We start from the raw sequence: 139,723 nt of genomic DNA on the forward strand, positions 1-139,723 counted from the left end.
TTGTGTGCTTGTTTCAGGGGACTGCTAATGCTACATACCACCCTGTGCAACCTCCAGCTGGTTCACAAGGTCCTATTACTTCTCAAGTGGGTCCCATGCCTGGCCATAAAATACCACAGGTTATGGCCCCCACTTCAACACCCATGGGATTTAGGCCTGTAACAAATTCTGGAGTTGTACAAAGACCTGGAATGAGTTCAATGCAACCTCCTAGTCCTACTCAATCAGCAGCAGTACAACCAGCAGTGGCGCCTCCTGCTCCACCACCTACAGTACAGACGGTTGATACTTCAAATGTACCTGGTATTAACAAAAGTCTCTGTTGATTAAAGCTTCTATTGTCCTTGGTATTTTTTTCAGTGCTTTTCCCCCTTTAGTTGTCTTTGACTCTTCTACTACTACTAGTAGATGAAGTTTATAGTACAGAGATGTATATAGTATTTAAGTCAAGTCTGATGTTTGATGCTGTTTAGACTGGTGCCTGTCTGATGCTTCTAGTAATTGATTGTTCTATGGGGACTGTAGTTTTGACATGGTTGATGCAACTATTATCACAGAGAAACAAATGAAAGCATTGCGGTTTGTTGTTTACAATTTATTTAGATGTGCTTAGACATGCAAAATAAAATGCTTGGAGTCTTGTCAAGAATTTGTTAATATGGCTGCACCTGAGAATGACTAGCTCATGAAGCATTCACAACTGTAGTATTTATTTATGCTAGATATATAATTTGGGAGGCCAAACTTTTTCTTCAGTAATGTTTGAAGTAATAATTGATGTGTTTTCTATTCTAATGCTTTTCTGATTAGTTAATTGTTTTGACATAATCTGCTGCAGCTCATCATAAACCTGTCATTACAACATTGACAAGACTTTTTAATGAGACATCAGAAGCTTTGGGAGGTTCACGTGCTAATCCAGCTCGAAAACGTGAAATAGAAGACAATTCAAGGAAATTTGGTGCCTTGTTTGCAAAGCTCAACAGTGGGGATATATCAAAAAATGCTTCTGACAAGCTTGTTCAGCTGTGCCAGGCGTTAGATAAAAATGATTTTAGCACAGCCCTGCAAATCCAGGTGTGTGTTTAAGAAATTCTGAATGCTTTTATGTCGACAATGTTGATATGCAAACCTGTAGTAGGTCACACGCTCTAACTGCTAGTAATTCTATTATTTCTGCATTGAAACAGGTACTTCTTACGACAAGTGAGTGGGATGAGTGCAACTTCTGGCTTGCAACACTCAAAAGAATGATAAAGACGAGGCAGGGTGTGGGTGCAAGATCAAGTTAAAAAAACAATCATTTTCCATTGCACAGGTGTGGTAATGCTCCTTGGGCGCTGTTATTTCTTTCCTTAGTGTACACAAAAATATGTTGTTTCCTAGGCTGCAACCACAGGGTTTTGGGTCATAGTCCTACATCTTGCCTGCAAAAATCTCAGCTAACAGAAATGCAAATTCTGGAAGCAATTAGGTGAAGGATAGTTCTCAGGATATTTAATGAACTTGTTGCCGATTGTTCCTTTTTTTCACTTTGATATTTGTAGTATTCAGAAATATAGATTTTGTTTTTAGCCCACCAGTGTTTTGACAGATTCATTTTTGTTTTTCTTTGGGCGAAGATCAATGTCATACATCTTTCGTTGTCAACTTGATTATCCATGGGATTTTTGTCATTAATATGACGTTCAGATAAAGTTCTAATAACACCATTGATCCTCAAGTGTGCACCCCATAATGTCCTAAAGATCTCTTCAAAATGTTAGGGCTCTTGGAGAGGAGATTACGTACAGATACTTTCAACAATGATAAAGAAAAAGATGCATCGTAAGCAAAGTAAAACGGGAAAAATGATAAAATTGGTTTTGAATTACGTGTTGTGTATGGTTGCTTTCTATCATAATCCTTGTTTTTTGTGGTGCATCTCCAGTTCTGTTTGGATAAGTTATTGCTGGATTTTGGATAATATTACCTCCCGTTAAGATGATTAAGAAATGATTAATACATCAGTCAAGAATATGCTTCTTGAGAGTTTCTTTGATCGCAAAGGCTGGGATATTTGTTGGTATACTATTCAATTAAACCTAATCAAGACAGGCTGATGTAGCATATGAACAGATTTAAAATGAGTATAAATTTAAAAGTTAATTCTTCAAATCAATATATGATTTTTTTTTCATAGGGCGAAATTAAGAAAAGTATGTCCTCAAGAATGTACTTTTTTTGTGTAGTTACAGAGAAAGAGAGGAAAGAAGAGCAATATCACATGTCCTATATGGGTATGCGAGTATTATTTAACTTTGGTATAATTAATTTCAAATCTATCATATGCATTGACTTGAAAAAGAGAGAAGGGATCCAATCCTTGGAACAGAGCCAATAATATACGGACAAAAGAACAGGCACTCATTTTCTCTAGATTGGTAGAAACATCATAGTTTCCTTTATATTATGACACCTCCCTTTTTCTTACAAAGCTCAGCCCTTCTTCCCATGAAATCAAATCTTTTCATTTTAAAACAGAGCATATTATAAAAATAACTAGAAAAAGAATCCTATTAATCTAATGGAGAGGATTCAAGAATCTGGATTTTTAACTTTAATCTCAACGGTTTATGCATCATGGCCACATTGGAAGGGAATGCGAGCTGTAAAGCTATAGCATATTGATAGGAATATTATGTTCTAAATGCTGCTAATAGCTACAGACACTATTTGTTTGTTTCTTATTTGTTATTGGAGTCTTTAGTCAATTTCTCAGCCACTTTCTTCTTGCCAAGATTTTCTTGGTATGCTAATTGTTTATGCCAATGAGATTTTTGTCTCCACTTTTATCTATATATATAATTTCAATGTTTGTGCAGTCCTTTTCTTGGGCAAGGCATTTCATTTTAGTTGAAAATGGGTTCATGTTCCTATACAGGTGAAAGAATAAAAAGATTAATGTCAGCAAAAAACAAAAAAAAATCTCATTTCTCCATAATTTAGCATTCTTGGAAATGAAAATATTCTTGTTTTATACTTCACCACTGTCACTTACATTAAGTTCCTGAGTTTATAACTATTTATGGGATTAATTTCAGATGCTTATTTGTATATCTACTAATAATTATTGAATTAGTAATTCACTTTTTGATCCTCTTATTTTCAATGTCAAATTATTCTTCTAAAAGTATCATTTTACATGCAATTAAAATTATATTCCTTTTATTTTATAATTATTTTTCATTTTGTTTAAGAAATATAATTTCTTTTATTAATTTTTTAATTATATTATCTAAATACTGGATGCACTTAAATGCATGAGGGCATTTGTATATGCTGTTGCCTTAAAGACTGTTCTAAAAGAAGAAGAATAGTAAATAGGAAGACAAGAGGTGAGTGATATTCTTAAGTAGCCATTTTCTCTTTTCAGTTTTTTTGACCAAGAAATTATGAGAGCCATCATCACATCCATGGGGGCATTCATGACACCCAACAATAAAAGGACAATGTGAAACTTGCTTTCAAGTTAAAGTGAACACAAACCACCAAATATTTCAAAGGAAAACAAAAAAGAAAAGAGAAAATAGAGCTGCTATCATCATGATTACACATAAGAAAAAAAAGAAACAATAACCATCATTGTTATATCAAGAATCATGTGATGCACAATTCTTTTATGATGCAAAGTCCTATTCTTCTAGATATCCACCTAATTACAGTAGATAAATCAAGATTATGTACAAAGGGAAGTTTATCATAAAAAATAAGATTATGTATAATAGGATATTTATGGTATCCCTGATGTAGTTTAAGATTTCGATATCTCTATAGTACTGATTATTAATTTGTGCAGAAAAAAAATCGAATGGTGTTTACTATAGCCATCCGATATTTAAATTAATAAAAATTAAGAATCAAACAGTAAGTTTGAGGTATTAAATGTGATAACCGCCGAATTTTCTATATTTAAGGTAAGGCCGCACCCTAAAAAGAATATAGATTTAAAATCAATTAGACTATCCTCAAGCAGATCGACCCAATACCACAAGCCCTAATCCAGATATATAGGGTAGGCCGGATGGCTCATGAGCGCGGATTCAACAAGAAATAACCTAACCCGACGATATGACATAAAGGATAATAGCTAGTTCAGTCACTTTGCAGTTTTAACGGTACACGCGTCCAGAAAAAATTAAATGGCACCTGACATGGAGGAGTGCTCTAACACGTCCGTATGTATAGGTTTAAATGACAGAAACAGGTGGCACTGATAATAGAAAAGCGGTTAGAGATCATTAGCAAATAAAAAAAAAAAGATAAAAGAAAAGGAACATAATTTTCTCCTACCAAACTTACACACATACTGGAAACTTATTTTTTGAATATCAGAATGCATCCGATTTCGGTTCAGACTCCTCTCCAATGTTAGAATTTATTATTATCTCTGTTCCCATATGAGGCAGTTCAATTAAAGACAATGCAATAAAACTGTAACCACTGACGTGAGTCTAAAAAGCAATGAACATTACACTTGAAAAGCTGTCTTTTGATTTTTTTTTTTTTTAAAAAAAAAAAGAAATTTCACATAAATTTAGCTAAGAGTAAGTTTGAAATCAAACCCAAATTGAAATTGGATCAATTTAATTTAGACATACTTAACTTGATGCCCCCTTTCTATGCAACTCCACCAATACTTCTAGAAGTGAAAGTTTTGTTGAAAATATTTTTTTAAAAAAAATACTTTCCGTATGTAAAATTTTTAGTAAAATTAATTAAATAGAAAATATTTTAAATTAAAAAATAAACTATTTTTAAAGAAAATTACTTTTTAAAAGATTAGATTATTTTATAGATTTTAAAATTTTTAATATTATTAAGCTTTTTCTCTGTCAATCATATAACACTCTTTGTTTTTTAAAATTATAATTAAATAATAAAAAATAAATTATTATTTAAAAAATATTTTTTTAAAACAAGTATTTTTTTTACATAGTAATTATTTTTTAAAGAAACAAAGAGTTTAATAAATAGTTCTTTATAGCTCTGCCAAAATTGGCCAATTCAGATACACAAGGTCAGAAAAAGTCCTAGAGTTAGAAGTTTCCTTAATAAGAAATGAAATAATGGTGATTATCAAAAACCAAGCCAGAAGTACTCGAGAATTGGTAATAAGCTCTAAGCTCTCTGTACATACACTAAATATTTCTATGAAATTTTTTTTTGGGGTAGTTCTATGATTTCAATCTTTTCTCAATCCAAACTCTATTCAGAGCAACAGAATGGAAATTTCACACATCCATGAAACTGCAGAAACCATTTAGACATTATCAACAACTTTCAGATTGAACTCAAATCTCTGTAGAAATGGAGTTAAAAGAAAGTAGTTCCATGGAACTAAGCACTTCAGTAAAGTTCTAGACAGCTAAGGGAGAATTCTTTTACTGCAGAAAGTCAGAGGATTAAACTGTCTCTTTGACATAATGAACTTTGTTCACACTTATTACACTAAAGCTTGACAAATTCTAAGGTTGTATATTGTGGGCCAGACATTTCAGACAAGGAAAATTTACTATTTAGTCTCGATGTATAAGAAAACTCATTAGTTGGATTCTCTATTTTGAAAAATAAATTAAAATACCTCATTTTAAAATGCTACTAATTAGACTCTTCGTTTCGTTAATTTTAACCGTTAAATACTGTAAAAAATCTAAAATGCCCTGATACAGAAGAATTGATTAATAGATTTTTTATAAATATGAGAAACTAACTAATGAGTTTTTCAAAACCAGAATAACTAAATAGTAAAATACTTAATGACTAAAAAAAGTAAACTTTTAAAAACATTAAGGACGTTTTAATGCATTTTTCAAAATCGAGAGACCAACTAATTAGTTTTCTCATACCATAGGGACTAAATAGTAGTTTTTCTTATTGACAAACATTCATCATCTCCTAAATTCCAAGTTCTTGTCATAACTTATCTGTTTCCAGTTCAAAAAGGTACCATAGATATTAAACTACACATGTGATGGACCACTGGACCAGACCACATTGAATTTTGGCACAAGAAGTGCCAAATGTTTGCCAGAACTCATCTATTTCTAATTCAAAAGAGACATTTGATATTAGACTAAAGAGGCTGTGGACCACTGAAGATATCTGAAGAAGAAGAAGAATATGCAGAGAACAGAAGAATTGTAGATCAGATTTATGCATTTACTCAACAGCAATTCTGCACAAAGCTGATTTCAGGGACATCAGCAATGAGCATTGATATACACATGTCAAATCAAGCAACATATTGACATTTCAGTAAGCATTGCTGATTAATTGAAAACTCACAAAACAATGAACTACTAACAAATCTATATCAGTGAAATTCGCAATCAGTAGAAAGATTACGAGCCTGAGCTTTGCTCTGCGTTCGAGTCGGCTTCAATAATGTTTTTTTACACTTTGCTAGATGTCATGACATCCTTGAGTACTAAAACTCGAACGAGCAAATGTGTTGTTGTGGTTGGAAAATATTTCTGAACCATCTCCAGCAGATTGGTTTCTTCTTATTCGAAAGAGACCTTTGTTATCACGATAAGTTTTGGTTTGAGCTCTTCCTTTGATGCCAAATCTTGCACTATCAAATCTAGAACTAAACGTCCGATTTGCAGACTTGAAAGTAGATTCAAACCCATCAATCTCTCCCAAAAATCCAGACTCCCCTTCTGTTCCAGCCATTAGTTCCATTAAATTGCTTCGAAACCCCAAATCTGAATACACTCTCCGCGAATCCTTCACTGATTTTGCACCAAGTTTGCCCTCTGCACCATCCAAATTCTCTTCTCCAAAATGGTTGTTTCTGAATTCAACTGTACGTCCCATTGTCTCCACCATCATACATGGATTGTTGAATCCATTCCATGAATGAAGAGGAACCAATTTACTTAAAGAAGTTAACCATTCAATCACCTCCTTCATCGCCGGCCTCCTCTCTCTACAAGACCTCACACATTTAGCAGCAATCAAAGCCAATTGCTTCCTTGTCATGGGATCCTTAAGAGGGGCAATTCTTGGATCATAAATGGCAACAAGCTTCCCTTTCTTTATCAATGGAATCGCCCAATCCACAATAGAAGGTGGTGAATGCCCCACATCAATGGCCTTCCTTCCACTAATGATCTCCAACAACAAAATCCCAAAACTAAATACATCAGTTTTAGTACTCAAATTATCTGGAGTAACATAACATGGATCAAGATAGCCCATAGTACCAGCAGGTGGAGTTGATTTAAGTCTATAATCATCATCAATACCACACCTTAGAGCTAAACCAAAATCACCCAATCTTGCATTAAAATTTCTATCAATCAAAACATTTGCAGACTTTATATCTCTATGGATTATTGGTGGGTTTTGGGAGTGTAAAGTGTCAATAGCCTTAGCAATTTGCAAAGCCATTCGAATTCTTCGACCCCAATTGAGTGGTCTTGAATTTGAGTGAAGAATATCATAAAGAGTACCATTGCTCATAAATTCAACAACAAGCAATCTATCTTTAGTATCATTTGCAAATCCTAACAAGTTTACCAATCTTGGGCTGTGAATCTTTGACAAGATCTCGATCTCATTATCCACTTCCTGCCCAATATCAACACCTTTTGAAGGTTTCTTGACGGCTACATGGCGCCCACGAATAACAGCCTTGTAGACACAGCCATGGCTGCCTTTACCTAGCAGTTTCTGGTCAGAAAAACCATTGGTAGCCGCCACAAGATCACTGTAATGAAACTGTTGGATCTTGATGGGTTTTTCATGTTTATTTTGGGAGGTTTTAGAAGAAGTAGTTTGAGAAGCTGGGTTGGAGATGGCAATGGCTGATTCTGCCTTACAAGAAAGGTATCCCATTTAAGACCAATTTGGTGAAATGGGTTTTGATTCTTCAACTTTCCGGGCAAAAAAATGCACCAAAAAATCTAAAAATTCAAGCTTTCTGCTACATGAACAAGAGAGGAGTTCAAAGAAAGTTGGGTTAATGGAGATAAAGCCATTGGAGTTGACATGAAATGGCACTGAGCACTGTGGATTTGTGTGGGAAATGAGTGGAAGGAGGATATGGGAAGGGAAAATTGTTGGGTAGTGAGCAGGGAGCCCACCAAATTGGAATCCCAAAGCCATTTTCATGGCACAAAATATGGTGAGTTCTTATACCAAATTTTCTAATAGAAAGTCCCGTCCTTTACCACTCGTCATTTTCCACCATTACTGCTCTGTGTTTTTGCCTTACCAGTTATTTTCCTTCAATACTGTAACGCTATCTTTTTGAATTACTCCCACAATCTTTGCTAATTTTACAATTATATACCCATTAAAAATATTAAATTTTATTAAATGCTGAGATATATTTTGGAAGAATTTTTGAAAATAAAAATAAAATTATAATAGTTAATTTATAATTATTATAGTATAAAAAAAATAAATAATAATTTTAAAATGATTAAAAATAAAAGATAAAAAAATATATAGAAAAGAGTGATAGTATTTTGACTTTTGTTAACAGTGAAAAAATATTCTTTTATTATTTAATTCTTCTAATTAAAGCACAAGGTAAATAAGCTTGTAAAATCTATTTTTATTGTTACATGTTATTTAAATTTTTCTTTTTGTTAAAGGTATATTCGTAACTTCAATTTTTATTTTTTTATTTTTTTATTTTTTTTCCACTTTATAATTGGTAGAAAATATTTTAGAAATTTGAAAGGAAATTTAAATATATTATATATTTTTTTCTTTAATTACTTTTTTTAAACATAATTAATGTTTGTGATTTTTCCAAATAACTCTAATACGAATAAGGTGAAATACATTGATTATTTAGCTGTTATTTGAATAAAAGAAATACTGATCTGAATTATTAAAATAATAAAATATGAGTAATTTATTTGGGAAAAAAATATTTTCTTCTATGAAATTTACCTTATAAATCTTCAATTTCATCTTGCAAAAGTTTTACATCCTATCTTCAGTTATTTTATTTTATTTTATTTTAAATAATTTCTATGTATTCCAACCAAATGTTATGTTGCAAGTAATTACTTTTAATTACTCTCTCCGTCTTATAATTTTTATTTATAAAGATATTTATGTGGAATGAGTAATTTAATTATATTCAGAATATATAATATGTAGTTTGAGTAGCCTACAAAAAAGGAGAGGATATATATTTACATAAAAATTATGTTTCTATCTATTATTCTTATTTAATTCGCCCTGCAAGATGGCAGACGAGAAGTAATACCAATTTAATCGACTGAAATCTAGTGCCGATAGTGGCTTTGTTAACATGTTTGCTAGTTGCTCCTTAGAGGAAACATGAGAGACACATAGACTTCCATCTTAAACTTGTGTTTGGACAAAATGATAATCGATAGCAATATGTTTCATTCTCGAGTGAAAAATTGGATTGGTAATAACATAAGTTGTACCTAAATTATCACAGTATATTACGGGGTTTTGTAATACTAGAATGTGAAGCTCGGTTAATAGATTTCTCACCCACGATAAGTCAGCAAATGTAGCTGCAACCGACTTATATTATGCCTTAGTTGATGATTGTGCCACCCATTTCTATTTCTTGGAAGACCATCCATCCTACTGGATTTCTTCCCAAAAAGATTATACGTGCACTTGTTGAAATTCTATCATCACGGTTTCCAATCAAATCAGCATCTGAAAATGCACGTGATTTAGTTGAAGTATCTTTACGAATGAATAGTCCAGAATCAAATGTGCCAACTAGATATCTCAACAAACGCTTCACTGCAGACCAATGATTGATAGTTGGCCATGACGTGTACTGTGATAATTTGTTAACCACAAAAGTCACATCTGGTTGAGTTAATAATAAGTATTGCAAGCTGCCTAAAACCGCACGATATTCAAAAGCATCACTTACATGTATCGAATCATTAAGACTCAAGGATGTAGTAGGTGATAATAGCGTGGAGATAGATTTGGCTTCTTGCATTTGCACTTCTCTAGGATTTCGCAAATGTAGTTTTATTGAGACAAGAATAAGTCATTCATTGTGCGAGTTACCTTTACTCCCAAGAAAAAATGTAAGTCCCCCAAATCTTTAATTGAGAACCGATTCCCAAGTGTTATAATAAACTGCTCTATATCTCTTGAATTGCTGCCAGTGATAATTATGTTGTCGACATATACAAGAAGATAAATAATTTTTCCAGGTTTGGAATAGATGAACAAACATGTGTCTAATTGAGATTGTTCAAATCTAACTGAAACAAGAAATGTTTTCAACTCATAATACCACGCCCTTGGTGCCTGCTTAAGTCCATAAAGTGATTTTTCTAAATGATAGACATGGTTTGGTACCCTATCATTGAAAATGCCATGCGGTTGTTCTAAAACCCAACCTCAAATAATTGACCATATAAAAATGCATTATTGATGTCTACTTGTCATAATGGCCACCCCGAGTAACAACAATGGAGAGAATAATCCTTACAGTTGGATGCTTTGCCACTGGCGAAAACGTTTGATCAAAATCCAAACCGGGTCGTTGTGTAAAATCCCTTGCAACCAACCATACCTTATGTCATATTGAATTTCCTTTAGAATCACACTTAATCCGGAACAACCACTTACAAATTATAATATTTGAAATATTTTTAGGAGATACAAGTTTTCATGTTTGTTGTTTCATGAGAGCATTATATTCTTCTTCCATGGCCGCCATTTGGGATCTTTTAAAGCTTGAGCAATTGTTTTAGGAACAACATGCTTAGATGTGATCCGAAGAACAGTAGACAAACACAATTTATTAATTGGTTTAGAGATGTTATTTTTACTGTGTGTCACCATTGGATGTGTCGATTTGTTTTGCACAAGGCACAGGTGAGGAGCTGCATGCTGAATTAATAGATTATGTGAGTGTAATAAAAGTTGGTGATGACGCCATACCTAACAATGAATTAGTTGTGATGTTTGAGTCACTGGAAGGAGTGAGCATTAGCGAACGCTCAACTGTTGAACAAGAAACCTCTAATGTTATTGGCAGAGTAGCACTCCCAATGCTGTTAGTACCTATAGAATATGGTAGAATAAAATGAAGGGCTAACCAAGCATCGTTTGTAGAGGACACAGTTCATTCTAAAGTTGGTGCGATGGAGGAAAAAGTGAATGCAGACTCTATAAAATCAATATGACGATAAAGATATAGTTTTGACGTGGATGGATCATAGCATTTATATGCACTTTGATTCATAGAGTAGCTTAAAAATGCACATGAAGTAGATCATTTTTTAAGCTTGTTTGAATTATATGGTTATATCCAAGGTAGCAAAGATACCCAAACTCGTAGTTTAGAGTAATTAGGTTCTTTACCATGAAGACACCAAAATGGGGATTTCTTATTGTTGTGGGTATTCTGTTTATCAAATAAATTGTTGTTTGGAAAGTATAAGACCAATACGAAAGAGGTAAATTAGCTAAATGCAGTAATGTAATACCAGTTTCAACAATACGCTGATGATGACACTCAGCTATAGCATTGTGTTCAGGTGTGTATGGAGGTATTAAAAAGTGTGAGATCTCATGTTCTTGAAGAAAGCTTTTTAGGTGCAGAAATTCACCCTATTGTCAGAATAGAATGACCCTATTTTTTTATTAAAATAGTTTTCAACAAGATTTTTATAGGATAGAAAGACAACTGACACATCAGACTTTCATTTTAATGGAAATAACAAAACACATTGATTGAAATGATTAATAAATATTAAATAATAACGAAAATCATCAACAGAAGTAATGGGGGCTAGACCCCAAACATCATAATAGAGTAGTTCTAATGGTGCTGAACTGGTCATTGAGGATTCAAAAAACAGAGTTTTGTGCATTTTGTTGCACTTACAGGAATCATAAAAGAATTTACTGTCAATAGCAGGAGAAACGGGTAATTGAAATTATTGTAAAATAAGATATATAATCGGTGTGGAAGGATGACCGAGACGCTAATGCCAAATTGGCTGAGATGATGCAATAGTATGGGAAACACACGGTTGACTTGTCTTGAGTTCTAACAGATTAGGAGGTCACTCATAAACACCATCATTCGGCTTTCCTTTCGCTAGAAGTACCCTCATGCTCATATCCTTCACAGTAAACTTAAAAGGATTAACCACAATTTCAACATTATTACATACACATAACTGATAAACAGATACAAGGTTTTTATTTAATGTAGGAATATATAAAACATGGCTTAATTTCAAAGGCAGTAACATTAAAGCTAATGAAACAAATCATGTGTGAGTTATAGGATATGTTTTACCATCATCAAGAACAACATCATCAATGCCCTCATAGTTAGAATATATTGACAAATTCTGTAAATCTTGCACAACATGTTAGTTTGCTCTCAAATCCATGATCCACTTTAGATCAGTAGATGGCATAGCATTGGACACATAATTGACCTATGGTTGTCGAGCAAACTGTGAAGAGTTGGAAGTGAGCAGTCATGGACAGAGCTTCTGTAGTTTAAAGCATTGCTTTATTGTGTGTCCCAGTTTATCACATAATTGTCAAGTCACTCGACTTTTAGAATTTTGAGAAGACTAATAGTTATTATTTCATGATATTGCAGATGCAAATGACTTATTCTGAGATTGACCTGAAGAGTTATTATTCTGTTGGTGATTTAATCCTAACCGTGCAGTTGTGTAATGAATCGTAGTTGGAGAAGCAACAAGAGCAACACCATAAGATAGCTGACTTTCAAAATCAGTGAGTTTATCATGAAGATCATCAAAAGAAATTTCATTATCATGCGCTCATAGAGCAACAGATACTTCCTTGTATTCCGAAGGTAGCCCATGAAGAACAGTTTCACTCATGGAGATCGAAACACCAACTGATGCAAGAGTAGACATTGTAGCTTTAATTTTTTAAAGAAAATCAGTACATTCAGCCCTTCTTTGCATTAAACAATGGCTCATGCAAACTCATTATGCGAGCTTGAGAAGGTTTTACATATGTTTTAGCAAGAGTTGTCCAAACATCATAGGATGTATTTGCACCTACAACATAATAGACAATTTCAGATGATAAAGAAGCAATAAGGGCATTACAAATCAACTGGTCCTGACGAAACTAGTAAGGGGTAGAACTGAGAGTTGATGGAATTGGATTTTCAACAAACTTAAAAAAATCATATCCAACTAATAGCGAATACCATTGGGTATGCCGAGACGAATAGTTTGTAGATGTGAGCTTAATTGGAGCTTGAGCATAAGCATTGATAGAGAGAAGTTGTGTTTCGTATGATAGATTTATGTTGGTTGAAGGTAGGACAAATGTTTGTGGTATTGATATCGGACGATAGACTTAAGTTGGTTGAAAATAAGACAGAAAGGTTTGTAATATTGACATTAGAAGTAAAAGGCGAATCGGTCATGGCTACGACAAAAAAAAATGAACAAAAAAATATATTATTAAGCGTAGAGCTCTGATGCCATAAAGATATTTGTGAAAAATGAGTAATTTAATTATATTCAATAATATACAACATATTAAATATACATGAAAAATAGTTTGAATAGCCTACAAGAAATGAGAGGATATCCATTTTTTTTAAAAAAAAAAAGATATACATTTATGTAATAGTATTATAAGAATTGAAATTTTTATTTCTATGTCTTATTCTTATCTAATAGTTAACTCTACTTTTTAAATTTTTTTTATTAATTTTTTAATTATATTCATTATAAATTCATTATATTTCATTAAATGTTAAAAGATATTTTGAAATGTAGCTTAAAAATAAGATAAAATTAAATAAAATTATAATAATCAATTTATATGTTACTATAATTTAAAAAATAGGTAATAATTTTAGAATAATAAAAAAAAGTTTTTTTCCATTTTAAAAAATATGACATTTTTTTTAATTTTTTTAAAAAGTTGAATGGTCAATTCATTGGTCAATATATACAAGTATGAGTTTATGATACTTTGGCTTTTCTCTGGAATATGTTTGGAATTTTCTTTCTTGAAAGTTTTAACCTTTTATTATATATTATTAATGGTATTTTTTCTAGGATTATAAAATCAAATATAGTAATTTTCAATAATTTTAATTTTGAATTTTCAAACTTCTATGTTCCATCATGAAGTATGAAATTTTGTATTAGAAAATTTTTATTTGAAAAATGCAAAATTTTTAATATTGAAATTCAAATCCTTTATTAATTTAAATGCAGATGGTAGGCCTTGTTTTTCATCACAACTTTGTAGTTTGCATTATTTAAGCTCAAGGTTAGCTGTCACTTTCCCAACAGAAACTAACCCAAATGGCAAAAAGGCCCAAAGGAACCAACCCATTTCACCAACCCTCTCTTTTTTTACATATTGCTTCATTTAAAACCCAACTGTGCCTAATCTAAACTTAGCCTCATTAAATCCAGTAATGCCTTGTTTAGTTCAAAATTTTAGAAAATTTTTTGAGAAATAATTTAACTAAATGAGAAAAAATAATTTAATTAAGTGAAAGAAAATAGTTTATTTCTCCTCTAATTTTTAAAAAATTGAGTAAAAATTTAAGCTATATTCTATATAGTTTATTTGGTGGTATTTAAATATATTTAATATTTTAATATTAATTTAAAAATATTTTTAAATTAAAAAATAAAATTTAATATTTTTTTTATACAGTAAGGAGGGATTAAGCCCATAAATAAAGCCACAATACCATATAGCTCCAGCAGTATCAGTTTGCAAATAGTAACGAACCTCCACGTAAGACATTTTCCAATAAGATATAATCTCGTTATGCAATCCGCCATAAAGTTAGTCTAAATAAACTTTTCATACATAATCCATCAAGATCTTAATTTCAGAAACTAAATTCTTAACTCGGCTTGCTCCACCTAAGCTTTTTTCAATTAATTGCATGCCACCCATAAATTTAATATTTTTTATTATATAATTTAAAGGCAAATTTCATAATTTTATTTATTATTTAGATTATATTACTCTTTTAAAATTTATTAATTATAATTTTTATATTAATAAATTATTTACTAATATAAAATATAATGGATAAATTAAAAATAATAACTAAACTTATTATAATATTTATTGTTGAATTATGTACATACATAAACATGATTATATTTTAAATTTAAAACTTTATTTATTTTATGAAAATATTTTTTAAATGATGACATTTGAGACATTTAAAAAAAATATCAAATAAATAATTAAATTATTTTCTTAAATAATTTTTTTTGAAAGGTGAAATATTTTTTATATTTCAAGAATTTTAAAAATTTTACTAATTAAAAATATTTTTAATAGATTTATAAAAAATGCAGAAAAATCTCCCAAATCATTTTGAAAGGGAAGTTAGCAGCCAGAAACTTTCCGCGCAACTTCCTTTATAGAAATTAATCCGTTTCAACCCATCAGGTCTTCATTAAGGTCAATCTTCATTAATTGTATGTCAATTCCGATTGCCAATTCAGAGTTAATTGCAGCTTGAGAGTCTCTATTTTCTCTCATTTTCCTTCGAGAAAATTGTATTTTTCTTTCCAAACACATTTTGTGCTTATATTTTTTCTTCTCGTTCAATTTCACTCTGCAATGGAATTCGCTGCTGCCTTTAGCGGTTCTATCCTCTCTGCCTATTCTGAGCAGTTCCTTCACAAGTTGAAGTCTTTGCTGAAGTATGTCAACCAAGGTAAAGTCTTCGATCAACTCAAGAAATGGGAGAAAATGCTCATGATGATTCGTGTGGTGCTAGATGATGCAGAGGAGAAGCAGATGGCAAATCGTTTAGTGGAGATGTGGTTAAGCGACCTCCGAGACTTGGCTTTCGACTTGGAGGACGTCCTTGATGGGCTTACCACTGAGATTAAGCAACGTAAGTTGGAGGAGAAACCCTTGGATCGTTCCAAGAAGGTGAGAAAATTATTCTCTAAAATATTTGATGCCTTAAGTGACAGTAAGTTCAATGCTAAGATGGTAGCAAAGATAGAGAACATTACTGCGAGATTAGATGAGATTGTGAAACGAAAAGAGGATCTGCAGTTAGGGGAATCTGTTAGAATGAGGGTTTGCGAAATGAGAGAAAGACCACCTTCAACCTCTTTGGTGAATGAAGCGAAGGTTTATGGAAGGTATGAAGATAAGAAGAAGATACTTGAATTGTTGAATGATGAAGCAAGAGATGCAGAGATTTCTGTGATTCCTATAGTTGGGATGGGGGGTGTTGGTAAGACAACTCTAGTGCAGCTCGTCTACAACGATCCAACATCCGAGTTTGATTTGAAAGCCTGGGTTTCTGTTGGTGAAGAATTTGATGTTGTCAGGATGACCAAAACAGTTCTTCTTCAATTGGGTGATGGGGATGATGATAAAGATTTGAATTTTCTTCAAGTAAAATTGAAGGAAAGGTTGTCTGGGAAGAAGTTTTTAGTTGTTCTTGATGATGTTTGGACCGAGAACTATGAGCTATGGACTCTGTTTCGGAGTCCTTTTGAAGCAGGGGCATCTCAAAGCAGAATTGTTGTCACAACTCGAAGTCAGGAGGTTTCCTCGATGATGGGCACTACTCCAGCTTATCCCCTCAAGGAGCTATCATATGATGAGTGCTTGTATGTGTTTGCCCAACATGCTTTGGGAGCAACAGATTTTGACAAGCACTTGGAGTTGAAAGAAATGGGTGAGGGAATTGTCAAAAGGTGTGGAGGAATCCCTTTGGCAGCAAAAGCTCTTGGAGGCCTCTTAAGGGCTAAACGAAATCCTAATTCATGGAAGGAAGTGCTAAGAAGTGAGATATGGGATTTACCTGATGAAAAGAGCAATGTTCTTCCAGCCTTAAGGTTGAGTTATCTTCATCTCCCTCCTCATTTGAAACGTTGTTTTGCTTATTCTGCAATTTTGCCGAAGGATCGTGAGTTTGATAGGAGTACGTTAATTTTATTATGGATGGCTGAAGGTTTCTTATATGACCCAAGGGCAATGGAGGACAGAGAAGATTTAGGTCATCAATATTTTGATGATTTATTATCAAGATCATTTTTTCAACAATCTAATGATAATAAATCATTATATATAATGCACGACCTAATTCATGATTTAGCTCGCTTTGTTAGTAGAGAAACATGTTTGCATATGGTTGATAAGTTGGAGAGTGAAAATTCATATGCAAAGATTCGATATTTGTCATTCATTCCCCATGATAGAAATTCTTTCCTAAGATTTCAAAGCTTTTATGAAATGAAAAGCTTGCGAACTTTTTTATCATCAAGTTACACTAGAAGATGCTACAACTTATCTAGTGAGGTGGTGCATGATTTGGTACCGAAGTTAAAATGCTTAAGGGCGCTGTCTCTAACTTCTTATGATGTTCATGTGTTGCCGGATTCCATTGGTGCCTTGAAGCATTTGCGGTACCTTGACTTGTCTTATACTCGAATCAAAAGGTTGCCTACCTCAGTGGATAAACTCTTCAACTTACAAACATTGAAGTTGTGTGATTGTTCTGAGCTTATTCAGTTACCTAGAGGCATCTGCAATTTACTCAACTTGCAGTATCTTGATATTATTGGCACATCAAGTTTGCAAGAGATGCCACCGCATATTGGTAATTTGACTGGTCTCCGTATGCTGCCTAAGTTTATTGTGGGGAAATGCAATGGACATATAGCAGAACTGAAGAAACTTTGTAATTTACAAGGGCAACTTTGTATTACAAGATTAGAGAATGTGGTAGATATTCGAGATGCAGATTCTGCCAATATGAAGTATAAGCCTGGCATCACTGAATTAGTGTTGCAATGGACCGATGATGTTGCCTCTTTTACCAGAAAATCAGGTGATGAAGAGCAAGTTCTCAACTCACTGAGGCCACATCAAAATCTGTCAAGCCTTTCAATTACATCATTTGGTGGAAGGCAATTCCCATCGTGGCTAGGAGATCCTTCATTCACTAGCATGGTACAGGTAGAGCTGAGCAATTGTCCTCAAATCACACTATTGCCATCACTTGGACAACTGCACTTGCTAAAAAAGCTGAAAATAGAACGTCTTATTGCAGTGAAAGAAGTGGGTGTTGAGTTTTGTGTGGATCATTCATGTTTTTCTTGTTTGGAGACTCTAGAGATTGGAAATATGGATAATTGGGAGCTATGGTCTTGGTCAAATGGTCTGGGTGAAGATTCCATGCCAGAATTTCCTAAGCTACGAGAGTTTCAACTACGAAGCTGTCCCAAGTTGGTTGGAAAATTGCCCACCTCCCTTCCTTCCCTGGAAGAATTTGGTATTTATAATTGCCCGCAGTTAGTTAACTTACCAAAATGGCTGCCTTCCTTGAAAAATCTACATGTGCAGCATTGTTTGCAGTTAGTTGATCTACCAGAATCGCTGCCTTCACTGAAAAATCTATATGTGCAGCGTTGTCCGCAGTTAGTTGATTTACCAACAGGGCTTCAATCTCTTATAACACTATCTGTCATTGGATGTCAAGAGGCAGTTTTGAGGAATGTGTCTAATGCCACCTTTCTCACTACCTTGGAAATTTCAGCTATATCAGGGCTTGTGAGATTAGATGAAGCCAAAATAAAGACATTGAGGGCACTCCAAGAGTTGAAGATTAGGCACTGTGCTGAACTAAGATACCTGTGGGCCGATGAAACCAATTCAGACTATCTCACTAGTCTAAATTATTTGGCAATTCACCAATGTAATCGGCTTGTATCATTAGTAAATGGAGAGGAGGGGCTGTTGCCTTGCAATCTTGAAAGTTTGAATATTTCTGGGTGTCGTTATCTGGAGGAGTTGCCAAGTGGGCTGAGCAATCTCAAATCTCTCAACTATTTGAGTATCCACTCATGCGCAAGTTTAGTCTCCTTCCCAGCGAGGGGTTTGCCAGATAATTTGATAACTGTCAACATTGAAACATGCCGTTCATTTGCATCCCTGCCAGAGGGAATTATTGGAGGAAATATGTCCAATCTTGAGGAATTGTATTACATAGGATGCCCCCCTTCTCTCAGGTTCTCTCCAGAAGGGCGGCTTCCTGATTCCCTTAAGATTCTTGCAGTCGACTATTGGACGACACGATCATTGGACTCTCTTTATTATGGACTTTCTCAACTCACACAACTTAGAATAGACAACTGTCATGATCTAGAGTCATTTCCAGAGAGGGAATTGTCCATTCCTACACTTATCTCTTTAAAGATTTCCTACTGTGGAAGTTTGAGGTCTCTAACCAATCATATGCAGAACCTCCAGTGTCTCCAGAGTCTACAAATACACTGTTGTAATCAATTTGAGTTGTTTCCAGAAATGGGATTGGCCAATCCCAAGCTTTTCTCTTTGAAGATTATGTTCTGTGAAAATTTGAGGTCTCTACCCAGTCAGATGCAAAACCTCACTTCCCTTCGATATCTAGAGATATGGAATTGTGGAGCAATGCCAACATTTCCAGAAGGCTGTTTACCTCCAAATCTAACTGAGCATTCTTTTGGTATATATGTGAATCTGACACAACCAATGACACTGTGGGAACTTGACAGTCTTAGAAATTTGGGCATACGTCTGGACCATTTAAACAGTCAGGTATTATTTCTGTGATACCTATAATCTTTACAGGAAAAAAAAAATCTGTTGCAACTTATATTTGGAATTTGGTATTGCAGGATCATTTGAATGATTCTCTTGAGTGACTGCGCTGTTTCTTGCCAAAAGTGATTTTGGAATTTGCTACTTGGGAACAAATGGAACTGTGGAAGAATCGTATTCCCTTCCTCTTCAGAATTTCTTATTGGAAACTACATTTTCCTTGCTCTTTTATTGCATTTCAATAAATGGATTGTAATTGGTTCTCCTCTATACTCTGCCAATTCTGGTTCTGATTTCATTATGTCATCTCAGAAATGGTAGGAAAGTGAGCTCAAGACTTCTGCAGATTTGGGTGGAATTCACTGAAGATAAGGGAAATACTTCCAGTTTCTTCACATTATCAAAGGGACATTTGAAGAGTTGCTTTAAATGAGATTTCAGGCCTAGCCATGTTCAAAATCAAGCATGGAACTTGTTCCAATGGCCTTGTCTATGTTTCATGAGCTGGTTGTGAGAATGAGTTGTCCTGTATACCCTGCCAATTCTGATTCTGATTTCAGAGTCAATTCTGTTAATGATGTGGCTTGTATTTCCATATGTGATTTTTATTCGATTGAATTTGGATATTTTGTGCTGTTGCTTATGGAGATCCTAAGAATATTGTAAATTTTGTCTACTGCAGCAAATTGTGAGTTTTAAGAAATTCTACTGGGATTAGGGTTTGAAGGATTTGGGAGATTGTAACTTATTCTTTCCGTCGTAGTCACTCATGTATTCTCCATAAATATAAACCTTACAGAAGAATTACGTAGATCCTGAAAGATTTTTTTTTCCTCTATACTGTGATTGTATGCCTTAGATTTGTGCACTTATCATAGCATTCCCTTTATTCTCAAAATTCAATGTTGAATGTCTGATTCTTCAATGAAATTGTGCAGCTTCATGTTTGGAACTAGTTTTATAGGAATAAATGTACTATTTTTGCTTCTTGCTCAACATTTACGGAGTATTTTTCATGATCTGTGAACACCATTCAAATCAGGCCACAAGAGAATTACTCATCTGATACTACGCTTCATGCATTATACTTCTTATAAGTCTGCACAGCTTTCATTCATATGCCCTTCCTCATGTTTGGCCAAGATGAAATACTTGTAAAAATAGTAATTATACCATCAAAGTAGAGGGAAAGTGGTAACATAACAGCATTAACAGATCAAACTAGAATTAAAATTAGGCAATAAAACATGAGAAAGTAACAAGCTCCGCTTGAATTATCCAATTATCTTAATGTCTTCAAAAGCTGTGCTGCAAAATTTGATGTTTCATTAAGGCTGATTATATGCTGAGTAGAAGTAAAACACCACAATCACAGGTAGCTAAATTAGGTGATGTTTACTTTGTGATTTATTGCTTCATTAATTGTTACAAGAGAAGATTACGTATTGATAGAATTATGCTTGTGTTTTTACTAAAACCTTTTCTCTACAAATTCTTGCCTTCAATAGCTGATCATATGATTTGGAAATTGCAACTGTGTTTACTGAACTTTTCTTCTCAAGGGAAAAGCTTAAAGGAAAAAAAAGGACCCGATTATTTTTTTTATTTTTCCTTTGATTGTTTTCTTCAGGAATTATAAAGTGGGATTGCACGAGGCAAATCCAGTGTGCCCTGCTAATACTGAATTCTGGACGTCAACAGAGAAAGAAAGCTGCAAAAGTCAAGGACAATACCTGTGCATATTCAGATCGGATTCCCTGAGATTCATGATAAAATGACAGTTGTAAGTATCAATATAGAAGGCCATATAGCTTGAGAAGATGCTTCGACTTGAAGGTTGTAAATACAAGGGAGACATTTGAAGAATTGTGAGTAGATTTAGCCCCAGCCGTCTTGAAAATCAAGCACAAGGCTTTTCCCAAGGATACTGACTGTGTTCTCTTACCTGATTGCAAGCTTCTGATCTCAAAAACATCATCAATGTATCCTCAGCCACTTTCAACAAGAGTAACTTGATACTTCTACTACAAGGAATTTCAATTCAGTTCATCAAGAAAGCTTCCAAGTTAGTTTTGGGGAATGATTTTGTGAGGAAGTTTTCTTTGCCTTGTAGTTGTAACAGTTTCAGTAGAAGAAATTCTAAAATATGTTTTCTTCTTTCACCACTTGAACAGTTTCAGAGGACACTTTTGATGGCCCATGGTTAAACTCAAGGCCTCTAAAAGTTTAACTTACCATAGAAATCAGAAGCTGCAAGACTTGAAACACATTATTGTATAACATCAATGGTATTCACACTGGGAGTTTCAAGTCCATAGATCTCAATGACCAACTCTTCAAATAAGTATCCAGTTGGAAACTCTTACATGCATTCTTGGTAAGAAAAAAAATATAATTAATTTTCAATAGCACAAGTAACTTTATTCTACACTGTGTTATGGTCCACCAGAATCTACTAGATAAAGCTAGGAAATCATTGGTCTAAAAGGCATTTAAAACAATCATAATAACACCCAATACTGGAAAAGTTGGCAATTCACATCAATAACATATTAAAACATGAGTGAATATGAAGAAATATCATATGAGAAAGTGGAAACAAATAAAGGAAGAGTTATTATGCATTCCAAATACACACACTTCTCATCCATTAAGAAAACAGAAATAGTACATTTCACTGACCCTCATATAGGCACAAGCTCTTTGCTTTCCAACGCTACGATTGGCAAGCGTAAAATGATTCTCTTTTTTTTTAACATGTATATAATAATCATCTCTGTGTGAAAAATCACATTATACACATCTTATACAATATTTTGGCTTCCATAAATATTGAATAGACTACAAATTAACCACATTTTGAATGAATATGGCAGCACATGATGCATTTCAAACTAGAAAGGATCCAATTTCCAATCAATCTCCAAGCGATTGCAACTAAACGAGCCTTTAACTCTATTTAGAGCTGCCTGCCTGTGTTGCAATAGTGCATGCGACGTATCAACACTCTGCTTCATCGTGTTATCGCTCTTTCCTTTTCGAGGCATTTTTCTTGACAAACTTTTCCATTTTGATTCAAACTCACAAGCTACAATTGAAGCATGGCAGGAAAACAATGAAACAACATGCCTCAAATATGAAGCCAAAGGGCAAGAAGCAACATGAATACTAAACTGTCATAAGAAATTCATTAAAATTAATAATGTTACTTCAATGTGATTTTGGCAATCAGACGTGACAACAAAGATTGACACATTATTAACAACATTATACATGATAGAAAAGTTGATAAATTTTCCAACAAAAATAAATGCATCCAGTATCCAAGAGTATACATCACAATCTCATGGCAAATGATGCATAAATGAGAAAGACATGAAGAATGTTTATACAAGGCAAATTTGCAAAATTCAGAGAAGAATTGAGATATCATCAGTTACTTATATAGCATCACAACTTGGTTTAAACTGAAAAATTAGATCAAGTTTCATAATCATCTTGTCAAGGACTTATATGAAAAAATTTTATTATTTAGTCATCTGTTAAACCAAATACATTTTCCAATGAACCCTTGTAAGCAAGATAAATGGATGAGGGCAAATAAAAATACGCCAGGCTTACAGCTAGAATATGTGATGGGAGTCTCAGAACAAGATTAACAGAAACAAAGATTTCCTTTACATTCTAGATGGCATGCCATTTATAAAATAAGCATGAAGATTATAATGAAAAATGGACGATTCTAAAGATGGTTTCACCAAAATTGGAAACGAAAAGAAAAAAGACAAATATGAGTTTATTTAGCCAAAAGTTATTATCTGAATGCATAATAGAGGACAACAAAATTGCATACTTGCTAAAGTTGGCTTAACCTAGTAGATGAGAAAAGCAGAAAAATATGAAAATATGGTGGTCAAATTCTTTTATAAATAATAAATAGAAGAGCAGATGCCATAGATTTACCAGTAAATGTACTTTTGAAGGTTTACCTTCACTTTGATCATCAAAACCTCGAATTATGCATGCACCAATCCATGGCCTTCCTGCACGAGATGCTTTTGCACCACCTTTAAGTTCACCATTATGTTGTTTTAAACTGCAAGAGTAGTGCAGTTTCAATAACAAACCGATAACTGTATGCTACCAGCTAACTTATGAAGAATAGATAGGAATAAAAACCACAACCTAGTAAAAAAGTTTCGAAAGTATGGTGTTGTCTAGTTGTAGGCATTAGAATTTTTCACGGAAGTGAGATATACTAGGTCTAATAACTTATTGATTATAAACCAAGATTAAAAATGTGCCTGGGCCATTACCTAGTTAATAATCCCATTAAATTTTGGTACTGGGAATTCTAAATTCTCTTTTGACATAATTGAACTGCTCTTAAGTGAAGTCATAATCCTACAACCTCTCTTGCCAGCCTAAGAATTCTCCTATGAAATTTCCAATAATGAGCATAACAATATTGCCTCCAACACCCCAAAAAAGATTCCAAGTAACTAGGAAATGCAATCTCTCCTCTGTTGCGACATCAACAGATTGTTGGAAAAGTCATAGCCATACTTAAAATTTCACTGATCATTTTAGATACTTCTTCATCAACTTCTGTTTTTTTTTTTTTTTTCAAATCCATACCGTATGATTTCTACTCACCAATTCTGTGTCCATAAACCGAGTTTGTTCTAGGTCACTCAATAGGCAAGAGATCATTAAACAATAAAACAAGATATTGAAGCAGTCTTCTTCTCCGTTCCCCAAAAAGGATACCGAAAATTTGCATTTCTATCCCACAAATTTAACGGGGCAAAACACATTCTAGTGGTGGTTTCATTTATTCCTAAAAACAGATAAAATTATCAACAAGTTCGTAAATTTCGCTTACTAGACAAGATTACAATATTATTTCCACAACATTCAAGGCATGAAGACAATTAACCCATTTACAAAAGCTGTAACATCATATGAAATATAACCCATTTCCGCATTTTCATTGAATTTATGAAATGGAAATTTAATCAAATAGATAAAACGCACCGGCGAGAGAAATTGTTGGTGACACCAACATAGGTTTTGATGGGAGCGTTGGTGGAAAGGATAAGATACACACACCAAGATCTTGTCCTTGACTTTGAGCTCGGTTTCGCTTGTGATATTCTCGATATGGGCAATGATGATGGTGGTGATGATTGATCAGGGGGTGATGGTTTTGATTTGTTCGAGCTCAGAGGCTTTACGGATCGGAATGTCTTTGAGAGCAGCCTCATGATTTGAGAGAGAATTTGTAAATATTTAGTTTATTTGACAAAGAAAAAATGAAGAAATTAAGGAGAACATAGAAAGAAAGGCTGCAGCTCGCTATATCCTTTGAAATTCTGTTCAGTTTTTTGGCCGAGAGTTCCTGTTTCTTTCTCCAGTTTCTGGGCGATGGATTCCGTCTATTTTCTGTTAGGAAAACTACAAATTAGTCCTTGTAATTTGTAAAATGGGAGCGTGGCAGGATATGAGCATACAATAGGCAGAGACGGCTTTCATGCAGACGATGCAGTGGGCCGTAAAGAAACAGAAATGTCTGCCTCTTCGATTTTTGGTCAGAAATATAACAGAAGATATTTGCTTCATTGTAACGATTTAATTTCGAAAATAAAAATTAAAATGAATTTTCATTTTTCATATTAAATTTATTTTTTATAATTAAAAAAATTATTATTTTATTTCTATAAAAAGAGAAATTCACTAATTAATATTTTAATTTTAAAAAATATATTAAAATATTAATTTTATATGTTAGTCCCTAATATTTTTAAAAATTACCTAGATAGCACTCCTAATTCTAAAAGTAATAAATAAATATGCCAAATACAAATAATATTAAAGATTTATTTAATTTAAATAAATTATTTTGTGAGAAGTGAATTTTTTAAAAAATAAATTTTTACAAAACAATTTAACTAAATTAAAAAAAATAAATTTTTTCTCTTTTAATAAAAAAATACTTTTTATATTTTCTACCGTTCAAACTCACTGTTATTGTGACAACTCAATAAAAGAATTTAAAATTATATATAATAAAATTTATAATTTTATTTTGAAATGAAAATTAAGAATCGGAGAAATAAAATTTTAAATGTCTCGGATTTACTCACTCAAATATATTTACTATCAGACTAAATCTGTAAGTGTAATAAAACTCGTGATTTGAAATCTAAAATATAACAATTTCTCTTTTACTTTCTAAACTTTTTGCCTTTCTGGATACTCATCTACAGAAAATTCTCCACTGTTCCTATCTCACCCTCCTATTGTATCTCTTTTTCCATTTTTGGCAATATAACATAAATTATATTCCTTAATTTTGTTTAATTTTAATTACATCTGTTGATGTTGAAGCTGATGCTGCTCCTGCTTATCTGTAAGAGAAGCATTTAATTCTTGAGCTTGAGCAACAACCTCAACCAATTCAGTTGTTGGAGAAGCTTTTGTTGTTGAAACTAACTCAGCTTTTTCCTTCATCTCCTTGCTTTGACCCCATAGCACCAAGTATAGTCCACACACTATCAACCCTCCCCCTATGATGCTGTTCCCTTGCAACCAAAAAACACTTATTCAAAAATCTTGATTGATTGAATATAGAATTTCTCAAATTCAAATTTACCAATTGCTTTTATGTTTTACCTTCCAAGGTGCAGTTTTTCTTCTAGCAATAAAGATCCTGCAATGGCTATAAGCACGAGAGACAAAGGATTGAAACTAGCCACGAAGACTGGCCCTCTCATGCTCACACACCAAGCAATAAGTGTCACAACCAACCCAGAGGTCACAATCCCCTGCAAACAAAGAATATTTCTCATATATATAAATTATTATAAAGAAAAAAAATTAAAAATTCTGCTTACAGAATAAGCAACCGTCAGGAGCCTAAGGTTCCATCCTAGCTTCCACTGGTTCCAATTTCTGTCCATGCACAGGGACAAAGCGACACATTGGATTGATCCCATTAAAGACATTAATGCTGTGTTTGAATAGTAACATGGATATTTCCTGCTTATTTTTGTCTGCTTCCAAAAACATTAAAAAAAATCTTAAAATCAAGTTTCAGATACGCAAGCTGCAAGCATTCAAGCAATTTCATTATTACTATAATGTTCTGAATTCACCTGAAGGATTAACCACAGTGCATAAGAGATGCAGCTGCCAAAAGCCAAGGAAGAACCCAGAAAATGATTCCCAGCAAAATGAGTTTTCTGAATCTGATGGTGGCTGTGTTTCAAGAGATGAAAATTTGTGGACCAAATTGTAATTTCCACACCTTTGTAAAAAGTTAAAAGCATAGCTCCACAAATTCCTATTGACAATCCTAATACTTTTGCCTTCCCTACAATTGTCTTCAATCCCAATTTCTCTAACCTGAAACCAAAGTTTTTCGCAAAATCATTACAGAACTTGTAATATCAGACAATGATTCTTCTGTTTCTCATCAAAATGATGAAACAAAGGTTACCCAAAAGAGGCTGCAAGGATTAATGTTATAGCAGGAACAAGCATGGTTATGGCAGCTGCAAATGTTGCAGATGTAAGAACTAGGCTTTCCAAGTACAAATTCTGAGCCAATGTTCCCCTATAAATAAATCAACCCAGAAGAAAAGTAAAGAAAAGCTCCAATATTTTATGAATGGAATAAAATAAATAAACATTTATATCTATTTTTCTTTACCCAAACAGTCCACTGAAAAAAGATTGGACAAGTATCATCCATGTGAGTTTTGGCCTTTTCCTCCTATGGATATCAAAGCAAACATTCAGAAAATTAGTACAGAATCCATTGAAATTTTAACTGTAAACTATTAAAAAATTCTAGAGAGAACATTATTTCACTTACCTATCAAAGATGAGAGCCAAAGGAGCAATAAAAGCTGTGCTAAAAATCCAACGATAAGCCACAAGAACTCTCAGATTCATCCCATCATTTGCAGCCAACTTATAGAAAATATTCATTCCAGCATATGAAAATTGGATTACAATCATTACTATCACAGGCTTCAACCTATTTATAACTTCACTTGCATGCCTCAATATCTCCATGAGACCTCTGAAAAAGCTCACCCTACAAGAACGAGAAGGCCAAAAACATGAAGAAGATAAGAAGAATACAGAAAAGGGTATTTGTTAAAACTGATATAAATAGCCAGTGGTTTCCTCCAGAAGCAAGAAAAAGATTTGAAATTGCATTGCAGTTGTCTCCAGCTCCATTAAGACTTCTCCTGTGTAAAGGCTTATAGTCAGCACGTGGCAAGGATCTTCAAGCCTTATTTAACATATGTAAATTGATGGCTAGGGCAAGTTTACGAGCAATTATACAGTAAAGGTTATTCCTACACCGTTATGTAATTTTTCTAAGTTTACAGGTTTGATGGCATTAGATTTTGCAAGAATCGTGGCTTGTTCATGAGAGCACACAACTGCTTTAAGCATTCAATTCAGACATTATCTTCAGATTGGACAACGCGAAAAAAATAGAAAAAATGGGAAGAAAATAAGTTGGAGTGAAATTTTCTTCAATGGGTAAATCTTAGTTGGCAAGATTCAGTATTGGAATGGTCAATTTTCAAGTGATCATCTATCTTATATTATACTAAATAATGAAAACTTTTGAAAATTAATCTCTCTTCTCTTTCTGCATACTTGCTTTCTAGCTAAAATTATGCCGCATGCTTTTCTAGTTTTCGGAGCCATTTAATTTCCCTCCAGTACGTGGATAGAGCTATAGTATAACCAAATATGCTCTCTTACTTCGCATTACATCTAGATCGGCGGTAGTATAACCAAATATACTCTCTTACTTTACATCACATCACACGATCTAGACTGCTTTCCAATGAATCCAAATTTTGAGTCTATTCATCTGATTACAGTCTAAATTACGTGCTGATAAATTAATTTCAATCGTGATCTGAGTAATAGAAATCCAACTATCACTAAATATAAAAAATAATTTTTCATACAAACTATGTTGAATGAATTTTAATAAATACTAATAAATTTGCATTCAGTATAACGATTTATTTTTTAAAAAAAATAATAACTTATATGAGACCTTTTCAGGTGAAAAAAAAAAGTTGTGCTTGACAACTTATATGCGTTGGAACTTGAAAAGGTTGTGATGTTTGTTTTCTTAGAAAAAAAAAAGAAAAAAAAAGGGAAGAAAGAAAGAAAAGAAAAGAAATTGTGATGGAAAAATGAGAGGGTGATGCAAGTACTCGAAAAAGCCAAAAAAAAGTAATAAATGAAGAGTGTCCATATTGATTAGGGTTTGTTGGGATTTTAGAAAAACCGTGTCATTCACGAGAACCAAATGCTCCTCACTCCATTCAATCACTTCAAAACCCAAAACAAATTTTTAAAAAATTAATTAAGCTAATAATTTTTATATGTTATTAATTATATTTATTATTTTTTTATTTACCATTTTATTACTATTTTCTTAATTTTTTATTTATTTTAAATAAATAAAATATTTTCAAAATATTAATTAAATGCATATTATATTAGTGAAAGTCCATTCAACGAGGAAGCCGCCAGAAACAGGCTGGGTGGTAGTGAATTCCGATGGTAGTGCATTGTTGTCAGCAGGAAGGGCAAGTTGTGCAGGTTGTTTTCGAAACAATGAAGGTAGATGGCTTTTGGGCTTTCAACGGTTTTTGGGCAATTGTGGAGCAATGGAAGCTGAGCTATGGGGAATATATTATGCTTTAGTATTAGCATGGGATTCAGGGTGGAAGAAGATTGAAATTCAAACGGATTCTCAACTCGCGTTAGATTTACTTGCAGGTAGAGGTGCAGGAGTTTTTAGAGTTGCTAATTTGGTGAGGAATTGTCGTGATCTTATCAATAGAAGCTGGGAAGTCAAGATGGTAAAAATTTACAGGGAAGCAAATGCGGTAGCGGATCGTTTGACTAGTTTAACCATTGGTGATGATTTTAATTTGAAAATTCATCAATGGCCTCCTGTTACTATTAATTTTTTACTGGATGCTGATAGATTGGGGCTTTCATGGCCTAGATTAATAAAATAAGGGTTCTATCCCTCTTTTTCTAAAAAAAAAAAAGTCCATTCAACGAGGTATATTTGACCTATTATTAATGGCACCTACCTTATTTATGTTCCTTGCTCTTTTACTATGCAAGCAATTTTGTCTCTCAATAATCTTTTTTTTTTTAATTTACTCTTATTTTTATTATACATAATTAATATTTTATAATTTTTATTTATTTTATTTTTTATACATATTAAAAAATATTTTATTAAATATTTTAATATATTATATTATATTTCTGTTGCATTTTTGTCTCAATTTGACCATGCATGACGTCACCATTTTCCTTTATCATTTATGTTACAAATTTCATAAATTGATTTTTTTTTTCTTGATTGAATCAGCCCTACAAATTATATCTCAAATCCAAACTTTTTGCAAATAATAATTTTTATCTTTATTAATTTTTAAAACTTGAAACACGTGATTAAAAATTTGAAGTTTTATTTAACTATTTTTATTTATTTATTAGCTAAAATATTGGTACTATAAATATAAATAGTATTGACACTTGGGCATATGGTTGAATGCACATATGGCTCACATGCATAAACTTCTCCCTTACACCAACGTAACCAACTTACGTGTAAACTTATAAATCGATAAAATTAGAGGTGAGTAGTATTCGATTCAAATCGAAAAAACTAATCGAATTGAATTGATTTAAAAATTTAGTTCAATTTTTTATATATTTCAGTTCAGTTTTTAATTTTAGAAATTTTTGTTATTTTGATTTGGTTTAATTTTAATTTAAAAAAATAAAAAAAATCGAACCGAATTAATTAGTGATAATAATATGTTTTTTCAATAATATAGAAAAATTAAATCATATTAAAATTAAAATATTTTAATTAAATTTTAAAATATTAAAAATAAAGTGTAAAAAATAAAAAAAATTATGAAAAATTAAAACCGATCAAACCGAATCGAACCGAATCAGACAGGTTCGGTTCGATTTGATTTCTGACCAAAATTGATTCAGTTCAATTTTCATAAATACTAAAATTTCAGTTTTCAATTTATTCGATTCGGTTTGATTTTGAACCGAACCAACCGAATGGTCACTTTTAAGTAACATACTATTTGATTTAAATTGAAAAATTAATCGAATTAAATTAATTTATATTTTTATTTATTTATAATATAAAAAATTAAATTTAAAATATTTTAATTAAATTTTAAAATATTAAAAATAAAAAATTTATTAAAAAACTTCATTAAATCGAATCAAAATAATTTAATTTAAATTGATTTTTATTAAAAAATAATTTAATTTAATTTTTATAAATATATAAAATTTTAATTTTTAATTTATTTAATTTAATTTGATTGAGAGTAATTTTTATTTATATATATTTAAAAAAATAGTAATTTGTTTAACTTGCAAGTTTTAATATATAAGTAATATGGATATACCATTGAATAACTATTAGTTTGTTAAATTTTAATAAATAAAAAATATTAATATTAACTTATAATAATTGAGAGTTTAATACATTAATGGAGTAAAATTTTATTTTTAAATAAGATGATAAAAATCATGTCTACTGTAATAGAAATTTTAAGAATAGTGAATGCAAAATTTTATTTTTTAACGGGATAACGCAAAAGAAATTTTAATTATTTATATTTTAATAAATATATCTAAAAATTAATTAATATATTTTAAATTAATCACATAAATTCATTTATTTTACTATTAAATTTAACCATTAAATTATCTATATTTAGCGTTAGAAGTTATTGATAGAAGGTAAAAGGGCATTTGATTACGGCTGAATTTCTCCATCCCATTACGAAGTCGGGCCGATAGTCGCAGTCCACAATCAAGAGGTTCCTAAACCCCTAAATAAATCAGGCCCAACCCGTTCGACCTCCAGATTGGACTCCTATTTAAGTCACTCAATCAGACCGGTCCGGTCCATTTCAACCTTAAAGCCAGCCCTTTTCTAGATTCTGATCTTTTTCCCTCAAACCTGTTCACACGAAAAAGAGACTGCAGGTCCAGTCATTTCACAACCCGGTCCACTCGCACGCCGAAGGAAATTAAATACTTGTCTGACATAGGGATGATCCTGGAGTTATCCGTACGTACAGACCTGCACCAAGGGGTAGGTGATCCTATAGGGAAGGGCCATCTCGCGTGAGGGAGAAAAAAGGAGGGTAAAAGGGAGAAAAAACTCTCCTCTAAGGTTAATTTTTTTTAAATTCACAAAATTCTTGTAAAATTCTATTTTTCTGAATTTCAGATTATCAGTTATCAAAAAATTATTTATATTTTTTATTACTGATATTTTATAGTTAAATTTAACTGTTAAATTAAAATTTCATACGATAAAAAAATAATATTTTAATATAATTAATAATTAAAAATTTTTAAAATTTTTATTCTAAATAAAAATTTAAAAATAAAATAAATTAAATTTTTATAAAATTCTTGATTTTTAACAAAGAGTGAACGAATAAACCCAAGAGAAAGAATAGAGAAGCCTTTCATTCAGCGCCAAAGACTTCAGCTGCTTTCTTGCATGATTATTAATTTGGTAATTTTTCTTTTTATAAATAACTACTTTAGCATATACTAAAATTGTTTCAATCTAATTATTTGGATAATTTAAATATATAATAATTATTTACATATAATATTAAGTATAAAAAAGTTAAAAAAAAAACTTGCAATTGGGTATGAAGATCTCAACTTTAAATATAAGCACAGGGAAAACTTCTTTTATATACTTATATAGAAATAATATAAAAAAAAATTATTGTCTAAATTATATTTATATAGACTCGTTATAAAATAATAATGAGAGTCATATAAAATTTTATATATTTATAAAATAAGCAGAATAATTCTTAATTATTATAAAAATTAACAGAAAGTTTCATTAATAAAGTTTTAAAATATTAAAAAATTTTAATATATATTTTAAAATAAAAAATTAATTAGTGAATATTTTCATAATTCAAATATTAAATAGAAAATTTCTTTTTAATTTTATCGTCTTTTATTATTTTATTTTGTTTTTTATCATATTAGATTTATTCGGATGAACTTATTATTAGTTATTTATTTTAATTATTTCTCTAAAATTAAAATTCTATTTTCTTTAATTTTAGAGTTTTTTCTCTTTTTACATTTTTATTTTTTTATAAATTAAAACTTTAATCATTGATTTTTTTTATTTAAAATCATGAATAATTTTTTTTATCAATAGAGTTTGATAATGTAGCTAATTTTTAAAATGATAATATTTTGAATATTTTTTTGGTTATCCAAAATAATAATTTACCAATTATTATTTCACTTTCCTAAGATTAAATATGAATAGAAATTTTCAATTTTTTATTTATTTTTTACAATTGATTAATGGACAGTTTAATTTTTTACATATTAAAAAAAAGAAAAATTAATTAATTATATAAAAGATCATTATTTATAAAAAATAAGAAAAAATTGACAATTTATAAAAAAAATTAACAATTAATAAAATAATAATAAAATAAGTCGGCTATCAAACCGACTTACTGTTTTATTTCTATTTCTATAACTTCTTGTATTAGGTTTTCCTATTCCTCTGAGGACACGCTGTTATAAGTTTCCCTCTATAAATAATCAAACCCATCGCCATCCCCAGCTCCGATTCAATTCTCTCCGTCGGTGTAATCTCCACGGCAACAATGGCGAAGCTTCCTTCAACATCCGAAACCAGCACAACCCACAAGAAGAAGATGAAGAAAATCTCATTCTCAGACTGGGAAGTGCACGTTGCTCACCTGCTTCTGCAACTGAGCAATAATGTCCACAGCCTCCACCACCACGGAGGTGGCGATAGTGGCCGGGAAGAAAGCTTTGGAGAAGAAGAAGATGGGTATCCAAAACGAAGGATTAAGAAGTTGAAATTGGTTGATCAGATTTACAAGTCCAGTAAACCCATTACTTGCTAGAAAAGCAAGCTGTGGGATTTTTTTTTTTTTTTTTTTTTTTGTATATTTTTGCTTGTTCAATTATAATACAGAATATAGAAGTTCATGCAAGGTCTGAAAAAATTTTGTATCTTCCTGTTTTTTAATCTTAATTAAGCACTGTAATTAGGCTATTTTTGTTTTTGTGATTTTTTTTATATTTAAGAAAATTATCAATAAAAAATAGTTTTTTAAACTTTACGAAAATTTATTTTATTTTTTTATAAACAAATTTATTTATATGTATCTTTTTTTTTTAAATAAAATGCTAAGTTCTGAAAGGATAATCTAATAAATAAAATTTCAAAATTTAAACGAGGTATATCGTAAAACAGATAAGAGGTACCTTTTCTTCCCATATATAAAGTTCACGTACTACTCATATGTATTTAAAAAAAAAAAAAAACTTTTTGATTCATGATAAAATTATAAAAAAAAAATGAATAAAGTTAGGCTTTTTCTTTTTTTAACAATGCAAATTTACAAAGAGGGTTTAAATACCTATCAATCCAAAGAAATAAATTAAAATATATTTAATATGTAAAAGTATTTGCTCTCATTACAATTAAAAAATTTACTCTTTAAAAACCAATTAATCAAATTTTAATTGTTTTAATGTAAAATGAAATGGGATTATATACTTCCAATTGAATTCTACTTTCTTTTGTTCATCCATTTGGATTCTATTAATAACGGTGAATTTAGACTTGTACGTATTTGTTTGCATTGATTTTTAAATTGTATAAGTTAAATAATTATTTTTGAAAATTATTTATATAAATAAGTAATCTCGTGTATATATTATTATACTTTAAATAAAAAATAATAATTATTTTATAAATATTTCAACTTAATAAAAATTTAATAACTTCTACTCATTTTTTAAATAAGTTAAATTAAAGTTTAATTTTAAATTTATTTAATAAATAAATTAAATTTAAATTCTATAATATTCAATTTGTTAAAATTTATGAGTTTGACTCATTTTAAATTTATAAATAAATTTAAAAATTAATCTTTTAAATAAATTTATTAAATTAATTGTATTCAAAATTATCCAACACAAATTTTTATGAATTAAATCTAAATATTTTAAAAATTAACTCTATTCATAAATATTTTATTTATTAAAATTTAATAACTTATTTTTTTATAAATTTATAAACTGAGTTATATATGTATTTATTTAATTAAAATTATTTAATTTTAAATTTAAAATTATTATAAAATTAAATTAATCTACTCATAAATCATTTAAAATTACATTTGATAACAGGGCTCGGTCATAACTTATTTATTAAATGAATTGAGTTTAAATTTATTAATATTAAAATTTAATTTTAATTCCAACTTAAAAAAATAGAGTACCAAAACTTTAGCTTTCCAAATCTAGTTGATTTGGATTGATTAACGAATCATTAGAATACTTCTATTCAATTTTTATTCAATGAAAAATGAAATATTTATTACGACAATTAGGTTTGATGTATGTAATAGTGAATCAATTAATTCAAAAGTAAAATCAAACAATAGTAATCTAAATCGACGTAAATGAAAATGACTCGAACTGTAAAATATCAAATCAATTCAGTAAATAAAACGGTGCTTTTTTATCCTTTAAACAAATGAAAATTTAAAATATTTTAACAGCTATATTTAAGTAAAAATAATAATAATAATAATAATAATAAAACTAAAACCATGCCCCAATGGATCATGCAATTGTCCATCTTGTTGAAGAATTTGATAGCAAGACAAGCAACAGATGTTTCGTCCAAATGCAGAAACTATCCTTCAAAGTTATCATCGGCACATACTTGTCTCTAGAATCAAAGATTTCAAATCCAATTCAATTAGAATTTTTTTTTTAACAATCCTCTTTTATTATAAATTCTTTGTTAACTTAATAGTATACATGAAAGCAAAGATTTAAACTTAATTCCCACAGATAATTTCAAATTATTTTAAAGTGAATTTGAAACGACACTATTTTATAAATCATTTGAAATCCACATTTAAATGTGATACATTAAGCTTAAGATATATTCATTACTCTGATCATTTGAACAAATTATATATTTTATCACATTCAAATCTTATAATTCAAATACAGATAAAAAATTTTGTAAGGATTCATCTGAACTCTTTTCTAGTAACCACCTGAAGGTTTCTCGGAAATTGACTAGCAACCAAAGAGAAGATTGGAGAGGTTACAGACCAATGCAAACTATAAAATTGAATGAATGCACTGCTCTGTTATTTATAGGGAAAAAATTAGGAGTTGCAAATTGTACAACACTAACATGGCGAAGTAACACTACTTCTGTTACTAGTGACTAATTGATAAATGCAAATAACTGTACCTACCTACAAAAATGCACCTTACAGAAACAATTTCCAGTCTCAAAACTCAACAAATTTTTCACTCCATTTGCTGAAAAGTTAAATTGCAGATCAGGCATCCAATCCATCCCTTCACGCTGGAAACTTATGTTTTACCTCAAATGCCTCGCACTCCCAGTCATGCAGCTGCTTGCACTGGCCCACCAGTTCTAACACCTTGACCACGACCACGAGGCCTTCCCCTACCACGCCCGCGACCTGCAGTGCAAAGAAGCCCATGCATAAACCATTGAATAAGCCACTTTCCAATGGACTCTTCAACTCATCAATTAAAAGAAAAGACCCAGTAATTTTTTTCAGCATTTGTGTAATTTAACTACCTTATAATGACTTTTTACCTTATTAATAAAACACAATTTGTTTTCAAATTCTTTTAAAGATTGAGCCTTGATGGGTCCCTCAGCCCCCTCAACAAAAAAACATAAATAAAATAAAGCTGTTTTTTTAAAGAACTAAAACATAATTAACAAACAGAAGTACTAACTTCTCGCAAGTACTACCTATAAAAAAATGGAAACCAAAAGAAATAGATCAGTTTTGAGAGTTATAGAGCAGGTGTTTGAAAATTGTTTTCATTCTCAGCTCATGAGCTCTGTCCCACAGTAATCATGTGGTTTGTAATGTCAAGGAGACTAGGAGGGACTAAATCATGCATGTGTAACACCTTAAATGTGTCCAGTGTCCTCAAATAATTTTTTTTCTTTCGACACAAATGATTATTAGCATGTGTAAGGCAACTGTAAACCAAGCAATAACATGAAAGATGAACTGCAAAGGATAAAAAATTGAAAGGAACTTACCACGGGTTTGAGCAAACGCTTCTGTTGGTCCACCATAACCATTATAATAGCCCGACTCCTGCTTCATATTTCCACCACCATAACCTCTTCCACGGCCACGGAAACCACGCCCTCTTCCACGACCTCGACCTCTACCGCCATATCCTCGACCACCATCCCAACCCCCATTGCTGTGCTCTGCTACACCATTGATATTACCTGCTGAAGAAAAAAATAACCAGGATGATGCAACTTTTCACAACATTAATAGATCAAGTTCAGAAGTGATACAGTGGCATGTGTCTGATGCAGCTACAACCTAAAATTCTTGTCATAGCTAACTCAATGACTATAATGCTGCAGAGTAATCAGAGAGATGATGCCATATTATCAATTAGTCATTACTTCTTTAGGTTGAGATCTTTTAAGACATGCTGATTTCTTTAGGTTGACATATTTTAGGACATGCTGATTTTAGTCATCTACAAATCCTCTTTTACAGCAGCTTAAATTTCATTCTCCTCCTAGAGGTATCTGCAATCAGGTAGTGCAAGTTTGACCATTAATTTTTATCATCTATACATCACTCGTAGCAAAAGATCTCCATGCACCCCAGAATAAAATCTCAGCTCCACCCTGATCTCAGTCCTACCCTTTTATGGTTATGAGCAGTTGACTTGTGCTATTTTCACAGAGACTTACATTACTGTGAACATTACGTTGCAAGTTCAAACAATGAGATTACATTGCACGTACACAAAACATAATATTTTCTAAAAGATAATGAGATTTAATACCAATATTAAACAATAATCTATGCTCTATTTCTGCCTCAACCACTATGACCCTTTGCATGCCAATTAATAGCAGCACCAAAATATAAACTTAAGCTCCAGATTGTGAATGGAGAAATGCATATGCAAGAGTGCTGAAAAAGGGCATGACCAAGTACCAACAAGAAGTGTGAGCTTACCTCGCTCATCATCATATTCAGCTAATGACTTTACTTGATCAGCAGGGATTGGGGGCTGATATCTGTCATTTAAAGGTGAAGGGGAAAAAAAAAGCTCAATAAAGCATGCTGTAGATTGTGGGGGGGGAGGGGAGAGGAAGCCAGAAAGCATGTGGTAAAAATAATAAGTATCCCCCAAAGACTTTAAGATTTCTAAAAGTAAGGTGAGATTAAGAGGAAATGGGAACGCAAGAATAAAAATCAGTTCAAATAGAGAAAATGATTATGCCTTTTGGCCCCACCCAGGAGCCAATTGGGACTAAATTAGTTCCCATAGACAAACCACTCAAAAACACAAACTGAAAAAGGCTTGCAAACAGATACCAAGGTTCACACAGACAAATTTTATCACCAAAAAGAAAAAGAGACTCAGTGGAGGTAAGCTATTCTCCTCTTACTGATACAAGTTATAAAATATAGAAAATAAAACTAAACTTTACTCTCTAATCAATTTGAATATAAATTATAAAACTAAACCTTACTCTCCAATCACATTGAATATGAACCTATTTATAAGATTAAATTTGATCTGAATTTGCCTCTATAAGAATATATTATCTCCAAAATCCAACATTTATTCATCATACAAACATGATCATAACATGGATATTTAGTTTTGCTATTTACCCAATAGAAGACAGGTTAAGCTCCTTCCTAGACAGGGTAATCGTGATAACTGAAACATGGCGGGTGGTTTCTAGGCTGCAACAAGTAGATAAGCACCAGTTATAAGAATTATTGTAATAATAATATTTCAGCATAAACAACTACGTAGATGAAGAATTTCTGATACTCACGGAAGTAGGCCCTCTTCTAAGGGTTCCCATGTGTCAGTTATATCAATAGATCCAATTGATGTGATTTGATGAAGACCAACAATTCGTCTCTGCAAGTGGTGCAGTACCACATAACATGTGAGAGATACGAAAAAAATATAAATGAAGTAGGTATTGTATATTACAAAATGTATCACCACGTATTTTGCCTGACAATTGCTAAATTTTTTCGTAAAATATCATAACTCACATCATTGGAACGAGAAATTGCTCCATTTCAAGAAGATTTTTCCACATAAATATTGCTATGGCACACAAGACATCCAACAACCAAAAAAAATTTTATACATTTATTGTAAAATCAAATACAGACCTTTAGTAATTCAGCAATCATCACAGTTTTGTTGATAGCTCTACCTGTGGCTTTCAGGACAACCTCATCAGTGCCTTTGTCCTGTAGGAATATAGAACAAGACATTCAAATACAACTCAATAACTGAAAAACACATTAATTTGATGCAATATAAACACTAAATAAAAAAATGAAAGGACAATGAAGTCATTGACATTTACATCCACCCCCGCACGTAATACATATATACGTATACAAATATATACTAATGTGTATACGTGCATAAACATATCACACGCATGATAAAAACGTGAGCACAGCTAACTAAGACAACAGCCTCTTCCCCTAACTACCACCTGAAAAACTATGATGTAATCGCATTTGTTGTATTCTACCAAAAACTATAATAAAAATATATAAATAATTATATAAAGGAGTAACATATATCAGACTAAACTCATACAAAGACAAACACATATTGTCCAAGTAGAAAATGGCGCAGGAATCAGGCCCATTGACTGAAAAGATTTTAACTAGGCAAAATTACTAGTGTAAAGAATAGTTAAAACAGCAAAACGAAACAACAAAGCTACTTTAGCTACGACAGTGTTTAAACAGAAAGCAAAAAACCAAGTCAAGAGTGAACGAAAACGAAAACCTGAAGAAGAGAAAGAGCGTATGAAATGTAATTTCTCATCCTCCCTTGAGCAGTAATCCTCAATTCGTTCTCGTTGATAGCTGTCTCCGCCTTTGGCTTCTCTACTTTCTGGTATCGATCCATTCTATCTGCAAAAATTGCCAATAAAAAACAAAAAATAAAAAAAAAATCAGCTCATCCTGCTTGGACACCGAGAAGACAATATAAAACCTTGTGAAAAACACTCGATTCTGTACATTTCCAAAGAGTTTTTCTCGCGAAACAAGCAGAAAACGAACGAAACAAGGGGAGTAAAAAATCAGAGATCGAGGGTTTCTGAAAAGAGTTGAGTACCGGCGTTGGCTGTCTTATCTGTGGAGCTTTCGGCTTTTTCGTTTTTGAGATTTTTGCAGTGGGAAAATCACACGAGTGGCGGGTTTTTAATTTGGGTATTTATAGTCAGAGGATGGATCAGATCGTTAGGGTTTACGTGGCGGATTCCTGGGCCTTCCTTGATTTTTTTTTTTTCGCTTTCCATCATTATTTTTTTTTATATTAACTGATTATAAAGCTCATGATGATCTCAACATTGGGCCAGGCCCCATAGCCCACCATGGACCTCATAATAATTAATAAATACATTCTTAGGAAATAAAAGAAAATGCATCAAATTGTTAAAATTTTTAACCAAATGGCTGTTTAATTGTTATTTATCAATTGCATGATATATTGTATTTTTTTTTATATTTTTACAAAAGCTATCTTTTTAAATTCAATAAAATAAGACTCTCGCAAAGAATTCGCACATAGAGTTTTTTTTTTTTTGGTATAACATTTTAGTTACTTGCCTATTAAAATATATTCTTTTTAAATATAAATCGCATTGAACATAAAAAAGAATGTGGCAAGTAATATAGCATGGAAATATGTAATTACTCAACGCTATTCTAGGAAGCATCACTTGAAGGGCTCAGACCACTAGCCCACAAACTTCTTTTAGAGTCGAAGGACCGTATGTAGAAGCTCATGAGCCACAAAATACAAAACTCAACCCATAAAAAGTCCAAATCCAAACGCACACTAAGAAGAATGGCCCAACAGCAACAAGCAAGCTAAATCAGAGAGCAACTTATTAATTGTCAATTTAACAATGGTAGAGGGTGCCAGGGTGGTATACCTCTTCAGCGGCCCCATCGCCATTTTGGAACTAAATCAGCAACTATCAATATTCAACTGCGCCTAGGCAGCCTAACTTGGTTGGCCAACGAGACATGATGCTTGATTCCGGGTCATTTTTAACAAGTTAATACCTATGCTTTCTTAATATATATATATATATATAGAGAGAGAGAGAGAGAGAAAACTTGAATAAATGAAACAATCTTGTTGGATTAACATTTATCGCAATAAAGAAGTTCCATTATAAAAATAGTTGGTGGATATGCATGTGATGAACAAGATCCATGCAAAAAATAAACTAAAAAAGAGAAAAACTTTTTCCACAAGGAGAAAAAATATGCAAAATCCTGCAAATTTTGTAGAGGATAAGAAGTGCTAGACATTCCAACGCACCACATTTAAGAAAAGAAAAGAATGAGATAAGCTAATTGGGTGTGGATGGCATTACATGAGAATTACACTTTACACGCAATCAGCTTTTGTTTTTTCATTTCTTTTTTCTTTTTTCCTTCCAAGTGAAGTAAACAACATTAAAAAAATGCAAAATCTTGGGAAAACCCCTTTTTTTTTCTGATTTCCCATTAGAATATCCCCATTTCTCTTTTATCACCCATCTTTGCGTTCCATTTAACTCCATTCATCGATGTGAGGATATGGGTCTCTGCAGTCTTAACTTGCTTTCTATTTTCTAGCTTTTTTTTATCTTTTGCTTTTCTCCACTCTCACTTACTAAACTCTTGAGAGAGAGAGAAAAATTAAATTAGAGAACAGAACAAAGAAAATTAATTTTCTTTTTCTTCTTCATCTTTGCATTCTGCTGTTGGCCATGTTCTTCTTAGTCAGACGCTTAATCCATCAAATCCACACTGCTTGTAAGTAAGAGACTGCTTCCTTGGACTTATCACTATTGCACAATTCACAGATACCTGTTCATCCAAAAACCATAATCATATGCTTTTAAATATTTATATTAAATTTATACAAAACTTATATATAATCATAAAGCAACTATTGAGAGCAATGCCAGAGCACTAATGCTAATGAAGCAACAAGTTGAATTCTTGGTTTTGCTTAATTTGTCAAAAAGAAAGTTGATGAATATGCAACTTTTCAAGCGAGTACTATCCACGCGCCAATTATGGCCTGCATAATGATGTTGAAAAATATGAATTCTCATCTGACATGCCCCATTGCAGAGACATTTTTTTTTCTAACTGTTACTGTGGACAGTGACATTACTGAAAAATGATTGGCATCAGCAGAGCCTCTATGCCTGCCTAGTCCTGAAGCTACATCAAATGCCCATTTCTAGATTCCTACAATTTGAAGCAAGCTACAAATTTGAAATCAGGCCCCCAAAGAGATCTACAAATTTTAGCATTACCCTTTGTTCTCATAACTCCAAGTGGGAATTCTGAGTTCGGAAACTCTACTGTCCATAAGCAGTCTTTCTTAGCAGCTAATAGATCTCCACCTAACGTATATTGAACCATTAATATGAAGGAGCATGCAGGATTAAGTAAGAATCTAAGCAATTAATGGATGATGCCCAAATGCCTAAATACAAGATCACCCACAAAATATAAGAGAAAAAAATTCCAACACCTTACATTGGATCCCATCATATAACCCCCACTAGGGGCCCCATAAGTCGCCAATTCACATGTTAGGAACCAGAACAAAACCTTTTCTACCCTAAAGGCTAAATATGAGGAATGCAGTTTGACATTGGTTACCACAGAACAAACCATTCTCATTTGCTATTTCACATTGTTAGAATAAGTTTGTTATTGTGAATCCCAAAACCTTTTGGGCACTGGGCAATGCAATGGTAGAACTATGATTCCAACCTTCCAAAATTTCAGATGGTCCTCACATAGAGTAGCTGGAGTACCTAATAGTTGCTAGAAGTATTAGGCAGGACCATAAGCATTCTCTTCTCTCATATGATTGTGAATACACAATCCCTTCGTTTGGTTTGATTCACATTTTGTAAAAAAAGAATTTAAATGAATTCTTACAAAATCATACAAGATTTTTAATTTTTTTTAAATGAAAATTTTATAAGCTAAAAAAGTGAATTATTTCATTTCGAATAAGAAAATAATTAAAAAATATCAATTAAATTCTAGTGAAATTTTTTATTTCAAACAAAATGGTAGGGAACTTGGCAAGTTCTTGCTTAATAATTTAAATTTTCTTGCTAGCATATAGATATGAAAGAATCAAGAACAACCTTATCCCAAAGTCAAAATGCACACAGAAGTAGACACATTAGCCAAGAGGAATAAATGACATGAGGGTATAGGATAGGTTTCCAAGAGAGTGAACGTCACGCGCACCAGCCATTGTCAAAAAATATATAGAAGGAAATATCATCGCACATTTCGTCAAACACTATTGGTGCATCTCAAGAAAGCGCTTGAAAAGAAAGGAATTTTGCTGGTAATTACCAATTAGCGGCAATCAACACTAAAGTTAAAGAATTGTTTGCTCTAGGCAACTTTATTATTTTTTTAATGCTTTTCAAAACACTGAAAAGACTGGTAATTTCTTGAAAGAAAAGGGACTAAAAAAGAAAGCCCATAAGGGCCATCAACGCAAGTGCACAAAAAAGCAAAGGGCACTACAGCAAAGAAAAGTTGTGTCCAAAGGGATTAGATATATAAATAGGCCAAACATAGAGGGCAACTGAGCAAGAATATCCCTTCTAAGAAAGAAAGTATCCGAGAAAAAAACATGCCCTTCCACTGAACAATAATACAAGTGATACAAACCAAATTCTGTGCACGTTAGCTGACAGTAAAAGATGGGTAGCGTACGTTAGCAACAGAAAAAGGCCTAAGCAAGAGCGGGACAGAAAGTGGTGGGTTTTCGCTGATACTGATACATCGCCGACCGACCACCGGGCCACTACGACAGCCGCTAACTGGAAAAAACTGGACAGACACCAAAAACCCATTTCTAAAGGAAAAAAGAAAATGAACAAAGAATCGAAGACGAGGAGAAATTTGAATATAAAATTAGAAAGCACAAGAACTGAATAGAATAGTGTGAAATAGAAACTTCAAAACCACGAAGACCCAAATTCAGATACTCAGGAGAAATTTAGTGCAGAATGTCGACAATTGAAATGGGAAGAAGTAAGAACACACCCCAAGCGTTGCTGGGGAACTGGAAGAATTCAAACTCAGTAAGATAATGCTCAAAATCTTATGCCTAGAAAGGAACCCAGTAGCAAAAAATTAGTAAGCAACTAAAATCTTATGCCTAGAAAATAAAACATCCAAAAAATTCAGAAACAAGCCAAATTTAGAAATGAGCAATGTTATATTAATGAGAGACAGGCCCAGATTGGAAACCATAAGTAAAAAATTAAGAAGAAGAAACAAAAGTTAATGAAAGATAAAAGGAAGAAGAAGTAAATTGCTAAAAATGGCTTACCTGGACTCCAGGGGAATCGAAGCCTAGAACACGGATCTTAGCACCAACTTCACCCAGAACCCGAAGCTCCACTCTATCATTCAACGAGGCATCCCTAATCAACTCAGCAGCATTTGCCTGCAGCAAGCTATAGCGATCAACGGAGATGGTGGCCTCTACCTGTCGCTCGCTATGAGCCTCCTGGTAAAACCCAGGAACCGAAGCCTTCCCCAAAGGAATCCCATGGTACATAACAGTGAACCGGGACTCTCCATACTTGATGCCAACCTTGTTAGGATTAACGGCGGTGAATAGCATGTGGATGGTTAAAGAGAGTGAAGCGGTGGTGGGACCAGTGGCGACGGTGGTGGGGTCAAACGAAGCGGTGTTGGAAGCGGAGATGCCCATGTACTGGACTCCAACTTGTTGAAGATCGAACTGAGGTTTCTTAGGCTTGACGGCAAGAATGATGATGAGGAAAATGGCGAGGACAAGGAGAGCGAGGAAGGAGAAGAGGAGGAAGAGGCAACAACAGCAGCCTTTAAGGGAGGCTGAGTTGGAAGAAGACGTTGATGGGTAGTAAGGATGATGTTGGTGTTGGTGGTGGTGATGGGTGTTTAAACTCTGCGGTGGGCGTGGCGGTCTGTGGTCACCGTTCAGGCTAGGGGTCGATTGTGTTGGTGGCGGCATTTCGAGGGATTGGTTTCCACCGGCTATGAAATTGTTTTTCTTCCCTCTCCCCCCTTCTTTTCTCTCTTCCGTCTTCTTTGTGGTCCTTGATTTTGTTCTCTCTACAGTAGTTGTTGCTCTGCTTTTGAAGCGGTGGAGAGAGAAGGGAAAAGGAGAGCAGAAGAGAGTCTAACGAGAAACAGTGAGCGAGTGACTTTGCTTGACGAATAAATAATAATAATAACTTTTATTATTATTATTTTGTGAAGAAAATTTGTTTTTTCTTTTTACTGTTTATCAATTCAATTTTTAAATGTTATTATTAAGTAAAAAAAAAAATTCAATGATTGATGTTAAAGTTAATACGTATATTCTTTTATTTTTACAATTTAACAGCTTAATTTTATATTTCAATTCTGTTAAATATAAGATTTTTTTATTAATTATATAAAAATTACTAAAATATTCATAAAATATACGATTTTTTTACTTTTAAATTATATTAAAAGATCATTATCTATATTGATAATTTTGAGAGAATTTAAATGAATGAATTTTTTTTTTTAAATATTTTTAAAATTTTTATATTTAGTAAATAATTGGCTATGAGGTGTGTCATCTTGCTCCTATTCCTTCTAGTATGATCTAAAGAAATGAAGTCCGAGAAATTGGCTAGCTTCTTAATGTCGTTGAGAATATTAGCTATGATGATAGGGCAATGAAATTGAGATTTCTTAAGACAATTAATAAGATTTAAATAGTTGCGCTCGATGATAATTCTAAGCCATCTTTAGAAGCAACCAAACTCACTGTCTCCCTACAAGCTAATGCCTCCAGTAGTCCTGGATCAGATATCTGTTGAATGGATAATTTTTCATTTATCATTCTATAATCCTTTGTAGAAACAACAGTATCAAAATTTATTTTGTAAAAACTTTGAGGTGGAGCTTGCCATGAAACTTGAGCTAACATCTTCCTCTCAACATCATTATATTTGTTGTTAAAATTTTCGCAGAACTCTTAGAATAAGGTAAAGGTAGACTCAATAATAATTAATAAACTTATTATAGTAAATTTTACTGTTACTACTCTCTTCATCGGAAGAGAGATTATTTTCTCTATGAATTTTAAACTTGTTGATTTCGAGTTCCATCAGTTTTTTTCCTCATAGGAGGAGAGATCCTCTCTCCACCTAACTATGAGTTTGTCGCTCAATTGCCAAGTGGAGTTGTATATACAGTGTTGTTTTAATAAGAGAGGTTTAGTTTAATTGGTTGTCATTTTCCCTTTCTCCGACTTTTTCTTTCTTTTTTTCTTGTTGATGTATTGAAAATCTAAAGCTTTCTATGACTTGTGCTAAATGAGACTCTTAGAGTTTCTCTACTTCTCATTGCGGGGCTTTCGTCATATGGGATTTTCAACTCTTGGCTTAAGTGTGGTGGCCTTTCAGAGTTGATTGAAGAAGTCCACCGGCCATCTCTATCTCCGACATTGCATATGTATTTTATGAATGGCCCTATTTTCTTTAAAGGTGTGAAAGTTTGGTTGTTATTTTCATTTAACTAGGAGAAATCTTCCTATGCTTTATCTAGTGTGGATGACTTTTGGCCTTTCGTTTGGGTTTTCTCGTCGTAGATATTGCCCGCGATGCTATCAGAACTTTTACATGAAGGAGAGTGGCCACCTCTACTTGTTTTTGGTATCGGATTTGAGATATGGATCAAATTTTTTTCCAGATCTTAAAGTTTACTATTTTTTTAGGATTTATTTTATGTGTTTTAAGATTTGTGATTTGTGTTGAGTTAGAGTTTGAATTTTCTTTTGTATTAATATATATATATATATATATATATATATTTTAACTCTTAATTTTTAGTGTGCAAGGATGCCTTAAGCCTCCAACTCATTACTATCAATAAAGTTCATATCTTGAAAAAAAAAACGAAATGCAATAAAACTCGAATTAAATCGAATTAAAAAAATTAAAAATTAAATTTTAAAAATATTAGAAATTGAACCAAATTAATTAGTAAAATATAATCGAATCAAATCGATAAAAATCAATTCAGTTCGGTTATATCAAAATTGAAATTTATAAATTTAACACGTTTAAACTTAAATTGATGATTGGATTGGGTAAGGAAGGAGAGAAAAAAGATTGGATTTAGACGGCTTATTAGATTGAGTAAGAGTTAATATAATAATATATAATAAAATCGTTTAATTCGGTTAGTTAATTATTTAATAAATTTAAATTGAATCGAACTGAAAATCGAATAATCTGAAAAATATTAATCGAATTAAACTAATTATTTAATTAACCGAACTGTTAACTGAAATCGATCGATTTATTTTAATTTTTCGGTTTCGACTGATATGCTGACCCTAGCAATATAATTGCTGGAAAAAAATTAGTGAATGATTATTGTATTTATTCAAATAAAGTGGTTTTGAAGAACACGTGATTCCATGGTACAACATAAAGGGCGACTTGAATTTAGAATGCCAAAGACGGATCCTAAGTATAAGCGACCACATGTTATTTTATTCCTTTTATGTATAGTCTTTCCTTACCTTCAAAGAAATTATAAACAAAATATATATTTTATCAGTGAATTTTGCTATTTTATCTGCAGGCCAGAAAAATATATTTATTTTATTTTTATTTAAATAAAAATGTAATTAATAATTTTTATTTAATATATTCTTAGTATAATCTCCAATAATATTATTTGACTCGTATTGCAAGTAATAATATTTATTTTTATACATATTAAATAAAATATGTTAATAAATAAATTATATTATTTAAACAAGACATATTATTTGAGAAGGATAAATAAAATAATTAATTATTATATTTTTAGAATTAACTCATTATTTATATATTTATCATATTTTCATTAGTTTACTAGTTTACTGCGATGAAGTCAACAACAGAGAAGCCACGCTGTCATCTTGAGAAATCACAATAAATGAATTCTTGACCCGAAATACTCGATCTTTAGCGATTCAGACCCCTGAATATAGAGAGTTTTACTTGCGTAGAGACAGTGATTCAGAAAATTTATTTAGGGAGTTTCATTTTAATAAATGATCAATGAAAATAAATATATAAAATAAATATATATTTAAAAAATTTATAAAAAATAATAAAACATTATAATTAAATTATAATTTATTTAATTTTTTATTATTTTTAATAATATTTATTATAAATTTTTTTTATTAATATAAATTCATAATAATACTATTATTAAAATAATATAATAATTTAATATAATATTTATTATAAATCTTATTTTTTAAAATTAAATTATTTAATTCATCAATTATAAAAATAATATTTTTATTTTATTTTTTTAAATTTAAATTATTTAATCTATTACTCATTAAATTTATATTTTTAAAATTAAATTATTTTTTAAATTTAAATAGTTCATGAAACTCATTAATTAATAAAATATTAATCATAAAACACTTTTATTTATAAAAATTTAAAATTTATTTATCTAAATTTAAATAACTTAATAAATTATATAATTAAAATTATTTATTAAGTGAGATAATTACTTCTTAATAATAAAAATTGTATATAAAATTAAATTACATAATGAATGAATATTTTTTTTAAAAAAATTTAGACATTGGAGTTGAAATTTTAAAAGTAAAAAATAAATTTTTTGGATTGAAAAAATAGAAAATGAGAGAGATAAAATAAAATAAATAATTAAAATTAAATGAATTAAATAATATTAAAAGTGGATAAGAATTTATTTGATAAAAAAATTTAAAAATTTAATCGAGTAATTTAGAATAATATATTGAGACTTCATGATAATTTTAGATAAATAATTTATTTTATTAACTATTTTTTATAATTTAATCAATAATTTAATTGATCTACATGTGACTCATTTCAATTTATAACTTCATCCAAAATTGTTGATTTTAGTGGATAATCTCATTTTTATATTGATTTTTTTTTCTTGTTAAATGAAGAAAATAAAAAGTGAGGAGGGGCTAAATTAGCTTAAGCCATGTTCACTTGAGGCAATTCTAAATTCCGTGGATAAACTCTAATTTCTTATTTAGTGTAATTCGTTATTAAATTTGGATTAAATATAACTCACTCAAAAACTAATTTAAAAAGAGAGTACTTAAGACAGCTACACATTATTCTTATCTCAAATTAATGTGAAATTCAACACACTTCCCACATTTGAAGCATGATATATTTATGGGAGATCCAATATCGATAGGGATAGAGATATTATATCATTTATAAGACTTTTAAACATTTCTCCTCCTTGGACTAACTTTTAGAATAAGTTAGGTATGATCTAAATTTTTTATAGTAGCCCCTATAAATATGTCACCTCAGCGGGTTGAGTCCTAAAATTTGATGGACTGACTTAAAAAGCTTGCGCTAATCATCCTCTGTATTACTGCGGCTATTGGCATAAAATTAACCGATACTTATTTTCCAAATACAGATACAGTTATTACTTTTTCTCTAGGAAAAGAAATTTATGATTCGTAGGCCTTCTACCTTCATCTAGCATTGCTCCAGACTTTTGCAAAAAATATTCACTGTGGCCTTTCGTAGGATTTTGGGACATGTTTCAGTCCCAGTATGGCTGATCATCCTCTTAGACCAGCTTATCATCACCTTGGTTAGCTATTGTCTCACCAACTAGCAAATCAAAGCCTCACCTCAAGCGGATTCCTCCCTTACTCCTCAGCTTAACCGTTGGTAATGCACTTTCTTAAGGGTTTTAGCCGCTCTCTTCCCTCGAGTTATTTTTTAAAATAAATTAGATTTAATTTAAATTTAACTTTTATTTTTCTAAAATTATATAAAAATCTAAATTTTATTAAAATAATATTTTTATTATAAAAAAATAATTAAATTAAAATTTTATAAAATTTTATAAAATTTTATTTTCTGACAACAGATAGTCATCTGCACATTTCAGATTAGAGAAAATTTTACATAATTCGATTTGATTTACAAAATAAAAATTGTAGACATCCTTAATCTAAGCCCATCATCGATAGTTTTGTTTACAAGGACGAGCTGCAATGTAGCGTCCCGCAATGGGCCTATAAAATAATTTATTTTATCTAAATTGGACTTTAAAAAAAATAATTACAGAATAAGTTTTTGGAAAATATTTAAGGATGTGCATTCGATTATTTTAATAAAAAAATATTTGATTTAGTTATCAATTAATACTTTTTAAAAATTTTAGTTTTTTAATTATTATTTTTTATTTGACAATTAAATTAATACATCAGATCAGTACATATTTACTTTTAGAAAATTTCTTAGAGGGTAAATACTTGACTAATAAAATATAATTAATTATAAAATCTATTATGATTTTTTAATATTTGCTTTGATTTTATTATTATTAATTATTTGCAAAATTTTGATTTTAATTATCGTTCAGTAATTTTTTATTTAATAATTAAATTTTTATGAATTAATATACTAATTATAATTTTCTTAATAAAATGTTTATTTATATTATACTATTAATAATATTATATCTATAATAATTATTTTCACCAAAATTTATAAATAAAAAATTATAATATATATTTTTATTTTACTTCAATTAGTTTAATTATAATTGATAAATAGTTGAACATTTTAATTTTAGTTAAATTTAATTTTTAAAAAATATTTTATTTCTGTTATTTAATATTACAATAGCATATAAAATTCCAATTAATTGAGAAAGGTTGTTGGATATTAATACATCTTGTACTGCAAACATGACAGTATATAGGCAGCATTTATACATTGTCATGTTCAGACTTCAATGAAGCTAGTAAATGCACTCCATTTTTTAAAAACTTTAATGGAGAGTTTAATAATTTATTCGAGGTGAATTTGATTTAAAATAGCGTCGAATAAATTAAAAATTAAAAATTTAGTATTTATAAAAATTAAATTAAATTGAATTGAATCGAATCAGTTTGATTCAATTTGATTCATTCAGTTTGATCGATTTAAATTTTTAATAATTTTTTATTTTTTATATTTTATTTTTAATATTTTAAAATTTAATTAAAATATTTTAATTTTAATATAATTTAATTTCTCTATATTATTCAAAGTAATATATTATATATTATCACTGATCGATTCAATTTTTTTTATTTTTTTTATCAAAATCAAACCGAATTGAAATAACCGGAAATCTTAAAATTAAAAATTAAACCAAACCGAAATAAATAAAAAATTAAACTGAATTTTCAAATTAATTCGATTTGGTCGACTTTTTCAATTTCAATCGAATACGGCTCTACCTCTAAAATTATTAATTTAACTATACAATTATATTTTATCCACTTGCTTTAAAAATTAACTTAAAATAAAATATTATTAACAATTTAATAATTTAATGCCTATTTTGTGATGAATATTCATGGCTTCCTGCAATGTTCACGCATAAGACTAAACAACTCCAAGAAAGAGAAGTAAAGAGATAGTTTACATAATTTTTGTGTACCGTAATTGATGTTTGTGAAGAATTTATTGATCTTATATAGATTCTTTATAACTTGAAGGTAATGAATTTCTAATTGGATTGCCACTTGAGAGATCTTCAAGGTGATGAATTTCTAATTGGAAGCCCCATAGAAAGAGGAGTACCCTTTTCTTTATTGATGAGAGATGTGATAGCAGCAGCAACCGCAACCCTAAATTTTGGATCAGATGCAATAGAAGTAGTAACATTTTCAGCTACTGATTTGTCTTTCTTTTCACCTCTCCGATTAGTTTGGTGACTTGATGGCTTGTTTTGCATCCATGAAGACAAGGGATGTCCGAAAGGATGTGATGCTGATGCTGACGATGATGAGCTTGTGCCATGTGTAAGATCAAGAACAATCCCTTTAGAAGGATCATTAGGGTTTATGCTTCTGAAAGGCGATGAATAAGGATAAAATATGTGATGAGAGGTGGCTCTACTGTATGGGAGTGATGATGACTGGGTGAAATTATGAACCCCATTAGCTAGAGAGTAATTGCTTGAATTCATTAACATGAAGGAAGCAGCAGCCGAAGCAGTTGATGCCATGGCTGTTGCACCAACAGGAAGTGGATGATTATGAGTTCCTTCATAAGTTGTTATAAGAATTGACATGTCCTCTAAGCATCTTTGCACCTATAAAAACAAACCCAGAAAAAGAGTAGTGATTAAAAATAATAATTAAACTGTGATTATCTCAAGATTTAGAGTAATTAATCAACCTGTTTTCTCACTGGGCATCCTGAAGCTACTGTACAACGATAATAAGCTCTAGGGCATGGATTGCCTTTGGCAATTTTCTGGCCATATTTTCTCCATTGACAGCCATCGTTCATCTATAATAAAAAAAGTTAAAATTATTATCTAATTATGGAATTTCCAAAAGGGTATAATTAAAATGGAATATATTAATCAGTAATGCTAAGATCATATGATAAATTTGACTTACTGTTGCTGTTTGGCATCTAGCCCTAACTGAAACCCTAGCTTTTCTGTTGTGTAGAGAAGCCGCAGCAGCATGGCTACTGATTCCAGCCAGGTGATGATCAGTTCTTTGAAGCTTATTATGATTTGGCAAAGACGCGTCGTTTCCATTTTCTTTCTTGTTGATTTCTTCTTTATAACCTTCCTCTCTTTCTTGATGATGATCAGTTTGCAGTCTCAATGACAATCCTAAATCTTTTCCTCCAGGATTAGCGTCCAAAAATTCTGGAACTGATCCTTTGGGTTCTTGAAGAGCTTTCTTGTCATTCTATATAAAGAAATTAATTAAATATTGATCTAGAATTAAATGAAGAGAATCTCATCATGTAAGAATTAATTAATCTGTGAATATGAAAAGAAAAGGATGATAATTAAAATCAAGGAGATTAATTAATTACGTTGTGGGTATTTTGCTGGATGACTGCAAATTTCATTTGAAGATCATAGTAATCTTTCATGGTTTGTTCTACAACTCTTCTCAAGACTTTGTTCTCCTCTTTCATTCTATTCATCTGCATTTGCAGAGCTGATAACTGGCAGACATATTCATATAGCTTAGCTTCATTAATGAAATTATAAGCATGCATGCAGATGAACTGATGAACATGATTCTATACATACAGATACCTCTTCTGTGTTGGAGTTATCTTGCAAGGATAATTCTACAGAAGAATCATCTGCTACTTCTTCTCCTGTAGCTGTTGCTTCATTATCATTTGTTTCTTGCAAATCCATCTTCTCTTCTTCACCATTTTCTTCAACTTCTTCTTCTTCGGTATCTATTTTCAGGGAAAGATTGATATCCATTTTCTTTTCTTTTCTTTTTTGTTTTCTCTGTGAATGCTGCTTTTGAGGTACCAAAGTCAATTCCCTCGTCTCAATGAAGTATTATTAATTAGAAACACTAAGGAGCATCTAAGCTTTGACTTTAATTGGCTACTTAGTAATTAATCTCAATTACTTAATCAATAAGCACTTTAATAAATACTTTACTGAATTAGGCAACTAGGTATCCCCATGATTCGTTATAAAGGTCTAAAATGACTATTAAATCCCTATAACTCAAGTAATTTTACAATACATCTGTGATTTCATGTAAATAACCAATATTAAATGATAAATTCAAATAATTATCTTTGATTAAAAAAAAAATTCAAATAATTATCTAAGGTGAATATTAAAAAATATATTTGATATCGATAACCGTCTTTGGCATTCGAACTGAGACCAGTTCCTAAAAAAAGAAATAGGCTCAAAATCCAATAGAATCTATTAAATAGATCGTATCATCCGGTCCACAACTGAAGCAGACCGGACTAATTCAAGACTTAGACCCGTTAGAAGAGAGTCTAACTCGTCTGATATGATGGAGAGTAGGAGAGCAGGTCCGGCTACGCTACGACCCTATTAGTACGCGCACCAGAGAGAAATTAAATGACTGTCTAATGAGCATAGACAGACAGACGAATTTGCATAACAAAAATATATAGCACTGTAATAAGATGGCGGTTATGCATTATTGGATGACAAAGTAAAAAAGAAATACAGTGGAATATGTGATCCCTCAGACTATATTTTAACACACACTTATAAACCCTATTTTTTCTGAATATCAGAACATCATATATTATAATTTATTTTGCACTCTATTTCTCTAATTTAATTAAACATAAAATTATTTATAAAAAAAAAATCAAACATACAATTATTTATATTGTAATTTATATAAATTAATTCAAACCTCTTGTATATATTTATGGACATGTATATAAAAGACTATAATTAGATGGAGCAAAATTGTAATTTCACCACAAAGCCTCCATATTATAAAAATATATATGGTAAAACCAGATTCATTTTGGCGATTATGAACAAAAAGAATTAGTAAAATGATAATAATAAAAAATAATTAAGATAAAAATAAATTAGTTATGACATCGTCTTCATCCAAAGGAATATGAGAATCCAAGAAGAAAAGAACCTCGGGATCTGATCTTCAAATTGTCAACTCATATAAATAAATTTCTATGCTTCTTCTCAAATCCATCACCATGTTCAAAGCATTTATGAACTTCTATTACACAAATTATCAATGAAATTGATTTTTTAATAATTTCAACTTTAATATAATTACATACTATTCTCTATATAAACATTTTGTAAAATCGTGTATATTTATGAAAAATTACTATTTAATTTATATATTGTTAAAAAGTAATTAATTTAAATTTTTTTAACATATATATATTTTTATATTATTGACATATTTTCTATTTAGTAATTTACAGTAATTTTAATGATATTCATAGCATAAGATTGTGAATAAAATTAATCAATTAATTAAGATCCCACCATGGAATCTTTATTAATTTTTTAATTTTAAAATTTTTTATTTGTAAGACATGTTAGAATTTGACCTATAAAATTAAAAAGAATAAAATAAAATAGGTATACGTGATGAAGGAATTTATTTGTTGAATATAAATAAATAAATTAAGACCATTCCATAATTATCTTATAATTAATAGCCGACTACCTCTTTAACACTAGCTTTAGACCAATCCCAAGCTAATCACACATGCTAATTACCTTCATAAATCGACAGCTTATATATATATATATATATATGTATGATGACCTGTTCCCCGTTCTTTGTTCACTGACTCATAATTTGTTTTACTTGACCAGCCTCTATTATGTAGGATTAGTCGAAAATCCGATCGGATATTAACACGCTTTATTTCATTATTTCACGATATAAGAGTTCGATTATTTTTATTATTTGTGTAAAAATTTAAATGTGTGAAATATTTTTGTGAATAAAAAAGAATATGTATTTAATAGGCGTATTATTAATGAATTAATAGTTCACTTTTAATAAATTATCTTAAAAACCTGTTAAAAATACAATTATTCTATTTATATATAACCCCAAATATATATACTCTTATAGTATGGAAATAATGATCATCTTTTTCATCTTTCGAATATACTATTTGCAAAGATGATATCCAGTTTTATTAGTCTCGTTTATTACTCTCATTTACTGCTTCATATTGATAAAATTTAGTTCATTCACTCTCTTAGAATCGTTTTGCCTAATCGAGATATCATAACCTTTTATTAATATATATTGTATAGAAAAAATTATTGAAAAAATCACTACTTAATTTTTAAATTTTTAAAAATATATTAAAACATTTATCACATTTAAAAGATTTTATTAGTTCGTCATTCTATTCTTTAAAACCATTAATAACCAAAAAATTAGTGAAAATACTTTTAAAAATTTATATAAATAACTCAATTAACCTATAAAAACTCTAAATCCATAACTTCTCTCTCACAACACACCTCCAACATCTCTCTTTTTTAAAATTTATTTTATCAATGAGCAATATTGTTTTCTTTTTTATTGAGACTTTCTCTTGATGATTTCATATTGTTGATTTGTCATTGGCTGCAATATAGGAATATGAGTGTTGCCTAATTTTCTTGTTTTGATCAATTTATCTCAATTGTGCTATTGAGTGTGTTTATTTTCTCAATGTTTGCAGATAAATCCCTAATAATTAGGGGTGAGCATTCGGTCAGTTTGATTCAAAATCGAATCGAACCGAATAAATCGAAAACCAAAATTTTAGTGTTTATGAAAACCGAACCGAACCGATTTTGATCAGAAATCGAATCGAATCGAACAGTTCTGATTCGGTTCGATTCGTTTCGGTTTGATCAGTTTCGATTTTTATTAATTTTTTTATTTTTTACTCTTTATTTTTAATATTTTAAAATTTAATTAAAATATTTTAATTTTAATATAAAAAATCGAATCAAATTTTTAAATCAATTCGATTAGATTAATTTTTTCGGTTTGAACTGAAGACTGGTCACCCTACGACGGTGATATAGTGTATTTTCTTTAAAATCTCATTTTTTATATATGTTAATTATGTTATTGATAAGTAGAACGGTTGTGTTTTAATCATGGAATTGAAAATATTGCATCTTTGATGAATGACTATGGGTATTTCTGGAAGAAAAATATTCTCTCTCCACCTTTTTTATTAAAACTAATGGCATATATTCACTGTAAAATAATTAAATTTAACTTTTTAAAATACCTCATTTAATATATTCATTTATTTCCAACCTTATTTATTTATAGCATCCTCCCTATATATTCTGCCGCATAATTATCTTATTAAAAAAATAATTAAAATTTCAAAATTAGCTTAATTTTTAATTTTAATTCAATAAGACTAGTTCATTGGCTGATACGGTTTTGAATTTCTCTATGAAAATAAATGGCTTCTTGTATTTTTTTTTTTTTAAATCCATTCGAAGACAATCTGAATGTTTTGAAAAAAACGTATATATTCTTCTTATGCAACTAATTCCACTCGATTTTAATATATTTTTCAAATTAATTAACCGTTAATAATCAAACAACTAGGTAAACAGCCGTCCTCCATTCTTTGGCTGACTATAATCTTTGAAATTTTAATAAATTAGCAGCCATCGATTGAATATTTGTTTTTAATTAAGGGTTTAAATTTTTAATCCAAATTTTTTTTATATTAAAAAATTTACTTACTTTTAACTATTTGTGTGTTTTTCTTTTTTCATTTTCAATCATCATCAGATATTCTTATTGAAATTAGAATATTACAAAGGGTTCCAAATGGCCAATCTCTTCAATTTGATTTGAATAATTTAGTTCAATGAGTTGGACTTTTAATTCATTTTTTCTTTAGTGTTATAAAATTCAATTGATGTGATTCAAATTTTATTTTTATTAACAATCGCTAAAAATTTACGATGGTTTAAATATATTTAAATTTGATATATTTTTATTTTATTTTAATTTTTTAAAATAAGGATTGGAGAAATTGAAGAGTAGAATTTAAGAACTCTCAAATTTACTTATACTTACCATCAGACTAAATTTTTGAGTGCTAACACCACTGAAAATTTAGACATATTTTAAAGTTTAGGCATTCCTTAGTTTAGCCAACTTCATTTTGTGGAGACTTTTTTTTACTTCATTTTGGTGAGGAAATTTTTTTTTATATTTTTAAAAATTATTTTTTTAAATAAAAATCAAAAATTAAAAAATAAAATTTGAGATCTCCCAGATTTATAATAAAGATTATTGAATTTAAAAGGTTTTATATTTCATGGGCCTTAAGTATTTCCTCTTGTATAGAGTAGGCTAATTAAGGTAGAGTTTCGCGGTGGACCAACAATAAAATGTGATCTAATTAATTAAGCTGCCAGATTGCCATAGGGAAACTCAACTTTAGTTAACACAACAAATTAAATCAAAATTAATTTGAAGGCTTTTAATTTAAATTTAAATTAATTAAGTTGCCAATTGCTATAAGGGATGTTCTGCTTCATAAAAACTTAGATTTTACTTAATTTGTCTTTAAAATAAATTAAATTTAAATTTAACTTTTAATCTCGTTCAGTAAAAAAATCAAACTTCCACGTATATATACTTAATTTATTTAATAGATATATGAACTATCTTATGAATATACTAGTTTAATTAAAATTATTTAATTTTAAATATTTTATTTTTTAATATTATGAATTATTACCCAATAAAAATTGGGTTCATCTGGATTTTAATTAAATAATTAAATAAATTACATGATAAATATAACCATACATGAATATCTTAAAAGAAAAAGAGAAATAAGAGAATGCATAGATTTCTAGATTAAAATCAAGTTCAACATTAGTTTTTTCTCTTGAATTTCATGGGCCAAAACCTATACCAAAATGGATCATCATCATCTGCCCAGCCCAGAAATAAGATCAAATTTCAAGCAGATTAATATTTCATCAACCACTTAACAGAAACTCATCTAAGATAATGGGTCCAACAAAAATAGAGAATAGAAAAGCAGATTATTTCCCTTTCTGGGTTTATTTTTGTGGTTAGCTAAGTCACCAGTTACTGACTAAGTCTCATGCAGTTTTCTTGTAATCATAGACTGAGGACAGCGTAAATTATCACTGTCAAAATTTACTAGGCAAAATGTTTTCCTGAGGATCAGAATGATCATACTGCCTATGCTCACCTAAACATATATCACAAATCTTAATTTCAGATGTTCTTTCTTAATTTCTATCCTCCATATGGAATCAAACCTGAATATAACAAATATCACAAATCTCGAGTAACCCATGATTACCAGTGAGCAATGATAATGATGGCTTGCACTGCCACTGGTAGGGACACTTCCCCCATTTTTCAACCATTCTGGCAGTAAAGCAGGCACACTCGTATCCATCACAGTAGTAGCCAAGCTTGATCATATGCACAAAAAGAAGTATTGTGATATTGCTTATGCACAAAACCAACCGAATCAGCCTTGAGTTAACTTTCCTCGCCTTGAATCCTCCCTTTAACCAGTCTTAACAGAAGCATCCAATCACCAGTTGTGTCAAATCAAAATTTTCAAAAACCAATGTGTCCAATTTCACATCAATTTACATTTATTTTCACCTTACCATTTCATTCAACCAAAATTTGCAAATCCCAATCATTTAAATTGCTCACACTGCAATTAGAGTTGTGCTTGTGCATGTGTCTTTCTGCACCCTATGTAATGCAAGTCATCAAACACTTTTGATTCAGAAACCAATTTCACCAACCAATAAGTTTAAAGGGACTTTATCACTCTTTCAGAGAAGTATCACAGCAAACTTTCTATTGAAAAGTATTTTTCCATAGATTGAAATTCAGGTCTTTTTCCTAACACTGTGTTTGGAAAGTACTTTTAGGGAAAGAAAATAAAGAGAAAAATAAGGAGGAAAACAAAAAGTAATAGAAAGTTATTTTCCTCCTTTGTTTGGCTGATAAAAAAGAAAATAAAGTGGAAAGTTACTTTTTAAATAGTAACCTATTTTGTCTTTTATTTTGACAATTAAAATATATTATTACAAAAATAAAATATAATTTTAATTATTTACCATTAACTTTTTTTTTAAGATCCCATAGCCTACTTTTACTACTTATTTTTCTCACTCCTTATTTTCTTTCTATCTAAACAATTAATAAATCAAAAATAAGTTTACTAATTTCTTCCTCAATTTTCCTTCCCCTCTTATTTTCCCTCAATCCATCAATCCAAACATATCCAGCAATCCAAACATAGAATAGGGGGAAAATTCGAACTCCACGAATCCAAACATAGTATTGGGGGAAAATTAGAACTCCAGGCGTTGTACACGACAAAACTCCCCCCAAAACTTGAGGCTTCAGCCTCTAAAAGGACTATAAGAAGCTATTTGATTATATGAAAAGAAAAAAATTCTGGAGTGAACTAAAACTCAAGCATTGGATTAAGAAGACAAAAATTAGCTAAAAGGGATCCTCAATTATACCATTATGAACGGCTGGAGATATCCAATTGACGATTCAACAAACCAATAAGAGCAAAAAACAAAGTAGCAAACAGAAATGAAAGCAAAACACCCAGATGTTGAGGTTCCAAAGAAAGAAATGTGAATTGTACCAGAAGAAACCGTACAGGTCGTTGTGACTCTTGAGCTATGAGTTGGATCAGCTACTGCGGCCTATGCTGCCAATGCCGGATCTGCGAGGAACGCACAGGACGCCAGTAGCAAAAATCAACAAATTAGAGCAACAATGGTTGCTGAATGAGTCCAGTTCTCCCGAATTAAGACTCCAGAAGATGAAGTGAACAATGAGTCGATGTTCAAATAGGAAGAATCTGTTTGGAATAGACAATGAATTGAAACTAAAATTTCTTAGTGTGTAAGCAAAATCTTTCCTTTGTTGTAGTTAGTAATGCTATTAATATTATTAAGATAATAATTTAATGGCTATTTTAAATTATTCTAAAAAAATTATTTTTTTATTATATATAATAATTTTAATTATATTTTTAATCCGTTAATAAAAAATAAATAAATTGCTCTTTTACATTAGCAGATTTTAAATTATTTCTATTAATTTATGATTACAATTAAAATATATAAAATAAATAAATTTATATAAATTATTGTAGTAGTAAATATTAATAAATTTATATAATAATATTAATAAAAATCTCAAATCACATAAGAATATTTTTTTTTAAAAGATATTTTTTTAAAAAAAAGTCAATTTATTAAAAAATACTTAATTTTTTATTTGATCATAAAAATATTTTTTTATTAATTAATTTTTTAAAATATCTTAAATATTAGGAAAATGTGAAAATATTGAAAGAAACATAAATTTTGATTTTCTTAAAGATATTTTATCAATCAAATGCTCTAAATCTATAAGTAACTTAATGTTAATAATATTTAGATCAATTACTTGATTTTTCAACAATTTTAATTAAATTTTTTCTTATATGTTTTATAGGTTTTAAATGAAAAAGGACTATGAAGATCAATGGTTATAGACAACACTAATTTCTAAAATTATATTAAAAAATTTTAAAGCTTATTGTTATGTTTGAGTAATTTATTAATTTAATATTTCAAATAATTTAAACCATGATAATTCTGTTATGAATCAATACGCTATTTAAAAAATTATATAAATGAAGAATTGAATTTTGTGTGGGGGTTTCAATTGAATTTATATTTAAAAAATATTTTGTAGTAAAATAATTTATTTTTTATTATTTAATTTTAATTTAAAAAATAAAATTTATTAATAAAAATCTTAACAAAAATTTAATAAAGTTATTTTTTAAATGATTTTTTTTTACTTTAAAAATATTTTTTATTTACTAATTTTTTAAATATTTTTTCTCACGTAAGCATCCTTCCTTTCTCTGCGTCCACGTGGCAGCGCGTCTACTGTCTCGTCTAATTCCATTCATAAATTTATATATAACAGTATTAATAAAATTTTCAAACTGTTAAATATTATTTTTTTTAAAAAGTTATTTTTAAAAAAAATCATTTTATTGAAACATGACTTAATTTTTTATTTAATTATATAAATATTTTATTAATTTTTTAAATACTTTAAATATTAAAAATCGAAATATATGGAAAGAAACATGAATTTTGATTTTTTTTAAAGATATCATTATCAATCAAATGCTCTAACTCTATAAGTGCCTTAATGTTAATAATAATTAGATTAATTATTTGATTTTTCAACAATTTTAGTTACATATTTTCTTATATATTTTTATAGGATTTAAATGAAAAAGGAATATGAAAATCAATGGTTATAGACAATACTAATTTCTGATAATTATATTCATAAATTTTAAATCTTATTATTATGTTTGAGTAATTTAATTAATTTAATATTTCAAATAATTTAAATCATGACAGTTTTATTTTGATTCAATACGCTATTTAAAAACTTATATAAAATTAATATTAAGGATTGAGTATTGATCTCCGTGAAATTTTTTTTAAATATTTTAAAATTTTTATATATAAATTTATTGATATATTTTAATTTTTAAATTAAAATTAAAATTAAAAAATAAAAATAAATTATTTTATTAAAAAATATTTTTTAAATATAAATTATTTTTTTAAATAAAGGGAGGCTTAATATGGAATAAGGTTTGTAATAATTGAATTAAATCATATATATATAGTTAATAAAATTTAATTAAATGGTATTATAATTATTTTTAAAAATTATGAGGTTCGAAATTGAAGGATAGAAAGCTAATTATATTTTAAGACATTGTTGTTTGTGAAAAATAATTTTTATGGAAAATATTTTATAATGGTATAATTTATTTTTTATTTAATTTTAATTAAAAAATATATATTAATAAATTTATATGTTGAGATTTTAATATAAATTCTAAAATATGGAAAATAATTTTTTTTATTAAAATTTTTAAATATTTTAAATATTAAAAAAAATACTTTTTAAAAAAATATTTTTCCCTAAATAAATATACCTAAGAAATTACAGTAAGGATGAATATTTTTATTTTTCTCACGTAAGCATCCTTCCTTTCTCGTGCGTCCACGTGGCAGCGCGTCTACTTTCTCGTCCAATTCCATTCATTCTTTTTTTGGTTGGTAGAATTCTTTATTCCTTTGTTGCTCCAGATTTTAATAAAAGTTTTATAGCGTATAAAATAATTTTTTTATTGAAAAATTTAATTTCTTTAAAATAATTTAATTTTTATTTAATTAAAAAATATTTTTTATTAATTAAAAAATATTTTTTATTAATTAAAATTTTAAATATTTAAATATTTAAAAAATTTTAAAAATATTTTTTGCAAAATAAATATAGCAGAGAAATTTCAGTAGAGATGAATATTTTTATTTTTCTCACTTAAGCATCCTTCCTTTCTCGTGCGTCCACGTGGCAGCGCGTCTACTGCTCGTCCAATTCCATTCATTCTTCTTTTTGGTTGGTAGAATCGATTCTTTATCCCTATGATGCTCCAAGTATGTATAGACAAATTTAAAAATTAAAATAAATATGTGTTTTGCTTTGTTTTCTTAGTTTTTGTTACAAGTGTTTTTCGATTGAGAATCTTAAATCTTAATTCCTTATCTCTGGCGAAGGATTGAGATATATAACTAATCGTTATTAAAATTTTCTTTTTATTGATATAATAGCTATAATAAATGTTCATAATTTAAATAAAATTAATTAAATTATTTAATTCAAATTAATTTAATTTAATATAATATTTTAAATTATAAATTTAAATCGAATTGACTTATTTTATTAAAATATTTTTTTTTATTAACGATTTAAAGAATTAACCTCCATGTATAAAAGATCTTTCTGCGAAGAATATTCTATGAGAAGTATATAGAATATGTTATATTGAATTAATGAATATTTAGCATTGAAATAAGAGTACCATTAATAATTATATATTAATTTTTATATGATTTGATTGTTTAGACATTAGAAAAATATTCAATATTAAATTAATGAGGGATGATGTTGAAGTAGGGACATTTATATCATTTAAACTGTTAATTTCTATTAAAACAATTTTATTTTTTAAAAATGTAATATACCAACCAAATAGATAATATCATATATGATCTTTTATGTTTTTTTATAAATTATTATGGATACATATTGGTCACTACTAATGCTCCTCGCATAGCACATAAGAGCTCGGTTCTTGTGTTAGTTATGTTCTACACTTTGATATTGATCTTAAAAAAGAAACGATAGGTACAATTACTCTGTGAACAGCTAACCATCATACTGTAAAAATTAGATATATTTGATTTATGGTCATTGGGCCTCATAAAAAGATTTACTAAATTCATCGAGTTGTTTCAAATGATCAAAACGGCCCGTTATTAATGTAAATCTGTGATACATAAGGTTTTATAATTGTTTTAGACCTTATTTAGTATGGAGAACTTAATCAATAAAATTTCTGAGAAGTGTTAAAACAAGTATTGCTTAATAGACTAAATCACACTTTCACTCGTGAATGTGAATGTGTCGAACATCAAAAAATTAAAATTAAAAATAAAATAAAATAAAACTATTAACGATTCGTGAACGTGTGGAACATCAAAATTAAAATTCAAAATAAAACAAAATAAACTATTAACTGTCCAATCCTATGATGGGAATGAAATCTAGGGTTGGATCATGGGAGAAAATCCACAAGCGGTAGCAAAAAAAATACTTGAAACATAAGAGGCAAATCGAAAAGATTTTCTCTTTACATTAGTAGAGAAACTTTTCTCAATGAGCTTCTCCTATTGTTTTTCAAAAATAAAACATATACATACACACTAAACTTAAGGACAAAACTAAACTATTATCAAAACTATAGCAATTTTGACAAAGTCTATATAAGTTTTATCTATATATACTCTACAACCGATGTGAGATATCGAAAGACCAGCCTATAGGGTATGCCTTCGAAGGAAGCTTAACTCAAGGTTAATGGCATATTACACACGTACATCTGCTCACTTTTAGCTTTATATTTAATTATTCAATCATAATCTAGTTGGTCATTTGTATTTATACCAAAGATGAGTTCTATGCTTTAGTTAATTGTTGGTGCTTGTATTTTGAATTTTCAAGAAGTAGGGATTGTAATAGTAATGTATCATTTATATCAATTTAGTTAAATGTATAATTTGATTCCTAATATTTTTATGAAAAATCATTTTACTTCTTTAATTTTATTTTTACCCTATTTATTTCTTTAATTTTTAAATAATGTAATTTCTATAAAAAAAGTGAATATATATATTCTTTTTTTTAATTTTTAATTATTAAATAATTTAATTTTTATAATATAATAATGCGTGAATATTATATACCAAATTTACTATTTAAAAATTATGAGATAATGTTAAAATTAAAAAATAAAATGGTTTTTCACGAGAACGTGAAGGGGTAAATTATATATTTTAATTATCGATTTATATCAAAACCTATATAGAATGTTAATTGAAGCTAATTTTGTAATATAGTTTTTAAATATAGTTGAAAGACTATAAAATTAATATTTTAATTAATTTAATTTTAATAATAATAAAATAGTATTTTTAAAAATATCACAATAACCGCGTCTACTTGATCATGATATTTGAAGGGACAAGATTTGAATCTTTACTCGATCAATAAAAACGAACACTACATTTGACGTTGACTTTGTCTCTTCCTTTCTGCCATTTGCTTCCATTTCGGCTTCACCTCTCTGACGAGATAAAAACCGCGTAGACCCGACAGTACTTTCACTAAATCACCGCGCCGTCGCTTTAAATAATCCCTTCCTCATTTCCACTTCGCCTTCTCTCCGCTCATGACACGGCCAAAACGAAGTCTTAATGGACGCCAAGCTCAACCGTTCAAAACCGAAACTCGATCGCCGAAATGCCATCAAGAACATTGAGTACGACCCTTCTTCTTCTTCTTCTTCTTCTTCTTCTTCTTCTTCTGCTGCTGCTTCGTTCTACGTCGGTGAGTCGCCGACGCCTCGGACTCTTTCTCTCGACTTGGACCCCAAAACCAGTTTTCGTATCAAGGGAATTGATGGTGAATTCGACCTTCTATGTCAGATTTTCGGGTTTTCCGGTATTGAAGATTTTGCCATTCCTACAGCAGTATGGGAGGCTCAAAAAGCTCGCCAGTCTTCCTTTGATAGTGGCTTGCGTTTGCGTAATACGGCTGAGCCGGATGTGTTACCTGCTCCATTTGAACCTAGGATTGTGATTGCTAAAGCTGATGCTGGTTTTAAGCTAGAAAATGAGAGTTCCAAGCTGAAGATTGGTGCTGATTTACTTCGGTTTCAAAATGGAGCCAGTGTTAGTGATGAAGGTAATCTGGTTCGTGTGGAGGCAACTGGAAATGGTGTCACTGACTTCAGCAAACATGAAGGTGAGTTTTCTAATTTGAGGAATGGTTCGAATTTAGCTGAGTTCAGTCGTGGAGCTGGATTCGGGCGACATAGAATTAGCGTGAGAACCATTAGGGACCGAGGCAGCAGTGTAGGGATTAATGGTGAGAGACCGCCGGTTTTGGCGCCTCCACCGGCGTTGTTGCGGCTGCCCGTGGTTGATAATATGAGCTCAACGTGGGATATATTGAAATCTTTGGCTCCTCAGTGTGTTGAAGATTTGAATTCGATTGAAGAGAACGAGAAGGAGGATGATGATGTAGATGAAGGGAAAGGACAATTAAATAGGGAGAGGATACCGGAGAATGAAGTTCTTTCTGAAGTTTGCTCTTTTCCGTCAAATGATGGTCACAACAGCGCCGGCGGTGATGATAGATATGCTGCAAGCGTCACAGTAATGGAGGCCGTGTATTGTATTTCTCCAAATGGGAAATTCACAAGAAGTATTAGTTCGTGGCAGAAGGGTGAACTTTTAGGAAGTGGATCTTTTGGAACAGTGTATGAAGGATTCACCGAGTAAGTAATATTTTCAAACGTATTTGTTACACATTTTCTACCTTTTTGCCATCATTTGGAATAAATGCTGAAAATAATGAAAATACCAAGATTTTATACTTAGAAATTTTAGTCAATGGAAAGAAGAATTGTCCTTAAATCATATGATGTTGGTGAAGGACTTGCCAGTGGTAACAGGGAATTTTGCCGGAAAGACATTTTCAGCAATCTGTAAAAAATCTTCAAGTCTATGTGAATTTTCAGTAAACTCGAATTAACTAAAAAGTGGTAAATGTTAATGGCCTCTTCAAATGTTTAGATTTCTGTGCCTAGATAGTTTTTGTTTCCGGGATTGCCCTTTCTTGCCCAAGAAAACTCTGTTGTCTTCTTGTTCTCCACTTCCTGTTGCTGTAAAAAGACTTGCTTCTTGCCAAAAATGAACTGTTACAATGATTTGTTGCTGTTTGGCCACTTTTGCTGAATAAGAAAAGGAGAGAGAGTTAAAAATTTATTTTTAATGGAATATGTCATTGATTTTTTTTGTTTTTGATATCTCTCAGCATTCTGTTTGGTTTTCTGCAGTGATGGATTCTTTTTCGCTGTAAAAGAGGTTTCTTTGTTGGATCAAGGAAGCCAAGGGAAGCAGAGTATTTTGCAACTTGAGCAGGTGGGAAGAAAGAATTAATTTATGTTGCATGAAATTAAGTTACACCTCTAGTGATTTTCTTGTCATCTAACGTGGTATATTTGTATCCTTAATACCACTTCTTACAGCTATTGCATAGATGACAATGACTGGACCGTGATATGTCTATTTCTAATAGCATTTTTATTGTTGCAGGAGATTTCTCTATTGAGAAAGTTTGAACATGGGAATATAATTCAATACCTTGGAACAGACAAGGTATGCTTATTATTTCTGGTGGCTTGCTTTTCCTATGTAATATTTGTGGAATGGGAGACCTGTACTTGTCATGCATTTCCCAATGTGGACGATGACCAGAATGAGAACTGTTATTATTCTTGCTATCATGATCAACACTGAGATCTCCTCATGAATATGCCAACATGGTATAGTTACGTTCAGGACCTTTTCCCAGCCATGTAGAGTTGTGATGTGAATTCTTTTTCTTATCTGTTCCCATTTAGAGAAAGATTTAACAAAAAGAAAATCCTTGGCCCCATTGTTCTCATTGATATATTAGTTAAGGTATGTGTCCGTTGCTAAAGAGCAACTCTCTCTAATTTTTTTCTTTTTACCTTTTCTAAAAGCAGAAAACCAAAAAGCACTGATTTGTTGCACATTTAAAAATTAATCTTTTTTAAAGCCAAAAAAACAGGGAAGGCAAAAAAAAAGCTATTTATGAGAAGCAAGAATCCAAAGGGACCCTCCCATCACCTTCACCATCACCATCACCATCACCATCACCATCACCATCACCATCACCACCAAACAATTTCTAGCTCTGCCAGCATCACCATTGCTCTTACCATCAACACCCCTCTGCCACCGCTGCCACCACAATGAGTGGATTAATGTAATAAAAAATTTTAAAAAATCATATATATCCAAGCATTTATTTTTATTATTGCTTTTGCTTAGGAAAAATAAGAAAAATCAACAAAAAGTATTTTTTAAAAAATCAAAAAAGTTGAACCAAACCAGAGGACTCATAAGCCTCCATCAACCTGCTCAAGGGCTGGTGACATTGTCTTTGCGTTAAATACCTGGGATCTTTTGGACTGCAAAAAAGTTTTAGGAGAGCATGTGCTTATATATATGTAATTAACAGTACATGCAAGTTATGCTATCAGCATACATCTTTTGCTGCTTTTGGTGTTGCAGTACTTAAACCGATGAAATTGGATCCGTCATGCTCCCAAAATTATATTGATGCAAGGAAGCAAGTAATTCATGTCATGCACATTAGCAGATAGGCTTTGTCTAGATCCATCATTCCAGCTTTATCAGAATCTAGAAAATTTATTTCTTAAATGGTTTTTACACCCTGTCATAATATTTTAAATGGCTTCCAGGATGAAGCTAAGCTTTACATCTTTCTTGAGCTAGCAACAAAAGGTTCACTTGCAAGACTTTATCAGAAGTACCATTTGAGGGATTCTCAAGTCTCTGCATACACAAGACAGATTTTGAGTGGTTTAAAATATCTTCATGACCAGAATGTGGTTCATAGGTAATGCGATAATCTTAAACTTTCTTTTGGATCTCAGCTTCTACGTTCTCTGTCTGCTTGAGAGTTGTTTTCTATATTTTAATTTTCCATCTTTGCTGCATGTTAAAGGCATATCTACATGATCTTCATGTACTGAATTTGGTCTTTATTTTGGTTTTTTGTCGTGTATAAGCATATTCCAAAAGGTCTAATTTCTGCATGTTAGAGGCACTTCCATATGACCTATATATATGTATATATATTTGTCTTTTATGTTGCTTTTGTTGTTTATGAACATATTCCAGGTCTTTTTTCTAGAAAAATTTGTTTGGGGTAGACTAGCGACTATATTCTGCAAAAAACTATATGAAGGACCAACTGAGAATTGGAGTTAACATTGTTTCCTTATTGTAATGAACTGAAAGTTTGGAGAACAAAAACGAGGGTTCACATTGAAAATAATAATGGTGTAATGAACAAAATTACTTGCATTTAACGGGCTTGCGGAGGCAAGTCTAGGATTCACTTTTAATTGAAGACCTTCTGTTCATTAGCGGTTAGCTGTGTGAAATTTTGTTGCTGTGGTTTGTTATGCTGACACTATTTTTTAAACATTTTTTCTATTATCTCTTTTTAGTTATCTCTTTATCTGTCTTAATTTCCACTTTCAAGGGATATCAAATGTGCCAATTTACTAGTGGATGCAAATGGATCTGTAAAACTTGCAGATTTTGGGTTAGCGAAGGTGCTTATTCCAGAGGATCTTTCTCCTGATATTATCAAAATATCATTCATACTTACATCCTTACTTTATTTTATATGGATTTTGCTCTTTGCAGGCAACCAAGTTAAATGATGTTAAATCTTGCAAAGGAACTGCGTATTGGATGGCCCCAGAGGTTAGCCTCTGTTCCTTTGTTCAATTACGCATGGATACGTGGATCGTCTATGTTCTAAGCAAGAATCTCTTCTAATATCTTCTTTCCATTCTTTTCTACTTTTAAAATTTATGCCTCTTGGAGCATCTGTTGTGTATTTCCTTTTGCTTGGGCAGTGCTACTTAGCACCTGTTTAAATTCATGTCTTGCAAAAATTTATCATTCCAAGATTTAGATATTCTAGAAGAAAAAAAAAAAACTTGAATTGTGCAGGCATCTTAATATTTTTAATATTAGCGGGTTTCACTTTGAAATAAAAGATGCATACAGTCTATCTTTGTTAAAAAGGTTTGACCTCTACTATCCTGAGTTATGAGTTAATTGAATGTAGTTTGACCCATGCCATAGAAGCAGCTTTTACACTTATGAAGCTGAAATATCCATTCCCTCAAATATTGGAAGATAACGGAGATTTTGGCTCTCTTTTCAACAATATGTGCAAAGTCTATTCTTTCAGTATGATTCACTGATGGGCATCACATGCTTAGGATGGGGTTTTGCATGAGATGCTCTTGGTTAACCACTTAACAATTAAATATGCAATTGTAGGTTGTTAACCTAAAGAATCGTGGCTATGGACTCGCAGCTGATATTTGGAGCCTTGGATGTACTGTGTTGGAGATGTTAACTGGTGGACCGCCATACTCTCATTTGGAAGGCGTAAGTTTTCCTTTTCTTTTTGTTAACCTTGAAATGGTCCCATTTCACTTTTCTCATTTTCTATAACCTTCTATGGTTAGATGGCAATTTATTATATTTTGTTCTTGCCAACTTTGCATCCAAATCTTATTTGTACCCAACTTTGTTGTATACAAAAGCTGTTATAAATGCTTTTTGCTGGAAAACATTTTAAGATAAGAATATCATAATTTTGCATAATGTTTGGTGCAAGTAAGATTTGGATGCATATGTGAAGCTAGATCATGTTTGATTGTGCTGAGATTGAGATATCTGATATCTGATGTCTGATTTTAAATTGATGTATATATATTTATTTGGAACCAACTTAACCATCCGTTTTGGCAAATTGGCAGTTACATATCTTATGTAGGTTCTTTGCTTTCAGATACTGATACCTTGTTTCCTTTGCAAGTTGCAATTGCATTTGCCCAAGTCTAATATGCTTTTTGATTGAATTAATACCGGTGTCTTGTATGATTGTTATGCCTGCAATTCATTCCAGAAGACAGCAAAAATTTTGAAGTTGATTTTGATTTCAGAACTCAAGGTTTAAATTGGTTGAAATTTATTCAATTAATCATATGGACCTTTAAATTGTTGAAGCCTATTGTCTTGCTTTGCCCTAGGTATTTGCATAATAAAAATATGACTCCATATGCTTTCTTGAATATTTGTCTCACTGAAATATATTATTGATTATTGTTCTTCTTGATTAGGTTAACTGCTGCTTAAATAGAATTAACTTATTGAATGTACCACCCAAAACCTTGAATTAAAGGATTTAGAGATTACAGCTACTTGCGTTAGATAGGTTTAAATTTAAGGTATTATTTGCCATCTGTTTCTTGTATTTTTATTGGAAAATGATAAAGCCTTGTTTTCATATGGAAGCATAGTTGTCAAATCGAGATGAAAATCGAGAATCAAGAATCGAATCGTGAGATTCACTAACAATTCCAAAATCAATTAAAAATAATATATGTTCTGAAAATAAGTAAAAGATTTATCATAATGACATATTTTGATAAATATAGAATTATCATTTATCTAATTGGAAATATACTTCACCATAGAATAATATGTATGAACTATGTTATATAGTTTTATGTTATAAATTATAAACTTTATAAGTATAGACAACATTTATCATTGTACATATATTGAAACTCTCATTTAAATTTGATTAAATAATTAAATAGGAAAAAAAGATAGCATATTAGAATATTATTAATATAAAATGTCATAACTTGACAACTATAAGTAAATTAACTAAAAAGAAAGAAGAGGGAGAGGGAAAGAATAGTTGGTGCAAGAAAAATAGGTAAGGAAATGTTTTATGTACACTTTTTTATAGTAAAAATAAATAAGATCTTAAATTTTAAAAATATAAGACCTATCAAACTCTTTATAAATAATTGATTGAATTGGGTGAAAATTCAATGATTCACCTTGATTCACCTTGATTCACTATCAATTTTTTTAGTTGGTCACAATTCATGTACCCTATAGAAAAGAAATGATGGATCACATGCATCATAATATTTTCAAGTTCCATGTAAAGCTAATCGAGTTTTTCAATTCTAGATTCTAGATGGACTTTGATGTCCTGTGATATTAATTGGCTGGGAACTCTGTTAATTACAGTCATTTCCGAAGTTCATCTGGAGTCTCAGTAAATATTGTTTTCTCATGTGGGTGACAGATGCAAGCATTGTTTAAGATTGGCCGGGGCGAGCCTCCTCCTGTCCCTGATTCGTTATCAAGAGATGCCCAGGATTTCATCCGTCAATGCTTACAAGTCAATGCAAATGTCCGGCCTACTGCAAAACAACTGTTGAGCCATCCATTTGTGAAGAGACCACTTCAAACTTTCTCCATACCCCCTTCCCCTCGTAGCAGCTAACAATCATGAAAAATTTTGACCATCATCTTTGTTAAGGTAAGTTGGTAGCTTTTCTCCTACTAGTGATGATGGTTTTGTTGCATCTAATTCATAAGCATATAACAGATATTTCAGATAAACTCTGTTCATAACATCTAAACATTCACAGCATAACATGTCATCAGAACATCCGTTGGTCTATTTGGCCGCATTCTTTGTCGTTGCATCGTCAGGCTTTGAAGCCCTTGCTTGGGATACTATTATGGAGTTAACTGGCTGTTATTTTACAGGAGCAGGCGAACACAAAACGCAGTGACCATTCGTGTTGTGGTAGTTAATGTTCCGGAGAAGAGCTAAGGATGCATTAAGTTTGTATATGGCCGTTGAATAGTAATTGCCGTTGCAAGCGACGTGATGCATGAACATATTCTTTTTGACATTTAGTTCCTTACAAATTGGTTTGGGTATGCAATTTCTAGAATTAGTTCCCATTTTTGCAATAGAAGTTCAATTATTTTGCCCTCATCACCTCTTTCACATTTTGGGATAGCAGCACCAGGCAATCTTATTTCCCTTTTTCTCTTTTTTCTTTTTGTGTTAATTGTTAGTGTATAATACATATTTGTGTTGTATGAGAAACAAGAGAAAAGGAAAAATGGCTCAATGAGATGTATATCTTCAGCAAGGCGTGCTTCCAAAGAAAATTCCCATCAACTTTTTTGTTTTTCTTTCGGTGGCAAGAGGCCTAAATATGCCCCTGAATATTTAGACCTTCAATATTTCAATCAAGTTCATATTAGTTCTATACTAATAAAATAATGTATTTTTAATAATACTTTTTTTTTTCTAATTTTTAATTTATAAAATTACTTTTAATTTTTAACTAAATTTAAAAACAAAAAAAATTCATCAAGAACAATGAAAGACATTTTTTATTTGTTCTTTCTTTGCCTTAATTTTCTCGCTGAATAAGAGTTTGGAAATCATGTGGAGGAATTTAAAATGAAAAACAACGAAATAAATGGGAAAAATCAAATCCTTGTCCTGACCAAAAACTTGTTGAATCAAATTCAAAATCAACACAAATTTGAAACAAGCAAAAGGGATAGGAACAGAGGGGGAAAAAAATCCGAAGCATTTTAATTGTTATTGGAGAAAAAAAAAAGAAGTATTAAAATTAGATTTAATATATAAATATTAAAATAGTTGTCATAAAAATATTAAAATAGTTGTCAAAAAAATATTAAAATAGTGAAAAAAAAATCCAATAATTCTATAATAATACTTTCTGAGAGATATTTTATTGAACTATCAATGCAATACGAAAGGGGCTAAGCCGCATGAATAGCCGCGATGCCAACTAACCTGTAATCGAACAAGAAACAAAACTAACCAGCAATCACTTTCGTTTTAATTATTTTCTGTCATCAAATATGCAACAATCAGAGTGGCGCAGCGGAAGCGTGGTGGGCCCATAACCCACAGGTCCCTGGATCGAAACCAGGCTCTGATAGTGTGGCTTCCCCAACTATTTTTTTTTCCTTCATTTTTCCGCCCAACTACCCTGCTTAATCAGAAATATAAAATCAGTCAATCAATTTCCCGCAACATGCCTAGAAGAAATATAAAACTACAAAGCACAAACCATCTCCTACATTCTGTGCCAAAAAACTAACCTGCAATCACTATCATGATTTTTAAATTTTTACTCTGCTTAATCAGAAATATAAAATCATTCAATCAATTCCCCGCAACATCCTAGAAGAAATATAAAACTACAAAGCACAAACCATCTCCTACATTCTGGGCCAAAAAACTAACATGCAATCACTATTACGATTCATTAACTTCTCTGTCATCAAATATGCAACAATCAGAGTGGCGCAGCGGAAGCGTGGTGGGCCCATAACCCACAGGTCCCTGGATCGAAACCAGGCTCTGATAGTAGAGAGTGGCTTCCCAATTATTTTTTCTTTTTTATTTTTCCGCCCAACTACTCAGCTTAATCAAACCTAAAAAATCAGTCAATCAATTCCCCGCAACATGCCTAGATTAAGAATCTTCAACTTGCACAAAAAAATTACACAATCAAGTCCCTGCAGCTATTGGCTTCATAAGAAATATAAAACTACAAAACACAAACCATCTCCTACATTCTGTGCCAAAAGCTGTTGGAAGCCGACTTCTCGCTTATTGTGTATGAACGGCAATAATATGTCTTCAGCATACACAAAATAAAAAGAAGAAAGATCCATCAATTAGGTTGTGTGGATGGCATCCAAGCTAATACCGAATTGCGCAGGCAAGGAACGCTTGTAAGCTCCAGAGACAGAGACTGCGGTTTCTGACAGCTTGTTTTTCATCTCTGAAATTTTTGCTTCCATATGTTCCTTGTATTTTGAGACCGCATCCACCACTGTAAATAGTTCTCGTGCATGCATCTGAATTTCTTCTTCACTTCTTTTTATTGCTTCCTGCAACTTTTTTTCCGAATCCTGACCAAATATTATGTTTAGAAGGATTTTAGTTCCATATCACCCACACATCAATCAATAGTAAAGTGGAGGACAGCAAAATAAACATATCAAAGGGCGGAAGGTTGAAACAGAATTACAAGAATGCCATTATTTGCAAAACTTATACTTTTGCTTGGGAAAATTATCTTTGCCCATTAAATTTCTAAATAATCATCAGCAACAATGAACAATGTTATCTGTTTAAAGAAATGAAAACTATATGTAGATATTTTCTACTCCTTTTTTTTTTTGTATATCTACAAGGTAAAATTACTTAGATGTGAACATCTAAGTAATTTCGCCCTTGATAATCGCGTATCTTTAAACTGAGCACTTCTCTTAAAGAAATATGTGAAGCCTAAGGCCATACCTTCAGAAACTCTGCTGCTTCTCTTTCCAAAACATCCAAGTTATGAGCTTCCATTTGAACATCCTGCACCAGCTTTGTAGCTTCCACTGCACATCTATTGGCATACTCCTCTGTTTCTTTCCTCGAAGAGTTCAATTGAGCTTCAACCTAGCAAATAAGTTTTGGTATTTAGATGAATCATCCAGTTTCTCCATCAAAAAGATGGCGAGGGTGTAATAGTAAATATAAGAATAACAAATAAGGAATTCTGATATATATCACCCTCCGAATTAAGATTCAATATCCATTAATGCCGGATGCTTCATGCCTAAGAAACATATTCGAGAACCATTCAGTCCATATTCATGCCCAAAGCATTTGTATCATCTTCTATTTGACAAATTTGCCTTCTCAATCCAATTGCTTCTCTTCTAAAATTACATTACAAATTCTCCCCTATTAATCCAACAAATCATTTCTTAGCAAGCAGTCACCTTAAAGCAAATAAAGCTACAGTTAACGCAATATGTAAGTATGTATGCCTTTTTCTTTTTCTAGCAGTCATCCTCAAAGTATCTTAGCATGGACTCAACCATTAAAATCAGGAGTGATATCAGTAAAAGTTCAGTTTTATTTTAAAAAAAAATAGAATTTTGTAGTATGTTCGTGCAGTAGCCATGACCTTGCAACTGTTCTGAGGTGAGTAAATAAACCAAGAACACAGTTCATGGAACACAGAAGTAATATGCCAAAAGAACACCACAAAAACTCTTTTTGTTAACCATAAAGAAGGAGATTGATGATGCATACTTCATCAATATTAGATTGAAGCGCAGCAATACGATTCTTTTTGCCCTCAATCTTAGCAGTCAATTCTGATGATTCTTGTTGAAGTGAAATCAACTCTTCCAGTTTTGCCATAGAGTTCTTTTTTATGTCATCAGCAAAGGATTCTAGTCCCGGCTTTACCGTAGATTTGTAGTCAATTCCCATAACCTGAGCAGGTGTAGAACCCTCAGCATTCAACACATACTGAAAGCCATTTCCGAGCTTTAATCTAGAACCATCAAAATGAAAACACTTCATTGCATCAGCATTCTTCGAAAAAATAGCACCATGCCAAGTTAAAAGAGCAAAAGTTGCAAAAAACAGCAGCAGATACACAAATAAACTTAAACATACAAAATGTCACCACATGCATTTAGTACCTAATAACTTGCAATTTTACCCAATAATGACATATTTTAATAAGGTTCTCCACCATAATGCGACATGGTTTAGCTACAAAAATAAAATTAAACAGTTGCACAAGCTAAAATTTGCTAGAGTAAATTCCCCTTCAAATATCCATTCACAAGCCACAACCTAATAAAAAAAAAGGGCAATTAGTTTTAGCCACTCCCTAGTGACTGCCCGTGGGAGAAATATTAAACTCTTGAGCATGTACAGCCGCCCGAATGAAATGTTACTTTCCATTATTAACTAGTTTGCATGGTAGACAATGACTATGTATTCCACCTACCAGCTTGATTAATTCATGGAGCTAAATCAGAACTATGACTCTGGCAGCATGATTAACTTTTTACAAATGCTCATGTTATCTGCCACAAAATAATAAGAAGAATTTTAGAGGCCAATAAGAAGTCATGTTTCAAAAGCAAACCTCCTAGCAGCCTGGTTACACTCCATGGAAAGTGCTTCAAGCTCCTTAAATTTATGTCCAATTGCAGCATCAAGATCCCACATCTTCTCCTCCCATGAATTCCTTGCAGCCTCTGCCTCTCCAATATCTCTCTCCACTGCTTGCAATTCCCTCTTCATCCTCTCTGCATCCCTCAAATTAAAACTTTGTTCATCCACCCTCTTCTTCAAATCCTCATTCTCCTCAATAATCCTCTTCCTCTCCTCCACTTTAGCATCCAGTTCTTTTCTTTTCTCTTCCAAGAGCTTTTCCATACCCTCAATCCTCTGATTGAACTCTGAAATCATAGCATGGAACTTTTTCACATCCTCCTCTAACACACTTCTCTCTTTCTCCAGCCTCTCTATCTCTGTAGGTCCCTTCCTCATAGCCTCTGCTTTCGCAGAAAGTTCATTAAAATTGGACTCCAAAACCTTCACACTTTCAAGCACGCTATCCCTTTCTCTCTCCAGTTTCTCCATGAACTCTCTATCCAATGCCTCCACTGAGTCATCATCCCCGCGAATATAACTCAAATAACTGTTAAATGCATATACGAGCATACCATTATTTTCCACATGAGACCTCGAATTTGCTGCTAAATGCTCCTTATACATCGCAATTTGGACTAGCCAGTGGATTACTGCAAGAAATGAAGGCCAGTTATGAGGAGTATTAGGGGCACGGAGAGTAGATTTGATGACCTTAAAAGGGCAATTCAGAGATTTCAAGATTATGAACAAATCGTCCTCGAGCTTCGTAGAAGGATAATCCAGTTGGTGGAGGAGGAACTGGAGGACTTCGGTGATCTCCTTAGCGGAGGAGATAGGATGCGTTTTCAACGAGAGAAGCGACGAGTGGGATGAGAGGTATGTATTGATTGAGCGAATCGCCGAGTTTTGGTGTGCTCGATCGGTATAGAGCTCGGAAGATCTGCCGACGCCGATAGTGGAAGGTCGGCTACTGGCAAAGCTGGCATCGGAGTCACGGGAAGTGTTAGCGACAGAGGTGGAGAAAGGGAACTGGCGGCGGTCCGGCGTAGGTTGCGGATTGAAAGATTCCGTCGGTCGGCGACGAGCTTTGCCCCTCATGTCTCCGGTGCGGAATCAGTATCTGGCTGTACAGAGTAGAGCGGTGCTTTTTGAGCGTTTTTGGCGTTTCCTTTTCCCGCTTTGGGAAATGGAAATTAGGCCGAGGGAATAACACACAAATTTGAAAACTAAGAGCCTATTTTCGAGCTTTAGGGTTCATGGGCCCTACGGCCCAAATATTTGGGTTTAGGAGTTCGGCCCATATAATTTTTGGTAGGCCCAGTATAGAATAAAATTTTATATCCTCATAAAAAATAAATTTAACACATCATGAAAAAATTGTTGAGAATTTATTAAGATATTAAATTATGCAAATTTATTAGAATTTATGAAAATAATAAAAGTCTAAGAATAAAGTATATTTATTAAAAAAATTATGTCTCCTAATCCAATCATTCATTTTTTTAGTTTTCTGTTAATTTCTCAAATTTTCAATTTCCATTCATCATCCTAATAAATAAATGATTTCACTGTAAAAAGATATTATAAAATATAATTTAAACATGTCAATTTGTGTGTTTTTATATATATGTTAGCAATCAAATATAATCTAAAAGCATTAAGAATTCATTAAAATTAAACTTGGAAAAATTTTAAAATAATATTTTCGAGGACTTTGGTTAAGATTCGATAGATTTCATAATTTGGAAGACAATTTCAGTGTTAATAAACTAAAATATAATTATTGTATATAAAATAGTTCTTTTACATAATTAATTTTCATATAAATTTCATTATAATTAAGAAAAAATTACTACTTAATCCCTATAATATAAAAAAATTCACTAGTTAACTCTTCAATTTTAATAACTATATTGAAACATCTTGACTTTTTAAAAATCTATAATTTAACCCTCAATGAATTTTGCAGTCAAATATTTTATTATTTAATTCTTATAATTTTAAAAAATTTATTAATTAGCATTTTAAATTTTTAAAAAGTTTACTAATCAGTCTCTTTACATCAAGAGCATTTTAGACATTTTTGTAATACATAAAACTAAAACTAACGGATAGACTAACTAGTAGACTTTTTAAAATGTCAAGAATATTTTAATGTATTTTTCTAAATTGATAGATCAACTAATGAGTTCTCCGTACCATAGGGACTAAATAGTAATTTTTCTATTAATTAATAAATAAACTGTAATTAATTCTCCAAAACTATAATAGCCTATATGAGCAACCATCAATTAATTTGACAAAATGTGAGCAAAGTAATTAGCTTCTTAAAAAAAAAAAGGTTAACAGCAATATCGGATCTTGATCTTTACTGTTTCATTGTCTCAAACATTAGATCTACTCTTATTTAATAACCACTTCCACAAAGACAACAAAAGCCAAGCTAGGTCTCATTTTTCACCTACCCATTTGCTCTAACATATTCCTATATATCTAGCAATTTATATATTAATCCTTCCCCAGCCCATTAATAGCAACTTGAAGATGGAGTTGATGCATATTGCCTGTCCACCACCTCAATCAGCTTGTTTGCTATTGCACTTGCATAAACTGATGACCCTTCATATATCTGCACCATTTCAGTTGTACATATTTCATCAAAATCAAACCATTTCATGTTTAACAATAATGATATTGCTATCATCACTACAGCAAATTGATCATTTTGTGATGAAATTATAATGAAAAATCGCCCTGTATTAAAATTTAGTGTGAAACACTATAATTTCACTATTAAATATTAAAAACCATCAATAAAGCTTTTAATGGTAATTTAGTGAAGAATTTGAATTTTGTCGGTAAATATTTTAATGGCAAATTTTGTTAAGGACTAATTGGTGTATGTTATTACATTACTAAATTTTCAAAAATGAGAAAATGGGTGAAAACAAAACAAGGAGTGTAATTAATAATTAAGCATACCTTGGTATTAAACAGAAAGCTGTAGTAATCTCCAATGTGGCCACCAGCAACATGATGGAGATCAAGCTGAAGTTCATCAAGGACTTTGGACACAGAAAGCAAGCAATTAATCTTCTTTCTCTGAACAAGTTTGATAGTAACTTCATCATCTACTATTCTAACATCAACCTCAGTGTCCTTGGATTTTCTTTGAAGCCAAGAGCTTCTTAATGATATGTTATTGAAGGACTGATCTGGGTCACCAAGAGGCTTTATGATAGAAGAAGTCTCATGCCCATTATTCCCTATGGAATCTTCTTCAGTCTTGAGTCTTTTGTTCCTTTCTCTTGCACATCTCTTTCTTTCCACTAGTATTTTCAGCTCATTTACATTTCTAAGTAGCTCTTTTATGTAATTTATTGCATCTCCAACCACAGATGCTCTATCATTCTTCCACAACAGCACAAAACCATAGAATAAGTTTCAGAAGAACTCTGAGTAATTTTAACAAACACCATAGTGTATGAAATCATAATGGACAAAATCCCAACAAGAAGAAGAAAGATAAATGTTGAAATGGAGCATAATATCACATGGGATATCGAGAAAGAATGAAGATGAAGTACCTTGGTAGGGTTAGGAACCAAATCTTTTAGGGCTTGGTACTTGTCTGTCAGATGTTGTCTCCTTTGGCGCTCAGTGGCAAAGTGTTTGGTTATTTTCCCAGATTTTCTTCCTTTACCCATACAAGCCATGTCCCATGTGAATTCTAATACTCCATTATCAAACTGTTGCTCTCCATCCCCATCTTGGTAAAGCCCTCCTCCTCCACTTCCCTCAACATGATCATCTCCTCCACCACCAAACAAGGAGCTGCCTCTTGAGCCAGACAAAGAGTAGCCATGTGAAGGTAGAGATTGAAATAATTCCCTGAATAAAGGAGGTTGTGGAGGAAGATTCAGGTGAAAAAGTGGGTCATAGAGAATGGAGGAAGCAGATGCTGTATCTGTCATTGGAAGGTCTCCAACAAAGCCTAGTGGAGCTGTATGGGTAGGGTTTGCGAAGGAGATGGAAGAATTTGGGAGCAAAGAAGAAGGTGAGCATCTGGGCAAGTGAAAAATATTGAGAAGATCTGCTGTTGGAGTATAAGATGCATCTGCTAAAGAAGATGAAGTGAAAGCCAAAACTTGATTTGAAGAATCTTGCATCAGATGGGTATTAAAAGCCATCTGTTGATTCTGAAGTTGGAGTTCCATAGCTGCAGTAGCATCCTCTTGATTGCTATGGTGGTAAGATAGCTCTTCAGTAGACAGCTTGAGATTCTCTTCAAAGCTATTATGGCTATTTGTGGTGCTTCCTGCCATGAGTGGTGGAGGAGGTGGAGGTTGCAAAACTTGAGAAAGTCCATCATCTGGTCCTTCAACCATAGAGTTGGGATCAAAGCAACCTGTCTCTTCATACATCTTTGCACTAGCAACTTATCTCCTACATCAAAATCCATAAACAACAACAACAACAACAACAAAAAAAAAAAAAACAGAAAGAAAAATTTTGAAATTTGTGAGTGCAGGAACAGATTAAAATGAACAAAAACAAAAGATTGCAGGAAAAGCTTACGGATTGAAAGAGAAACCCTGAAAGGGATGAGAGTAAAGGAGTTGAGAAGCAAAACCCAGGTGGCGAAATGGATCAAATTTTCAGTTATGGGAGGGAGATTTAGAAATTTGCATAAATTATATATGAAATGGAAATGAGGGAAAAGGAGGAGGAGGTGGTAGGAGGAGGAGAAGGAAGGAATTGAAAGATGGAACTGCAAATACTGCATGCTATATGTGATGATTTCCTTTTTGTCACATAAAGGGAGGTTGTTACTGAGATTCTTGGTTTCTGGGTCCCACTCTCTGAATTTTTTATTAATTTTTTTAAATATTAATAAAAGAAATTATATAATAAAACAATAATATCATCAATTCATAATGCAATTGTCATAAAAATTCACTCCCTTTCTAAGTATTAAAAAAATCAATTAAATTAAATTTTTGTAAAATTTTTTATTTAAAATAGAGAATTTATACGAAAATAATTTAAAAGAATTTCTATCAAATAATATAAGATTTCAATTTTTTTAAATAATTTTTTTAAGTTAAAAGAATTAAATTATTTAATTTTATAAAAAATAATTATTAGAAAAGAAACTAATTAAATTAAATTCTTATAAAAATCAAAATACTTATATAGCTGCACTAAATCTGCTTTATTTAGAAGAATATGTTTTATAAAAAAATAATTTAAATGAATTCTTAATTTTAGAATTGAAAGGAAGTGATTTTTTTATTATAAATAAAAAAATAATAAAAAATAAATTAATTAAACTAAATTCTTAAAAAAAATAATTTTAAATAGAGATTTTGATAGGAGTCTAATGCAATTAAATGGATTGAGAATTAATTTTGTTTATGGCTATTAAAATTGTAAAAAATAAAAAAATTTAGGCTTTATTTAATTGAAATAACTTATCTAGAACACTTGAAATTTTTTATAAAAATTATTTCTATTTGATTGATATTTTTAAAAATTTTTAAAAAGTTAATAATTTTTATTTTTTAATAAATAAAAAATAATTTAGTTATTTTAATCTAATTAATTTTTTTTAAATATTTTTCAAAAATAAGACGTTTGAAGCAAATTTGACAAAACAAAACAAAACAATGTTTAAACTTTTATGATTATTATGTTTTTTTTTTCTTTCGTTTTTTTTTCCGATGTTTTCTTCCTTCTTCGATCCAACAAGTTTTCGTTACAAAAGTCCGTTTCTTACAATTCCATCTTCCTAAGTTCTTTCCGACACGAAGAAGATGGGATGAACACATAAATAAATACTTCTTCTCTTTTATAATTTTATTTTTATATTTATTAAAAAAATTATTAACTTTCTAATTATATCATTTTTAAAAATATTATATTTTATTAAATATTAAAAAGTATTTTTAAAAATTTATTAAAAATAAAATTAAATAGAATAATAATAATCAATTTATATAACAAAAGAAAATAAATAATAATTTTAAAATAATAAAAAGTAACAAAAATTATGGCACCAAAGAAAGTAAATAAATCAATAGACTGTGTTTTTATTATAAAAATACTCTTGGTCTTTTACTTTTGAAAATATATTTAATATTTTTTAAAAAAAATTAAAATAAATTTTTCATTAATTTTAATTATAAATATTATAAAAATATCTAAAATATCATTAATACAAATAAATTGATTATAAAATTAATAATTAATTAATAATTTTTTTAAATTATATGTAATAAATAATAAAATATTTAACAGATAAAATTAATAAAAAAAACTAATTAATAATTTTTTTAAATAATTAAGTATAATTTAATATATTTTTAAAAATTAAAAAATTAATTAAAATTTTTTTATATAATATAAAAATTAAATAATATTTTTTTTAAAAAAAAAACTAAATGTGTTTACTTCATTCGTCTAAACAATCTCCTGCCAATTTGCCACGAAGTGGTCAAATTTACCATTTATCAATACTCTTTTAAAAAAGAAAAATATAAAAATGGTGGCTCTACGAACTTCCCCCAAAAAGACTCCAGGCGTGGCAGATGCCAATAGCCCTGTGCAATCGGTCGGTTCGGTTCCGAACCGAACCGATAAAACCGAAAACCGATTTGTTGAAAATTTTAAAACCGAAAAAACCGATTCTGAAGGTATAACTGAACCGAATCGAACCGATAAAAATCGGTTCGGTTCGGTTCGGTTCGGTTCAAACCGAATTTTTTTTTTATTTTTTTTTTTAAATTTTAAAAAAATAATTTAATAAACATTCTAAACATTTTCAGATGAGAAAACTGACATACCAGAAAAAAAAAAAAAAAAGAAAAATTGCAGTAATTTGTAATTGATTGAAGCAAAAAAAAAAGGAAATCCAGCTGCCCCTCCATGCATTTTGGCGAGTCACTCCAAAAGTCCATATACATATACGTCCAGATATTGAGTTGAGGAGATTGTTTGCCCAAGTCATGATATGTTAGAACAATCTCCAAATGTATTTTCCTTCTAATGTATTAATCACTTCTAATGTATTTTCCTTTTTTTTTTCCCTAAAAAAGGAAGCTAAAATAAGGCTTAACAGTAAATAGGAAGAAGAGAACCATATTTAAAAAAGAAAGTTCAGATAATGAAGTGAAAAAAAATGGGGATATTTTTTTTTATTATTGATAAAATGGAATGGTGGAGAAAAGAAACAGTATTAATAACAACATATGTTTATCCTTGTTTAGCTAACCCTCCCATTAAGTAGCCACCGCAACAGTCATCCAATCTCCCACAAAGCCTTCCAATTCTTTCTGTAGACATCACATATATACATGTACAATATCCTCTTCTACCAGCCTGCCACTCTCTCTCTCTCTCTCTAATCAATTTTACATCTGTTTTCTCCTTTCCTTTGTCCTTTTTCACTTTTTCTTTCTTAATCCAAGTGGGGATACAATAACAGGCTGGCCTACAAGAAAATGAGGGCAAAAAAAAGAAGAAAAAGCCAAAGAGCATACAAAAAGCAAGAGGAGGAGGAAGAACGTGGAACCAGAGTAGTACCTCTGCTCTCAAGAGATCAGTCCACGGTCGGCGGCGAAACTCACCAAATCGACGGGAAAGAGGTTGATGGTCGACGGTCAGCGGTCGGAGGTCGACGTGAAAGAGAAAGAGAGGCCAGGGGGATGAATCGGGATTCGAGAGAGAGAATAGGGTTTCGGGGGGGAATCGGGTTCAGGAGAGGAGACTGCAGAGAGGAGAACGGGATGAATGAAATGAAGGGGTTCAGGGGCTGGGCTGCTGAAGCGTACGATAGGCCAGGCCAGGGGGAGGGCTCGGGCTCAGGCATGGGCTTGGGCCTTGCCAAATCGGTTTTTCGGTTTGATCGGTTATTTAACATGTTTAAACCGAACCGAACCGAAAACCGAATAATTTTAAATCTACTAACCGAACCAAACCGATCGTACCGATTAACCGAACCGAAAAACCGAAATTAATCGGTTCGGTTCGGTTTTTCGGTTTAAACCGAAAAACGCTCTCCCCTAGATGCCAAAACAGGAACAACTTGGATCTGTTCAAATACCATTAACCAATTAAAAATAAAATTGATTTTATTTTTAAAAAACTAAGATATGTGTAGTTCACTATCATATTAAATAAATTTATTAAATAGTAAATATTAATCTGCATTGCATATAAATATTAAATTTTTAATTTTATTTAAAAAATATTAAATCAATCATTATAAAGCTTATTACTAAATAAAATAAAAGTAATTTTTAATAATTTTTAATTTAAATATGTTTAAGATTAAGAGAATATCTGGTTTATAATGGTTGAGTAAGTCCAGACGAGGGGAAGTGCTCTCTTCTCTTTATTTCTTTATTTTTGCCTGCTAGTGATACCTAGCAGCCTTTCTGCTACAATGTTACTTATCTCTGTCATGCAGGTCCGTACGTACGAAACTGTCAGATGCCTTCTCCATGTCAGGCGGCCATTTAATTCTCTCCGGCGCGCATGTAGGTAGGGCTGCGAAGTGACTAGACCTGCTGTCCTTTCTCCTGTCACGTCCCGGGCCGAGCTTGGTGTGAAAGGGCTGGGGTTTGCGAGAGGTCCGTCCTCCTGGCTGGAGAATTCAGACCGGCTCGTAAAGGAGACACCAAAACCTTTGGATTAAAGTCATTATCGTGGGTTAGGCCTCATACCGGAGTGGTAAGGCCGAGCGATCATCAACAGTCATTTATAAAATTATAAAGTTTTAAGTTTAATTTATAATTAAAGTTAAAATATTATAATTAAGGTTTTAAAAATTTTTAACTTAAAACAAATTATCTATATAATATAATTTTAATATATTTACGGTCAAAACATATTGGTCAATAAAATTTAATTTAAATTATTAAATCATGAGATATGAAATTTAAATAATAATAATAATAATAATCTAAAATGTAATAAAAAGACAGCAATGGCATAATTTAGGTGTGAGCAGTTGGCTTTTGTCCATGCAAACCGGCAGCCTAAACTACTACTAACAGGTAATTAGCAACACATCCATAGCCTATTCAAGTGAGAACTCATTTATTTAGGTTGAAATTTAAAATAATAATAATAATAACAATAATAAATTAGAATTTTAATAGATTAAATATAATTGAAATTTGAGTTATGGAATAATTAATTTCAAATAAATTAAATAAATTTAATTTTTTTTTTGTATTTCTTGTTCATTTTAATTTTAATCGATTCCATCAATTTGGGTTTCAATTTTATTTTTTTTATCAAATTTTAGACTAATTTTAAAATAATTTTTTTAGTTATATTTTCTATTTATAATAATAATAATAAGTGTTGATTTTCGTTAAAATCCAACCCACAAATCCCACTTTAAATTAAATTGATTTTTTTTAAAACATTTTTTATTAATTTCAACAGAACTCTCTGCTTCCTTTTCCAAATTGAAAATTTATTATTTTTTTTAAATAGCGATCGGATAGTAGGGATTGAAAATTAGAACATGAGATTTCTTAAATACACTTATTATCGAAATAAGTCTGTGAGTTCGAAAATTTATTACTTTTATATAACTTATTTTATATATTAAATTAATGAAATATTAACACTAACATAATTTTACTATGATTTATTATATTTTCAAATAAATTATATTATAATTTTAAAAAACATTTAATTACAAAGTCAAATGAATGTTTCTAAAGAAATAATAAACTCTTATGAATTCTTTTTTATTTTGTAAATATTTTTTTAATGAAGCTAATAATTCTCGTTTTTAAATTTTAATTCATATTTTTATTATTATTTTGGAAAAATAATTTTAATAAAAAATAATTTTGGAAGACATTAAAAAGTAGTTTATTCTAAGTTCTTATAATTTAAAATGTATTTTTGGATTTATTGCAATTAAAATATATTAAATTATAATTTTTATATTGTAACAATTTTAACAAAATATTAGTTTAGTAATATTACTCCTAATTAATATAAATTAAAAAATAAAATTTTATAATACCCTTTATTTATTCGAACACGATACGATTCTGATTAAAGCACGAGAAAATTAATATACAAAATCTGAAAAAAAAAAAAAGAGAATTTTATAATACAATCATTCTATATATAACGGTTCATAATGATTCTATGTAAGTTTTACTGCGATGAATCGCAAAGATGTAGGTCCCAATTCTTAGACCGGAGAGTTGAATTCAAGACACCCAATCAACTCACAGGAATCAGAAACACTTTGATATTCCTCTGCATTGATCCATCTTTTCTTGGAATACCTCCTGACTCCTCCAAACAAGGAACAAGCTCTCAGGATAGGTGGAAACGCCAAAAACCATGGTTTCAACAAGCAAACCAGACGTTTTCCGACATAGTCAATAAATATGAGAAGAAAAGCTGACATTATTATCCCAACAGCAGTTGTTGTCGTGCTTAAAGCCAAAGCAAACACAACTATCAGCTTCAATACTGAAAATAACAAGCCTTTCTCTTTCATATTCCAGCCAGGTTTCCCATCATCAATTACATCAACCACTTTAAGACCGCCCTGGTTAGAATCAAGAACTGTCCCTGGGATTTGACACTTATCAATATTAACTTTAACAGGAACCTCTGTCAATTGTATAGAGTTGGAGAAAGGTAAGGGATCGAGTGGCATCTCAATCAGCTTGTCTGCAAGGGCACTTGCTTCAACTGATGATCCTTCATATATCTGCAGCATATTAATTATACATCTTTAAGAATTCTTTCCTTCTAAGAATTTTATTGTTTTTTTCATTATATTTACTAAATTTTCTAAGATGAGAAATGGGTGAAAGCAAAAAAATTAAAAAAATTTATTAATTAATAATTTCATTAGTTTTAACAGTCAAATATTTAACTATTTAATTTATATTATATAAGAAAATTTATTAATTTACTTTCAGTTTTGTAAAATATATATTAATTAATATTTAAATTTAATAGAGTTTTTAATATATTAAAGATATTTTAATTTATTTTTCAAAATTAATAGATTGATTAATTAGTTTCAGTGTATTATAAGGATCAGATAGTAATTTTTTCAAATAATTAATTAACAATACCTTAGTTTTGAACAGAAAGCTGTAGTGATCATTATTGTGGCCACCAGCGACATGATAGAGATCAAGCTGAAGTTCATCAAGGACTTTGGACACAGAAAGCAAGCAATTGAGGTTCTTTCTTTGGACAAGTTTGATAGTAACTTCATCGCCTACTATTGTAACATCAACACCTGTGTCCTTGGATTTTCTTTGAATCCAAGAGTTTCTTAATGATCCATTATTGGACTGATCATCTGGGTCACCAAGGGGCTCCATGACAGACGAGCTCTCATGCTTATGGCCCTTATTCTCTATGGAATCTTCTTCGTTGTGTCCCTTGCTCATTTCTCTTGCACGTCTCTTTTTCTCCACTAGTATTTTCAGCTCATTTACAGTTTGAAGAAGCTCTTTTACATACTCTACTGCATCTCCTATCACAGATGCTCTATCATACTGTCCCACCAAATACAAACATATGTGAAAAAGTTTCAGAATTATCTTTGGAATTTTAACAAACATGACCAAAGCAAATAAAACCATAGCCTGGACAAATTACCAACAAGCAAACAAGAAGAAGAGAAATCTTGAAGTAGAGGTAATATCATATGGGATATTGAGAAAGAATGAAAATGGAGTACCTTGGTAGGGTTAGGATTAGGAATCAAATTTCTCAAGGTTTGGTACTTGTCCTGCATTTCTCGTCTTCTTTCAACCTCTGTGCCAAAACGTCTGTGCGAGGCATCTAATGTATCTGTCCTTTGAAGGTCACTCAGTGGAGTTGTATGAGTAGGGTTCATGAAGGAGATGAAAGAATTTGGGAAAGAAGATGAAGGGAAAGCCACAGGTTGATCGGAAGAATCCTTCATCAAATGGGTATTAAAAGCCATCCGTTGATTCTGAAGTTGGAGTTCCATGGCGGCAGAAGCAGGCTCTTCTCGGCGAGTATTGCTATACTGGTAAGATAGCTCTTCTGTAGACAGCTTGAGATTCTCTGCAGAGCTATTATGGCTTCCTACCATGAGTGTTGAAGGTTTCAAAACCTGGGAAACTCCATCATCTAGTCCTTCCACCATGGAGTCAGGATCAAAGCAACCTGTCCATGCGTTCATCTTTTGGTTAGCAACTAATCTCCTGCATCAAATCCATAAACAAGAATAAAAACCCATTAAAATAAAGATTGCGGAAAAAGTTTACAAATTCCAAGAGAAACTCTCAAAAGGATGAACTAAAGGAGATGATAAACAAAACCCAGTTGGGGAATTGGATCAAATTTCAGTTTCGAGAGGGAGAATCATAAATTATACATGAGATGGAAATAAGAAGGAAGGTGGTGGTGGTAGGAGGAGGAGAAGGCATGCATTGAAAGATGGAAGTGAAACTGCAAATGCTTCATGTCATATGTGATGATTTCTTTCTGTCACGTAAAGGAGGTTTGTTACTGATATTCTTGATTTCTGGGTCCCACTCATAATCTCCCTCTGATTTTTTTTTTTTTTTTTAAATAGCCAGATGATTTTAGTTTTACCTTTTTATTTTTTTTTTCTTTTCTTTTTATTTCACTTTCCTAATTTTCCTTCGTTTCTCACCCCTCCAATTTTCATTAAAATTAAATAATAAAAATAAATTATTTTCTTCTCGTATATATATATATATTTTTTACGAAACGAGATTAAAATATAATTAAAAATATAACAATGACATATATTAGGTGAGAGTAGTTGGCTTTCGGACTTTTTCCATGCCAATTGGCAGCCTAAATTACCAATCAAAATCAATTTTTGTCCCTGCATAATTATCTACTTTTAATATTGAGTTTTATTAAATAAAATGATGACAAATTTTGTTATAAAAAAATTAGTTAAATTATTAAATTTGAATAGATTTAATTTATTTAAAAATTAACTCAAAAAGAGATGCGTGTATAAATCGTATAAGGAGCATGTTGCTCTTTTCATAACTGATATGAGATTCAATACACCCTTTTATTTTTGTAATTGATGTGATATTCAACATACACGATTAATTATATAATTATATAGCTGATAATTTTCATAAAATTAATTTAATTTTATGATTAAATTAAATTTTAAATTAATTAGATTTTAAATAAAATATTACTATATATTCAAAAATTATATAAATTAAAAATATAATAATATATTTAAAATAATAAATGTAATTATTTATCTTTTATTTTTATTACTCCATTATTAATTATGTTTAAAATTTATTTTTTAACACACTATATAGAGTATGTTATGAAACCAATAAGTAATATATTATTTATTAGGAACGTAATCTATATTTTAAGACACATAAAAAGGTAAATTATTTCTTGAACAAATATATTATATACTAATTAATCATTTATTAAATTAAATTATTTAATTTAACAATAATAAATTTTTGTTTAAAATAAATAAATGTACACACGGATCAATAATAAAGTACGTTTCTTGATAAATTCAATTGTGTTCGCTCTTTACTCTTTTTAGAGCTCGTTCTTTGCCACTGTGTTTAGCACTCTTTGTCCGACAATGTTTCTCTCCAGCTCAGGTTATGGGTTTGTTCATTCTTATTTGGGTTGGAGGTTGAACAGTGAGACCTAGAAAAATATGATTTTCGATGATTGGATAAGTTTGATCCATGAGAAGGATTTCTTTCTCTTTTTATTTCTTTTTTTTTATTTGTTAACGATGCTTAACGATATCTCAGTTACAGTGACACCAATTTCTATCAGACAGGACCGTATGTACAATTTTTCTACCTATGTCAAGCGGCCATTTAATGCTCTTCAGTACGCATGCAAAAAGGGCTGCGGGAGAATTTGGCCGGTTTGCTTCTCATCACATCCCATCATTGGACTGGTTTCCTCTTTTTCAAACTTGGGCTCACGTATGACCCGACTTACCAAGTATTCTGGGTCCAAGCCAAAACTGTCGGACAGGCCTGTCCAGAGTCGTTTCGAGCTCTGAACTTGATCTACTCTTGTGAGCCCTGATTCGGGTTAGAAGAGGTGTGAGAGCCAACGGTTATCAGAGGTAAATAATGATCCTTTTGATTTTTTGAATGTATTTAGACTAAACAAGAAATGGTTAAGTAGATTTACCATTTTATTGATATATTTATATTTATTTATAAAATTTATTTTTTATTTATAGTTTATTTTTTCTATTAAAAATTTTCTTTTTGAAACTAAATCTAGGAAAGTGCGAGTAGATTATTGAAGACCATACTTCCTTTTCCTCAAAAATGTTCTTATGTTGAGAAAGTTTCCCTTGGCCTTTTGCTGGCATTCCTCAAAGTTAATGTCTAGCGTTTCTAGCTTCATTTTGAAGGTTTTGAAGACTTTTCTATAATATTCTTTTATACCTTTCGGTAGTGGTTGAGCTTCTTCCTTGTGTTTCAATTAGTTTTTATGGCATGCATGCTATTGGAGATGAAAGTTGCCCAAAGTAGTCCCCTTTTGCAGGTGGTTGAAGTTTCCAAAAGGGTTATATACGTTCTTAGTCTTCGATGTCTAGTCGGTTCTACGGACCAAGTTTTCAATTTTAGGATTAGACTTTGTTTTTCTTTTACACTTTGAAAACCTTGTAATTATTCTTAAACTGTTGTATAGACCTTATCCATCATACGAATGAATTTGATCAACTGAATATATATATTTTTTCATTTATTTTATGAGAATTATTTTATATTTTCCTTGAATTTGAATTTACCTTTTTTAAAAATACAATTTAGTCTTCTATCCCATTTTTTATTTTAAAAGTTAATTATTTTATTTAAACAATTCTTCACTAGTATAGAGACTACTATTTTTAAAAATTAAAATATTTTATTTTCATAATTTACCTTTACAATAGGATACAATTTAAATGCTTAGTAAAAGTATGTAAACGGTAAACTCAGTTTTACATCGAAATAAATTGCAAAAAATTAAAAATTAAAATATTAATTTTTAAAATTTAATAACTGCTGGATCTTTTCCCTTTCTCGACTGGTCTAGAGCCCATGATAATAAAGGTCGGCCCAAATTTTGGAGCATTTCAAGAAAAGTCTGCCCACAGCAATGGACTGGACATGAAGACCTCAGTCGACCTGGGCCACCTGCAAGCCCAGGTCCGCAATGTTGAAGCCAACTCCGCGATGGGACCCGATAGTGGGTAGCAGGTCCAATTTTTTCGTAACTCTTCTTGTACGCGTCGTGGGGAGAATTAAATGGCCGCTGACATGAATAAGGAGAACTGATATGTTAAAGGTCACTGGCCAGAATGGAAAAAAAAAATAGAGTGTCCTCTTTTCAGGATAGAACTCACTCATCAATAGTAAATCCTATTTTCTGAGGATCTCATATCATTAAAATTAAACGGATTATAAATTAAATCGAATTGTATTAAAAAAATTGATCCAAAACCGATTGATTTTAGCATTTTTCCAATAACTCTTTACAGAATGGAGCCTTCTCCCAAATTATTAACATTTTCTAGAAATTCATTCAATATTTTGATTGTTCATTAGAAAAAGTAATTTCTCAAAATCTACCTAAACAGAAAAATCAACATAGCTAACTATATCATCTACATATTGCAACACAAAATCCATAAAAAAAAATATAGAAACTCCATAAACCAATAAAACAAATATTGACTTAGAATTGAAAAACTACAAAACTAAAAACTAAAATTATAGATCTGGCAGAGGACCAAAAATGCTATTCGATGGCATCACTGAGGAGCGATCTGGAAGTGCATCATCCGCTATTAGGGGCGCGATCCGATGGCATCTCGTGAATATCCATGGTGACTGCATTGCGTCGAGCGAAGTCTAGATATAGTTATGTCTAGAAGAAAATAAGAAGAAGAAGAAATGAAAAAGGTCGCATCTCATAGAAGTTCAGGACGGCTGCGGTGGCGTCGAGTGAGGCGTAGGTGGCTATAAGAAGAAAAAGAAAAAAAACAAAGAAATCAATTGGGGACAAGGAGAGTTCCTAATAAACAGCTGTTAAAAAAGATGAACAGGGAGAGAATTTTAAGTTTTATATATAAAGAGGTAAAATCATGCTGTTTAAAAACCAATCGATCGGTTTAATTAGTTTAATTTTTTTATTGAATTAATCTAATTAAATTAAAAAAATAAAAAAATTTTAAAATAAAAATAAAATAAAATTAATTCACTAAAAAATTAAATTAATTTAATTTAATTTTTTAATTTTAACCGTAAAATTTACAAAGACGACGATGAAAGCATTAATAATAGTATAAAAATATTGAATATATTTAATGGATTAAGTTATTAAATTTAAAGCACTAAAGTAAAAAATATTTAGTATATATATTTCAAAAAATATCATAATTTCATTGTAAATAATTTGAATATTTAAATTATTTTAAAATAATAAATTATGTACAAAATTTAATAATTATATAAATTGAATATTGGAAATATCAACTCCTGAAGGACATCTTAGATCGATGCGGATCATTCCACAAATTATTCCCAGTTTAAAGAGGTCTATAGTAATCAATGAGGTCGACCACATGAGGTCCTTTCTCCCACGAGCCCTTAACGTCGAAGTTAGATATATCAAAATGGTCCAAAAAGAAACAAACAGCTCAACGTGAGCCATCCGTGAACATCACGTGAATCCTTAAGCCCAGTAAACAAGCACGTTCCTTACACTATCCTTCACATCGCGTCATCCACCACCAAACCCCAAAGCCACCAAACATTTATTCTCCACTCGCTCAAAAACTAGCTTACCCCAACCGAAAACAAGGTGGCCGTCATGTCATACCCCTTTCTCTTTCCCAAACATCGCGTGTTCTCCCAACAAACCAAATGAGCGTGGACCACAAAATTCCTCTTCTCCATTTCTCTCGAATTCAGAGCAGCGCGTACGTCAATCTCCTTGCTTCGCGCGTCTGGAAATAATTTCCAGTTTGAGCAGCGAGAGAGAGAGAGAGAAGAGTACGATACATCGCGTAGAAATGACTCGACGAATCCGATAAAATCGCGCTCTCTCTCTTTCTCTGGTTTTTCCGCTTCGTCTCTTAAAAGCGTAAAATGGAAAAATGAGAGAAAAATTTTCACTCCCGCCTATAACTTGTTCCATTTGCACTGTCTCGATCTCATCGCCTTAGCTTTCGATTCGGTTTTCTGTAAAGCGAAGCAAATTATCAATTAAGCCCTAATTTCGAATTTCCATTTTCCTTCTCTCTTTTCCCTCGTTTTCTCTCTTGAATTTCCCGGTATGTATAGTGATTCTGATTCCTTGCTCTATTGTATGTGACTAGTTGCTGATACTGGAAGAAAATGTTAGGAAACAAGCGAAATTATGAAAATTTTCTCCCTTTTTTGAAAATTAATTTTTAATATAAAATTGAACCGGATTCTAGGTTTTTTGAGGCTTTATAGATGTACTGTCCAGTAATGAACTTCTTATTTTCAAGCCTGGATTTTTTTAAAAATTTTTTTTAATCAATCGAACAGTGAACAAATTGTGCAAATGGGCAGATTTTCTGAAATGATTTTGGTGTAGCTTGAAGTTCAAACATATGGGTTGCTCTTTTTGTTAAAAAAAAATATTTTTGGAAAATGGATTATTATTATAAAAAATTTGGATCTCAGATGGATAGAGGTCAGGAGCCATGTGGGTAGGCATGATATTGGCTTTATTGTTTTCTTATTTACTCTATTGATGAACTACTTGTCATTTTAGCGTGATTCTTTAGCTAAGCACGTTCTTAATGTTTTAGGCGATTATTAATTAATTAATTAACTTATTTATATGATTTTCTAACTTTGTTATTGCTTGTTCTGGTGGTGAATGTTTATGTATATATCAGATACAATTTGGTTCCTTCAACTCATTCTGTCATTCTATCTAGATTTGCTTGAATTGCGCGATTTAGAATACAGGTATGCACTTGTGAGTCTGTAATTTTAAGTTTCAGTTTTTTATACCCATTTTGAATTAATACCCTGGAAATGTTAATCTGCGTTTCTGTCTAATTTAGAGCGACCTTATTGAAATTGGACGTTTTGATCATTAATTGCCACTTATAAATCGTGATTGTTTGCTTGTTGCATATTTTATGTTTCCTCCCCTAAGTTCCAACGCGCATTGCATTCAATTAGTACAATGCAGAAAAGAGACTTATGAAATTCAGGGTTATTTTGCTGAATTGCTCTCTGTGGTGAATGGACCTTTTGATTTTGGGTGCTTTGATATTGGTCAAATTATGCATATACATGTTAAATTTCATATTTTATTTTCATGTTTTGCATTAACTGATTAAATCTACTGCTAAGTGTGCATAATGTGAGCATTCTATTTCTACTAATAATTTATGCGTCTGGGCTTTTTTCATTTAATGCTTTCTAAACTATTCTTCGCTTCTTTTTTGCATCTTGAGGAACATAGATGCCACATGATAGGATTTCAATTTGGCCTTCATTTGACTGGTGTTTGTTGGAATTTTGCTTGCTGCTGAGGCTCATCCTTAATCCTTGCTTGGTTATTGGATAAAATTCAGCCTTCTTTTACTTGTGGATAACTAGTCTTGTTGTAGATCACGAATAGGATATCTTTGAGAATAGTAGATTTGGAGGTCAAACTGAGTATAGCCTCTTCAAGCAACAGCTATGGTTATCTGCTTGGCAGGCATTCATAGTTGGATTTTTTTTTCTTTGGCTAGATTGCAGATGTCTGGATTCAGACTTAGCGGCATAGCATCTAAAATATTCTATAATTTGGGAAGGAGTTATGCTTGTTTGGAGGTTTTCTATGTAAGTAGACCAAAGATGACTGCATGTCATACTTCAAGGAGAACATCAATTATTGTGGATATCCTTGTCATTTTGCCATACCTAATTTGGTATGGGCATCATGAAGGCTTCCTGCCAATTGACTTGGTCAGGTGAGTCTGTTGAGGGCATTCATCAATGCTACATGGATGATTCTATCCTATGATGGCTTCTTTTTTGTTAGTTTATTTTGATTATGGTTAGTTTATTTTAATATCTGAATGTAATATTTTATTTTCAGCATATTTGAGTAACAAAAGTACATTGCTTCCACCAATTGTGGGATTTACAATGAATTGACTAGAAATAAAGTTCTTATTTCAAATAAATGTGGATTGCAGAAAGCATTGATGAATACCCGCTCAAATTTGAGAATAAACCACACAATTTAGATTTTATTTTAAGTGGTACATCTATAAAATTTGTGAACTGAAATTTCAAGTCATGGTAATTTCGATTCATTCACTTATTCATATAACAATGCAGTTTGTTATCAAGGTCTTTTCATAGTTTTCCCTGTTATCAAGGTCTTTTCATAGTTTTCCCCTATGAGTCTGGGCTTGCTTTTATATATTTGTTTCCATTTTTTGGGTTGGTTGTTGGAGAATGCCTTGATAGCAGAATGGGATAAGATGGAATTTGACACTTCATGCTCATTTAAATGTGCTGTTCTCTCATTCTCATTCAAATGCATTATTTTAATTGTGTCCATATAGCAGGATGTCTGTTATGATTGGATATGTGGTTCTGTTTCATTAAGTTCTGCTGCTCTTTTTGTTTTTTTATTTGTTGGAGACATTTTTTTTAATTGTATTCAATGATTTCTTCTCTTGTATCAATGTTTTCTTCTATTGGTGAGGAAAAAAAATGTTGTAGCCTTTTGGGTTATTTTTGAAGATTACTTGAAAGAAATATGACATTGAATTGATGTATCTTGTACAGATTCTGCAAAATTCATATTGTTATCCAGGATGTGGCATTGATGATGATGATTATTGCTTTACTAGAAAAAGCTTGATTGTGAAATTCAGCCTCTAGTAAAGGCGTGCGAGTTTATTTTAATGGGAAAATAATATCACACTAGGAAATGAATGATTTGGAGAATAATAAGGATAAGAATCATTCGATATGAAAGAGATAATGGATGATATAGTGGATTAAGGTCGCAGTACAATTTAGAAGGTTCAGATGATTGTGACTGCGTTTCATTTGTTTTGTTCTTTTCCATGTTTAAAAAAGGCCACTATTGTCATCATCATGCATGACTTGTAAATGTTGATAGTTTTGTTCTCAGAATGAATTGGAAAATTTTGAAAGTGAAGGCTGCTTTTAAGGGCAGTCCAGGATAGGTGTTTAATTACATCAAATATTTAAAAGCAACTAATGAATTCTCGTATATTGGTTTTAGCTTTGCAGGAAATGGCAAAAGGTAGCAGAGGACATCGCAGGATTGCTTCCCGACAATGCAGGCCAGCGCCATACCATTTACCATCTTGTAATCATGATGTTTTGGAGGACTTTTACCTTAAGAAGTCCTCCAAAGTGTTGGATAAGAAAGAATGGGAAGACGTAACATGTTCTGTGTGCATGGAGTGCCCACACAATGCTGTTCTTCTACTTTGTTCCTCTCACGACAAGGGTTGTCGCCCCTATATGTGTGCAACTAGCTTTCGTTATTCTAATTGCCTTGACCAGTACAGAAAGGCCTACACTAAAATCACCTCTTCCAGTGGCACTGCTGATAACCCGATTCTGCTATCGGATTCTGGTTGGCCTGTCGACAAGTGTGAAGTTTCAGAGCTTGCTTGCCCCCTTTGCAGGGGCCAGGTGAAAGGGTGGACTGTGGTGGAACCTGCACGAGAGTATCTAAATGCCAAAAAGAGAAGTTGCATGCAGGATGACTGCTCATTTGTTGGAAATTACAAGGAGCTAAGGAAGCACATGAGGACAGCTCACCCCTCTGCGCGGCCACGTGAAGTTGATCCAATTCTTGAGCAGAAATGGAGAAGGCTTGTGAGAGAACGTGAACATGATGATGTAATTAGTACAATAAGGTCCACAATGCCCGGGGCAATGGTGTTTGGGGATTATGTAATAGAAGGAAATAATTATGGTTTTGATTCAGAAGAAGAAAATGGGGGGTTCGATGCAGATGCTGCAGAGAGGAATGGGAATTTTGAGGCGGGTTTTGATCGAAACTTGGTGAATGTCTTCCTTCTGTTGCATGCCATTGGGGCATCAGGGGATGGTCTCAATAGACGTTTAAGGCAGTCTGAAAGGCCAAACCATATAGCAATGGATGAGAGTGATGATGGTATCCGCCATATTTCTCCTGTCAGGGGTTCAAATTCCTCGGACATTAATGACAATGATAGTAATGATGACAATGGTGATGGTGGGTTATCACTTGTAAGCCGCCTTCACCGACATGACAGAGTGCTTCTGGGACGTTCAGGGAGGAGGAGTCGGCATAGAGAAGCTGGTGAAGGTGAAAGATGATTTGGAATGGTATTTGTGGATAAGCATTCGGTAGGTAACATAGTTTTAGGAAGGATGAATATCTGGGATAAAAGAAACACAAAGGAATTTCCTTCAAATTCCGTGTATTTATTTATATTGCACCAAATCTATGATAGATTGGTAGGGGAAGTTGATTCTGAAACAATGGCTGATCTTTTCATTTCATGTTCTGTAATTGTCGTAGGTATAGTTTCTCAGTTGCCTTTCTATCCTCCTGTATGGTAATCCAAACAAAGTTCTCTTTGGAAATAACCTTTGTAAACATTTGATTAAACAATGTATTTACTTTGCTTCAAGAAAAAAAAACATGTATTTTCTTTGATCATATATCTTGGTCTATTTATCATCTGAAATTTGACTTGAATCTCTTTGCAGCTAAATTAGAAATTGAAGTTTTGAGTTTTCTAGTTTTAGGAGGCCAAGTAGATCTAGTTGATGGTTTGATCCAGGTGGGTTTAATATTGAAATCACCAATTCTGTTTCAAAGGTCGGGTTCTTTAATATGAACAAAAGAAGGGGTCTAGCTTGAGTTAATTTGTTTGGACCCAAGGATTTTAATACATCTGGCTTTGACTAATTTCAGTTTAACAGTTTCAAACTGGACAAATCTGGTTCTGATTTTGAACCAGATCGTAGCTACTTGTAGGTCCATTATATGCCTAAAGTAAAATTTCGACCTATACTTATTAGCAAAATTGTGAAATATTTTCAATTTCAGCTATTAGTAAATTAAGCAAAAATTATAATATCGAGTCATTCGATATAATAATCATTAGCAGCATTAAAAATAAATTATTACATATATTTATGCAAGTCTCATATGTGCTAATCGTAAAATGCAAATATCAATTAAAAGATCTGTAAATTTTAAGTTTTTATAGTTTCTCTTAATCAATTTTTTACATGATGGATTGATTTTGTATAATATATTTTAGATTATTCAAAGCTTGTACAATATCTAAAGCAAATTCTCCAATTCCTTGGATGAACTACATATACATTTATAGAAAAATGAATTTTTGGTATTACACAAGGATTTTCAGGGAAATATTGCAAATTCACATGCCCCCAATAATTTTTAGTCTAAGCACATCATTTGAGGAAAAGTAAAGAAAAGAAAAGAGAGAATCAAGTATGGAAATTAAAAAGAATTAACAGTGGCCATTAGCTGAATCTTCTGGCACAGTTCGGCAGCTGATGCTTAACCTGTCGTATTGGGTCTTGGCTTCTTGTCCATCCAATTTTATCTTTAAAATCCTGAAATAAAATGACTGGTTGATATTCTTACAAATCCTTCTTCTTCCTTATGCCTGTAGGGACACCATAACATACTGGAGATGCTCCAATAAGAAAAGGGAGAGTGCAAGCTTCACGAGCTTGACTCATGAATGATCCAATCCGTGGTCTATGGTTACAACAATTCTTTAAAGAATCACTATCACAAGTTTCAATTTCTTTCTTCTTTTGGACTTTTCTTTTGGTAGTAACTTTGGGATCCTTCAAGTTTAATGCCTCAAATTCTTTCAATAGTAAATTGCATTGAGCACAATCTGTGGAAGCATTAGATCTTTCCTTTAACCAGCCATCAAGCATAGCCTTCCCAAACCGATCTATATCTTTGTCCGTGACTTCCCAAAGATTTGCAACAATGATGGGAGAACCAGCTAGAAGATAGGATAAGGGAGTACCTTGTGGAGTGTAACACCCATGTAACGACAGAGAACCACTGCTGCATCCCATCAGAAGTGTAGCAGCACAATTTTCCAGTTTTTGAATCTCTTGCTGGGAAATGTATTGCGCTCCTGTTCCACAGACGTACACCATTAGCAGGATAAACAACGTATAGCAGAAATAAACTTCTTGTGATTGACACAGCTGATTAAGCATACCACTTCCATGGCCAAAATATAAGAAGAGGTCGTGGCTTTTTAAGGCTGAACTCAATTCTTCTGCAGTGGGAGCAGATCCAGCTTTCCCCTTTATCAATTTATAATGAAATGTGTCATTTGAAGAAACACCTTATTTCAGTAATCACCCCTATATTGAATACCTCCAATATAACAAAATTGTGAATCAATCCATTTATGTTTGCCGCAACAGGGATAGTGACACCACCACTGAATTTCATTATGAACTTTTTTATTATTCATTTTCCTAACCAAAAAGGTATAAAAGAGATTACCTCCAAATTTTGTACTTTAAACCAGTTCTCGAACTCAACTTGTGTGCTGTTTAGATCACCACTAGGATTCAACAAGTAGAATGCATCTAAGGGATCTATAGAAGGGAAGGCAGAAATTTTCTGCTGAACTTGCTCTTGATGGTTGCAGCTTCTATCAAGTGTCAGACAGATGCTGCCAACAGAAGGCATCCGGTAGACCTCTTGGTTTCTAAGAACAGGTAAATTCTCCCATGGAAGCATCTGATTATAGTCATTCTTCAAGTCAGCTTAAATGAACCACATATATTAGAAGAGTAGAAAATCTAATTCACTCTGAAGAGAAGCAGTAGAAGTACATGTCAGGTTTATCTGGAAAAATTAAAATTCTTAGATTACCTTGCTAACCAAAAGCAAGACACCATTTTGAAACAATTTGAAGTGTGTAAATAATCAGTAACAGCAAGTCATTTATCATTCAGCAAAACACCAAAAAGTACATTGATATGCACAGTTCAGGTCTACATTCTTGAGATTAAAAAAATGTTGGACTTCCACAAGATCAGAACTGAAGGTTCAGTTGGATTAGTTCTTAAGTCCTCAGGCTCGGTCTCAGACTCTTAGTTGAATAATAAAATATGACACTTAAAAATGTTCATGTAAGCACATCTCTGAAATTTAGTACAAATACCAACTTGACCAATTAATTTTTGGAAGAAACAAAAATTTGTCAACTTCACTTTTTGCAGGATTCCATTTCAATTCTAGGATATGTAAGCAAACATCTGTGAATTCTGGTACAAATATCAACTCATCCAATAAACTTTAAAAGAAAATGTTAGTATATTTTAGTGACATTCATGGTTAATCTTTAAAAACTACCAACAAATAACTAAATCAGAAAAACAATGGATTCAACCCAAATAACTGAAATCAATGTCAGAATATGACAAAAGGAAACCAAAACCAAAACCAAAACCAAGGAAGGCACACCTGTATGTCGCAATCCAGCACCAAAATTATTGGTTCTCTATTTAAAGAGTCCTCTTCAAGTTCATTCAAAGCATCATGAAGCAGTTGGATGGCCAAGTCAGACAGTTTTTCAATTCCTTCAGGTTCATTATATAGTGTCTGGCATGTTTCTTCATCAGAATATAGAGTTTTCCCAATGAAGCAACTCTTTTCCAGATATACCAAGTCAGCAAAAAAGTCTCCTCCATCTAAAGCATACCTTCCTCCAAGAATAACCTTGAGAAAACTTTCATTTACATCCATTTTGCATTTAGATTTCAAATTACGTATCAACTTTTTCTGCACAGAGTCCAGGTGTTTGCAGTTGGAAAATTCTCCTAGAAGCACAAACCTCCAGGGACCCAACCACAAATCTTCTAAATTCCTGACATGATAGCATGGCATTTTTAAGCACTAAGCAAATAATTTCTCAGAGTTGGATGGGTTGCATTGAGTTCAGAGAACTACCTTAGCAATTTGCCGAGCTGCCAATCCAACTTCTTTCTCCTCATCCACCATGAATTTCTATTCTCTTTAGTGTCCTCTAAAGGAAAGGTTGATGAAGACAAGTAATTTTCCTCCAATATAAGTTTAAATGCAGGAGCGACTTTGTCAATAACAGTGAAACCCCAAGGACAATGCCAATGTTTACCCATGTCATTGTTCTCTGAAAACTCTCCACAGCCAGAAATTGCTGCATCATCATCTGAAGCTTCTGATAAAAGCAAATTATTGAGTATGGCATAACTAAAGTGTACAACTAACGGTAAGCACAAAAAATTGGAAAACCAACCTGAAAAAAATTGGTTAATCAAACTGAAGTTTTATATATATATACATACACACACACACTAGATGTAAATGATTTAAATAAAAAATGAACATGAAGGTTCAAGCTTAAAATAAATGTTATAAATTTAACTTGGCTCAATAATCTAAAAATACAAGAACTCCTTAAACAATTATGACCAAACTAACAAAAATCAATAAACTGATTAGTGGTTTTCACCAATGTGTACGGTATGATTCAAGAAAATGTCTCAGGATTCTGTTAAATGCACCATCACTACCGCACATACAAGTGGATTGTGTTAATATCATAAACTGAACTACCCATTTATATTTTATGCAGAGCACCTTCAGAAATTGAGCCCACTGGCAGAAGCATCACGATAGGTTGGCTCTTAAAATTCAACCGTGACAACAGCATCCAGGCACAAGCGCATGAAGGATACATCAGTAGATCTTGTAATAAAGTTGCATAAGGACCCTCTATCAAACTTATGCAAATGACTGTGGTGCAAGGAAGATTCGAAAAAAAATCTGTCACAAATTGTTCCAGATCTTTAACAGACTTGGGTGCAAGCCTGCAGCACACAACAAAAAGGAAACTCGGTATGTGTTTTAATTTATGGAAAGCCTTGACAGGCAGATGTAACAGCTGAAAATACCTGGGCAAGTTGCACGTTAATCCAGTTACTTGTGAGCCCTGAAAGTGGAAACACAATTAAAACTATGATGTTAATATACTGATGATTTCAGCATTAGTATATAATCAATTTTACATAATTGAGGTAAAGAACATTCTTCAAACTTATGCTATATAAAGCAATTTCATCTAAAGAAGAGGAAGAAATAATGAGCAAGCATATACACCTGATCATCTACAAGGTTTGCAGTTTTATGTTTCCCAGTGATACTTGAAAAGAACTGGCAAGTGAGATGAGTACCAAGTGAAGCTTGATGAAAATAAGAAGCCCAGTGACCCTCAGAGAGCACTTTGCAAGGCGGCAAAGAAAAGCGTTCACTGGAGGAAGAAAGGATATAAATACCAGACAACAATCTGGAAACCTGTAGTTTAATGATTGAAATTAAAGAAAAGAAAAAAAGAAATTTCAAATGATATGGAAGGAAAAGCAACTGATTGCTGAAGAAAATAAAGAATAGAGAATAACTGTGAGTAAGTTATGCTGAAGAAAGCAAGAGAAAGTTTGACCTTCTGAAAAAGTATTGGAACTTCACGGCAGAGCACGAAAGCTAGCATCAAGCAAGAAACTATCTTTGGTAACTGAACATGGGATAGATCACAGCAGATGTTCCTGGAGCAGAATAAATCAAGAAAAAATGTTAAATTATATAAAAAGACAATTTCAACAGTTGATAGTAGTGTGCATGAAGACCAGTGATTACTTTGAGTCATATTAAATAACATTTCTAGTGTAGACATAAAACTAAAATTACTTAATTATATAATGTCCCTCAGCAGCATTGCAGTCTGACAAAGAGGTAAACAAACAGGTATAATAGGCATCCATGTAGAGATTATTACAAACACCTGTTGTCTTTGGAACAGTAACCCTTCAAAGAAAACCAGCATATGTTGTAAAGTAAAGCTGCACGCTCAATGGCAAAAACATCCCCAGAGAACTCCCTCCCAACCAAATCAAGCAAAAAAGAGAAGGAAGCAGGAGCATAAGTTTGATTGAATGGGTTTCGGCTGAATAGAACAGAGATACTTTGGAGAATATTCTCATGTGCTTCATGGATTTGACCATGAATTTCTAGGCATTTTCCTGAAAATTGAAACAAAACCAAATGTAAGGAAAAAGAGTTGCATGTTCAGACATCCTAATTTGTATTCTCGTTTAGATATTAAACCTTCATACCCCTTCCATTACACAAGTATTAATCCCTTGTTTTCTACTACCCCTATCTTTTTCGTTCAGTTTGGTATCACATAAATTATTCTAATAAAAGGACCAGACCAGTGAGTAATTGGAAAATGTGGAATAAATAGCATGCCAGTGCATTAATTACATCTGAAGCCAAGTTAACAAAACAGAAGACTTTCAAGGATATGGAATGTATTGTGTACATTTGTGTACAACTATAACGAGCACCCATACCTCTGCCACCGAGTACCCTCAGGGAGAGCTGCCTTCGGATGAGCTCCCATTTCATATATATATAATTCATAAATAATCCAGACTGCTGAACTTCCACAGCAATACAAAACCAGCACTTCAATTTGTTGCAAATGCATGTAACTTCACCTGTAAAATTAACTGTGCTGTTCCTTATTTGGGAGAGTGACTTCCCTTGGTTGACAGCATCAGACAAATCACACTCATTGTTGCCATTGATATGTTTTGAAAGGACAAGTACCTCAGTAGAACTGCTCGAGTTTTGGTTCTGAGAAGAACGATATCTAGAACGAGTTAGTCTTGTATTACACCCACTCATAGAAGATTGCTCCTTTGGTAAAGAACTTGCATTATTCTTAGTCTGTCTGCACCTTCGAGTTTTCACTTTAGCATTCGGCTTTGACGTTGTGGAAACAGAATCTGTCATATCTGGATTATCTGTTGATGGACAAGGAAATTTGTTTCTCATTCCATCTTCAACCTCTTCAGGACAACTAATAGAGTTTTTCCACACAGAAAAGTTCAACTTGTCAAGGGATGATTTATACAATCTTTCAGCAGCATGTAACCATTCCATTGAAACATCCTTAGCATAAAAAATACGATTTCGGGATAAATCAGCAAGCTGCTGATCAATAGTAATTTCCAGCACCAATCTGCACTTTTGGCAAGAAAAAGCAGAGCAATTAAGTGCTAAAGTCTGTTTGGCACTTTGAAGTTCCTTCTCTGATAGATCCCAAGACCTTTTCTTGCGATATAGTTTTCCTGGCATTTCAACAAGAGCAAGATAATTACCACATCAAGTTCTAAACAAAAACAACTATAAAACAGGAAAATACTTATGATTCCAGGAACCTTAGAATAGGAACTAAGTTTATTTTATACCTAAAACTGAAGAGAATGCAACTATATACAGGGACAAGCTTTGTTGGCAGGAGATGTTTTTTCCCCACAGAAGAAAAGTTTCGGCTTCACCTCCATTTCCAATTATTTCATGGACAATTCCAACCTGCATTTCCAAATCAACTCATAAGCCTTATGGAACATAGGGTACGGATGAAATTTCCAGATCAGAAGCTTACAAGTCAAAGATAACACAACCTGAAGAGTGCTTTCAAGATAACACTGAAGTATTTTCCATGGACTAATATAAGAGTCTTCAAAATCTAATGAAATAGTATCAGAATACCAAAGTTCACTAGCAGCTGACTTTTTCACTTGAAGATTGCTAAGACCATATGCAAGCTTTTGGGTATGGTCCCCAGCTTCAATATGCTTTTCAGTTTCCTGCTCAACAGAGTATGTAAATTTCTCTTGGAAGAGCCTAGTACGCAATCGATGGGCTTCTTTTGCATAATAAAGAGCCTGCAGAGAAGGAAAATTTACTAGAAATGGACAAATACATAACCAGCAGAAAGACACAAATATAAGTCAAGATGAAGCTGAAAGAAATCACTATGCATTATACTCAAGACACCCATACATGCACCGGTTACTAAGTAAGAAATGAAAAATATTACCTCAGATAACTGTCCGCTTGCAAGGAGTTTTTCACACAAATCATAGAAAAGGCATCCAGCAAAGAAAACAGAATAGCAGGTCACAGGAACCTATAAACGAGCAACAGAAATTGACCAATGACTTCATACTAATTAAGCGGTAGACAAATTAATGAAAGTGTAACGGTGGTTCCTTGAAAGGATCTTACTCTTGAAATGAGTTCATAAGCAGCCTGTTTAGCATCATCAACTGTGATGTCAGATTGAAAAGAAGTTCTGTGATTACAAGAGTCCCAGGAAATGCTTGTAAATAAATATGAAAAATTTAGCTGAAACCCAATTAGTAAAGGTGGGGATTCCTTCAGACAATGCATCCAAAAATCAATAGACTTGAATTGTTCACCATAATCCCTTGATAAGCTCATCAGCAATTCATCACATACAGGTGAGACACAAAGGGCATGGCTAAGCCTTCTACTCTCCCACAACATGGACAAGAACTTCTCCAATGGAACATGTTTTTGTTCAAATAATCTAATCATCAGCTTATACATGTCATCATGAAATTCAATTGAACCCTGTAGAGAAAAAATAATTGAGGAAATTAAGCTGGAAAGGCATCAGCAATGATAACTAATATTACATAGTGAGATCACAAAGATACCTTTATTGATAATAAATCAAATATATTATACAGTAATGGCATTGCACTATCAGATAAGATACTGCCATCATCTGGAACTGGAATGCTCAACCATACATTTAAGGCAGCTTTGACATCTTGAAGGACTTGCTACTTGCAGAAACAAACCGAGAGAAAATTCAGTAAAATAGGACAGCTTCATTTTCCTTCTTAGATGAACTTAATAACTAAGCACATAATCTTTAAGCATTAAATAGTAAATATGAAGACTAGCCTTGCATGATAAACACCTTTGAGTTTGGTACAGCTTCTTGGGTACATAATGCCCGTAAGCAATATGCCACGGCTAACTGAAGACAAGTTGGACTTGTGTTGCAGCATTTTTCATTCTGTTTCAGTGGCTATCTCAAGTGAGTCACACACCCAACTCCATAGACAGCAAAGAATTTAATAATGAATGTTCTATACAACCAAAATATGACACAAAGAAACATGTTGTAGCCACTGTGACCGAGTAACTCACGATAATAGATATTGCTTCAGACACACATTGAATACAGCCGGTCAAACCTTCAAACCCACTGGCCCTCAAAGCCCTCCCTTTTTGTAGTAAAATTCTTGATCTCTCTAAATAACAATCTTGTGTGAAGTAAATATCTTGCAAGAGGATATCTATTATTTTAATTTGCTTTTGCTGGCACAATTCAGGGTATATGGTGCCCATTCCTTCATATGCAAGAAGCTCCTATACAAATTTGGAAAAAAAAGGAGAAAAAGAAAGGTAATTGGAAAATCCAACAGTCACAACAACAGAGAAATAGCATAAACAGTAACACAAAATGCAGAAAAAACAGAAAAACAAAGGGTACCTGCTGTAAAATTTTGCCAATTGTCCTCTTTGACAATTTTGGAGAGGATGATAACAAATCATATAAGGTTGGACTATCGTCCACATCCAGTTTCTTATTCCATTTGCATTCTATCTGAGAATTAAATAAAAATGAAACTGTTAAAAAGCCAAATATGTTAAAGACAGACAGTTTAAGGCATTTAAATGTTACCTTCACCCATTGTTTCACCAAAGGCATAGGACCTGGCAGCCTTGTAAATAAATCTTCAGCAACTGACCAACTTTCAAGACTATATACCATCATCTTTTTCACTTTAGGAATGCCACCTTGAGAGAGAACATCCAAAAGAAATGAAGTTCGTGTACATGCCTCCATAACAAAATCCAGAATAAGATCTTCTGAGAGATCATCAGTTAACCCATTTGTCTTGTTCATAAACATTTGGCAAAGAAGCACAACACAAGTCCAGGAAGCTCTGCAAGATAATTTTAACGCCTTTGAAGCCTGAAAGATAATGAAAAACAAAAAGAAGGCATTGAATATGTATAAAACATAACAGAAACAAATCTGCATGTCTGGAATTATAGAATTATCTACAATTCCACATGATTATTTTCCATCCGCTGATCCAATTATAACATCTGCCTCTTAAACAATAGCACAATGAGCCCACTCTTTATTCTACCCTACACATTTTTCAAACTTACAACAAAAAAGCAAACTCAAAAGGCACAGTGATATTATCCTATTTCTAATTTCCATCCTAAATGTTTTTCTTAACAAAGGAACTTGAAAATTAGATTCAAACCTGGAGCTGCCATACAAATCATGAACCAGAAAATAAATTTTTATCACATAGAAGGGAATCATATTAACATCCCATACTTTTCAAGTCAGACGATCTCATATAATCACATAGAAAGGTATCATGCTAACATTACATGCTTTCAAGTCAGAAACCATGTCATTCTAATTTCTTTTGAGTACCTCATTTACTTCCTTATTTCTGTACAAATGTACACCAAGATTGTAAAGAGAGGCAAATATATATTTCAGCTCCCGGGGTTGAATCCATTTGCTGGCAATGATGTGCTTTATTAGATGCACATTCCTCTGAAATAAGAAACAGAAGGCCAATTAGCAATATTTAAAGTTTGAAGCAAATTGAAATGCATATCTCAATTATTTGGGAACAAGAACAGCAACCTGGAATTTAAGCTTTGTTCTGATGGAGAGAGTAAAAGCAGCAACAGCAACACTAAGTATCGTCTTTTTTTCATCAATTTCTTCCCCCTCTTTTTTAGATGCTGTACTGCACGCTTATATAGGCTAATATCAGAAAATGCTTACTGCTTAGTGACATAGGTGACAATAAATTTGTATCTAATCAAGTTCAAGTCTAATAAATTTGTATCTAATCAAGTTCAGGTCTAAAACATAAGCAGCATAACAAATTGAACTCGTAGCTTGTGCATAGTTCAGAATTTAAATTTCCAGGACTCCCAAAGTATAATAAAAAAGGGGAAAAAAGACAAGATTTTTTTTTCCAAAAGAGAACTTTTAACCAAAGAGATTTCATCTGTAAATGCAACTATACATCTTATTAATTCCACTATACCACATGTGACGCCTGTTGCTTCAGGACTCGATCTATGAACAGTCACACTAAATGGTACTTAACACACAGAAAGAAACAAACACTAAATTAACCATAATACTCTTTCATTGAACCATTTAGCAGCAAAAAAATTTAAAATGGAACACATAATTTTAGCACTATTAACCACAGCAAAATGAAGAAGGCACCAAATATATCATAGTTGACTTACCTGTGGATAAAAAGGAAAACATCAAAAAATTGATCAAATGCTTCTTGAATGCTAAACAGGAATGTAGAAACAGAAGCAACCTCATTTTTAGCAACTATTTGTTTTTTCTCTGAGTTTATTAGTTCAGCAAGCGGCTGACACAAGAACTCCAATGCATTTAAGTAGCCCAGCAAATAATCCCTTCTATCCTTCTGTGTGCAAGCTAAAGTTATTCCATAATGGGAAGGCTTTTGAGAACATAATAGACAGTCAGATTCCTTGTGATCAACACCATATGACACACAGTTTTCCTTGTATCTGTCATAAAAGTAACTTCGCAGTGAACCAAGAACAGATGCCAAACTGTGAGATCTAACAACATCAGAAAGAAAAATACAAACTGCAGGCTCATTCACCGCACTTTCGAAGGAAGTAAAATTGGCAAGTTGGGACTTAACAACAGAGTCATTATAGGTCAATCCAACAACATAAAGCCTGAGAATCATATCCGTTGGTGTCATGGCCTGCCAAAACATTGAGTTAAAAATATAAATACTTAGGTAGGTGTACTTGTCAAAATAATGATATGGCTCGAGGGTAAATAATCAAATGATCTAAACATGATACCGGACATAAATCACCAGCTAACTTGTTTAGATGTTCTGCAAAAGTACTACAAAAAATTGTACTTGCAGTCAGACATTTATTGGCACAATAAGAGACAAGTTCAACAAATTCTATTCTCCAATTTTGCTCTTCAACCTGCCAAACAACAAAAAAGTTCATAAGCAATATGGACAAGCTGATTTGCTTCAAGATTAACGTGCAAAGAACATATCCCATAAAGCATTGCATCAAAAAGTCTAAGGCAATAAGCTCTTTGCAATGTATATTTCAACTAAGATGAAAACTCAAAATTTTTCTATCAGGTGAAAATTTTCAGTTTACTCCTGGGCGCACTGAGGACAAAGACAATGAAGAAGTGCTAAATGTTATTTTTTTGTTCTTTCACATGCCAAGCATGACTCCTGGATGAATATCAATATTTGATTTTTATCCTTGAGTCCAGGTAACATAAATCTAAAACAAAAGCTTTTATAACAGGAACTCATCATAAGTGGAGGAAAATGACTTGACTTGACATAAGAATATATCCACCTTGGAGTTTTAAACTTGCAGTCTCCAATTCAAGAAAAGTTTCAACTAATGGTTACTAAAGGGCACAAATAGCCCGGATATGATGATGAAATGAGTCAATTGCAATTTGCAACCACCAAGAAGAACATTGTGGAGTTGATGTCCACGGGAAGAATAGGACTCTAAGCACAGAAAATAAATCATTTGCAACTTTCATGCATTTTCTCTTATAATATGCATTTAAATTGGAAATACTAAAAAGGTTGTGAAGGGAAATCAATTCAAAAAAACCACTCTCACAACCAAGAGAAGTAAAGGTCATTATGTAGGACCTTGACTGATAAATCTGCTTACTGACCTTACACATACGGGCCAGAAAGTTGAAAATGCATATTAACATGTCAACGATGACTGAAGGTCTATCATAATCCTGGAGCAAGAGCAAAGTGGAACAAATCCGGCGAGAAAACTGCAAACACATCACTAATTAGAGAAACATGATCCTCTGAAATTTAAGTGGCCAAAAAGAAAGCAAAAATTACCTTGTAAATTTGATCTTTCAAGGATGACTTTGCATACTCGTTCAATGATGTCAAACTAAAAGCACGCACTATATCTCTGTCAAAATTTTGTAGCTCCCCAAGCAAAAATAGAGTGCATTTGCCTAAGTATGTGACAAGCACCCTATGTAACTTCTCATATGCATTGGCATCTAACACCCTAAAATATTTACATGCAAATACATACCATCAGAACTCTAAATCCCAAGTCCAAACTACAGTAGAACACATTTACATATAAATAGTGAGAACCCATCTTTACCATGCTTTTTGTTAAATCAGAGAAAGAACAATACATAATTTAAACATAAAAACAGAGAATGGTACATAATTTAAACATAAAATCTACTAGTTGCTTTCAGTAACAGCAGAACTTCTACAAAAATGATTACCAAACATTATGGAAATTACCAGTTATCATCTTCTGAAAGCAAACAGCTTCAGAAAAGTAATAAAATATTTATTTTTGTTCTTTCCCTCATCTCTTATTTCTTTAAAGCAATGCATTATACTTTTTGTATCACTATTCTATTAGAAATTGGCTTTCAGAAATGTCTTTGCTTCAAAAGGGATATTAGTTTCAACCAATTAAAGCTCTATGGGTATCAAATTTCAAAGAATTTTTCCTTGCTGCTTCTTTCTCTAAGTATAGACAAGTATTTAAACAACCAAAAAGCACAAGATCACATTGAAGCAAACAGCAGAGCTCTGCCAGGATAACCCAAAATCAGATTGATACAACATTAGCTTCCTGAATTACTATTGTGTGTTTGTGCAATTATTCATTTCCCCATTTTTGCTTCAGAACTACCGAAATTCATAAGAAACTGAACTCCAACTACTCAAGTATTTTTTATTTTCCCTCAGTTCCCATTGACAAAAATACATATGAAGAAAAAATAAAGCCAATGGCAGTTTAACTCACTCTAGTTTTCTTTTGGTTATTTCCTTTTAAATTTTCCAAAATAATGTAACTCAGAAATCCCCATTTGGCCTTTTTTTTCACTCAACGCACAGCCCCGCCCACAAGATGAGAGATAGCATTTTACACACCTGAACCAGGGTGCAACCTCATCCACCAACCTAATAACCTTCTTATAATCCCCGCCAGCTGTGCCCTGCCTCAATGCCACACACTTCACAATGGCCACTACCACCTCCACCACTAGCTTCGCAAACTCTGCATCCCCATTCTCCACCACATTGGGCACAAACTCCCCCAACTTTTCCTTTCTCTTCTTCTTCTCTCCCAAATCCAAACCTCGAAGCTTCTCCAAAACCCCAAACCCTTCATTTTCTGCTTCCTTATAAAATCCACAAGCTTCCAAGCAATACAGCAACCTTACCCTCTGTATACTCACCATGTAAGGCTTACACGATAACTGCGAAGAAACTAGTTCCAAGCAATCCAAACACAGCTCGTAAACATCAAAAAGTTCAGTAACAAGCTTCGGTGATTCGTTACTCTCCTCGGTGCGTAATTTGGAGGAATCAGATAGGCGTTTTGGCAAAATTGAAAGACAGCGATTAAGGAAAGGGAGGAACTGCTTAGCTAGAGATCGAGTGAGGGTTTGGACTTGGGATTTGTTTTTCTTGGGATTTCGTATATCATTGAAAGGGATAAGGAAATCGCAGAAGAGGGGGAACACGGGAGTAGAAGTGGAGGATTCGAGCTTGGAAATTAGATTGGATTCTGAGAGAGAAGCCATGAGAGAGAGAGAGAGGAGGAGGAGGAAGGAAGACAAGCGTACTGAGTGAAAGGAATGCGTCTTCTTTGAAAGGCGGGAATTGAAGCCGCCTAGGGATCTCTTTTTTTTTCAAATCAGCGAATTATTGACCGCTCCGACGAGTTGAATCCGAATTTCATGACCCGGGCCTCTTCTGACCCGTGAATTAGCCCAACCCAGGAAAAAATGCCTTGTTTCCGGCCCATATCGCTTACTTTCTTATATATTTTTATTCGGTGTAATAGAGTTTTTTTAATTGAATAATTTAAAATAAGAACTAATAATTTTTTTTAATAGAAATACAAATTAATAATTAATATTGCTTAAATTAATAATTTATCCATGAAAGCGCTGCTTTCACCTCAGGATGCATATATACAGGCATAATTAAAACCCTAATCGCAAAAACCTCGCAGAGGACGACTATAAACTCGCTTCCGAAGCTAAGGTTTGCTCTTGCAGCTCTGTTTCATTACCAACAATGCCGAAGTCCAAGCGCAACAGAGCAGGTCTACCTTCTTCTCCTCCGTTTTATTTGATGATATACGGTGAAACAGGTGTGGAGCGTCATATTTCGGGTCTTTTTCGTTTGTTAATTGCGAATTTGTTGTGTGATTTTGTAGTTTCACTAACAAAAACCAAGAAAAAAGGGAGAGAACACAAAGAATCGATAGTAACATCGATAAGGGAAGCGGCGGAAAACTATAATTCGATATATGTGTTTAGTTTTGAGAACATGAGAAATCTCAAGTTCAAGGAATTTAGAGAGCAGCTCAAATCTACCAGCAGGTCAGTTTACTAGTGCGGAAATGTAGTTCCTGATTCGAGCATACTGATCTCTATCTTTGTTGGATAATTAAAATTTATGTTTTTTGTGGTTGTCATTGAAACTTGGGATTCCAAGGGGGCAACTAAGTGATTAAGAATTGATTTGGGTTTCCAACTTGGATCTGTCAGCTTTGAGTTGAGGTTTATGGGAGTGTGCAAAAATGGTTAGGGGGAGGGTGAACTTAGAATTGAGGTGGGAAATTCTCATTCAAGATAAGTTTGGGTTGAGCATTTCATTTTCAGAGAGCAAATAAGTGGAAGATGTTATTAAGTTCAACAATTTGATTTTATTCCTCTTGTTTTGTGGTTTAGCTTCTGTAATATGCACAGTACAATATCTTCCTTGCGCTATTGATTATCATCAGGGTGAAATTTGCTCATCTTATATTGTGGCTTTTACTTATGGGAACTCTAAAGCATCTTAATATCTTATAATGTGGTCAATACCCTTTTTCCACTGAATCCCCAATGGATGCTCAATCTGAGCATGTATAGCTCACAAGCTGTTTCATTATTATGATATTTTCAGATTCTTCCTTGGATCAAACAAAGTTATGCAGGTATCTCTTGGTCGATCTGTTGCTGATGAGATCAGGCCAGGACTTCACAAAGTTTCCAAGGTAAGATTTTTTATTTATGAAAGTTTTGAAATAGAAAATTATTGTCTTTTACCTTCGTTTCCTTAATTTTTTCTATTAGCTTCTCCATGGAGATGCTGGACTTTTTCTCACCAACTTGCCAAAAGAAGAAGTTGAAAGGTAACTTTTGTATTTGTCATTTTGTCTATGATGTCTTGTTTCTTTATGGTCGTGACATTATAGTTGCTGTTTTACTTTTGGCATTTAGGCAATCCTAGAGATTCCCTTTGGACATGTTTGCAGATTGAAAATGAACTTCATGTTGTTGTTAAGAATTGCTAGCACTTTGGCTGTGTTTTGTGACACTGTTACTCATCATTTTTTGTGGTCTTTTGCAGGTTATTCAATGAATATGAGGAATATGACTTTGCTAGGACAGGAAGCATTGCTATAGAAAAGGTATAGCCATATGGAAAGCCATATGGAAAACCTTCTATTATTTGACTTACCATATGGAAAACCTTCTATTATTTGACTTACCATATGGAAAACCTTCTAATATTTGACTTACCATATGGAAAACCTTCTATTATTTGACTTACATGTCAGTTTTCTAGGTCAAACAACTAAAGCTGTATTGAGTACATTGCTTATTGACTTTAATCAAAGGGCTGGATATTTAAGCTCTCTCTCTCTCTCTTCTTCTTCTTCTTCTTCTTCTTCTAGAAATACTATTTTGGTGTTACCATAAAATAGAGACTATACAATTGCTATCTCCATATTTATACTTCACATAAGATGTAGATATCCCAACATTCTCATTAACGTTTGGATGTCTCAGGTAGAACTTAAGGAAGGTCCCTTGGAGCAATTTACCCATGAGATGGAGCCCTTTCTTCGCAAGCAAGGAATGCCTGTTCGGTTGAACAAGGGTACTTAAGTGCTTTTTGCTGCTTGGTGTCCCTTATATAGATGTGGATTTGTATATAGCTTGTGATGCATGATCAAGTTAATCATGATCTGCAGGTGTTGTGGAGCTAGTTTCAGATTTTGTTGTTTGTGAAGAGGGAAAACATTTATCACCCGAGTCAGCTCGGATACTGGTAAGTCTAGCCTTCCCAATTTTTTATTATTCTTCCAGGTAAACAGGTGACTATTAGACCTAGGGCTACAAGTGTAACCTTCTCTGATCTCTCATCTTAGTAGCCCTCAACCAAGTTTTGTTCCAATGATTTTAAACCTTTTGACTGGTTTTTTAACTTCATCAGCAAAATCACCATGTTTGGAAATTTTGTCTTCCCACCTAGGACTATGTTATTTTTTCCTTTAAGATTTATGGGAACTGCAAATCCAGTTTATGTGCATGTATGTGTGCTTTGTCATAGTGAAAAAGTGTTGCATGTTCGTTGGTGATGCTTTCATTATTAGTGTGCTTTGATGGAGGATATGTTACTGGATTGCAGTTCATTGTTGATCCAATATGTCAGGTCATCCTTTTTTTTTCATCCGTTAACTTGGATTGTTGAATCTGTTGTTGAACAAGGGATACTATACAAGTTTTTTCCCCAAATTCTCTGCTGTTGTCCTAAAATTCTCTGCTCTTTTGTTCTTATACTTTTGTTACTTGTGATTGGTTTTTCAAATGTAGCTGATCCTGTCTGTCTGAACTCTGAACCACTGGATTTGAAATTTGGTTACCAAGACTAGCATAGATATAATGCGCAGCTTCAGTTAGTAGTATTATCAGTGGCTATCCATTTCATCTGACTAGCCACTGTCCCCATTCTTTCTTTTAGTTAGAGGATGTGGTTGATCTATTACTTATTTGCAGCGATTATTGGGCATCAAGATGGCTACTTTCAGACTTCACTTAATTTGCAGATGGAGTCCTGAAGATTTTGAGGTTTATAGAGAACAAGAGGAGTCAGATGTTGAATCGGCGTAAAAGAACAAAATTGTGGCTTCAGTCTATAGAATCCTTGAATTTATGTAAAATCCTAATGAGATCCATCCAAATCGCGTGTAATACAAGCTAATGCATCCAGTAGGAAGTATATGTGTGTGTGTAATGCAAAGCAATAGAGGAGCTTTGTACCTTTGGTAATCAAAGGCAGCTTCTTGTTTTATTGCTCAGTTTTGTCTGCAAGCTTCTGCACCTGAATTTGGTTTTCATTGGCTTCGGCTGCTTTTGAAGGGAGAAATTAGAAAGCAGATTGTTTTCTTCACTTATTTTCATATAATGAAATGTTTGTCGCAATTTTTTTTACAAGTCATTTGAGAACAGCAAACAAGCAATCATCAGAAGGAAAATCATCATTATTTTTCAGCGTATTTTTAGTAGATTGTGCTGATGGTATTTAAACCTGTAACTTCCCAATAGAGGCTGCCTATGGCCTCAAGGAGAGGGTAAAACAATTTCAAATCAAGGAGATGTTGAGAAAATTTCATGTTATAAGTGTATCTATGTCAAAAATATATGCAGATGGGGCTGCATTACAAAAGAAACAAATTTCATTAAAAATATACTAATCAACTTCCAGCTTCTACATGATTCAAATGTTTTCTTTTTGCGTTCTGCAATTGAAGAATGGAATAAAAAGGTAAAGAATGTCCTCAATCTCGCAATCCTAGCAAGACGGGCACTCCAGCTTCTTTTATCCATTCAGCTCCATGAAGAAATTGCCCAGCAGTGAATTGAACGGCCTCAGTCCTGTCAATTACTCTGAAATTGTCCCACTTGACCCTGCCGTTAGTATTGGCTCCAGGGCCAGTATTGGCGTACTCAGCATAATACAAAGTGTCAAGGTGTAAACAACCAGCCCAAGCCATCCATCCCTCTGGCTGAATGAAATCTGCCAATTGTGACTCCATAACAATGGTCCTGGAGAATGGCTTCCAGGGCCTGCCCAAGTACGTTGGGATCTTGAACCTGTGAGGGAAAAGCTTTTTCTCAGGGACAATCCTGCTGTTGTGGATGATCAATCCAGTAGTTGCATGCTGTTCTGTCCTGCCATCTGCAATCACTGTGTTCTTCTGGTTGACCCTTGGCTTCCTGACAATGATTAAGGAGTTCTGGATCACTGCAGCACCATAACCAAAGATGAAATCTACGGTGCCGGAAATGACACAGTTCCGGTAGAATTGGCGTTTGGCTTGGTAAAACAATGTGTTTTGATACCCATCCATTCTGCAATTGAAGAAAACTGACATGTCTGAATCCACTCTCAGTGCCGCAGCATGTCGCCCACGAGGACCTGCAGTGTTTGCAAATCCTATTGACTTGGCGATAAACCCATCAGCTTCAGCCACTGCAGTTAGTCATTAACATTTCATTTAATCATTTGTAATTGGGAAAATTCATTTTTATCATTAATGATGGTGAATTATCTGATTTCAATGCTACATTTTAGAATTTATACAGTAATATCGTAGCATTAATTATAAAATTGTTATCTTAATATTATTAGAATAACAATTTCACAAAAATTTAATATTATTATAGAGAAAATTCAAATTTCAAAATGTATAATAATATATTATAATAAATAATTTATTTTATATTTAATGAAATTATAATTTTAGACATGCTCTTTACTCATTATAAAAAAAGTAAACAAATAATTCTTAGGCTATAGCAGCTAGGATTAATGATGCAAATTTTAAATCATTGCGATTGATTTATAATTATAATTTAAATTTATAAAATAATAATTTTTAACAGTCAGACTCATTTTTGCAGTAGTGTTTAACTTACCAAATGTAGCAGTCCTCCACGCGCTTACACCTCTGGCGGAGCTCTTTTTTCCGGTGATGACGGTCTTTCTGGGTCCATCACCATAGATGAAAACATTAGATTGTTTCCTGGTGACAGTAACATGTTCATGATAGATTCCAGCCTTCACATGGATAACATATCGACCCTTTAGATGTTTAGGATACGCAGCAAGGGCTGCAGTAATGTTCCTAAATTCTCCACTGCCATCAAGTGCCACAACAGCATTTGGTTGAATCATCCCATTACCTTGTAAGGCCAAAAGTTTTCTGTCGGCGGCAGAGAACCAGGTGGGATATCCACCATCACCAAGAGAAAGAATCCGGCGAGAGCTTCTGGTCGAAATATGGTGATCAGTCTTATAGGATTTGGAGATATTGGACATTGTAGAAAGGATTGCTAAAGCGTTGTCGATGTGATGGCTGCCATCAACCATACCCTTTCTCATCAAAGGCCTAATCAGGGAATGGACTTCAAAACTATCGACGCATGTTTCTTGAAATGCAAGGACAGAGCTCAGCCAGCTCTGCAACTGAGGAGAACGTTCAATGATTGTGTTCTGATCACTACCATTCACCAGTGAACACGAAACCTGGAGCTCCTGCATGGCATTTTCCAGCAATTCCTGGCAATCATCGAGTGCCATTTTCTCTCGAGATCCATTTTCAGCCTTAACTTCTAAACGTTTGGACAACCTTATTGATTCCTTAACTGCATCAGATGCAGCTACAATAGTTGCCTTAAAAAACTCTTTACTGTCTGTACTGTTTACATACTCAAGGGTACGACGGCAAGCTTCTTTATAATTGGTGGGTTCACAAGCTTGGTCATGAAGAAACTTGATTTCATCAGAGGTTAAATCTTCCATTTCACTCCCTTGATAGAACAAACCCGCCATTGCAATGACACAGGCAACAGCAGCAATGACTGCAAATACAGAAACAATTAATTGGGCACCCATTTTTCTTGTTTGTACTCAACCCTTTAATCTTTTCTCTCTTATGCATGTGAAATTCTTTATATATATAGGCTTTGGAGATTACACCAAATTAGGGTTTTAGGATGGTAGAGCGCAGTTTCAGCTTGGTTATGAGTTGTATAGTTGATTTAGTTGTAAGAAGTTTGTAAATTGTTTAGCTCCAATCAATTGGGAACTATGTTTGATCTTAGTGTTTGAAGTAATGACAGAAAGAAAAAAGCTGTTCCAACAATTTCCTTTTTCTTCAACTGAGAATAACAGTTCTTGTTTGAAAGGGTAAGGAACTATATAGTTCTGGTAAGAGGGTAGGTAAGTTGGTTTTCAATAGTAAAAACTGATATTTTAATTTGCTAAAAATATTAATTAATTTAGTAAATGTGATCAATATTTTGTTTGGAGATCGTTCATTATAATACAATTAACTAGTTATGTTAGTTCAACTAAAATCTTAATGGTTAAGATTTTAAATTTTGAAATTTAATAAAAAAAATTACTTTTCCTATTTCATAATTCTTGACAGCTTTATTTTTCATGTGGATTAAAAAATATAATTTTTTTATTAATTTTGTAATTAAATTTATTTTAAATATATTAAATTTTATTAAATATTAAGAGATATTTTAAAAAAATTTTAAAATAACATAAAATAAAATTATAATTGTTAATTTATATGTTATTATAGTCTAAAAAATAAATAATAATTTTAAAATAAAAAAGAAAAAATAAATAAATAATTATGGAATGGAAAAAGTATTATATGAGAAAATTAATTAATTAATTTTTTAATTTGAAAAATTATTAAAACGTTTACGTGGTTTTAAAAATTTATTAGAAGGTACCTTCGTAAATTAATATAACCATTAGGGAAGGAAAGAAAATCTACAATTCATTTATGAGGTATTAAAAAAATAAAAACTGTTATAAGGTATTAAAAAATATATTATAAATTATAATAGAAAAAGTCATTAATTAATTGATTTTAAAAAATATATTAACACATTTATGAAATATTAAAAAAATATACTAACTAATTTTTTTTTATTAGTTTAATTATTAAATATTATACTAACTAATTTTTTTTATTAGTTTAATTATTAAACATTTTATTATTTAATTTTTGATATTTAAAATTCAGTAAGAGATAAATTCAGAGTATATTTTAATAAATTTGCCTTGTTCCTTCCTGTTTCCTTTTATTCATTTTCTCTTTTGTCATTTAGGGACGTGTAACCGTCGATTGGCGCTCATACCCTCCTGTCCTAATCACATTGGTCATATGTATGGACTTACTGTATTCTTTTCTATCGTCAGGCGACGTGTAACCGTCGATTGGCGCTCATACCCTCCTGTCCTAATCACATTGGTCATATGTATGGACTTACTGTATTCTTTTCTATCGTCAGGCGCCATATGAATATGATCCTTTATATTACGGGGTTTGTTGTCCCACGGGACTAACGGATTATTCGTGATCAGGCCTCCACGTGTAGGCCTGCACCTAGCTTGGCTTGTCAAAGCAAGTCTAGGGCTTGTATATGGAGTAGGTCCATGCATTGGACCCTAATAGAACTAAAACTCGACCTTTTTAGCATGGGCTCAACCATGGTCGAAGCTTGTTGGGCCCGGTCGTTATCAAATGCTTGTATACCCGCTCATTAATTATTTTATGATTAATGAGTGATAAATTTTGAGATTCCAATTATTACTGCATGACTCTAGGAGAGTGTTGTCAAAACATCTTTTCTTCTCATTTACCCATTTTAAACTTACGCTCTTACTTTTACTTGTTCTGTCTCTTGCGTTGTTTTTGTTACACTATTCTTTCTCTTTTCTATAATTCTTGATTTGTTAATCCGAGTTACGTCCTACTCTTCTTATGACTCCTATTAGGATTCCAGATATAGTGAGTTTGGTGTCATCTATTACTCCTTCCTCCTTCTCTCATTACTTTTCCCGCGACTATTTTAATACCACCATCTTTACAGTTAGGGCTCGCTTTCCTAATGAATGAATTGTTCTCCCCTATCCATCGCCAGCGGGTCTTATAGACACTCAGTAAGGGTGAAAATTGGTTTTCTTTGTCAAATAGCACGACTTCGGACTGACCTTTCCTTTTACCATTTTCTTTATTGAGGTTTTCTGTCATTTTAGGATGACTCCTCTAATGTTATTGCCTAATTCTATTCTGTTCATGTATTGTTTTGAGTTAGCCAGTCAGTGCTGAGATTTTACTTCTTCTATCTAGTTATTTTGCACTTTTTTCCATCTTGTTAGATCTACCAATGGGTTTTATTACTTTTATGACATTCACCTGCTAGCTTGTGATAAAGAATCCCACATCAGCGGTTTACAGTAAATTGAAATTGTATATAATAGTTAGTACGAAACTACTAAATAACTTGAGTTAACCATTTTAGACAAAATGGAAAGTGGATTCAAAAGTTATTTAGGTCAGTTTGGGCCGGGCTGTTCCAATTGGTATCAAAGCCACCCTGGGTAAGACAAATTGTGCAGAGTTAGTGGGTATGCGAGGAAAGGGCTACCCGTGTGAGATAAGGTGGAGGCGCCCGAAGTACTAGCGAACCACAATACCCAAGGGTCCAATCCTGATTTAGTAATTATATCCGATTCAGTTGCGACGATGACGTCGCAAATTTAGCAGGGGAGAATGTGACGTTCAGCTGAATCCCACATCGGCGGTTTACAACAAATCGAAATTGTATATAATAGCTAGTACGAAACTACTAAATAACTTGGATTAATCATTTTGGGTCAAGTGAAAAGTGGGTCTAAAAGTTATTTGAGTCAGTTTGGGCTGAACTGTTTAAAAGGACCTCACCAAAGCAGTTAGGGGAGATGAGGGAGGAGGTCGCCAGGGTTTTCCAATGGGCTTCTGCAGCGGAATCACAGCGAGATGAAGCCCTTGCATAACTATCTACTTTGAAGAAGACCCGCTGTCAGAACGATGAGGCCTGAACCTAGTGCAACGAGCCCTTGGCTCATGCTACTGTCCACTAGCAAGAGCTCAACAAATACATCGAGGACCTAAAGTGAAACAGCCCGGCCCAAACTAACCCAAATAACTTTTAGACCATTTCTTCACTTGGCCCAAAATGGTTAACCCAAGTTATTTAGTAATTTCGTGCTAGCTATTATATACAATTCGAAATTGCCATAATTTTCCAATGTGGGACGCGGTACAAGCAAGCAGCTGATTCTTACACTCTTCCTTGCTAATTTTGCGACGTCCTCGTCGCAACTGAATCAGATACAATTGCTAACCAGGACCCGACCCTTGGGTATTGTGGTTCGTTAGTACCTCGGGTGGTTCCACCTCGTCTCTCACGAGTAGCCCTTTCCTCGCAGGTCCACTAGCTCTGCACAATTTGTCTGACCCAGGGTGGCTCTGATACCAATTGAAACAGTCCGGCCCAAACTGGCCTAAATAACTTTTGGGCCCACTTTCCACTTGACCCAAAATGGTTAACCCAAGTTATTTAGTAGTTTCGTGCTATCTATTATATACAATTCGAAATTGCCGTAATTTTCCGATGTGGGATGCGGTACAAGCAAGTAGCTGATTCTTACATGAAGGGCATGACTTCGGCAACAGAGGAGTGTCCCGACTTCGGCGGCATGCAAAAGAAGGCTGGACAGGGCACTTTCGGCGGCAGGTTCGGCGGCCGAAAGTCCCTTCCAGAGATGAAACTCAGGCACTTTCAGCGGCACTTCGGCTGCCGAAAGTCCTCTCCAGAGACGAAAGTCCCTAACCTTCGGCGGCCGAAATCCCCTTCCAGAGTCGAAAGTCCGAACTTTCGAGGGCAAGCTTAGGCAGCCGAAACCACCTCCTTCGCATGTTCGGCAGCCGAACCTTCCTTCGGCGGTCGAAACTGGGTTTGCCAGTAAGGCAGAAACTTGTTCTGCTTCATGCAAATCTTACCCAACTTCACTCAAACATGCAACCCAACTTTCCACAACCTGCATATACTCAAGTATAGGCACAAAGGGGTCCAAAACTAACTTAAAACCCCAACAAACATCACAACTAAACACATATACATGCTTTGACCACAAATCAACCAAAAACTCAACGTAACCTAAACATGCATCTCTACCCATAAAACTCCATAAAACCTTCATAAAACATGAAAAGAAGTTCAGGATCTTCACTTACCTCTTACAAACAAGAAGATAAATGATCCCAACGTGGAGATATGGAGAAACTCTCCCTCAAAGTCTCCAACTTCAAAACTTTTGGTTGAGTTGCTCAAAAGCTTCAAAACAATATAAAACCCATCAAACCTTTGAAAGATTTGAAGAAAACATGAAGATCACCCAAGGAAAAGCATGATCTCACCTCTGTCTATGAAAATGGAAGAAAACTTATCCATTCACCGACCTAGGGCCTTTTATAGGTGGCTGGCCAGACTACCTTTGGCGGCCTAACGTGATTCCAAACTCATGCATGTTCGGCGGCCGAACTTCACCTTCGGCGGCCGAACCTGACATTTCTTCCTTGGTGCTTTTCTTTCAAAACTTTATTTCCTTTTATACTTAAAACATTAAAACATACTCAAAGACTTTAGAAAAACATAACTCTTACCCTTCTAGAGGATTCCGACATCCTGGATTCCACCGGAGAGTAGAATTCCGATGCCGGACTCTAGCCGGGTATTATAATGGGGATCTACAGCTCTATGGGAATTACAACTTCCGTCCCAAATGCTAGCATGAACGAGGTCTCCCCTGTCGGTATCCAAAGTATAGTCCAGAATGCCCACAAGATGCTATGCAAGTCGGTTTCCCAATTCTTTTTAGCTCCGTCTAATCATTTTTTCAGCTCTCGGAGGATAGCTCGGTTTATCACCTTAGTTTGGCCATTCATCTGTGAATGAGCTACTGAGGAAAACTTCTCCATATGCCCATATTTCTGGTAAAATCTCGAAAAGAGTTGCAGTCAAATTGCTTTCCGTTATCTGATATGAGCATCATGAGTATCCCAAATCGACAGATGATGTTGCCCCACATAAAGTCTATCACTTTTCTAGCTGTGATGATGGGCGCAATCTCTATCTCAAGCCACTTGGAGAAGTATTCTACAGCCACGATAATGAACCTCTTATGCCCCACAGTCTTAAGGAATGGTCTTAGAATGTCTATCCCTCAGTGCAAGAACGGCCATGGGCTGAATATACTTGACTGTGGCGTAGCTGGACTGTTGATGGCATTGGCGAACCTTTGGCAGATATCACATTTTTTCACAAATTCCATGGAGTTTTTCTTCACTGTAGGCCAGTAATACTCCTGCCAGAAAATCTTATTCACTAATGTGGTTGCTCCTTCATAAACTCCACAGACCCCCTAATGTATCTTTTGAATTATTTTGGATACCTCTTCCAGTCCTACACATCTTAACCATGGTCTGGACTTCCCTTTTCGATATAGAGTCCCTCTTATTGCCTAATGATTAGCGGCTTTAACTGCAATTCTTCGAGCTTCTGCTTTATTCTCGGATAATTTTTCGGTCTTGAAGTACTCAAGGTATGGGGTCATCCAATTTTGTTCTTCGTCAACTTACATAATGGAGGCTGGCTTTTCAAAAGTAGGGATGTCGATTTCCTGCACATATACTTCATCCGAGAGCTGTTCTAGCTCTTTTATAAATAGTTTGCTGAGTATGTCAGCTTCTTCATTTTTCTCTAAGTATTCATCTATATTCTACCATAATTCTTTGCTCACCGATTTGGGAGAATTATTAAAAATTTAGTCAAACATAGTATTTTTTTAATAAAAAATATTAAATTGTTTTTAAAAAATAATTTTTATTTTTCAAGAAAAAATTATTTTCTAAAAAATGTTATTAATACTTCAATATATAAACTAATTTTATTTATACCTAATCATAATCTTACTGGAGTGATGACTGGTCAAAGTTTCTAGTTTTTCTCTAGGAATTTGGGACCTGTTTATGAAATTCATTCCTTAATTTTATATACACAACGTTTAGGAGGTTACAGTCATTATTAAGAGTTATTAAATATGATGATTTATTATTAATTTTACATTAATTAAATAAAAATATTATATTTTCATTATTTTTATTATTAATTTTACATTCTTTTTATATAATATTATATGCTTTTGCGTAATATTCGAAATTTATATGTACAAAATTAAAAATAAATAATCATATTAATATATATATATATATATATATATATATATAAAGGTAAAAAAGAAATAAATATATTTTTAATTGAATGAAAGAATAAATATGAAGTATAATTAATAAATTATACAACGAATCAATGAATATTTTAATTAAATAATTAGACAAATTTAAATTTAAACTTTTTTTTCACTAACAGGTGCATCTAAGCAAATTATCTTTTTTTTTTCGCACTCACAAATTTAGTTTGATAATAAATGTATTTAAGTAAATTTGAAACGTCTCAGGTTCTACTCCTTTAATTTTCGATCCCCGTTTAAAAAAAAATTACCCATTTTTTTATAATTTAAACAACATCAATTAAACTTTATTAATTAAAAAGCAGGAAATTTTCTTAACAGAAATTTGGTATTTAAACTGAATACAGAAATGAACATATCTTTTTTTTAAAAAAAAAAAAATTGAAATCAATCAACATATCTGATCTTTTTATTTCTTTAAATTATCTAGTACATGAGAATTTCCTAGCTATATATTCTAGGCAATTAATTATTACCACAAAATTAAAATAATAAAGGCCCTACTACAAAACATAGAGGGCCATTACAAAACATGGTTTCTTAAATTTTAACATATTGAATATGTGAAAGAAATTTATAAACCTTGTTGTATGGCCCGGCGGTGTCTACTCATCCAACGCTACCAACTTCCAATGATAGAAAAAAGATCTATGGCTTTATCAAGCCAGGGACAAACACTGCATGATTGGTTTCATTCAACCATTCAGCTCCTTGAATGAAAGGATCAACAGTAAACGGGATTACTTTAGCCTTGTCGGTAACGATTTTGACCCATTTGACCCTTTTACCAGGGGCGGCTCCGGCGCCGGTATTGGCATACTCCATATAATCCAAGGTGCTAAGGTACAAATCACCATTCCATGGTAGCCATCCATCTGGGTGAATGACATCTGTGATGTCTGATTCCATGATCACTGCTCTTGAAAACTCCTTCCATGGCCGGCCCAAATATGAGAGCATGGTGGTCAATCTGTCAGGAAATAATTTGTCTTCAGCTATAAATTTGCAGTTCTGGAGGACTAATCCAGTTGTTTGATGCTTTTCAGTCCTGCCTTGTGCAGTGACAGTGTTAAATTGGCCTGGCATTCCTCTATTTGCAACGATAAGAGAGTTCTGTATCACACAAGCGGCGTTGCCGAAGATGAAATCAATGGTGCCTGAGACTGTGCAGTTGTTGTAAAATTGACGATGGGCATGGACGTATAAGGTGTCTTGATACCCATCAATCTTGCAGTCGAAAAATGCTGCCCTATCAGACTGGACTCTGAGTGCCACAGCTTGGTGACCTTCAGCACCGGCAGTGTTTTCGAATCCCATGGATCTGGCAGTGAATCCTTCTCCTAAAGCCTCTGAAACATCAATACAGCAAGCAAAAATCTCTCAGTTTCATCAGATAAAAACAGTAAACTAATATTCTCATTTCTTACCGAATGTGCAAGTTCTCATGGTTTTAAAGCCAGTTTTATTGCTGCGGTCGCCTGAAACAACAGTCTTCAAAGGGCCATCACCATACATAAACACATTGTGCATTTTCTTGCCCACACTCACGTACTCTTTGTAGACTCCAGCTTTAACATGGACGATATATTGGCCATCATACTTTGGTGGGAGTTTGCCAAGAGCTTCCATGATGGTCTTAACATCTCCACTACCATCTTGAGCCACAGTAATATTTGGCTTAATAGTGCTAATGTCCTGGGTAGCGAAAAGCCGACGTCCTGAGCCTGAGTACCAATCAGGGTAACCATCGTCGCCCATTGAAAGAAGCCGCCGACTGTGATTGTTACTATCATTATCCGCATCGAGCTTTAATCCGAAGGAAGATAAAATCTTTGATAACCCATTTACGATAGCTAATGCATTACTGGTGAGTTGGTTGGCGTCGAGCATACCATCTTTCATTTCGGTTTTGTACTCGCTATTTGGATCGCCGAAATCATCTAAGCAGGTTGATTGATAAGTGATAACAGCACTTAGCCAGTTCTGTAGGTCAGCTACTCGTTTATTCATGGTGTGAACATCACTCTCACCCACTGAAGAAAATGAGTCCTGAAGCTCTTCGACTGCATCATCCAACATGCTTTTGCAATCTTCCAGAGCCATTTTTGTGTCGTTATCAGATGAACCTGCCTTCACTATTAGACTATCTGATAAATTGAAAGCTTTCTTGGCAGCTTCCATGGTGGATAGAATAGCTGCTGCTAAATATTCTTTGGGGTCACTAGAATCTTCTACAGAACCAAGACTCTTCTCGCAAGCTTCCTTATAATCAGTGGGTTGACATATTGAAGCCACATTTTTGGATGAGGTAGACAACGTCTCCTCGCTGTTTCCGCTTTTTTGGACGACAGCTACAACACCAATCACCACTCCAACTACTAGGATGAGTGAAAAAGCCGATACAACAACTTTGCTCATCATCTTCAATAATTTTTTGATTGGAATTTATCAATTTTTTCCTTTTTTTTTTCTTCTTTTTTGTATATTTGGATAATATCTCCCTCTCTATTGGATACTATTCATTAGGAAATCGATTTCCGATTCCTACGAAAGATATGGGATACAAATAAATTCGCAGAAGCGGAGGAGAGGAAGAGGAAAAGGAAGAGGAAGAAAGCTTCCTTTTATTGTGCTACTCTGAAACACAGAGCTATGGAGCTTTGCATGGCTATGGCTTCATTTTATAGTAAAAGAGATGCTGTCAAATTCATGGTTGATCGATTTTGTAGCTAATGGGACGTATTTTGTGGCTTATTGAGGAGGATAATGAATCCAAAAAACCTCAAAATTATTGGTTATCGATAGAAAAAATCAACAGGAAAGAGATCAGCTAAAAAATCAACAGGAAAAGATCACAGTGTTGTCCGATTCAGCCTATAGCATGGATTTGATTGTGAAATTCTCCAATTTAATTATATTAATATTTTTATTAATTATAAGATTTGATTGTGAAATCTTATAATTAATATCTGAAAAATTGAGATCTCTCACGACCAATAAGTTATAGCTAAACTTTTCGCTCCAACAGCTTAATTATTATTGATTTATTGAGTTTTATTTATTTATTTATTATGATTTTCTAAACTACCTCAGTCTTTAGTGGAAAAGTTCAAGGAAAAGAAAAAGAAGCTAATTTTGGAAAATCACAAGCCTATAAATCTACTAACTTGAAAGCTTTTCAGCATCAACAGCTGCAGAGCACAACATATTTGTACTCTATCACTCCTCTTTGATTTTTTGCCCTTTTGTACTATCAAAGAATCATCCATTGCCTGGGTTGATTATTGGGAAGAAATTGGAAGACAAGCCTAGCTACGAACAGAAAAAATGATTGGAAAAGTTGCTGTTTCCGCGATTTCCTTGATTCTTGTAGTCGGTGTCATCATCGGAGTTGTGGCTTCTGTCCACCGGAATTCACAAAAAACTGTCAACACACCACAGATGAAAGCTGCTACCCAAATATGCCAACCTACTAATTACAAGGATACATGCACCAAGGTTCTTGGTTCTGCCAATACCACTGATCCTAAAGAGCTAATCAAGGCAGGCATTTTAGCCATCTCAGATTCCTTGAGCAGATCCATGAATTTGAGCGAGGGTCTTGTCAGAGAAGCTACACATTCGCCCCGGACGAAACTTGCCCTGCACGATTGCAAGACATTGCTGAAAAATGCCTCTGATGGGCTTGACGACATTCTTGTAAAGATGGCTGACAGCGACTTGAGAAACATAGCTGAACATTCTGATGATTTTCGGATATGGTTGAGTTCTATGATCTCCTATCAGGAGTTATGCATTGATGGATTTCAGCAGCACGGCGACGTTAAATCTAAAGTGCAAGACAGTACGAATTATGGCAGTGAATTAATAGATAATGTCTTGACAATTCTTGGTGCGATTTCAAACATCTTGCAAGACTTCGGTCTCCAGTTTAACATTCCCCATGCTCGTCGTCTCCTTGGAGCTGATGGGTACCCAACCTGGCTATCAGCTGCTGATCGGAAACTTATGGCTGCTGCTGGTCCTACACCAAATGCAGTGGTGGCTCAAGATGGCAGTGGACAATTCAAGTCCATTACTGATGCTATAAACTCATATCCTGCCGGCAGCACTACCAGATTTGTTATTTATGTAAAGGCCGGAGTCTATACCGAGCAAGTACTGGTGCCAAAGACTCATGCTAACATTCTCATGTATGGTGATGGACAAGATAAGACCGTTGTCACCGGAAAAAAGAGCTTCGCCGGCGGTGTAAACACCTTTAACACTGCTCCCTTTGGTAAGTTCTATCATGGAAAGTAATTATTTTTTTCTCCTTTCTCGATCACTTAGGCTCATTAATGACACTTTCCTTTTCAATCTACAGTGGTTGAAGGACCAGGGTTCATCTGCAAGGACATGGGATTCGCGAACACCGCAGGTCCTAGTGGTCACCAAGCTTGTGCCATTCGAGTTAACTCAGATATGTCAGTGTTCCACAACTGCAGGTTTGATGGGTATCAGGACACATTGTTGTACCAAGCCGGACGACAATACTACGGCAACTGTGTCATCACCGGCACCGTTGATTTCCTTTTTGGTTACGGTGCAGCTGTGATCCAGAACTCCGAGATCATTGTTAGAAAGCCTGGTGAGGGCCAGAAGAACATAGTGAGTGCAGATGGCAGGAAAGAAAAGGGACAAAACACTGGTCTTGTTATCCATAATTGCAAGATTATCCCTGAGGAAGCACTCATCCCTGAGAAGCTCACTGTGAAAACATACTTGGGCAGGCCTTGGAAACAATTCTCAACCACTGTAATAATGGGGACAGACATAGGAGATTTGATTCAGCCTGAGGGATGGATGCCATGGGATGGAACCCTATTCCTTGACACCCTTTACTATGCTGAGTATGCCAATACTGGAGCTGGTGCCAATACTGCTAATAGGGTTAAGTGGAAGACACTTCATTTCCTTACCCCTGAAGAAGCTCAACAATTTACCGTCGGAACATTCCTTCCCGGTTCCGGTGATTGGATCAAAACCGCTGGAGTTCCTTTCTTGCCAGGATTGAAATGAAAAATCAACAATTTTTGTTCTTTCAATCTTTCGCGTATTTCATTGAAGTTTTGTTATGATTTCTCTATTCCTTTGAACATTTTTGAATAAGGAATAAAATCTTTATTTATCACATGTTAATAGCCTTCTGTTAGTTATATTTTTTTTCCTAACACAAAATCAAATATCTCAACTCATCTAAGAGAAATCAACCAAATTATCCATTAATTATACGCAAATTAGGCTTCTAACAATGATCATGGAGCTCTGGATCATATTTGCTGTCACATTCCGAAAACGGAGGAATTATTAAATTTAAATTGTACCATTCTAAAGTTAGGGTAATTAATTTCAAGAGAGGTGTTAGCTTAACCACGAACTAATTAGGAGAAGTGTAAGTTTATTCATAGTAACTTGACACACAATTCGTTTACAGGTAGAGCTCTAAAATTTATACTTAAAAATCCAACTTACATTTCATATAAAGTTATACATAAATACAAAAATAACATAAGAATGATCAGTAATAATATTTTAATATTTTTAACCTTTAATAATTGAATCATAAGAAGTTCAAATAAGAAAACAAACATATTTTAAAACAAAGTAGATAATACGATAAATAAGTCAGAATCAAGTCATTTTTGAGAAGTGCTTAAGGTTTTCTCGATATGTTAGCTTGAGATACTTGTTAAATTCGACGTGCTTACCTAAATGAAATGGACTTTTAAAGGTTAAAAGTGTAATTTTAGTAGATCAATCTATGAATATTGAAGGTTTAAAAATTAAATTGAAACATAAGAAAAAGTTTAATGGGTTAAAATGAAAATATGAAAAGTTTAAAATTAAAATTCAAGTTTAGTCCTTCATTTTTGTCACCTCTTCAACTTAGCCCTCCATGTGTCATTTAAATAAACTCAAAATAAATAATAAAGCACAAAAAAAAAGGTTTTCTTCTTCATTCTAGAAGTCTTGGCCAAAATTCCTCCATGAAAGAACAAAGGTGAACTTGGTTTTCTTCATTTCCATCAAATCTAAGCCAATTTCTTCACCAAATCAATTCTTTTCTTCAACTAAATTTATCCTCATATCAAAGACAAGAAAATAAACCATAAATTAAAATATTTAAAGACGAAAAAGTTAGAGTTCCAAGTATCCAAAGCTAAAAAGCTAAAAAAATTTCAAAGCAAAAGGATTTTATAAAAAAGTTTAGTATTTGTATGAATTTCTATTTTCTTTAATTTTTTCATGAATATATAAAATCAAGAATTGGTTTTGATTGCGGGTAATATTGATTTGATTGCATGGATGTGTAATATAAATGTTAAAATGGTGTTTGGAAGCTTTAAAGCAAAAAAAATTTAATATGAGAGCTAAAAATACAAATATGGTAGAATAGGTTTTAATTGCGCAACCTGTATTGGCAATTTCATAAACCATTGTGTAATTATTAAAATTAGGCCCGACATATATTAAAAAGACGCTGCGAAAAAGAGCTAAAATTTTTATGAGTGATCAAATTCTGAATCTATAACTAAGTGTATGTAAATTAACAGTGAACCTAAACCGGTTATAGGGATAATGCATCTGGAATAATCTATATTACTTATACCATAACTAATTCTTTACTCATTGAAATGAGTTAAAACCAATGCCAAATAAACTCTAAAAAGTATACCTAAAACTTTATAGAATGAACTTAAATTTTAATCTGTATGAAAATACATGCATCTGATATGTATTATTTGACTAAAAACAGATACCAATACTGTATTAGTTAGTATCTGATTGGACATCTTGCAAAGAAAAATTCATAAGATTAGAATATACAGATTATATGGATTCAGTTTTTTTAATAATTAATTTAATACTTGATAAGTCACATTAATGAAAGGATATTGCAATACTTGATTTTTTTTTTTTTTAAATTATAATGAGAGAACCATAGCTGGATTTTTTATGCATGCTTCTGTGGGGTTTTCTGGTATAATCGAAATAGTGTTATATGGAAGCAAAGTCTCAAAACACCAGCTGCTTTGATCCAGTTTATTCGTTCATTTCATTCCACTGGGATTGGCTACTTGTGCAACAGCCTGCTTCCACAATGTCCACGCAGACAAATGGAGCCAATGTTTCCTGTGAGATGAAATGGTTTCCTCCTGCAATGTTCACTCCAACAGCTTAATTATTAATTAATTAATTATGATTTCTAAAATAACTTCAATACTTAGAGGAAAAGTTCAAGAAAGACAAGCTAATTTAGGAAAATCACAAGCCTATAGAGCTACAAACTTTAATTTTCACTCTAACAGCTTAACTATTATTGATTTATTATGATTTCTAAAAATACCTTCACAGTTCAGAGGAAAAGTTTCAGGCAAAAAAATGCTAATTTAGGAAAATCAAAATCTTATAAATTTAGACACTTGAAAGCTCTTCACCATCAACAGTTGCAAAGCGCAACACATCTGTACTCTATCACTCTTTGATTTTTTTTTTTTTTTTTTCTCTTTCGTACTATAAAATCCATCCATTGCCTGGAAGACAAGCCTAGCAACAAAAAAGGAAAAAAATGATTGGAAAAGTTGTTGTTTCCGCGATTTCATTGATTCTTGTCGTCGGTATAGTAATCGGAGTTGTGGCTTCCGTCCACCGGAGTACAACAAAAACTGTCGAAACACCACAGATGAAAGCTGTTACACAAATATGCCAACCTACTAATTATAAAGAAACTTGCACCGAAGCTCTTAGTTCTGCCAATACCACTGATCCTAAGGAGCTAATCAAGGCAGGCATTTTAGCCATCTCAGATTCCTTGAGCAAATCCTTGAAATTGAGTCAGGGTCTTGTCGGAGAAGCCGTTAGCGAGCCCCGCACGAAACTTGCCCTGCAGGATTGCAATACGTTGCTGAAAAATGCCTCTGATGGGATTGAAGACATTCTTACAAGGATGGCTGAGAGCCAATTGCAAAGCATAGCTGAACATGCTGATGATTTTCGAATTTGGTTGAGTTCTATTATCTCCTATCAGGAATTATGCATGGATGGATTTCAGCACAATGGCGACATTAAATCTACAGTGCAAAACAGTACGGATTATGGCAATAAATTAACAGATAATGTCTTGACAATTCTTGCTGCGATTTCAAACATCTTGCAAGACTTTGGTCTCCAGTTTAATCCACCCAAAAATTCTCGTCGCCTCCTTGGAGCTGATGGGTACCCAACTTGGTTAACAGCTGGTCATCGGAAGCTTATGGCCGGTGCTGGTCCTGCACCAAATGCAGTGGTGGCTCAAGATGGCAGTGGGCAATTCAAATCCATTAGTGCAGCTATAAACTCATACCGGCCGGGCAGCAGTGCCAGATTTGTTGTCCATGTAAAGGCCGGAACCTACAACGAGCAAATACTGGTGCCAAAGACTCATTCTAATGTTTTCATGTACGGTGATGGACCAGATAAGACCATTATCACCGGAAAGAAGAGCTTCGCCAGTGGTGTAAACACCTTTAACACTGCTCCTTTTGGTATGTTCTATCATGGAAAGTAATCATTTTTTTACTTAAGCTTTGGTAAGATTAAGACAATAGCATAAATGACACTCTGTTTTTTGCTTTTTTCCATCTACAGTGGTTGAAGGACCAGGGTTCATCTGCAAGAACATGGGATTCCAGAACACAGCAGGTCCTAGTGGTCACCAAGCTTGTTCCATCCGAGTTAACTCTGATATGTCAGTGTTCCACAACTGCAAGTTTGATGGGTATCAGGATACATTGTTGTACCAAGCCGGACGACAATACTACGGCAACTGTGTCATTACCGGCACCGTTGATTTCCTTTTTGGATATGGTGCAGCTGTGATCCAGAACTCCCAGATCATTGTTAGAAAGCCTAATAAAGGCCAGAAGAACACAGTGACTGCAGATGGCAGGAAAGAAAAGGGACAAAACACTGGTCTTGTTATCCACAATTGCAAGATTATTCCTGAACCACAGCTTGTCCCTGAGAGGCTCACTGTGAAAACATACTTGGGCAGACCTTGGAAACAATTTTCAACGACTGTAGTAATGCAGACAGAATTGGGAGATTTGATTCAGCCTGAGGGATGGATGCCATGGGATGGAAACCTATTCCTTAACACCATTTTCTATGCTGAGTATGCCAATACTGGAGCTGGTGCCAATACTGCTAATAGGGTCAAGTGGAAGACACTTCATTTCCTTAACCCTGTTGAAGCTCAACGATTCACCGTCGGAACTTTCCTTCCCGGTTCCGGGCAATGGATAAAAACCGCTGGAGTTCCTTTCTTGCTTGGATTCCGTTGATTGATCAACAATTTTTTTTGTTCTCTCAATCTTTCTCCTTTGTCATTGATTTGTTTCATGATCATTTTTGAATAAAGAATAAAATCTTTATTTTTTGCAACATGTTTTTTTCTTCGATGAAATGGAAACCTACCTCTCGTTTACTCGGATGAACAGCTAACAGATTAAACATGTGACTGCAACATAGCCTTACATCAGTTTTATACTTTTTTATGAGGTGCAAAAGCTGAATTACTCAAACTCGGGACTATTTGCAACGGATGAAGCGTCAGTTGCAAATTAAAACAATGACTGATGGAGCTAATTACAAATCATCGACTGAGACATATACTGTTTTATTTTGGTGAAAAATAAATAACATTTCAGGTACGTAATAGGATGAATTTCAATAGTATAGAATAATTAATTATATTTTATATATTTTTATAATTCAATTTCAAATTTTTACACATTTTATATATTAAATAAAAAAATTTGAAAATTATATATATTAAAATTATATATTTTTATAACCTTTCCCATAATTTAAACTGATTAATTTTAATTATTTATTAAGATGTATAATAATTATAAAAATAGGATTAGATTACCAATTATAATAATAAATTACAAATATCAATAATTTATTAATTTTAATTATAAAATATTAATTGGTCAAATCAAAATGTTGAAGAATAAAAATTTCTAAGAAAAAAAAATGTAAGTGCTAAATAAAAAGAAAGTATAAGCCTTTATATAGGCACTCGTAGATTTAACTTGGTGGTAAGTGCCATCTAATTAAATATAAAAAATTTCATATTCTATTCTCCCAATTCATAATTCACATTTTAAAAAAAAAATCTTTATATAGAGAGAAAAGGAGAGATTAAAATCATACTTTTAATAAATTAGGAAATTGTGCTCACAGATTTAGTCTGGTGATAAGTGCATCTTGCTAAATTTGAGAGATCTCAAGTTCTACTCCTCCAATTTTCAATTTTCATTTCAAAAAAAATAATAAATTAGAAAATTAATTTAAAGTATTTATTGTGAAGTAAATATTTCCTTAATTTGAGATTTTGATTTTAAATATTTTTTTTAATTATCTTCATAGAAAATATTCTGTTTTATAAATAGAAAATAATTTACATATTGATAAAGCAAAATAGAAAATAAAAAGCATTTTTTTCATTTTCTTAAAATAATTAACTAATAAATTATAAATTAATGAATTCATCTTATTTTACGTTGAAAAATGAGAAATTAAAATACACAGGAAATGTCAAAAATATTGTTTAAAATTTTTTAAAGTTTTTTATAATTAAATTTTAGTTAAAAATTGTTGTTTTAAACAGAGGTTTTTAGTGTATTAATGTATAAAACAAAGAGATTCATTTTTTTTTCAATAAAGATTAATTAAAAGATTTTTATATTACTTTTTTGTATGAGATAATATTATAATGATGGAAATTTAATAATATATAGAAAAAATTTAAATTTAATAGTATAAAATATTTTTTATAAAAATACCAAAAAATTAAGGTAAATATGTTTGTGTCGACTTTTTAAAGCATGCTTATTTAGATGATAAATTATATTTAACCATAGCATATTTAAAAAAATTTGGATACTTATTTGTTTTAATAAAAATGAAATTTTACTACGTAATTGAAATTTAAAAACTTTTAGATCTAGATTATATCTAAATATCTAATATAAAATAATAATTTGATCATATTTTTCTCTAATTTTAAACTATCATAATATTGTTATTTTAATATTATTAAAACAATAATTTTGCACCTTTAAACTATCAAATACACAAATCAGACCATCAATACTATGATTTTATCAATGTCCGAAATAGACTGATCACTTTAAGACTTGTATCACAAATAGGAATTAAACGTAGAGACTATTAATCTCGGTAAAAGCCGAGCAGGCTAAGCACGATCTGTTATAATCTAAAAATAAGTACAAACCTTGACAGACCTCTTCAAAATTCGGAGCATACGAGAAAATCTATTTAAAGTTCATACTATAACGAAATATTGAATATAGGCACAACTAATTTTAGTGACTAGAAGGAATCTGCCTCTATATAAGTCGGATGAGCCAAACACAATCTGATGAGTCCAGAGTGAGGTGTTGACTTCCAATATGGTGGTGGCCCCTCTAGTCCCTTCCGAAGTTTTTTAATGCGCATGTTGTCCATTTGACTAGCGTGATGTACACGATAGACGGAATATAGACTAAACCTGTTTCGCAATTATGAACCGCCTAACACACCTGCCAAGGGTATTACGTCCAATATGATGGGACTTGGCGCCAGAGGTCATCAATTGAGCTGATGAAAGTATATATACCTCAAAACCAATCCAAAACAAAATGTTAATTGTTAGTCTCTCTCACACACACAATCACAGAGAGATCTCTCTTTTTGAGGCTCTTTCATCTCTCACTCTAAAAACTCTCTTTTCTCTTCAATACTTAATTATTATTTATTTTCTCTTCGTATTAATAAATCTCACATGATGTTAAATTTAACTTGAGTTTCAGAGGGTCTCCACTATATTTCACAATTATAAGCCGTCTGACACACCTGCCAAAGAATATCACATCCAATCTGGTTGGACTTGGCTGAGCGATCAATGTATATATATCTCAAAATCAATCTAAAACAGGAGGTTAATCTCTCACACACACACATTCATAGAGGGATCTCTCTGAGACCCTCTCACCTCTCACTCTAAGAACTTTCTCTTTTCTCTTCAATACTTTATTATTATTTACTTTCTCAAACTCTTGACCGTCTTCTCATATTTTTCAGATCCCCTTCCTCAACTATTTTTCATTAACAATTTCACATTCGAGACTAGTAGGATACCACTATAATGCAGTAGTAGTGTGGGTTCAAACTCTTAAACTTATGACAATACATTGAACGACAATTCGCTTTGCTTTCCCATGTACAGTGACTGAAGGACCAGAGTTCATTGGCAAGAACATGGCATTCGAGAACAGCGCAGGTCCCGAAGGTTACCAAGCTGTTGCCATCCGAGTTAACTCAGATATCAGTGTCCCAGAAGTGCAGATTTGATGGATATCAAGACACATTGTTATACCAATCTGGACGCCAATACTACAGCAACCGTGTCATCACCGGCACCATTGATTTCATCTTCGGTTACGGCGCAGCTGTGGTTCAAAACTCCGTGATCATCGCCAGGAAGCCTCTTCCAACGCAAGCAAACATAGTAGCAGCAGATGGCAAGACAGAAAAGGGACAAAAAACTGGGCTTGTCGTCCACAAATGCAAGATTATCGCTGAAGACAAGCTTGTCCCTGAGAGATTTACACTGAAAACATACTTGGGGAGACCTTGGAAACAATACTCAATGACTGTGATCATGGGTTCAGAATTGGGAGATTTGATTCAGCCTGAATGATGGTTTCCATGGGAAGGGATTCAATTCATTGACACATTGTATTATGCTGAGTATGCCAACACTGGACTTGGTGCGAGTACTGCGAACAGGATTCAGTGGAGCACACTTCATTTTCTTACTGTTAATGAAGCTCAACAGTTCACACTTGGAACATTTCTTGCTGGTGCTGCTCAGTGGATCAAAGACGCTGGAGTTCCAGGGCTTTTTGCCAAATTAGGGTCGGGGGAAACTTTATTCGGGTATTTGGGGTCCGTAAAAACTTATTTATGGATTTGAGGTTCGCCTGCGAAAAGAGGACCTGGCGCCTCTCAAAGAGGCGCCAAGCATGGTCAACGAGGCGCCAGCCTCTCCCTGGCGGCTCGGGAACTGATAGAATGCCTGACGCCTCTTAAAGAGGCGCCAAACATCCTGGCGCCTCTTAAAGAGGCGCCAGGCCTGCCCAACCCCTATAAATCCCCCCCCATTTTTCACCTCGTCTCCCTCTTCCTTTTTATTTTCACCCTGCTCATTTCGTCTCTCTGTTCCTTTTGCTCATTATTCTTCACCTGCTGATTTAATTTTTTCACTTTTTTTTTCATTTTCTGCTTCTGTTTTAAGTAATTAATGGCATATATTTATGTTGTTCCAAAAGTTTTACGCGAGAAATTAGCTAAAAATAGAGTGAAAACAATGTGGAAAAAATTATATAAATTAAGAATAAATCTTCGTAGTAATTTTTTTCAACATGTTTTATGGCTTAATTATTATTTGCAAGAAATAATTTGTTCTGGTTATAATATGCGGAATATAAAAATGGTTAATATTTTGATTGAAACTGTTTCATTTTATTATTTTAAGATTTTAAATTTTATTTGGTCAAAACCCGAAATAGAAAATTATTCTGATATAGTTAATTATTATTTTCGTGTTTACGAAAAATTGGATTATGTACCTTGGATGCGTCTGCAATATAGTCTTCTTATTTCGCAAAAAAATTTTGTAAAAGAGAGAATAAAAGATTAAGAGGTACGTATCTAGTTAAATTTAATATTTAATTTAATGTATATTTCTCGTAGTATATTTACTAACTTATTAATTTTAGGAGGAGGCGAACGGACAAGTTACGAAGCAAATATGTATGATTATTTAGAACAAAGAAGGGGAAAAACATTTAAATCCGCTAGACGTTCAAGCGAAGGACTCAAATTTGGAAAATGTAAAAAGAAATAGATAATTTAAATTTTATATAAGTAGTTATTAGTATCTTAAATTTGTAATCTCTTTTTTATTTTAAAATATTTATGTTATTATGTTATGTTTATTTAATATTAATATACTTATTGTAAATTAATGAGTCAAAATTGTATTTAATCAATATGCATGTTACGGTTTACATTAAAATTTATAAAAAATAATAAGTAAATGTCATTAATCAATAAGTCAAAATTGTATTTACATTAAAATTTACATTAATCAATATGCATGTTACGGTTTACATTAAAATTTATCATATGCATGTTACATCCAGAAAATGTCATCCTCTAAAGATCTTCGCGAGTCATCACCACGCCAATCAAGCAGAGAAAGGAGAAAATATAATAGTACTAACACTATAATTGACAAATATATAGATCCAAACAGTTGTTCATGGTAAGGTCACAAGCGATTTTTTTCAAATCAACCAACTAATGCTTGTTTGGAACAAGGTTTTGCTAACCATATATTTGTCGGATATCATTCCAAGAAAATTTCTGATTTTGGAAATGCGACAATTACTCCTCAATCTGATTGGCAACGTTTGTGGGAAATTCGATGCGAATTGGAAGCTTACTGTGGCTACCATGAGTTGCCAATTCCAAAAGCTATATCGGCAGACATGGCTCGTAATACATGTAAACAAGTAAAGAAGCTCAAGGATCAACTACTTAAGGAAATTACGCTTATGGAAATGAGACTGGATAAATACCATGCTCAACAAAATGAATTTCCAAGTGTATACGACGATAGTCAATTATCATGTTCCAGCAATTTCAACGTACTCGATAATGACCTGTCTGATTATAGTGACAATGATTGTAGCGATTTTACAAAATATTTATCACATTGTCTACCAAAATGCTGTTGAAATATCTACGTGCATTGATCGTGTTATGTAATATGTTAATATATTGACAATGATATGCCTATTTATTTTCCGATCAACAGGTAGAACATGGTTACTAGATGATGGATTTCCGTATATATGTTATTAGTTGACTTTCATGTACTCTCATTCTCA

At 32.4% G+C, this 139,723-nt stretch overlaps 19 protein-coding genes and 2 non-coding genes across 32 annotated transcripts in view; 9 read left to right on the top strand and 12 right to left on the bottom strand.

The window, feature by feature from the left end:
- Positions 1-1,650, top strand: part of LOC110618779 (protein transport protein SEC31 homolog B) — a 12,229-nt gene extending 10,579 nt beyond the window's left edge. The window contains exons 20-22 of the mRNA XM_021762022.2: positions 18-303; positions 839-1,077; positions 1,191-1,650. Of these exons, the coding sequence (XP_021617714.1) occupies positions 18-303; positions 839-1,077; positions 1,191-1,292 (627 nt within the window). The 3' untranslated portion in view covers positions 1,293-1,650. The remainder of the gene's footprint in view (positions 1-17; positions 304-838; positions 1,078-1,190) is intronic.
- Positions 1,651-6,163: 4,513 nt separating this feature from the next.
- Positions 6,164-8,243, bottom strand: LOC110618780 (serine/threonine-protein kinase-like protein At3g51990). The gene has a single exon (XM_021762023.1). It carries the CDS (start codon positions 7,882-7,884, stop codon positions 6,445-6,447), a length of 1,440 nt encoding a protein of 479 aa, XP_021617715.1. The 5' UTR covers positions 7,885-8,243; the 3' UTR covers positions 6,164-6,444.
- A 7,150-nt stretch (positions 8,244-15,393) lies between these two features.
- LOC110618776 (putative disease resistance RPP13-like protein 1) lies at positions 15,394-20,449 on the top strand. The gene is made up of 2 exons (XM_021762016.2): positions 15,394-19,623; positions 19,704-20,449. The coding sequence occupies exons 1-2, from the start codon at positions 15,640-15,642 to the stop codon at positions 19,728-19,730; spliced, it is 4,011 nt and encodes a 1,336-aa protein (XP_021617708.1). The 5' UTR covers positions 15,394-15,639; the 3' UTR covers positions 19,731-20,449.
- A 1,797-nt stretch (positions 20,450-22,246) lies between these two features.
- LOC110618761 (structure-specific endonuclease subunit slx1) lies at positions 22,247-25,184 on the bottom strand. Of its 2 annotated transcripts, none has more exons than XM_021761999.2 (3): positions 24,664-25,179; positions 23,616-23,722; positions 22,247-22,714 (listed from the first exon to the last, which is right to left on the bottom strand). In XM_021761999.2, exons 1-3 carry the CDS (start codon positions 24,891-24,893, stop codon positions 22,521-22,523), a joined length of 531 nt encoding a protein of 176 aa, XP_021617691.1. In that variant the 5' UTR covers positions 24,894-25,179; the 3' UTR covers positions 22,247-22,520. The 2 variants fall into 2 exon arrangements, with proteins under 2 accessions (XP_021617691.1, XP_021617692.1); XM_021762000.2 differs by having other exon boundaries at positions 22,581-22,714; positions 23,590-23,722; positions 24,664-25,184.
- A 646-nt stretch (positions 25,185-25,830) lies between these two features.
- LOC110619726 (WAT1-related protein At1g25270) lies at positions 25,831-28,037 on the bottom strand. 2 transcript variants are annotated; one of them, XM_021763277.2, is made up of 7 exons: positions 27,506-28,035; positions 27,341-27,403; positions 27,128-27,244; positions 26,784-27,033; positions 26,523-26,681; positions 26,302-26,453; positions 25,831-26,203 (listed from the first exon to the last, which is right to left on the bottom strand). In XM_021763277.2, exons 1-7 carry the CDS (start codon positions 27,706-27,708, stop codon positions 25,996-25,998), a joined length of 1,152 nt encoding a protein of 383 aa, XP_021618969.1. In that variant the 5' UTR covers positions 27,709-28,035; the 3' UTR covers positions 25,831-25,995. The 2 variants fall into 2 exon arrangements, with proteins under 2 accessions (XP_021618969.1, XP_021618970.1); XM_021763278.2 differs by having other exon boundaries at positions 26,074-26,210; positions 27,506-28,037.
- A 7,884-nt stretch (positions 28,038-35,921) lies between these two features.
- Positions 35,922-40,099, bottom strand: LOC110618480 (glycine-rich RNA-binding protein 1). 3 transcript variants are annotated; one of them, XM_021761617.2, is made up of 8 exons: positions 40,000-40,099; positions 39,667-39,794; positions 39,030-39,110; positions 38,678-38,766; positions 38,508-38,582; positions 37,842-37,903; positions 36,890-37,087; positions 35,922-36,287 (listed from the first exon to the last, which is right to left on the bottom strand). In XM_021761617.2, the coding sequence occupies exons 2-8, from the start codon at positions 39,787-39,789 to the stop codon at positions 36,208-36,210; spliced, it is 708 nt and encodes a 235-aa protein (XP_021617309.1). In that variant the 5' UTR covers positions 39,790-39,794; positions 40,000-40,099; the 3' UTR covers positions 35,922-36,207. The 3 variants fall into 3 exon arrangements, with proteins under 3 accessions (XP_021617309.1, XP_021617307.1, XP_021617308.1); XM_021761615.2 differs by having other exon boundaries at positions 36,890-37,090; XM_021761616.2 differs by having other exon boundaries at positions 36,890-37,090; positions 39,903-40,065.
- A 1,145-nt stretch (positions 40,100-41,244) lies between these two features.
- On the bottom strand, positions 41,245-45,126 carry LOC110618622. The gene is made up of 2 exons (XM_021761795.2): positions 44,269-45,126; positions 41,245-41,750 (listed from the first exon to the last, which is right to left on the bottom strand). The coding sequence occupies exons 1-2, from the start codon at positions 44,935-44,937 to the stop codon at positions 41,664-41,666; spliced, it is 756 nt and encodes a 251-aa protein (XP_021617487.1). The 5' UTR covers positions 44,938-45,126; the 3' UTR covers positions 41,245-41,663.
- A 6,319-nt stretch (positions 45,127-51,445) lies between these two features.
- Positions 51,446-53,280, bottom strand: LOC110618414 (probable WRKY transcription factor 9). The gene is made up of 5 exons (XM_021761541.2): positions 53,073-53,280; positions 52,844-52,978; positions 52,411-52,713; positions 52,184-52,297; positions 51,446-52,097 (listed from the first exon to the last, which is right to left on the bottom strand). Exons 1-5 carry the CDS (start codon positions 53,250-53,252, stop codon positions 51,537-51,539), a joined length of 1,293 nt encoding a protein of 430 aa, XP_021617233.1. The 5' UTR covers positions 53,253-53,280; the 3' UTR covers positions 51,446-51,536.
- Positions 53,281-65,057: 11,777 nt separating this feature from the next.
- LOC110619674 (mitogen-activated protein kinase kinase kinase 1) lies at positions 65,058-72,661 on the top strand. Its single transcript, XM_021763211.2, has 9 exons — positions 65,058-66,322; positions 66,884-66,968; positions 67,143-67,205; positions 68,339-68,496; positions 69,148-69,220; positions 69,315-69,374; positions 69,963-70,073; positions 71,797-72,033; positions 72,267-72,661. Exons 1-8 carry the CDS (start codon positions 65,238-65,240, stop codon positions 71,995-71,997), a joined length of 1,836 nt encoding a protein of 611 aa, XP_021618903.2. The 5' UTR covers positions 65,058-65,237; the 3' UTR covers positions 71,998-72,033; positions 72,267-72,661.
- Positions 72,662-73,417: 756 nt separating this feature from the next.
- On the top strand, positions 73,418-73,489 carry TRNAM-CAU. The gene has a single exon. It is a non-coding gene; the product is annotated as a tRNA-Met (tRNA).
- Positions 73,490-73,848: 359 nt separating this feature from the next.
- Positions 73,849-73,920, top strand: TRNAM-CAU. The gene has a single exon. It is a non-coding gene; the product is annotated as a tRNA-Met (tRNA).
- Positions 73,921-74,008: 88 nt separating this feature from the next.
- On the bottom strand, positions 74,009-77,708 carry LOC110618742 (kinetochore protein NDC80 homolog). The gene is made up of 4 exons (XM_021761977.2): positions 76,505-77,708; positions 75,652-75,898; positions 74,863-75,009; positions 74,009-74,471 (listed from the first exon to the last, which is right to left on the bottom strand). Exons 1-4 carry the CDS (start codon positions 77,611-77,613, stop codon positions 74,235-74,237), a joined length of 1,740 nt encoding a protein of 579 aa, XP_021617669.1. The 5' UTR covers positions 77,614-77,708; the 3' UTR covers positions 74,009-74,234.
- A 1,196-nt stretch (positions 77,709-78,904) lies between these two features.
- On the bottom strand, positions 78,905-80,955 carry LOC110618413 (transcription factor bHLH91). The gene is made up of 3 exons (XM_021761540.2): positions 80,103-80,955; positions 79,498-79,926; positions 78,905-79,144 (listed from the first exon to the last, which is right to left on the bottom strand). The coding sequence occupies exons 1-3, from the start codon at positions 80,937-80,939 to the stop codon at positions 79,043-79,045; spliced, it is 1,368 nt and encodes a 455-aa protein (XP_021617232.1). The 5' UTR covers positions 80,940-80,955; the 3' UTR covers positions 78,905-79,042.
- A 5,635-nt stretch (positions 80,956-86,590) lies between these two features.
- Positions 86,591-89,081, bottom strand: LOC110618451. Of its 2 annotated transcripts, XM_043958649.1 has the most exons (4): positions 88,818-89,081; positions 88,262-88,716; positions 87,645-88,076; positions 86,591-87,271 (listed from the first exon to the last, which is right to left on the bottom strand). In XM_043958649.1, the coding sequence occupies exons 2-4, from the start codon at positions 88,694-88,696 to the stop codon at positions 86,741-86,743; spliced, it is 1,398 nt and encodes a 465-aa protein (XP_043814584.1). In that variant the 5' UTR covers positions 88,697-88,716; positions 88,818-89,081; the 3' UTR covers positions 86,591-86,740. The 2 variants fall into 2 exon arrangements, with proteins under 2 accessions (XP_043814584.1, XP_021617275.1); XM_021761583.2 differs by having other exon boundaries at positions 88,262-89,081.
- A 4,464-nt stretch (positions 89,082-93,545) lies between these two features.
- LOC110619387 lies at positions 93,546-98,276 on the top strand. Of its 5 annotated transcripts, XM_021762798.2 has the most exons (4): positions 93,546-93,871; positions 94,469-94,541; positions 95,321-95,542; positions 96,838-98,276. In XM_021762798.2, exons 3-4 carry the CDS (start codon positions 95,503-95,505, stop codon positions 97,926-97,928), a joined length of 1,131 nt encoding a protein of 376 aa, XP_021618490.1. In that variant the 5' UTR covers positions 93,546-93,871; positions 94,469-94,541; positions 95,321-95,502; the 3' UTR covers positions 97,929-98,276. The 5 variants fall into 5 exon arrangements, with proteins under 5 accessions (XP_021618490.1, XP_021618493.1, XP_021618494.1 ...); XM_021762801.2 differs by lacking the exon at positions 95,321-95,542 and having other exon boundaries at positions 93,549-93,871; positions 96,846-98,276; XM_021762799.2 differs by lacking the exon at positions 95,321-95,542 and having other exon boundaries at positions 93,552-93,871.
- A 620-nt stretch (positions 98,277-98,896) lies between these two features.
- Positions 98,897-112,348, bottom strand: LOC110618533 (separase). Its single transcript, XM_021761676.2, has 27 exons — positions 111,594-112,348; positions 110,523-110,700; positions 110,339-110,449; positions 109,471-109,605; positions 108,865-109,367; positions 108,242-108,347; positions 108,023-108,148; positions 107,246-107,539; positions 107,054-107,167; positions 106,708-106,929; positions 106,475-106,573; positions 106,206-106,334; positions 105,751-106,119; positions 105,563-105,652; positions 105,144-105,407; positions 104,928-105,051; positions 104,025-104,807; positions 103,454-103,691; positions 103,115-103,217; positions 102,775-102,969; positions 102,570-102,607; positions 102,256-102,485; positions 101,587-101,833; positions 101,101-101,503; positions 100,132-100,371; positions 99,839-99,926; positions 98,897-99,751 (listed from the first exon to the last, which is right to left on the bottom strand). Exons 1-27 carry the CDS (start codon positions 112,247-112,249, stop codon positions 99,234-99,236), a joined length of 6,603 nt encoding a protein of 2,200 aa, XP_021617368.1. The 5' UTR covers positions 112,250-112,348; the 3' UTR covers positions 98,897-99,233.
- Positions 112,349-112,614: 266 nt separating this feature from the next.
- On the top strand, positions 112,615-115,940 carry LOC110618556 (mRNA turnover protein 4 homolog). Of its 3 annotated transcripts, XR_006351141.1 has the most exons (9): positions 112,615-112,776; positions 112,891-113,056; positions 113,625-113,715; positions 113,795-113,853; positions 114,072-114,132; positions 114,515-114,605; positions 114,700-114,776; positions 115,505-115,700; positions 115,751-115,940. XR_006351141.1 is itself a non-coding variant. In XM_021761700.2 (8 exons), the coding sequence occupies exons 1-8, from the start codon at positions 112,749-112,751 to the stop codon at positions 115,616-115,618; spliced, it is 687 nt and encodes a 228-aa protein (XP_021617392.1). In that variant the 5' UTR covers positions 112,615-112,748; the 3' UTR covers positions 115,619-115,940. The 3 variants fall into 3 exon arrangements, 2 of the variants coding, with proteins under 2 accessions (XP_021617392.1, XP_021617393.1); XM_021761700.2 differs by having other exon boundaries at positions 115,505-115,940; XM_021761701.2 differs by having other exon boundaries at positions 115,555-115,940.
- Positions 115,941-116,286: 346 nt separating this feature from the next.
- LOC110619559 (pectinesterase) lies at positions 116,287-118,529 on the bottom strand. The gene is made up of 2 exons (XM_021763071.2): positions 117,428-118,529; positions 116,287-116,981 (listed from the first exon to the last, which is right to left on the bottom strand). Exons 1-2 carry the CDS (start codon positions 118,404-118,406, stop codon positions 116,287-116,289), a joined length of 1,674 nt encoding a protein of 557 aa, XP_021618763.1. The 5' UTR covers positions 118,407-118,529.
- A 6,738-nt stretch (positions 118,530-125,267) lies between these two features.
- LOC110619560 (pectinesterase) lies at positions 125,268-127,094 on the bottom strand. Its single transcript, XM_021763072.2, has 2 exons — positions 126,101-127,094; positions 125,268-126,022 (listed from the first exon to the last, which is right to left on the bottom strand). Exons 1-2 carry the CDS (start codon positions 127,092-127,094, stop codon positions 125,322-125,324), a joined length of 1,695 nt encoding a protein of 564 aa, XP_021618764.1. The 3' UTR covers positions 125,268-125,321.
- Positions 127,095-128,000: 906 nt separating this feature from the next.
- On the top strand, positions 128,001-129,734 carry LOC110619206 (pectinesterase). Its single transcript, XM_021762490.1, has 2 exons — positions 128,001-128,952; positions 129,040-129,734. The coding sequence occupies exons 1-2, from the start codon at positions 128,001-128,003 to the stop codon at positions 129,732-129,734; spliced, it is 1,647 nt and encodes a 548-aa protein (XP_021618182.1).
- A 2,551-nt stretch (positions 129,735-132,285) lies between these two features.
- On the top strand, positions 132,286-134,038 carry LOC110619223 (pectinesterase). The gene is made up of 2 exons (XM_021762521.1): positions 132,286-133,240; positions 133,344-134,038. The coding sequence occupies exons 1-2, from the start codon at positions 132,286-132,288 to the stop codon at positions 134,036-134,038; spliced, it is 1,650 nt and encodes a 549-aa protein (XP_021618213.1).
- The last annotated feature ends 5,685 nt before the right edge of the window (positions 134,039-139,723 follow it).

The sequence above is a fragment of the Manihot esculenta genome, chromosome 7, assembly GCF_001659605.2.
Source record: "Manihot esculenta cultivar AM560-2 chromosome 7, M.esculenta_v8, whole genome shotgun sequence".
Taxonomy (NCBI): domain Eukaryota; kingdom Viridiplantae; phylum Streptophyta; class Magnoliopsida; order Malpighiales; family Euphorbiaceae; genus Manihot; species Manihot esculenta.

Excerpts from the sequence above, each read along its gene's own strand:
- LOC110618761 (XM_021761999.2), bottom strand. The coding sequence starts at position 24,893 with ATGAGGCTGCTCTCAAAGACATTCCGATCCGTAAAGCCTCTGAGCTCG. Across the intron at positions 23,723-24,663 it reads ACCAACAATTTCTCTCGCCG|TTTAAAACAACATAATGGTG; the intron begins GTGCGTTTTATC and ends CTACTCTTGCAG. Across the intron at positions 22,715-23,615 it reads TTTTGATGATCAAAGTGAAG|CTTGTGAGTTTGAATCAAAA; the intron begins GTAAACCTTCAA and ends CTTCAATTGTAG.
- LOC110618780 (XM_021762023.1), bottom strand. The coding sequence starts at position 7,884 with ATGGGATACCTTTCTTGTAAGGCAGAATCAGCCATTGCCATCTCCAAC.
- LOC110618556 (XM_021761700.2), top strand. The coding sequence starts at position 112,749 with ATGCCGAAGTCCAAGCGCAACAGAGCAG. Across the intron at positions 114,133-114,514 it reads GAAGCATTGCTATAGAAAAG|GTAGAACTTAAGGAAGGTCC; the intron begins GTATAGCCATAT and ends TGGATGTCTCAG. Across the intron at positions 114,606-114,699 it reads GCCTGTTCGGTTGAACAAGG|GTGTTGTGGAGCTAGTTTCA; the intron begins GTACTTAAGTGC and ends CATGATCTGCAG.
- LOC110619559 (XM_021763071.2), bottom strand. The coding sequence starts at position 118,406 with ATGGGTGCCCAATTAATTGTTTCTGTATTTGCAGTCATTGCTGCTGTT. Across the intron at positions 116,982-117,427 it reads GTGGAGGACTGCTACATTTG|TGGCTGAAGCTGATGGGTTT; the intron begins GTAAGTTAAACA and ends GACTAACTGCAG.
- LOC110619726 (XM_021763277.2), bottom strand. The coding sequence starts at position 27,708 with ATGGAGATATTGAGGCATGCAAGTGAAGTTATAAATAGGTTGAAGCCT. Across the intron at positions 27,404-27,505 it reads TTGGCTCTCATCTTTGATAG|GAGGAAAAGGCCAAAACTCA; the intron begins GTAAGTGAAATA and ends TGATATCCATAG. Across the intron at positions 26,204-26,301 it reads GAAAAACTGCACCTTGGAAG|CATCATAGGGGGAGGGTTGA; the intron begins GTAAAACATAAA and ends GCAAGGGAACAG.
- LOC110618451 (XM_021761583.2), bottom strand. The coding sequence starts at position 88,732 with ATGAACGCATGGACAGGTTGCTTTGATCCTGACTCCATGGTGGAAGGA. Across the intron at positions 88,077-88,261 it reads CTAATCCTAACCCTACCAAG|TATGATAGAGCATCTGTGAT; the intron begins GTACTCCATTTT and ends TTGGTGGGACAG. Across the intron at positions 87,272-87,644 it reads GCTTTCTGTTCAAAACTAAG|ATATATGAAGGATCATCAGT; the intron begins GTATTGTTAATT and ends AATATGCTGCAG.
- LOC110619223 (XM_021762521.1), top strand. The coding sequence starts at position 132,286 with ATGATTGGAAAAGTTGTTGTTTCCGCGATTTCATTGATTCTTGTCGTC. Across the intron at positions 133,241-133,343 it reads CTTTAACACTGCTCCTTTTG|TGGTTGAAGGACCAGGGTTC; the intron begins GTATGTTCTATC and ends TTCCATCTACAG.
- LOC110619387 (XM_021762798.2), top strand. The coding sequence starts at position 95,503 with ATGGGCATCATGAAGGCTTCCTGCCAATTGACTTGGTCAG. Across the intron at positions 95,543-96,837 it reads CTGCCAATTGACTTGGTCAG|CTTTGCAGGAAATGGCAAAA; the intron begins GTGAGTCTGTTG and ends TATTGGTTTTAG.
- LOC110619206 (XM_021762490.1), top strand. The coding sequence starts at position 128,001 with ATGATTGGAAAAGTTGCTGTTTCCGCGATTTCCTTGATTCTTGTAGTC. Across the intron at positions 128,953-129,039 it reads CTTTAACACTGCTCCCTTTG|TGGTTGAAGGACCAGGGTTC; the intron begins GTAAGTTCTATC and ends TTCAATCTACAG.
- LOC110618533 (XM_021761676.2), bottom strand. The coding sequence starts at position 112,249 with ATGGCTTCTCTCTCAGAATCCAATCTAATTTCCAAGCTCGAATCCTCC. Across the intron at positions 109,606-110,338 it reads TTCTGGCCCGTATGTGTAAG|GTTGAAGAGCAAAATTGGAG; the intron begins GTCAGTAAGCAG and ends GTTGTTTGGCAG. Across the intron at positions 106,120-106,205 it reads TTGATTTATTATCAATAAAG|GGTTCAATTGAATTTCATGA; the intron begins GTATCTTTGTGA and ends TTTTCTCTACAG.
- LOC110618413 (XM_021761540.2), bottom strand. The coding sequence starts at position 80,939 with ATGTATGAAGAGACAGGTTGCTTTGATCCCAACTCTATGGTTGAAGGA. Across the intron at positions 79,927-80,102 it reads TGGTTCCTAACCCTACCAAG|AATGATAGAGCATCTGTGGT; the intron begins GTACTTCATCTT and ends CTGTTGTGGAAG. Across the intron at positions 79,145-79,497 it reads GCTTTCTGTTTAATACCAAG|ATATATGAAGGGTCATCAGT; the intron begins GTATGCTTAATT and ends GAAATGGTGCAG.
- LOC110619674 (XM_021763211.2), top strand. The coding sequence starts at position 65,238 with ATGGACGCCAAGCTCAACCGTTCAAAACCGAAACTCGATCGCCGAAAT. Across the intron at positions 68,497-69,147 it reads GACCAGAATGTGGTTCATAG|GGATATCAAATGTGCCAATT; the intron begins GTAATGCGATAA and ends TCCACTTTCAAG. Across the intron at positions 69,221-69,314 it reads CAGATTTTGGGTTAGCGAAG|GCAACCAAGTTAAATGATGT; the intron begins GTGCTTATTCCA and ends TGCTCTTTGCAG.
- LOC110618480 (XM_021761615.2), bottom strand. The coding sequence starts at position 39,789 with ATGGATCGATACCAGAAAGTAGAGAAGCCAAAGGCGGAGACAGCTATC. Across the intron at positions 39,111-39,666 it reads ACGCTCTTTCTCTTCTTCAG|GACAAAGGCACTGATGAGGT; the intron begins GTTTTCGTTTTC and ends ATATTCCTACAG. Across the intron at positions 37,904-38,507 it reads CTTAACCTGTCTTCTATTGG|ATATCAGCCCCCAATCCCTG; the intron begins GTAAATAGCAAA and ends TTTAAATGACAG.
- LOC110618622 (XM_021761795.2), bottom strand. The coding sequence starts at position 44,937 with ATGCCGCCACCAACACAATCGACCCCTAGCCTGAACGGTGACCACAGA. Across the intron at positions 41,751-44,268 it reads TCGATTCCCCTGGAGTCCAG|GTATCTGTGAATTGTGCAAT; the intron begins GTAAGCCATTTT and ends TTGGATGAACAG.
- LOC110618414 (XM_021761541.2), bottom strand. The coding sequence starts at position 53,252 with ATGGATATCAATCTTTCCCTGAAAATAGATACCGAAGAAGAAGAAGTT. Across the intron at positions 52,979-53,072 it reads ATAACTCCAACACAGAAGAG|TTATCAGCTCTGCAAATGCA; the intron begins GTATCTGTATGT and ends TATGTCTGCCAG. Across the intron at positions 52,098-52,183 it reads GATGCCCAGTGAGAAAACAG|GTGCAAAGATGCTTAGAGGA; the intron begins GTTGATTAATTA and ends TTGTTTTTATAG.
- LOC110619560 (XM_021763072.2), bottom strand. The coding sequence starts at position 127,094 with ATGATGAGCAAAGTTGTTGTATCGGCTTTTTCACTCATCCTAGTAGTT. Across the intron at positions 126,023-126,100 it reads CATGAGAACTTGCACATTCG|AGGCTTTAGGAGAAGGATTC; the intron begins GTAAGAAATGAG and ends TTGATGTTTCAG.
- LOC110618742 (XM_021761977.2), bottom strand. The coding sequence starts at position 77,613 with ATGAGGGGCAAAGCTCGTCGCCGACCGACGGAATCTTTCAATCCGCAA. Across the intron at positions 75,899-76,504 it reads TGTAACCAGGCTGCTAGGAG|ATTAAAGCTCGGAAATGGCT; the intron begins GTTTGCTTTTGA and ends TGATGGTTCTAG. Across the intron at positions 74,472-74,862 it reads AAGCAGCAGAGTTTCTGAAG|GATTCGGAAAAAAAGTTGCA; the intron begins GTATGGCCTTAG and ends ATATTTGGTCAG.
- LOC110618776 (XM_021762016.2), top strand. The coding sequence starts at position 15,640 with ATGGAATTCGCTGCTGCCTTTAGCGGTTCTATCCTCTCTGCCTATTCT. Across the intron at positions 19,624-19,703 it reads TGGACCATTTAAACAGTCAG|GATCATTTGAATGATTCTCT; the intron begins GTATTATTTCTG and ends TTGGTATTGCAG.